Raw genomic sequence first — 144,179 nt, 5'->3', positions numbered from 1 at the left:
ATTCAGGCTCCATGGGAACCTGCATGTGGAACCAAGTGGGCATCCTATTATAAATGATGACCATACTGGGCTTTAGTTTGGGGGTTATTGTCTATTGTACCTTTGTTTTATACCATCCAGCTTCTGCCAGCTATTCCTGAGATAATAGCAGCCTAAATTTGCTTTGGCGATGAGTATTTCTCCAAATCAGTCCAGATGGTTCCAGAAAAGGCAACTCCACAGAGGAATTTAACATATAACTCAGTCTGAAGGGTAAGGAACGTATTGCCTTGGCAGATATCCAAGGGAGAACATTCCGGGCAGAGGGACTGTTATGGATTGAATTGTGTTCTCCCACAAATGGATACATTAAAGCCCTAAGGCCCCCAAGTGACTCTCTTCAGAGATAGAGCCTTTAAGGAGTTAATCAAGGTTAAGCGAGGTCATAAGTGTGGAACCCTGACCTGCTAGGACTGGTGAATGAGAAGAGGAAAAGACACTAGTGCTCTCTCTGCCATGAGGACACAGCAAGAAGGTGACCATTTGCAAGACCGGCAGGAGGCTTACCCCCAGCCATGATAGCACCCTGATCTCACACTTTCAGCCCCCAAAATTGTGAGTAAGAAAAGTTTGTTGTTTAAGCCTCCTAGGTACTGTACTTTGTTACAGTAGCCCAAGATGACTAAGACAGGAAGTGACCCATGCAGAAGACCTGAGGTTCAAGGCTTTTCAGGGACAGCAGAGGGAGCAGGAGCTGCGGGCAGGTTTTTAGAAGAGGACCTGCTCAACTATGTTTACAGGAGCCGCCTGGACCTGGAGGGGGAGCACTGAGCAGCCCTAGGGTGAGGGGGAGGACCCTGCTTTCGAGGCGCAGATGACCAAGGGATGGATGGCAAACGGTGTCTCCCAGGGAGCAGGAGGGAGGCTCACTGGGACCAGAGGAGGATTCGTGGGCTGGCTAATAACCATGGTCTCAGAGGATGCCTGGAGGGGCTGCAGGGGCTGGGATGGACCAGATATTCTTGGAGCCATAACAAGCAGGCCTCTCTCTAGCTTGGCCTAGGAGAAGAAATAAAAACTCCTGGGGTTTGGGGCTTGTGTAAGCTTTTGTTGTTGTTGTTCAGTTGATAAGTTGTTCCAACTCTTTGTGACCCCATGGACTGTAGCACACCAGGCTTCTCTGTCCTCCACTATCTACCAGTTTGTTACTATTCATGTCCATTGAGTCTGTGATGCTATATAATTATCTCATCCTCTACTGTCCCCTTCTCCTCTTGCCCTCAATTTTTCCTAGCATCAGGATTTTTTCCAATGAGTCAGGTCTTAACATCAAGTGGCTGAAGTATTGGAGCTTCAGTTTCAGCATCACTCCTTCCAATGAATATTCAGGGTTAGTTTCCTTTAGGGTTGGCTGGTCTGAATGCTGTGCTGCATAGTAAACAGGAATGAGTCTATTTACTGCAAATCATTCTCCCCAACACTTCCAATATACAAAGTGCTTCAAGGTAGGGAAAAAGAAAACAGAGGTGAGGGAGAATGAAAAAGGTGCTGCCTTCACACGGAGGGGAATGGAGAAGCCACTCTGGGCGTGTAGAGCCCATCTCAGCCACCACCACTGAACCTGAGTTGCCGAAGCAGCTCCACATCACAAAAACAAATCTGCAGAGAACCCAGCAGATGTCTACTTCGACGTTACACATCTCCTAGATTAAAGAGCCATTGATGAGCTAGGGACCTGGAAGCAACCTAGATGTCCACTGGCAGATGAATGGATAAAGAAGCTGTGGTACATATACACAATGGAATATTACTCAGCTATAAAAAGGAATACATTTGAGTCTGTTCTAATGAGATGGATGAACCTAGAACCTATTATACAAAGTGGAGAAAGTCAGAAACAGAAAGACAAATACCATACATTAACAAATATATAGGAGAAGGCAATGGCAACCCACTCCAGTATTCTTGCCTAGAGAATCCTGTGGACAGAGGAGCCTGGTGGGCTGCCATCTATGGGGTTGCACAGAGTCGGCCATGACTGAAGCAACTTAGCATGCATGCATGCATTGGAGAAGGAAATGGCAACCCACTCCAGTGTTCTTGCCTGGAGAATCCCAGGGATGGGGGAACCTGGTGGGCTACCGTCTATGGGGTCGCACAGAGTCGGACACGACTGAAGCGACTTAGCAGCAGCAGCAGCAGCAACACATATATATGGAATCTAGAAAGATGGTACCAACAATCCTATGTGCAGGGCAGCAAAAGAGACACAAAGAACAAACTTTTGGACTCAGTGGGAGAAGGAGAGGCTGGGATGATTTAAGAGAATAGCAGTGAAACATATACATTACCATATGTAAAACAGATGACCACTGTGAGTTTGATGTGTGATACAGGGCACTCAAACCTGGTGCTCTGTGATAACCTGGAGGGAGAGGATGAGAAGGGAGTTGGGAGGGAGGTTCAGGGTAGAGGGGATACATGTATACTGATGGCAAATTCATACTGATGTATGGCAAAAACCATCACAATATTGTAATAATCCTATAATTAACTAAAACAAGTAAATAAAATTTTAAAATAAAAAATAATTTATTTAAAAAATGAGCCGTTGATGTTATCTAGAGAAAGAAGAGGGCAAATGATTGGAGTTTCATTTTCCTCTGAATAGCACATTAGTGATCCAGGAGGCTGGGAGCTGCCACTCTCCCTTGCTGTTCTCAGAGCAATTTAGCCAACATTTCTTTCTAAACATCTCTTCCCCAGCATCTCCTTGTGGGCATCACACAACCCATCATGGGGCCAACGGGCCGAAGCTCAGGTGTATAATTTCACTATATTGATTGATACTAAAAATGGAATGCTCTCAGGTTGCTTTCCTGTCTTAGTTTTATCCTGGAAATGCCCCAGGGAACATATTCATAGGGCTGTGGTGGTGTTGTCAAGATGAGCAGAAATACCTTTCTACATGAGTTTTTTAAAACTTATTTGTGGAATTCACAATGACATCCCTCTTTCTTTGCTATGGCTGCTCAGCTCTTTCCAGCACTTTTCTTCCTGATTTTTCATAGAAAAGCAGGAATTTTCCCATCCAAGAGGAAAGGGAAATACTACAGTCAGTACCCTATGTACAAAAAAGTTCTGTTCCGAGAATGCATTCATAAGTCAAATTTATTCATAAGATCAACAAAGTTAGCCTAGGTACTCAACGAATATAACCAGTTACATAGTACTGTACTGTAATAGGTTTATAATATTTTTCACACAAATAATACATAAAATACAAATGCCAAAAATAAAGAAATTTTTAATCTCACAGTACAGTGTACCCCTTGTAGAGTGTGCACTCACATGACAATGTATGCCAGACATGTGAAATAACTTACATGTGAACACATGTTCTCATCTTTGAAAGTTCACCACTTGAAGGTTTGTATGTAGGGGACTTAACTGTACTATTACAAGCATGCAGCATTTCCCCTGCACTGCTACAGATGTCTGTGATAATTAAACCAAAGGGAACCCTTATGTAAAAGCCCAGTCATCTGGTTCGAGATGGTAGAATGAGACACAAGGTTTCCTTGTCTCCCTCACTAAAATCATCCAAGAGAAGTACAAGTGGAATTCAAGGAAAGGGAGCAGAGTGGAAGATGGAGACCATCAGCCTTTGAAGACTCTGACAGATTTCTAGAAGATGGGAGGTGGAAAGATGCAGGTAAATGGGTTGGAAGAGGCAGGTGGAACCCACGGGGTGGGAGAGGGGAGACAGGCAGTGTCTGCATGCACAGTAGGTGGGGAGACGACAGTGATGACCATACTCACTTCATATCCATCTCCTTATATGAAATGAAATAAAACAAAAGCTTGTATTTACCTTTTATGCACCCCATCCACCTAGGAAGAAAAGTCAATGCCTTGTTAATTAGTGCAGCCACCTCCAGACCTCTGACTGAAGTCCATTTCCCCGCTAGTTTTGCCAGTCTGCCTCAGATTGTAACCCACAAGTCCAGTTACAGGGTTAATCATCGGTAACACCCACACATGAAAGTGCTGGCTTTTGTCACTTTATTTGTGAGTTCAGTAGGCACACATCAGAGTAGTGGGAAAGACTGACTCATTTCAGCATGTAGGCCATCTTCTCTACCAGATTCTTTTCTTTTTAATTAATTTTTGTTGGCGTATAGTTGCTTTACAATGTTGTATTAGTTTCTACTGGCCAGCAAAGTGAATCAGTTTTACGTATACATATATCCCCTCTATTTTTGGATTTCTTTCTCATTTAGGTCACCTCAGAGCACTGAGTGGAGTTCCCTGTGCTCTACAGAAGGTTCTCTTTTGTTGTTTATTTTATGCATACCATCAATAGTGTATATGCATCAACCCCAACCTCCCAATCCATTCTACCCCCACTTTTCTCCATTGGTGCCCATATGTTTGTTCTCTACATCTGTGTCTATTTCTGTTTTGTAAATAAGATCATCCATACCATTTTCTCTAGATTCCACACATGTGCATTAATACACAACATTTGTTTTTCTCTTTCTGACTTACTTCACTCTGTCTGACAACCTCTAGGTGTCTACCAAATTCTTAAAAGCTCCAAATACAGTGGGGCCCCACATAGGTATTTATCGATTTATGCATCTATTGACAAACCCAAAATGTTCTCAACAATATGAGGTAGTAAGGGGGTACAATTTTAAAATAAGGATAAATCTAACTGAAAGTATTTATCATCACCATGTTCTAGATGTCCTAAACAAATGTCAGTGATAAAAATACTCCTTTTTGCTGGACACTCAATCAGTACTATTCATATCTTGTCACACTACTCACTCTTTATCACCCATCCTTCCCAGTCCCTGACACTAGGCTCTGCCCATAAATCAATATAGATCTTTACCTCTGGTCCTATCTCCTTCCAGGCAATGTAGACCATTAGCCTTACTGCCGTCTCATGGGTCGTGCTCTATACACAACTGGAAATCTTTCAGGTCACTCAGAGCAGCACACTCAGCTTTGATGTAGGCTACCTCCAAATCCCACAGAGACCCATCAAGCATTGTATATCTTTCTGGGTGGTAAAGAACACAATTCACAGCAACAGTCTTTCAAATTAGAGACAACATCCCCAAATGCCCTATGACACTGGACTCCAGAAACTCCACCAAGGAGACAGACTTTGGTGGTTTGGGCTGGAATATGTTCATCTTCCATCCTTTTGCATATGTGTCTCACCAACAAATGTGTCCCACCATCAGCTCTTGGAGTCCTGTCAGCATGATGCTATCAATGCTGTGAATGACTCAGAATATTGTCCTGCAGGTCAGTGAAATGGGAAAAGTGTGCAAAAGAGCCAGAGTGTTGAAATACCCCTGAGGCAAGCCACTGAAGATGTTCTTCTTAGCCAAAGAAAGCTTTCAGTTCCTTTGTTATTTGGCATTAAGCAGGAAAAAATTCCTTATCTCTAGCTGCATCCTTGATGACTGGATGTCTTTTGATTTGCTCCACTAAGGAGGCTCTATCTCAAAAAGCAACTGCAAGTAGAGACATCACCTGGAATTATCCACTGTCATTATCCAGTTTTCATCTGCCTTTTGCTCTGGCTATATTAGAGAGCTAAATGGACCATGATGGGAATCTACATCCTTGCATCTTTAGTCATGAACAGTGCCAACATCCTGTGAACTTTCCTTGGGCATTTGCTATTGCTTTTAGCTCTTTGTCAACAGTAGCAAGGGTTTGTGGGGATTTATCTTTTTTTAATTAAATATTTTTTTATAGAAGGATAATTGCTTTCAGAATTTTGTTGTTTTCTGTCAAACCTCAACATGAATCAGCCATAGGTATGCATATATCCCCCCCCCCTTTTTAACCTCCCTCCCATTTCCTTCCCAATGCCATCCCTCTAGGTTGATACACAGCCCCTATTTGAGTTTTCTGAGACATACAGCAAATTCCTGTTGGCTGTCTATTTTACATATGGTAATGTAAGTTTCCATGTTAGTCTTTCCATATATCTCACCTGCCGGGAGCCAGCATGGAGAATCCTGCCCATGGCAAAGGTCATGAGGAAGAGGCCTGATGGGCAAAGGCGAGATCAGGACTCAAGGGACCCCCTGGACTTGCTCGAGCATCTACCCCCAAACCAGAATCTGTCTGTCTTACTATTTTATGCCTTTCATCAACTCCTCTGACATTAACAGGGGGCTGCCCGGATCACCTTTCGCTGGAAAGAGTTAACTTAGGGCTTTAGTCAATAAGTCTCCTGGGCATGAAAGGAGTGTTTCAAACCCCCTGTTAGCATTCTAGCTTACTTGGCAGGTTTATCCAGACTCTTGCAACATTGTTGAGCCTATGCTTGCTGCCAAGCTCTCATATCTCTTATCCATTGTGTTCCTGGGAGTGCATGTAGTCAAGATGTAGCAGAAACAAGTAATAGCCTTAGCATTAGCAACATTAGACTTTGAGTTAATAAGTTCTTTCTTTGCTGTAACCCGCTGAATCTTTGCTCCATAAAAATGTAACTCTGTACTTTAAGGGTGACACAGGCTAAGAATTTAAGAAAAAACACTTTAAGGGAAGATTATTGTTCTGGCTGACCAACATTTATCAAAAAGAGGTCATGGAATATCAACAGGCCTCTGGGACAGAAGATGATGTACAAAAAATAAGACTCTTGCAGGAAGGAACCTGATATCGATAAAAGTTATTACTGATGGAATGTTGAGTTGACTCTGCATTTTTCACCTTGCTGTATGTATAACTCAGGGTATAAAAGCCCCAAGGAAAATAAAGTAAGGGGGCCTTGCTCACCGAAGAAGCTTGATCACCGCGTGTCTTTCCTTATCTCTTTCTCTATCTTTCTTCATTCACCGACATCGTCCATCCTGAGGATATCCCTGAACTCTGCTGAGGCTGGACCCCGGCACTCACCCTCTCCTCCCCTCTCCCCATGTCCATAAGTCTATTCTCTATGTCTGTTTCTCCATTACTGCCATGTAAATAAATTCTTCAGTACCATTTTTCTAGATTCTGTATATATGTTAGAATATGATATTTATCTTTCTCTTTCTGAGTCACTTCACTCTGTATGATAGATTCTAGGTTCATCCACCTCATCAGAACTGACTCAAATGCATTCCTTTTTATGGCTGAGTAATTTTCCATTGTGTATATATACCACAACTTCTTTATCCATTCATCTGTCAATGGACATCTAAGTTGCTTCCATGTTCTAGCTATTGTAAATAGTGCTGCAATGAACAATGGGATATATGTGTCTTTTTCAGTTTTGGTTTCCTTGGGGTATATGCCTAGGATTGGGATTACTGGGTCATATGGTAGCTTCATTCCTACTTTTTTCGTCTTCCATAGTGACTATATCTATTTACATTCCCACCAACAGTGTAAGAGTGTTCCCTTTTCTCCACACCCTCTCCAGCATTTATTGTTTGTAGACTTTTTGATGGTGGCCATTCTAACCAGTGTGAGGTGATATCTCTTTGTAGTTTTGATGTGAATTTGCCTAATAATGAAAATGTTGAGCATCTTTTCATGCGTTTTTTAGCCATCTGTGTGTCTTCTTTGGAGAAATGTCTATTTAGGTCTTTTTCCCACTCTTTGATTGGGTTGTTTGTTTTTCTGGTATAGAGTTGCATGAGCTGCTTGTATATTTTGAAAATTAAACCTTTGTCAGTTGTTTTATTTGCTATTATTTTCTCCCATTCCAAGGGTTGTCTTTTCACCTTGCAGGCAATGGCACCCCACTCCAGTACTCTTGCCTGGAAAATCCCATGGACGGAGGAGCCTGGTGGGCTGCAGTCCATGGGGTCGCTAAGAGTCAGACACGACTGAGCGACTTCCCTTTCACTTTTTACTTTCATGCATTGGAGAAGGAAATGGCAACCCACTCCAGTGTTCTTGCCTGGAGGATCCCAGGGACAGGGGAGCCTGGTGGGCTGCCATCTCTGGGGTCGCACAGAGTCGGACATGACTGAAGCGACTTAGCAGCAGCAGCAGCTGTGCAAAAGCTTTTAAGTTTAATCAGTTCCCACTTTTTTACTTTGTTTTTTGTTTCTGTTACTCTAGGAGGTGGGTCATAGAGGATCTTGCTTTATGTCATCGACTGTTCTGTCTATGTTTTCCTCTAAGAGTTTAATAGTTTCTGGTCTTACTTTCAGGTCTTTAATCCATTTTGAGTTTATCTTTGTGTATGGTGTTAGGAAGTGTTCAAATTTCATTCTTTTACATGTAGCTGTCCAGTTTCCCAGCACCGTTTATGGAAGGAGCTGTCTTTGCCCCATTGTATATTCTTGCCTCCTTTGTCAAAAATAAGGTACCCATAGGTGCATGGGTTTATTTCTTGGCTTTCTATCTTGCACCATTGGTCTATATTTCTGTTTTTGTGCCAGTACCATACTATCTTGATGCTTGTAGCTTTGTAGTATAATCTGAAGTCAGGAAGGTTGATTCCTAGCTTCATTGTTCCTTCTCAAGACTGCTTTGGCTACTCGGATCTTTTGCAATTCCATGTGAATTGTGAAGTTTTTGGTTCTAGTTCTGTGAAGAATGTCATTGGTAATTCGATGTGAATCTACATTGAATCTGTAGATTGCATTTGGTAGCATAGTCATTTTCACAATATTGATTCTTCCTACCCAGGAACATGGAATATCTCTCCATCTGTTTATATATCATCTTTGATTACTTTCATTAGTGTCTGATAATTTTCTGTGTACAGTTCTTTTGTCTCCTTACAAAAGTTGATTCCTAGATTTAATTATTTTTGTTGCAATGGTGAATGGGATTGATTCCTTAATTTCTCACTCTGGGTTTTCATTGTTAGCATATACAAATGCAAGTGATTTCTCTGTATTGATTTTGTATCCTGCAACTTTGATAAATTCACTGATTAGCTCTAGTAATTTTCTGATACTATCTTTAGGGTTTTCTGTGTACAGTATCATGTCATCTGCAAATGGTGAGAGTTTTACTTATTCTTTTCCAATCTGGATTCCGTTTATTTCTTTTTCTTCTCTGATTGTTGTAGCTAGGACTTCCAGAACTATGTTGAATAATAGTGGCAAAAGTGGACACCCTTGTCTTGTTCCTGATCTTAGAGAGAATGCTTTCAGTTTTTCAACCATTGAGAATAATGTTTGCTGTTCAGTTCAGTTCAGTTCAGTCGCTCAGTCGTGTCCAACTCTTTGCAACCCCATGAATCACAGCACGCCAGGCCACCCTGTCCATCACCAACTCCCGGAGTTCACTCAGACTCACATCCATCGAGTCACTGATGCCATCCAGCCATCTCATCCTCTGTTGTCCCCTTCTCCTCTTGCCCCCAATCCCTCCCAGCATCAGAGTCTTTTCCAATGAGTCAACTCTTCTCATGAGGTGGCCATAGTACTGGAGTTTCAGCTTTAGCATCATTCCTTCCAAAGAAATCCCAGGGCTGATCTCCTTCAGGATGGACTGGTTGGATCTCCTTGCAGTCCAAGGGACTCTCAAGAGTCTTCTCCAACACCGCAGTTCAAAAGCATCAATTCTTCGGCACTCAGCCTTCTTCACAGTCTAACTCTCACATCCATACATGACTACTGGAAAAACCATAGCCTTGACTAGACGGACCTTAGTCAGCAAAGTAATGTCTCTGCTTTTGAATATGCTATCTAGGTTGGTCATAACTTTTCTTCCAGGGAGTAAGCACTGCAATCACCATCTGCAGTGATTTTGGAGCCCCCCAAAATAAAGTCTGACACTGTTTCCACTGTTTCTCCATCTATTTCCCATGAAAGTTTGCTGTAGGCTTATCATATATGGCCTTTACTATGTTAAGGTAGGTTCCTTCTATGCCCATTTTTTGAATAGTTTTAATCATAAATGAGTGCACAATTTTGTCAAACACTTTTTCTCCATCTATTGAGATTATCATATGCTTTTTATCTTTAAATTTGTTAATCTTTGGGGATTGCTCCACAATCCCTAAACTCCAGCTCCCAGCCACTGGTCCTTCCAGGGGAACTGTGTCCCTTTCTGTGGTATGTATGGCTGTAGAAAGGACTGTCTGATTCTCATTCCATTAAGGCTGCCACAGATCAGCTGTTTCACTCTCAGCCTTAAATGTTTCTCCTCTGATTCAGACACTTGACCAGATGTGGGGATCAGACCCTTGCTTCAATTTCCCTGCCCACTGAGGGCAGGTCCAGTCCTACTAACACTCCTGTTTTTCCCCTTAGTTCCTTCATCCTACCAAGTTTTGCATGATTCTATATATTCTTTTCCACTGGTCAGGTACTCCTGTCCACTCTCAGCTAGTATTCTGCATGGCCTTCTGCATCTGAAGGTGTATTCCTGCTGTATCCATGCAGAGAGATAAACTCTACACCCACCTACTCCTCTGACATCTTGTTCTATCTATGTGAAGCTTTATGCCATAACAACTTCACCCCCTGGACCAGGAGGCCAGTGGTAGAATTGTACCAGTTGCTGAGGTCACCTAACCAATGCTCTGTTCAGGAACTGGGAAAGTAAGTACAGGGTAGATGTATACAGGAAAGAGCTAAAGGATAGATGGACTGCCGTGAAGTAGACTCGGATCCTATTCCATTTGTCATGTTAATAAGCCCTCTATACACTCCCAGACTGGCCAATGGACCACAGTAACTTAGTTGGTCTATGGGGATTAGCCTCAGAGAGCATTCCCTGTGTCGGAGTATTTTCTCATGCAAAGTTATTTAGTTAAGTGGCTATAGGCTTTGATGGTGTGGATCACAATAAACTGGAAAATTCTGAGAGAGATGGGAATACCGGACCACCTGACTGCCTCTTGAGAAATCTGTATGCAGGTCAGGAAGCAACAGTTAGAACTGGACATGGAACAACAGACTGGTTCCAAATAGGAAAAGGAGTACGTCAAGGCTGTATATTGTCACCCTGCTTATTTAACTTCTATGCAGAGTACATCATGAGAAACGCTGGACTGGAAGAAACACAAGATGGAATCAAGATTGCTGGGAGAAATATCAATAACCTCAGATATGCAGATGACACCACCCTTATGGCAGAAAGTGAAGAGGAGCTAAAAAGCCTCTTGATGAAAGTGAAAGAGGAGAGTGAAAAAGTTGGCTTAAAGCTCAACAGTCAGAAAACGAAGATCATGGCATCGGGTCCCATCACTCCATAGGAAATAGATGGGGAAACAGTGGAAACAGTGTCAGACTTTATTTTGGGGGGCTCCAAAATCACTGCAGATGGTGACTACAGCCATGAAATTAAAAGACGCTTACTCCTTGGAAGAAAAGTTATGACCAACCTAGATAGCATATTCAAAAGCAGAGATATTACTTTGCTGACTAAGGTCCATCTAGTCAAGGCTATGGTTTTTCCTGTGGTCACGTATGGATGTGAGAGCTGGACTGTGAAGAAGGCTGAGCGCCGAAGAATTGATGCTTTTGAACTGTGGTGTTGGAGAAGACTCTTGAGAGTCCCTTGGACTGCAAGGAGATCCAACCAGTCCATTCTCAAGGAGATCAGCCCTGGGATTTCTTTGGAAGGAATGATGCTAAAGCTGAAACTCCAGTACTTTGGCCACTTCATGAGAAGAGTTGACTCATTGGAAAAGACTTTGATGCTGGGAGGGATTGTGGGCAGGAGGAGACGGGGACGACAGAGGATGAGATGGCTGGATGGCATCACTGACTTGATGGACATGAATCTGAGTGAACCCCGGGAGTTAGTGATGGACAGGGTGGCCTGGCATGCTGCAATTCATGGGGTCACAAAGAGTCGGACATGACTGAGCGACTGAACTGAACTGATAGGCTTTAGGGGAAGGTGAGGAAGTAAACTCATAGAACATTCTGTGAGAATATCATGTAGTCCTCCTTGGAAGGCTTGTGGATTAGTTCATGCCTTGTGGATTAGTTCCAATCTAGACATTGAGAGGCTTTGACTCCAATCATGATGTTCAATCCAGGCCTCTATTCCCCAGAGCTGAAAGTTCTTCATTTAAAAAATCAAACAGAACCTCAGTAAACTGGTTGCCAATTTCATTCCTAGGGGCTTGGGAGTGAGAACTGTTTACCAAACTGACCTGGAGCCTATTATGGTGATCAAATTAGATTTGCGTGTGTTTATGTGACTTCCACCTCCCCAGAACCAACATTGAAATCAAGGAGTCCATGTAAACCGAATCTTACCATGTTATCCTCAGCCTAACACTGAGCAGTGTTAGTGCTCCTAGAGGTAGCAAAACAACTCAGAATCCAGCCTTCAAGTAGTTCACTCATATAGACACTTCAACCCAACAGAAAAATATATTCTTTTTTTCCTTGGTCTTAGACCATCAGAATCCATTCCCACTCTGACTTACTTCACTTTTTATGACAGTTCCTAAGTCCATCCTTGTCTCTACAAATGACCCCATATTGTTGCTTTTATGGCTCAGTAATATCCCATCATATACATGCACTACATCTTCCTGAGCCATTCATCTGTCTATGAACATCTAGGCTGCTTCTGCCCTGGCTATTGTAAATAGTGCTGCAATGAACACTGCGGTGCATGTGTCTTTAAGAATTTTTTGGTTTTTCTCAGGGTATGTGCCTGTGGGTAGGATTGCTGCATCATATGGTAGTTCTATTTTTAGTTTTCTGAGGCATCTCCATGCTGTTCTCCATAATAGTTGTATCACTTTACATCCCCACAAATGGTACAAGACAGTTCCCTTTTCTCCACACCCTCTGCAGCATTTATTATTTGTAACTTTTTTGATGATGGCCATTCTGACCTGTGTAAGGTGATACCTCTTTGTAGTTTTGATCTGGGTGGGTGGGATTGGGGTGGGCAGGGAGGTCCAACAGGGAGGGAATATATGTATACATTCACTGATTCACTTTGTTGTACAGCAGAAACTAACACAACATTGTAAGGCAACTAGAACGCAGGTTAAAAAAAAAAGTCTATTCCCACACATGTTCTGATGATTTTGCTGATTACAGTTTATTTTCTATACCGGGGTTTGACTTTGTAGTTGACCTCCTGGACATGTAGAGCTCTGAGTCTAATTATAGGCCATCAGACAGCCAGAATAGCATGCAAGGACTGGGATGTGAAGAGTGGTTTCCCCTTGCAACAGAACTCACTCAGGCAAGAGAGTTTCAGAGTCTTTATGCAAGGAAGGACTTGGATGAGTAAAGAAAACCAAGGGGAAGGAAAAGGCAGGACGCATAGCTGTCCAGGTGTTTTGGATTCTCTCATGTATTCCCATTCTAATTCTTAGAGTTCCAATCAATCCCCTCACTTTGATAGAATGATAACATGTTGTGCATTCAACTGACTTTGCCACTTGGCATACTGTAAGATCAAACTGCAACACAGCATTAGACGGACTATGGGGTACACTTTATGCCTCAGTTTTATAATTTAAGACATTTAAGTTTCTTGTTATCTTTCTTCAAGCCCTTCAATGCTATATCAGTGTTGCCTCCCCAAATACTAAGTGTATTTTTATCCCTTTTCATTGAAAAGTCATACCCTCCGGGGCTCCAGACAGAGCAAGGAGGAGAAAGTGAAAGTGGAAGTCACTCAGTCTTGTTCGACTCTGCGATCAGGCCAGAATACTGGAGTAGGTAGCCTTTCCCTTCTCCAGGGGATCTTCCCAATCCCGGATCTAAGCCAGGTCTCCCACATTGCAGGCAGATTCTTTACCAGGTGAGCCATAAGGGAAGCCCAAGAATACTGGAGTGGGTAGCCTATCCCTTCTTCAGTGGATCTTCCCAACCCAGGAATCGAACAGGGGTCTCCTGCATTGCAGGCGGATTCTTTACCAACTAAGCTATCCGGGAAGGGAAGAAGAGAAGTTGTCTGAAATGAAAGGAATGCTATCAAAACCACCTGGGAGGACTTCCCAGGTGGCACAGTAGATAAGAAACTGCCTTCCAATGCAGGGGATACAGGTTCAATCCCTGGTCTGGAAAGATACCACCTGCTAAGGGGCAACTATGCCCTTGAGCCACAACTAATGAACCCGTATGCCGCAACTACAGAAGCCTGTGTGCCTAGAGACGGTGCACCCCAACAAGAGAAGCCACATGGTGAGAAACTGTGCAACTAGAGAGCCCACTCCACTCTCTGCAACTAGAGAGAGCCCACGTGCAGCAATGAAGATCCAGTGCAGCCCAAAATAGATATGGAAAGTGAAGTCGCTCAGTCGTGTCCGACTCTTTGCGACCCCATGGACTGTAGCCTATCAGGCTCCTTCGTCCATGGGATTTTCCAGGCAAGAGTGCTGGTTGCTGCTGCTGCTAAGTCGCTTCAGTCGTGTCCGACTCTATGCGACCCCATAGATGGCAGCCCACCAGGGTCCCCCGTCCCTGGGATTCTCCAGGCAAGAACACTGGAGTGGGTTGCCATTTCCTCCTCCAGTGCATGAAAGTGAAAAGACAAAGTGAAATCACTCAGTCGTGTCCGACTCTTAGCGTCCCCATGGACTACAGCCTACCAGGGTCCTCCGTCCATGGGATTTTCCAGGCAAGAGTACTGGAGTGGGGTGCCATTGCTTCCGGTTACATGTGCTTTCATTTGCTTCCTGGGGGTCCCGGAGGCGGCTCTCCAGGCGGAGGAGTTGGTTAGGCTCTCCTGCAGCGGGGGAGTGCTGGAATGGGTTGCCATTTCCTTCTCCAGGGGATCTTCCCTACCCAGGAATCGAACCCGGCTCTCCTGCATTGCAGGCAGACGCTTTACCGTCTGAGCCACCAGGGAAGCTAAAGTATAAGATAATACATAGAGCTGTGTGCACATGTCAGAATAAAATTTAGAAAAATAAAAATGCCAGGGAATTAAGTGAGGATCTCGTTTTGTTTTCTCAAAGCTACCTGTCATTGCCAAAGTTGGGGGGCGTCTCTACAACAGAGGAAGCAAAAACAGGCTGAAGGCGGGCCTGTCTGGGAAGATGTCCTTGCCCTGAGCCTGGTACTGGCTGCTTTAGCCACTTCCCAGATCCAGGCGGAGAGGCCCCACCCTTCCCCAGGGCAAGGATCGGTTGGGCATTTCAGCTTAAGGAACTGTGGTAGGTGGGGGGAATATGCCCAGAGAGCGCTAGCCTCAGGCTCTCATCCCACTTATTGAACCATTTGCTTTTGTTTTCTCAAGTACTTCCCTGGTAATCAAGCTGCCTTGAGATGCATCTTATAAAAGGAGCTAGAAATAGAAACCTCTCAGGAAACCCGCTCCTGATGAAGAAAGAGGCTCTCTGGCTTCAGACCCCACATATGTCAGCTGCTTTTCACACTCAACTCTGCTTCATGGTCTGAGTTTTTTAAAGGACTCTTTAAGTGTCACTTCATAGTCCTTTGAGGGGATTCTGAATAAATATTGAAGGTTTGACCTCTCCGTTACTAAGCTGTGTGCCTTTTGCGATAGCCAAAGGTCAATTATTTCACACTCTGTTCAACGTGCTAAATGGTGACTGCTTTGAAATGAGAGAACTGATGTATGAAGCATTCTGAAGAAAACATTGTAAAAGTTCCCAGAAATGTTTTTAATAGTCATCATTATGAAAGAGGAACTGACTTCCTCATCACCAAAAAAAAATAAAAAATGCACTCCAGCTGTGTTCTAAATGAAAATTGTCTAAATTAGTCTCAGCACTCTTGTTGTTGTTGTTCAGGCCAACTCTCTGCGAGTCCATGGACTGTAGTCCACGGGATTTCCCAGGCAGGCCAGAATACTGGAGTGGGTTGCCGTTTCCTTCTCAAGGGGATCTTCCCAACCCAGGGATTGAACTTGTGTCTCCTGCATTGCAGGTGGATTCTTTACTGTTGAGCCACCAGGGAAGCCCCTGAGCATTTTTAGGGGCCTGTAATATACCATGGCTTTAAGACAATTGAGAGGATTTGGGGGAATCACAGATTACTGTTGCACTTGGATTCCGGGTAATGGGGAACTTGACCTGCCTTTATATAAACTTATAGCTGAAACTCCGGAGAGGGCAATGGCAACCCACTCTGGTACTCTTTTGCCTGGAAAATCCAAGGGACCGAGAAGCCTGGTGGGCTGCAGTCCATGGGGTCACTAAGAGTCGGACATGACTGCGCGGCTTCCCTTTCACTTTCAATACAATATAGTACAATGTCATTTAAAATGCAAAATAGAAATATACATATATAATACTAAAACGTTGGAAAGTTGCAGTTAGGGTATCAGTTCAGTTCAGTTCAGTCGCTCAGTCGTGTCCGACTCTTTGCAACCCCATGAATCGCAGCACGCCAGGCCTCCCTGTCCATCACCAACTCCCGGAGTTCACTCAGACTCACGTCCATCGAGTCAGTGATGCCATCCAGCCATCTCATCCTCTGTCGTCCCCTTCTCCTCCTGCCCACAATCCCTCCCAGCATCAGAGCGTTTCCAATGAGTCAACTCTTCTCATGAGGTGGCCATAGTACTGGAGTTTCAGCTTTAGCATCATTCCTTCCAAAGAAATCCCAGGGCTGATCTCCTTCAGAATGGACTGGTTGGATCTCCTTGTAGTCCAAGGGACTCTCAAGAGTCTTCTCCAACACCACAGTTCAAAAGCATCAATTCTTCGGCGCTCAGCCTTCTTCACAGTCCAACTCTCACATCCGTACATGACCACAGGAAAAACCATAGCTTTGACTAGATGGACCTTAGTTGGCAAAGTAATGTCTCTGCTTTTGAATATGCTATCGAGGTTGGTCATAACTTTTCTTCCAAGGGTATCAGTGACTGTTAAAGTATCCTTTAGAGTGAGAGTGTAAGGAAAAGGCTATTTCACGTATTTAATATCTATCTTCTCCATTTGAGCCATTATCTGGGATTCATTATTCAGCAAAGCATTTTATCTAGAAGGCACACTGTTTTACACTTGGTACATAGAACTGGAAGATCTTCTCAGAAGTTACCCTGACACTTAGCACTGCACATATTTGTTCTCCATTGCTCTCAGAATAAATTCAAATCCCCTGCCTTACCCCTCAGAGCCCTGTATGATCAGACCTTAGCCTGATGTTCCCAGAATTTTTCTTGCAACACTGTGGTGCCAACAACCTTACACAGGCCTCCTTTCCATCCAGGCCAGAGCTGCTTGTCTTCTTTTCTGGAATGTTCCACCCATGGCTAGGTCATGCTTCAGTATTTTCACCTGTTCCATATGATGGTTAATTTCATGTGTTGACATGACTGGGCCACAAAGTTTGGATATTTGGCCAAATATTATTTTAGATGTTCTGCAAAGGTATTTAATATAGAAATTAAGTCAGCTTTGAGTCAAGCTGACTGCCCTCCATCACACAGCAATGCACTCCTGTATCCTTGCCTGGAGAACCCCATGGACAGAGAAGCCTGGCAGGCTATAGTCCATAGGGTCGCAAAGAGTCAGACATGACTGAAGTGACTTAGCATGCTTGCATGCACATACGGTTGCCCTCCATAATGTGGATGGGCCTCCTTCAATCACCGAAAGGTCTTCAGAAAAAGACTGAGGCCTCCCAAGGGAGAGGAAATTCTGAATCCAGATAACCTATGGACTCAAGCTGCAGCATCAACCCTTCCCTGGGTCTCCAGTCTGCCAACCTGCCCTTCAGATCTCAAACTTGCCAACCCCCACAATCACGGGAGCCAATTCCTCAAAATCAGTCTCTCTCTCTCTCTCTCTCTCTCACACACACACACACACACATACATATACACATACACACACATACATCTTATCTACATATGTATACCCACACGCTATCAGTTCCATTTTCTGGAGAACCCTGCCTACCTCATCTAAAGATGGAGGCTGACACCGTGGCTTTCTTGAAGTGCTTCATGGGCATTTCCACAACCTTGGTTACTGTGCACTTGCTCCCTAGCTGGCTCAAGGTCTGAGGACTCTGAGCAGGAATGTTGAAGGCTCTGGGAAGCCAGCGGCCTTAGTGGGCTCTCACTGCACAGCCCCATGCAAGCACAGAACACCAGCTGGATGAACAGTGGATGGCACATATTCTAAACATTTTAATTACGTATCTTCTTTGAAGTAACTGTGAGGATTAATCAATACATTTTTAAAGTCTAATAATATCTCAAAACTGATGCTTTTGAACTGTGGTGCTGAAGAAGACTCTTGGGAGTCTCTTGGACTGCAAGGAGATCAAACCAGTCAATCCTAAAGGAAATCAATCCTAAATGTTCACTGGAGAGACTGATGCTGAGGCTGAAGCTCTGATACTTTGGCCACCTGAAGCGAAGAGCCAACTCATTGGAAAAGACCCTGATGCTGGGAAAGATTAAGGGCAGGAGGAGAAGGGGAAGACAGAGGACGAGATGGTTGGATGGCATCACTGACTCAATGGACACGAGTTTGAGCAAGCTCCGGGAGATGGTGAAGGACAGAGAAGCCTAGCACGCTACAGTCTCTGGGGTCGCAAACAGTCCGACATGACTGAACAACAGGACTGAGCAACAAAAACATCTCAAAGTTAATGCTCACTTTGTTATTTTTAGAAACTTGAACTGGGGACTACAAGAACTAGAATTAGACAATGTTTCATAACCTGGTTAGCTAGTAACTCATCAGTCTATTAATAATCACAACATTACAACATCATGCTGCTGCTGCTGCTAAGTCGCTTCAGTCATGTCCGACTCTGTGCGACCCCATAGACGGGAGCCCACCAGGCTCCCCCGTCCCTGGGATTCTCCAGGCAAGAACACTGGAGTGGGTTGCCATTTCCTTCTCCAATATCTTAAGTAATTGCAATAACTCATTGATATCAAACTCTATCAAAACCTTCACACTTCCTGCAGGAGCTCCCCCCAACCCTGTGCTTTTGTTATAGCAGTGTATACCCCTCACCCTACCTTTTCAAGGAGCCACTCATTTTTGAGTGGTCCTACACACATGTGAAATAAGCCTCTCTCCTGTTAAACGGGCCCCTGACCCCCAGGGACCTACACTGGTAGAAGAAAACTTTCCCTCCCACACTAGGAACTGTTTTGCTAATGCTTTTCTGGTGGTTAACTCTGTTGCTGCTGCTGCTGCTGCTGCTGCTAAGTCGCTTCAGTCGTGTCCGACTCTGTGCAACCCCAGAGACGGCAGCCCACCAGGCTCCCCCGTCTCTGGCATTCTCCAGGCAAGAACACTGGAGTGGGTTGCCATTTTCTTCTCCAATGCATGAAAATGAAAAGTGAAAGTGAAGTCGCTCAGTCGTGTCTGACCCCATGAACTGCAGCCCACCAGGCGTTACTCTTCTTCAAAATCTTACATCACAATATTTACTAATTACTATGCTATAAGCTTCCAATTCACTTTTATTCTCTTATTGCTTATCTTTATACCTTTAAATAATGTCTTTAAGCCTCTGTCCCTGTTTTGCCAATTTACTTGCCTCTACGAGAATCAGTGCCCACTGCTCGTCCTCCAAGCCAATATCTTCCTCCATTCAATAGGTTGTCTTTTTACTTTATTAATTATTCTATTCTCCATACAATAGGTTTTCACTTTGATGTAGTCACATTTATTTTTGCTTTTGTTGACCTTGCCTTAGAAAAACCACAAAACACCTTGCTAAGACCAAAGTAAAACATTTCACTGCCTATGCTTTCTTATAGGAGTTGTATGGCTGCAGGTCTATATCTAAGTCTTTACTCATTTTTAGTTTATTTTTGCATATGGTCCTATGTTAATGACATAATTCATTACTAGTTTGTTTCATTTAAAACTGTATTACTTCTGAGGTCTGAAATGTTGCAGCGAAAATTGAGTCCTAACAATTTAATGTAAAAGAGGATGAGGGGATCAGCAGGTGGTGGGGAGGGTCCCTGTTACAGAGGTGCCCACCGACCACCTAGAGGAAGAGCTGGCTGATAGACTGTCCAGAAGCGCTCCCACTGCGCCACCTTGTGGAGAGCTTCTGAAATATCTGAGTGAGCGGCTCTAGGGCTGGTTTGAAAGCACATCCCCCACCTGCAGCATCTACACTACCTGGGAGCTTGTCAGAATTCAGGTTCTCAGGACCCACTCAGACACACTGGGTCAGAAACTCTGGGGTGGATCCCAGTGATCTCAATTTTACAACCGTTGATTCTGTTGAAACTTGAACTCAGGAACCACTGCACTATTTCAAACACAGGCCAAAACTTTAGTTTTAGGCACAACCTTTAGTTTGGGGCATAGTTTCAAATTTTGAACTACCCATAAGGGTAGGTGAATTGATCTTTTTAAGGGAAAAATCATTCTGGCCACAGATCTATGTTCATCAGTGATGTTGGTCTGTAGTTTTCTTTTTTGTGATATCTTTTTCTGCTTTTGATATCAGGACGATGGTAACCTCATAGAGTAAGCTTGGGAGTGTTCCTCCCTCAATTTTTGGAAGCGTTTGAGATGGATAAGTGTTATTTATTCTCTAAATATTTGATAGAATTCACTGTGAAACCATCTGGTCCTGGACTTTTATTTGTTGGAAGATTTTTAATCAATTTCACTTTTATTACTTGTGACTGGTATATTCATATTTTCTACTTATTTCTGGATCAGTCTTGGAGGGTTGACTTTTCTAAGAGTTAGTCCATTTTTTCCAGGTTGTACATTTTATTGGCATATAGTTGCTTGTAAAGCGAAATTAAAGTGAAGGGTTAGTCACTCAGTCGTGTCCAGTTCTTTGCAACCCCATGGTCTGTAGCCTGCCAGGCTCCTCAGTTCAGTTCAGTTGCTAGGTTGCGTCCTACTTTTTGCCACCCCATGGACTGCAGCACGCCAGGCTTCCCTGTCCATCACCAACTCCCGGAGCTCGCTAAAACTCCTGTAAATTGGGTCAGTGATGCCATCCAGCCATATCATCCTCTGTCGTCCCCTTCTCCTGCTGCCTTCAATCTTTCCCAGCGTCAGGGTCTTTTTCAATGAGTCAGTTCTTCACATCATGTGGCTATAGAATTGGAGTTTCAGCTTCAGCATCAGTTCTTCCAATGAATATTCAGAACTGATTTCCTTTAGGATGGACAAGTTGGATCTCCTTGCAGTCCAAGAGACTTTCAAGAGTCTTCTCCAACACCACAGTACAGAAGTATCAATTCTTCGGTGTTCAGCTTTTTTTTATAGTCCAGTTCTCACATTCATACATGACTACTAGAAAAACAATAGCTTTGACAAGGCAAACCTTTGTTGGTAAAGTAATGCTTTTTAATATGGTGTCTAGGTTGGTCATAGTTGGTCATAGCTTTTCTTCCAAGAAGCAAGTGTCTTTTAGTTTTATGGCTGCAGTCACTATCTGCAGTGATTTTAGAGCCCAAGAAAATAAAGACTCCTCTGTCCATGGAATTTTTCAGACAAGAATACTGGAGTAGGTAGCCATTCCCTTCTCCAGGAGATCATCTTCACCCAGGGATCACACCCAGGTCTCCTGCATTGCAAGCAGATTCTTCACTATCTGAGCGACCATGGAAACCCACAGTGGCTTGTAGTAGTATCTTATGAGCCTCTGTATTTTTGTTGTATCAATTGTAACTTCTTTTTCATTTCTAATTTTATTGGAGTCCTCTCCCATTTTTTCCTGAAGAGTCTGGCTAAAGGTTATCAATTTTGTTTATCTTTTCAAAGGAACACCTTTTAGTTTCATTGATTTTTGTTATTGTTCTCTTCATTACTATTTCACTTATTTCTTATAGAAAGCAGAACAAAAAGATAGGGGGGAAATAGAATTTAAGAGATTTGTTTGGATGGCCAAAATCAAAATAATGAAATCTTTAAAGAGAAGGCAAAAAAGAACAGAAATAAAGTTATCAGCAAAGAAGTATAAGAACATTTTCTAACATGGAAAGACAATAACTATCAAATTTAAAATAGCTATCAAAAAAACAATAGCTACCAAATCCACAGCCAGATAAATATAATTTAACATGCACACACAGAGAAGCATAAAGAATGAAGAGAGAAATCATTTATTTTCTTCAGATAGAAAAATAAACTATTTCCCTACAAAGCATTGAGGATCAGTATGACATTGAAATTCACATTGCCAAAAGCATAAATAATCACAAGAATTACCTTTGAAATTTGGAAGGAATATTTCAGCCAGTATACATCCAGCCAAACATGCAATCTCAAAAAAATTAACGTTGATGACCTAGTTTCATGAAGCTACGCGAAATTATGATCCACAAAATGATAGAAAAATCCAAGAAAAAGTACAATATGGGGTTCATAAAATTCTAGCTCCAACAGAGGAAACAGAGTGAGGAAAGTCCCAAGATGATGGAGAAGGCAAATTCCAGGATAACAGTAGGAAGAGAAGCATAGAGCTGACACAGATTGGAGAAGGGTAACTGAGGCCTCCAGGGGAAAAGAAAACTGAGAATAACTGGTTTATTTTTGGTTTATATGCTCATCAGAGCCTGGAGGAGGGCATGACAACCCACCCCATTCTTGCCTGGACAATCTCATGGCCAGAGGAACCTAGTAAGCTGCACTCCATGGGGCTGCAAAGAGTCGGACATGACTGAAGTGACCTAGCACTTCATGCGTGGTCATCAGAGGTGTGGGGAATTAATGAATGACTAATGATTGGAATAAATGCAGCGAAATTGAGTCTGGAAGAAGAGAAGTTGTACCAGAAAGAGCATAATCAGACACACTATGAATATGACTAATATACTATGAAAATTGTGATCATGATAATGTAAACACTGTAATTTACCCAGAAATTACACTTTATGAAGAGAGAATGTGGGGGGGAGTAAATAATGAGGTGCCAAAAGAATTAAATTCTCAGGAATTCCCTGGCAGTCAAGTGGTTAGGATTCAGGCACTTTCACTTCTGGGGCCTGGGGTTGGATCCCTGGTTAAGGAACTAAGATTCCAAAAAGCTACTCAGTGCAGCCTAAATAAATATATATATAAAGTGTAAAAAAAAAAAAAAAACTTCTTTTAAAAGAATTGAATTCTCATCTACCATAGTGAGAAAGCAATCAGAAGGCTAGAAATCAAGAAGTACTCTTACAAGCTTGTCACATATCAATGTAGGTATAAAACCATGATAAGCCCCTAGAAAATTTATATCTTCTTGCATTTAAGAATCAGTTGTGTGGAAGGGTGGAGCAGGAGAGTGCTGTTTCTCTTCATAAGTGTTGAAAAAACACTCCACCTTTCAAAATGAGTACACGAAACACGTGGTAAGATGAAAACAAAAACTGAAGACTCAGATCTGCCTGGCATGTGGTGTATGGCATTTAAATTCAAAACCACGCTTAGAATGTATTTTTACCACGTGATTCTGAACTTAAGTATTATGCAGAAAAAGCACCACACACGTTTTAGAATCCTTTCCTAAATCTTATCCATGTTGAACTCACTTTAGTAATGGTGTGTAGAAAAGTCCTATTTATTGAGATACTGTGTCTGGCCTTGTTTGGCAGAGGCGACCGTCTTATCACGCATGCTTCTGGGCCAAGTCATCCTAGACGCCGTGATATCGTGTCTGACGATACGGCGGGGGGGCATCTGCTCGCTTAGGGAGCTGATGTCGTGGTCCCCATAGAAGAGGAAGGGGTTCAGGAAGGATGTTGACCAGAGGCAGGAGTCGCTGACAGAGCTCTCTGAGAGACGTTAAGGAGGTAGGAAAACCGGACAGTGTGATAAAAGAACTTTCTGTGAGAGGCGATCAAGAGTACTCGGAGGTATCTCACCTGAGAACCCAGATGGCGACTTTATCTTGAGTTTCGCACCCTGAGACTCCACGCACCCCCACCTCAACCCCGAGGGCGTTTTATACATTTTTCCCATTGTTTCCTCATTGCCCTGTTGACTTTAAAGTATCTGCCTCTTTCGCCAGTATCTGATTATCATTCGTAGCGCCATCTAGAGGTTTCTGTCTCCTGGAAGGTGAACATTTCCACAATTGCCTCTCATCTAAGAGGCTAATTGGCATCTGGTCACATCACTTCATGGGAAATAGATGGGGAAACAGTGGAAACAGTGTCAGACTTTATTTTGGGGGGCTCCAAAATCACTGCAGATGGTGACTGCAGACATGAAATTAAAAGACGCTTACTCCTTAGAAGAAAAGTTACGACCAACCTAGATAGCATTTTCAAAAGCAGAGACATTACTTTGCCAGCAAAGGTCTGTCTAGTCAAGGCTATGGTTTTTCCAGTAGTCATGTATGGATCTGAGAGTTGGACTGTGAAGAAAGCTGAGTGCTGAAGAATTGATGCTTTTGAGCAGTCGTGTTGGAGAAGACTCTTGAGAGTCCCTTGGGCTGCAAGGAGATCCAACCAGTCCATTCTAAAGATCAGCCCTGGGATTTCTTTGGAAAGAATGATGCTAAAGCTGAAACTCCAGTACTTTGGCCACCTCATGCGAAGAGTTGACTCATTGGAAAAGACTCTGATGCTGGGAGGGATTAGAGGCAGGAGGAGAAGGGGACGACAGAGGATGAGATGGCTGGATGGCATCACGGACTCGATGGATGTGAGCCTAAGTGAACTCCGGGAGTTGGTGATGGCCAGGCAGGCCTGGCGTGCTGAGATTCATGGGGTCACAGAGAATCGGACACGACTGAGCGACTGAAATGAACTGAGCTGAACTGACCTGGTGGCTCAGAGGTTGTTCTCTTCAGTTCAGTCGCTCAGTGAGTCAGCCTGCAATGCAGGAGACAGGGGTGCCATCCCTGGAAGGGGAAGAGCCCCTGGAGAAGGCAACCCACTCCAGTATTCTTTCTGGGCAGTCCCATGTACAGTAGTACCTGGGGGGGCTAAGTCCATGGGGTCACAAAAGAGTCAGACACCACTGAGTGACTAAACAACAGCAAGAAGCTAGTTATGGTTAATCATCTTAAGTAGAGTTTAAGGTTTGTTCTTTTTTAGTCAACAGTCTTCCAGATTTCTCCTTTGTATTACGTTCTCCAGATGGGAAAACTTTATTGTTGTGTCTGCTAAGTCTTGCTCAAGGCAAATCATATTCCTAAAGGCATGTCTCTCGTGCCTTTATTTTTATTTATTGTTTTATTTTACCCATTTGGCTGCACTGCAAGGCTTGAGGGACCTAGTTCCTCCACCAGGAACTGAATCCAGGCCTTGGGCACCAAGTCCTAACACCGGGACCACCAGAGAATTTCCTAACTTGTTTCTTAATTTTTATACACTTTTTAAAGGTTACTTTCCCCAAAGTGACTATAGCCAAAATGTTGGCTGTATTCCCTGTGTTGTACAATACATCCTTGAGCCTATCTTTTACATCCAGTAGTTTGTATCTTCTCTTCCCCACCTCTCATTGCCCCTCTCCCCTCCACTGGTAACCACCAGTTTGTTCTCTGTATCTGTGAGTCTGCTTCCTGCATGTTATTGTCATTGTTTGTTGTATTTTTTAGATTATACATATAAGTGATATCATGCAGTATATGTGTTTCTCTAGTCCTGAATATTCATTGGAAGGACTGATGCTGAAGCTGAAACTCCAGTACTTTGGCCACCTGATGTGAAGAGCTGACTCAATGGAAAAGACCCTGTTGCTGGGAAGGATTGGGGGCAGGAGGAGAAAGGGACAACAGAGGATGATACGGCTGGATGGCATCACCGACTCAATGGACATAGGTTTGGGTGGACTCTGGGAGTTGGTGATGGACAAGGAGGCCTGGAGTGCTGCAGTTCATGGGGCCGCAAAGAGTTGGACGCGACTGAGCGGCTGACCTGAACTGAACTGTCTGACTTATTTCACTTAGCATAATGCCCTCCAAGTCCATATTGCTGCAAATGGTGACATTTAGTTCTTTTTTATGGCTGAGTAGTATTACAGTCAGAGAAGGCAATGGCACCCTCCTCCAGTACTCTTGCCTGGAAAATCCCATGGGCAGAGGAGCCTGGTAGGCTGCAGACCATGGGGTCACGAAGAGTCGGACACGATTGATCGACTTCACTTTCACTTTTCACTTTCATGCATTGGAGAAGGAAATGGCAACCCACTCCAGTGTTCTTGCCTGGAGAATCCCAGGGACGGGGGAGCCTGGTTGGCTGCCATCTATGGGGTCACACAGAGTCAGACACAACTTAGCAGTGTGAAGTGACTTAGCAGTAGCAACAGCAGCAGTATTACAGTATATATATATAACATTTTCTTTATTCATTCATCTGTTGATGAACACTTAGGTCTTGGCAACTGTAAATCATGCTTCTATGAACATTGGGGTGCATGCTCTTTTCAAATTAGTGTGTTTGCTTTTGAATATATACCCAGGAGTGGAATTTCTGGGTCATATGATAGTTCTATTTTTAGTTTTTTGAGACATCTCCATACTGTTTTCTACAGTGGCTGTACCAGTCTGCATTCCCACCAATAATGTAACAGTGTTCTCTTTTCTCCATATCTGGACCAACATTTGTTATTTGTAGAGGTTTTAATAATAGCTTCTCTAACAGGTGTGAGGTGTCATGCCTTTATTTTTAAGTTCATCTCATTTTTCAGAATATCCTTGCTCAAGAGCATTTTGACATTTGCTTTTGATGTCACCCCAGAACTGCTGTTCACTACCTTCTCAGCTAGATGTTGAATAAACCTACTTTGCAATTTCTCAATATTTTTTAACTGTTTTAACATTCTGGAAAAAAAATTAATGGAAACACAAGAAGACACATAGATAGGGAGGCACATTTTCCCATTTGCCTCAGGCTTTGATGTGGCTCAGAGTGGTACTGTGAGAGCTTATCTTTACTTACTATTCTTTCATCTTTTTTTAATGTATTAGTACTAATAGTTTTTGAATATCACATTAAAGTATTATTCACACTGATAACTGAGATTTGGGGCATAAAATTAAAAGATGCTTGCTCCTTGGAAGAAAAGCTATGATATACCTAGACAGCATATTAAAAAGCAGAGACATTACTTTACCAACAAAGGTCCGTCTAGTCAAAGCTATGGTTTTTCCAACAGTCATATATGAATATGAGAGTTAGATCATAAATAAGACTGAGTGCTGATGCTTTTGAACTGTGGTGCTGGAGAAGACTCTTGAGAGTCCCTTGGACTGCAAGGAGATCAAGCCAGTCAACCCTAATGAAAATCAACCCTGAATATTCATCGGAAGGACTGATGCTGAAACTGAAGCTCCAATACTTCAGCCACCTGATGTGAAGAACTCACTCATTAGAAAAGACCCTGATTCTGGGAAAGATTGAAGGCAGGAGAAGGGGGGGACAGAGGATGAGATGGTTGGATGGCATCACTGTCTCAATGAACATGAGTTTGAGTAAGCTCCGGGAGATGGTGAAGGACAGGGAAGCCTGGCGTGCTGCAGTTTATGGGGTCACAAAAAGTCACACGTGACTGAATGACTGGACAACAATGGCTTTGATCATCTGTCCATTCCAGGTTCCCTTCCCCACTATCTCTGGGAATGAGAAGTGTGTGCTCAGCTGCTCAGTCTTGTCTGATTCTTTGCGATCCTATGGACTGTAGCCTGCCAGGCTCCTTTGTCCTTGGGATTCTCCAGACAAGAATGCTGGAGCGGGTTACCATTTTCTCCTCAAGGGGATCTTCCCCACCCAGGGATCGAACCCACAAACTCTGGAGTCTCCTGCATTGACAGGTGGATTCTTTACCACCGAGCCACGGGGGAAGCCGTGGAAATGAGAAGAGATGATGACAATTATAATCCTATGCTGCTGCTGCTGCTGCTGCTGCTGCTGCTGCTGCTGCTGCTAAGTCCCTCCAGTTGTGTCTGACTCTGTGCGACCCCATAGACAGCAGCCCACCAGGCTCCCCCATCCCTGGGATTCTCCAGGTAAGAACACTGGAGTGGGTGCCATTTCCTTCTTCAATGCGTGAAAGTGAAGTCGCTCAGTCATGTCTGACTCTTCACAACCCCATGGACTGCAGCCTACCAGGCTCCTCCGTCCATGGGACTTTCCAGGCAAGAGTACTGGAGTGGGGTGCCATCGCCTTCTCCAATAATCCCATAAGCATGAGCCTTAACTCAAAGGAGATAAGGGTGAGGGGAGAAGGTGGGGTGGGGAACTTTGTTGTAAGACAGAGAAATAGAGGAATGAAGGAAAGATCTTAAAAGCCAGGAAGGGGGAGGACACTACTTGCTTCTCCAGGTCAAACCCACGGAGGTATCTGGATCCCCAGGAATGGAGGGAAGGAAGCAGGCAGACGAGAGGTCTCCAAGAAGTTGAGAAATCAGAAGCAAGGAAACACTTCAAGGAGAATATGTATTTTCAGTCTGGGTTTAGCAGATAGAAAAGGTTGGGATCAGCTCTTGGAAAGAACTCTGAAATGGAGAGCTATTGTGTCTATGAGCAAATGTTTCTTCACTCTTTTTACTTGCTGACTTCTCAGTTGTCTGCAAACATTCTGAAAATTCTGAACTGGCATTCCCAACCCACCATGCAGAATCACAGGTGTCCTACATTTATATAGCACTTACTACATCACAAGCTTCTTTCAAACACTCTACTTTGTGAGGTAAGCAGGAATCGTTTTTTATATTCATGAGATTGTCTCACTTGGCAGACTCAGAATGAAAACTAAGACTTCAGATGGAGTTACAGGGTTGTGTTTACACTCTCAGCTGATATGTACATTCCTCAGAAAACCCGCAGTCCCCACAGCTTAGTTTCTTGGGTCAGTTTCTTAGGGGTCAGTTTTCACCTTCTTTTCTTTTCCCTTTCTTGTCTTCCTTGGAAACAAATGCAGGTGTGAGCCCCAGGCCTCCAACCTCCTACCTTTGCTCTGTCACCCTTGCCCACTGTCCAAGAAGGGGGCCCGAAAGGCAATGAAGAGCTGCCGCAAAGATGCAAAGATAAGAAGAAATTCCCAAAAGTGAAATGTGTTCTAGGGGCTGAGTGTTTCCTAGGGGTAGGAGAGGGAGGCACCCTTGGTCTTGTTTGGCCCACAAAACCCAAAGATGCCATTTCTCAGCAAATGTCTTTGGCCATCCCCAGCGTGTACTGAGGGGCTTCCCAGGTGGCTCAATGATAAAGGATCCGCTGGCCAGTCCAGGAGGTGTAGGAGACTCGAGTTCCATCCCTAGGTCAGGAAGATCCTCTGGAGGAGGAAATGGCAACCCACTCCAGTATTCTTGCTTGAAAAATCTCTTGGACAGAGGAGCCTGGTGGGCTACAGTCTGTGGGGTCCCAAAGAGTCAGACATGACTGAGTTACTGAGCGAACCTGCACACACATAGTGCACATTGAACCAAACCAGGACCAATAGTATTTAGAAGCTTCATATAATTTATCTGAACAGTATTGATGTGCCTTTAAAGGCATTTATAATCAGCTGAAGGGATTTGGTGAGATGGAGAAAGACTGGGACTTGGCCAATTATCTGCTCAGATTCTTCCCCTGTAAAATAGGAGAGTTAATTAACTAAATGGTTCTAGCTCAGATGTTGAAAACATTTCATTTAGGACACTGAAATGAGTTCATAATAGTTCATGTACTAGAAGATCCATATAATTAACCTTTCTATTTTTTCATCCTTTAATTTTTACTATTATAACCAAAGCTCTATTATGCATATCCTTAAATATTTGACCATATATGGCAAATATTTTCATTTTTAATCCAATATAATAGATAAAATATAGCTTTTCACTAATTTAAGTTGTATTGCTTTCTAAAAAATTATTTTATTGAAGTATAATTTATTTACAATGTTGTGTTAATTTCTCCTGTACAGCAAAGGGATTCAGTTATATGTATATATATATACTTTTTTCATATTCTGTCCTATTACAGTTTATCACAGGATATTGAATGTAGTTCCCTGTGCTATACAGTAGGACTTTGTCATTTATTCATTCTATATGTACAGTTTGTATCTGTTAATCCCAAACTCTCCATCCGCTGCCTACCACCCCCCTTCCGCTTGGCAGCCACAAGTTTGTTCTCTATGTGAGTCTGTTTCTTTCATAGTTAAGCTCTTCTGTTTTAGCCATGCCACACCACATAACTTGTGGGATCTTAGTTCTCTAATGAGGGATCAAATGCAGGCCCAGGACAGTGAAAGCACCAAGTCTTAATCACCGAACCACCAGGGAATTCCCATTTGTATCATTGTCAGGAAGCATTTAACAGGAGGCTTCCTGTGTGCTGTTTTGGATCTGTCATGAATCCTCTGTTCCTTATTAATTCCTGAATATTCAGGAATTAAGAGGAGTGGCAAACCACTCCCAGGGCTGAGGAATGCACGCATTTCCTTCGTTAGGTTTTCCATACAGTGATAAGTAACTCTTTATGACCCTTTTCCTTTTTATGAACTATACAGTAAAAGTGATTATTTACAACCCTCTCTCTTTGATATGGATTGCCTTATGTTTCCTTGATAAATTGTAAGTCTGGACTTTTGATCTTTATCTTTGCTGAACAAAGCTACCTTGTAAGACTGTATATATACCCACAATATGCTGAAAAAAACACCTTTGCTCCATCAGAGCTTGAGTCCCCGTGTCTTTTTTTTCTTTCTCTCTCTCCCCTGCTAATTCTCTGGAGCATAGAAACCCGTAGTGCTCACTCTCCTGCCCGGGCTTCTAAGACCCTCTCGAGAAGGCACACTGTGCCTCCACCCCCTCGAGAGGGTGCCTGGTGCATTCGTGAGCAATGCAAGCCCTGTGTCAAGGGCTTTATTGGTTTCCTGTGTAAACCAGGGAATATCCACCTCTCTTTTACTTTCTTGTTGTCGACTCTGGACGACCAGGTTCCAGTCCGTTAAAGGACCCCAACATATCATATTTTAGATTCCACATGGATGATATCATTACGGTATTTGTCTTTCTGATTTACTTCACTTAGTCTGATAATCTCTAAGCCCACCCATGTTGCTGCAAATAGCATTACTTCATTCTTTTTTGGAGAAGGAAATGGCAACCCACTCCAGTACTCTTGCCTGGAGAATCCCATGGATGGAGGGGCCTGGTGGGCTGCAGTTTATGGGGTTGCAAAGAGTCGCAAATGACTTAAGCAACTAACACACACACACACACACACACACACACACACATTCTTTTTCATGACTAAGTAGTATTCCATTATCAGAGAAGGCAATGGCACCCCACTCCAGTACTCTTGCCTGGAAAATCCCATGGATGGAGGAGCCTGATAGGCTGTAGTCCACGGGGTCTTGAAGAGTTGGACACGACTGAGGGACTTGACTTTCACTTTTCACTGTCATGCATTGGAGAAGGACATGGCAACCCAACTCCAGTGTTCTTGCCTGGAGAATCCCAGGGACAGGGGAGCCTGGTGGGCTGCCGTCTATGGGGTTGCACAGAGTCAGACACTACTGAAGTGACTTAGCAGCAGCAGTATTCCATTATATATGTGTACCACATTCTTTTTTAAATATTTATTTATTTGGCTACACCACGTCTTAGTTGCAGCATGAGAACTCTTAGTTGTGTCATGTGGGATCCAGTTCCCTGACCAAGGATCAAATCTGGCCCCCGCATTAGGTGCATGGAGTCTTGGCCACTAGATCACCAGGTAAGTCCCCACATCTTCTTTATCTATTCCTCTATTGATGGACATTTAAGTTGTTTCCATGTCTTAGCCATTGTAAATAGTGCTGCTATGAACATAGAGGTGCAAGTTTTCTTTGGATATATGCCCAGGAGGATACCATGGAGATTCTATTTTTAGTTTTGCTTTTTTTTTTTTTAATTTGGAATGACTTTTTAAATATGTTGAACACTTTTATTTTGAGAGGTATCATTCATCATTATCTGAATTTATTAATATCCCTGCCACTATATATGCTCTTAATTTTTCGTCCAACATGTCATTTGCATTTTGAGTTTGTCCATGGTAACTTTCCTGTATTAATGGCAGAGCAGTCTCTTTTCTGTGTTTATTTTTATGCTTGGAACCATCATCTTAGCCTGAGTGGCATTCATATGCTGCCTGGTAATTAAGAAAACTAGGCTCTAAGAGAAGAAATGTTGCCCAGCCCCATATCTAGAGAGTGTGGGGCCAGAACTGAACCTCAGTCTTACCTCAGGCTCTTCCCTTATTCCTCAGGCTTTCTCTGATCAGCTGCTTAGCAAGTACGCAAGAGCCTGGGGAAAGGAAGGGAGATAGGGAGTTCTCATCTGAGAAGACCAGGAGCATGGTTATATATCCCTGGTTCTATATCTTAAATCATTTCCTTCCAAATACTGATTTCCTAAAGATCTTGCTGGAGCTCCAATACTTTGGCCACCTGATGTGAAGAGCTGACTGGTTAGAAAAGACCCTGATGCTAGGAAAGACTGAAAGCAGAAAGAGAAGGAGGCAGCAGAGGATGAGATGGTTAAATAGCATCACTGACTCAACAGACATGAATTTGAGCAAACTCCAGGAGATAGTGGAGGACAGAGGAGTCTGGGGTCTCAAAGAGTCAGACAAGACTTAGTAAAAAAAAAAAAAAAAAAAGACTTAGTGACTGAACAACAACAAAGACTTGTCCATGTTTTTAATTTGTTGTTCTTTTTTTTTTTTTAGTTGTTTTCTTTTGCTTTTGGTTTTGTTTTGGCCATGCTGTGTGACTTGCCGGATTTTAGAATCCTAACTAGAAATTGAACCCAGGCCTGGGAAGTTAAAGCACTGAATCCTAAAAAAATGGACCTCCAAGGAATTCCCAAGAACTTGCCCTTGTTGAGGACAAATTTCCTACAAAGAATGTAAGAAAACTAGAGACAAAAACAAGAGACAGCATCTTTTATTTCTTTTGCACCTACAAGAAATTTGGAAATGCTGAAGTCTAATTTCAGAGAAAGACCATCACTCACCAATCATCCTCACTTGAATTCAGTTCAGTCACTAGTCGTGTCCGACTCTTTGCGACCCCATGAGTCGCAGCCTCCCTGTCCATCACCAACTCCCAGAGTTCACTCAGACTCACGTCCATCGAGTTGGTGATGCCATCCAGCCATCTCATCCTCTGCCGTCCCCTTCTCCTCCTGCCCCCAATACCTCCCAGCATCAGAGTCTTTTCCAATGAGTCAACTCTTCACATGAGGTGGCCAAAGTATTGGAGTTTCAGCTTTAGCATCAGTCCTTCCAAAGAACACCCAGGACTGATCTTCAGAATGGACTGGATGGATCTCCTCGCAGTCCAAGGGACTCTCAAGAGTCTTCTCCAACACTACAGTTCAAAAGCATCAATTCTTTGGTGCTCAGGTTTCTTCACAGTCCAACTCTCACGTCCATACATGACCACTGGAAAAACCATAGCCTTGACTAGACGGACCTTAGTCGGCAAAGTAATGTCTCTGCTTTTGAATATTCTATCTAGGTTGGTCATAACTTTTCTTCCAAGGAGTAAGCGTCTTTTAATTTCATGGCTACAATCACCATCTGCAGTGATTTTTGAGCCCCAAAAAATAAAGTCTGACACTCTTTCCCCATCTATTTCCCATAAAGTGATGGGACCAGATGCCATGATCTTAGTTTCCTGAATGTTGAGCTTTAAGCCAACTTTCCCACTCTCCTCTTTCACTTTCATCAAGAGGCTCTTTGTTCTTCTTAACTTTCTGCCTTAAGGGTGGTGTCATCTGCATATCTGAGGTCACTGATATTTCTCCCGGCAATCTTGATTCCAGCTTGTGCTTCTTCCAGTCCAGCATTTCTCATGATGTACTCTGCATAGAAGTTAAATAAGCAGGGTGACAATATACAGCCTTGACGTACTCCTTTTCCTATTTGGAACCAATCTGTTGTTCCATGTCCAGTTCTAACTGTTGCTTCCTGACCTGCATACAGACTTCTCAAGAGGCAGGTCAGATGGTCTGGTATTCCCATCTCTTGCAGAATTTTCCAGTTTATTGTGATCCACACAGTCAAAGGCTTTGGCATAGTCAATAAAGCAGAAATAGATGTTTTTCTGGATCTCTCTTGCTTTTTCCATGATCCAGCAGATGTTGGCAATTTGATGTCTGCTTCCTCTTCCTTTTCTAAAACCAGCTTGAACATCCGGAAGCTCACAGTTCACGTATTGCTGAAGCCTGGCTTGGAGAATTTTGAGCATTATTTTATTAGCATGTGAGATGAGTGCAATTGTGTGGTAGTTGGAGCATTCTTTGGCATTGCCTTTCTTTGGGATTGGAATGAACACTGACCTTTTCCAGACCTGTGGCCACTGCTGAGTTTTCCAAATTTGCTGGCATATTGAGTGCAGCACTTTCACAGCATCATCTTTCAGGATTTGAAATAGCTCCACTGGAATTCCATCACCTCCACTAGCTTTGTTCATAGTGATGCTTTCTAAGGCCCACTTGACTTCACATTCCAGGATGTCTGGCTCTAGCTGAGTGATCACACCATCGTGATTATCTTGGTCATGAAGATCTTTTTTGTACAGTTCTGTGCATTCTTGCCCTCTCTTCTTAATATCTCCTGCTTCTGTTAGGACCATTTCTGTCCTTTATTGAGCCCATCTTTGCGTGAAATGTTCCCTTGGTATCTTTAATTTTCTTGAAGATATCTCTAGTCTTTCCCTTTATAGTGTTTTCCTCTATTTCTTTGCATTGATTGCTGAGGAAGGCTTTCTTATCTGTCTTTGCTATTCTCTGCATTCAGATGCTTATATTTTTCCTTTTGTCGTTTGCTTTTTGCTTCTCTTTTTTTCACAGCTATTTGTAAGGCCTCCCCAGACACCCATTTTGCTTTATTGCATTTCTTTTCCATGGGGATTATCTTGATCCCTGTCTCCTGTACAATGTCACAAACCTCAGTCCATAGTTCATCAGGCACTCTATCTATCAGACCTAGTCCCTTAAATCTATTTCTCACTTCCACTGTATAATCATAAGGGATTTGATTTAAGTCATACCTGAAAGGTCTAGTGGTTTTCCCTTTCTTCAATTTAAGTCTGAATTTGGTAATAAGGAGTTCATGATCTGAGCCACAGTCAGCTCCTGGTCTTGTTTTTGCTGACTGTATAGATCTTCTCCATCTTTGGCTGCAAAGAATATAATCAATCTGATTTTGGTATTGGCCATCTGGTGATGTCCATGTGTAGAGTCTTCTCTTGTATTGTTGGAAGAGGGTGTTTGCTATGACCAGTGCATTTTCTTGGCAAAACTCTATTAGCCTCTGCTGTGCTTCATTCTGTACTCCAAGGCCAAATTTGCCTGTTACTCCAGGTGTTTCTTGACTTCCTACTTTTGCATTCCAGTCCCCTTTGTATAATGAAAAGGACATCTTTTTTGGGTGTTAGTTCTAAAAGGTCTTGTAGGTTTTCATAGAACCATTCAACTTCTTCAGCGTTACTGGTTGGGGCATAGACTTGGATTACTATGATATTGAATGGTTTGCCTTGGAAACGAACAGAGATCATTCTGTCGTTTTTGAGATTGCATCCAAGTACTGCATTTCAGACTCTTTTGTTGACCATGATGGCTACTCCATTTCTTCTGAGGGATTCCTGCCGGCAGTAGTAGATATAATGGTCATCTGAGTTAAATTCACCCATTCCAGTCCATTTTAGTTCGCTGATTCCTAGAATGTTGATGTTCATCTTGCCATCTATTGTTTGACCACTTCCAATTTGCCTTGATTCATGGACCCAACATTCCAGGTTCCTATGCAATATTGCTCTTTACAGCACTGGACCTTGTTTCTATCACCAGTCACATCCACAGCTGGGTATTGTTTTTGCTTTGGCTTCATCCCTTCATTCTTTCTGGAGTTATTTCTCCACTGATCTCCAGTAGCATACTGGGCACCTACTGACCTGGGGAGTTCTTCTTTCAGTATCCTATCATTTTGCCTTTTCATACTGTTCATGGGGTTCTCAAGGCAAGAATACTGAAGTGGTTTGCCATTCCCTTCTCCAGTGGACCACATTCTGTCAGCTCTCTCCACCATGACCCGCCCGTCTTGGGCTGCCCCACGGGCATGGCTTAGTTTCATTGAGTTAGACAAGGCTGTGGTCCTAGTGTGATTGGATTGACTAGTTTTCTGTGAGTATGGTTTCAGTGTGTCTGCCTTCTGATGCCCTCTTGCAACACCTACCATCTTACTTGGGTATCTCTTACCTTGGACGTGGGGTATCTCTTCACGGCTGCTCCAGCAAAGCGCAGCTGCTGCTCCTTACCTTGGATGAGGGGTATCTCCTCACCGCCGCCCTTCCTGACCTTGAACATGGAATAGCTCCTCTAGGCCCTCCTGCACTCATGCAGCCACCACTCCTTGGACGTGGGGTTGCTCCTTCTGGCCACCGCCCCTGACCTTGGACGTGGGGTAGCTCCTCCCACCCACGCTATGTGCACCTGTCACAGACGCCCACACTAGGTATCCAGATTCCATGACCAGCTTTGCCACGAGTAAATAGTTCGTGAGTCAGTGTCTTCTCTGAGTCAGTGTCTTCTTCCTTTACTGCAACTTGATAAATATAAGGGCTAACTAACATTTATTAATCCATTCCAATGCGGATTTCACACATTGTAAGGCACTATAGGGGCAGAAAGACAGGGGACCAGAGAGAAGCCTTATAAAGGTCAGTCTTCAGCCAAACCTTCTGTTCCATTTGAACAGAAGACAGCCATCCAGTCTCCTACCATGCAGCTCTGCTTCTGTCTCTTTGGGCCCCATACCTGGGAAACTCAGCATATCCCCTCAAGAAGACACACAGGAGCAGTTTCCTGACTCCCTTCGTGGGCACAGGGCAGCTTGCTGCTCTGCCCTCCAGCAGGATCTGGTGGTACCCTCATTCCCTCTTCACCTGGTACCGCCATTTGGGAAGGAAAATGGGGATGAAGGATGGGGTTTGAGGCTAGAAAGATGTCTACTGATGAAACCTGAGTAGTCTGGAGTCAAAACCCAAGGTGCTGACAATGTAGATCCAACTTAAGGTTTTTCAGGCTATGAGGCCTTCCTGGCAGTTTGTGTGTTGGTAGTTTAACTTCACAGAATGGTAAGGTAGCAAGGAAAGTGAAATATGTAATTGGACATTTCTGTGGTCAAGCAGCCTGTGCTGAACCCCTGATGCTGCTGCTGCTAAGTCATTTCAGTCGTGTCTGACTCTGTGCAGCCCCATAGACAGCAGCCCACCAGGCTCCCCTGTCCCTGGGATTCTCAGGCAAGAACAATGGAGTAGGGTGCCGTTTCCTTCTCCAGTGCACGACAGTGAAAGTCAAGTCACTCAGTCAGGTCCGACTCTTCACGACCCCATGGACTGCAGCCCCCCAGGCTCGTCCATCCATGGGATTTTCCAGGCAAAAGTACTGGAGTGGGTGTGCTCAACACCTAATTTTCCTTAAAGTCAGACTGCACAGAGCAATTTAAGGCTGCTGGAGTTCATCTCTGATGTACACCAGATCCTTATTTATAAACTGGGTAAAGCTAAGTTTTGCTACTCAGTAACCTTGAAGGTAGTCTGCCACATGAACAAGAAGCATCTTTATATAATTTCTCCAACTTTGAGGGTTCGGTCCCCTTGGCTAAGCAGACTTTCTCCACACAGGTGTGCTTCTCACCCTCTCCCTCTTGGCATGGATGGGTAGGTACCGGAGGGACCCAGGCTACACTGTGTGAACTGAAAGAAGAGACACATTTGCATTCACCTTCCAATTTCTCTCTCTACTCAAACTCATTCATTCTACATTGGGGTTTGCATTTGGCCATACAGAGTGAGTTGGAAGGAGGACTTGCTTTCAGGAAATTGTTTGTCCAGGAGCAGGGATGTGTTCAAAGTCCAGAGGGAAGACACACTTGGCTGGACAAGGGAAGTGGACAGTGTGCACACAGAGAAGGAGGATCCATTCCAGGCCACAGAAATAGCCACAGTGAATCACATTCTGTGAGTATTGAGTTTATTTCTACAAATCAGCCCTCACCCTACCCCTCAATCCCTTCTAAGGTTTACAGAATATTTAAGTGCTTCATATTGATCAAGTGAATCATATTGATTCATATTGATAAAAAGGCAGGACAGATGGACTTCCAAAGATCCCATTTCCTCCCATCTAAGGAAACCCCTTAGGTCCTCTGCCTGCCCATATCCCCTGTACTTTATGCCCTTCCATCCTGACAACTTCATTTCTTTAGAAATATGTCTAGGAGATATACACAAATCTTCAAATCCTTTTTCAATTTTGCATACTATTAAAAAGTATGGATGAGCCCTAGCTGAATTCATCTGTGACCTGACTCACACTTGCTTAGGTTACATCCAGTTTTGTTGTAGCAAGAGTTTAAGTGCTGCTCCCACAGCTGCAATGGCTAATGGCTGAGGGCTGAGGTGCCTCGGGCCTCCCACCAAGGTCCTTTCTCAGAGGTAGGGATGATACAGCCTCCTGATATTGGCAGGTGCCTTCTTTGGAAACGGCTCAGAAGAAGCAGGATGGGAACACAGCTCCTGGGGCAGAGGAGGTTGAGGAAGTGACCAACAGGACCAGGGTGGCACAGCGGTCTCCAGGCTCTGGGACGATGACTGCTCGAATTCCATCTCTGGCTTCATCTCTGGTGAAGGCTGCGAGCTCCACCATGGCTGCTGCTCACCAGAGGGGGGACGTTGCTCGTATCCCTGTGGGGTCTCATCCCCTTGAGCCAGGAGCTGTTCCGGGGCCCCCACATAAGTCTCTGCACAGCCAGCTTCCAGGTGCGGAGAGGACTGTTGGGAAGCCGTGAGATCTTCGGGGTTGAAGCCTGAGGAGAAATGGTGGAGGCTGAAACTCGAGGAGAAAGAGCAGCGCAGGTCTCCAGAAGGCTCATCAGCTGCACTTGGCAGGTTATGCGAGGCCATATTCATGCTCGGGTTACCAACATACCCACCAAAACCAGCTTGATCAGAAGCATTCCCTGGCTTTGAGGAAAATAAACTGGCATTCCTCTGGGCCGTAAGAAGACACTGCTGGCAAGGGCAGTTGGGGGCACAGAGTCCACCCTGACTGGGTCTTGGAACTGGGGCACCAACTCTTCCATGAATGGGTTCTGGAACCAGGGGGCGTGCCTTTTTCTTCTTTGGGTTCTTGCGAGGATCTCGAGCTCTTCTGTTCTGAAACCACACCTAGAGGGGCGGGGATAGGAGGAGGGAGATGGAGAAAGGAAGAGACACTGAGTCAAAGGAATGAGAAGACAAAAGATATTTTCCAATTAAGCCCAGTCCCATAATTATCACCACCAAGGAGCATGTGACTTAAGGTAGAATTCAAAATACAATTCGTGGTAAGCTGATTCAAATCATTCAAGGTGTAGCGCAACCTTAACCATCGGGCCAAGCTCCCCAAGCATCATGTGCGCATGGAGGACACTGTGGAGGCCGCCATAGCGACACACCCTTTCTTTCTCATTCTACTTTCCAGTCCTTGTCTGCACTGTGCTTGCACTTTCACTCCTGGCTCTTCTCTGCCAACTGCAACTCACCTCTTCTTATCCAGATTATCTTTGAAAGAAGCCTCCTCCCATGGCGGGGGAGGCGGGGCGGACGGGACTGGACAGATGCTAGTCAAAGGGTACCAACTCTCAGGTCATAAGATTAACAAGTTCTGGAGATCTAATTACAGCATGGTGATTACAGCTAATAAAATTGTAAAGAATACTTGAAAGTTACTAAGAAAGTAGATGTTTAATGTTCTTGACATAAAAAAGAAATGTTAACTACGTGACAGAATGAGGTGTTAGATAAACTACAGTGGTAATCATTTTGCAGTTTATAACACAGAACCCCTCTGAGTAAAACCCCTTTTCACTCCAAGCCCCAGTTCAGTGTCAGTTCCTCTGTGGGTCCTTTTAGTACCTCACCTTGGACAAGTGAGGCCTGGAAACAAGACACTTTGTTAGTCCCACCTCCTCTCCTCTGCCTGACATAGGCAGTCCTCTGCCTGACATAGGCAGTCCTCTTCTCTTCCCATTCCCAGGCAGGCCTCCTCTCTGCCTCCTCTAGATTTGAGATGGGGTTCTACTTCCCCCAGGGCTACTCCTTCTCCTGGAGGCACCTCTTTACCCCTCACCCTGGTCCAGTTCTGCCAGGCCTCCCCTTTGCCCTCCAGGAACACAACAGTGGCCTCTTTATAAGCCCAGCCACTAGGCAGGCCCTGAAGATGGAATAGAACAATAAAGGAACTTCACAGACAATTCCCTAGGGAAAACAACTCCCCCAGGGAAACTGCAGGACAAAGGCTCAGACTTACAAATGGAGGTGAGGGAGGAGGGACATTCCCTAAATTCCAACCCTGCACTCTCCTGTACACACTCTGGCCCCAAGGCAAGCCCACCTCCAGGTAGGCACAGGATGCTGGCTTCTTCCCCCACACCATGGCCTTTGCAAATGCTAAGCTGATCTCCAACCAGGAAACTTTCCCAGTCTCTCTGGCCCCTAATTCGGAGAAAGCAATGGCATCCCACTCCAGTACTCTTGCCTGGAAAATCCTATGAACGAAGGAGCCTGGTAGGCTGCAGTCCATGGGGTCACTAAGAGTCGGATACGACTGGGCGACTTCCCTTTCACTTTTCACTTTCATGCATTGGAGAAGGAAATGGCAACCCACTCCAGTGTTCTTGCCTGGAGAATCTCAGAGACGGGGGAGCCTGGTGGGCTGCCGTCTATGGGGTCGCACAGAGTTGGACACGACTGAAGTGAGTTAGCAGTAGCTGGCCCCTAATTGGGTTTCCCAGGTGGCTCAGATGGTAAAGAATCTGCCTGCAATGCAAAAGACCCGGGCTCAATCCCTGGGTCAGGAAAGAGCCTCTGGAGAAGGGAATGGCAATCCACTCCATTATTGTCCCTTTGGGAAATCCCATGGACAGAAGAGTCTGGCAGGTACTGGGTGGCAAAGAGCTGGACACGGCTAATCGACTTTCACTCTCTGGCCCTAATAGGGTGTCTACCAGGTGCCGCCAGAGGGATGTCCCATAGCTGAGCTTTTAAACTTCAAGGTTTCCCATCTGGCTCCAGATGCTACCTGAAGTATAAACGGAAACCCAGAACCTTCTACTGAACTTCTGAACCCAGCACTTCTGCCCATAAGTGGTTGTGAAGTTGTACCTGCCTGCCTGCTAAGTCGCTTCAGTAATGTACAACTCTGTGTGACCCTATGGACCATAGCCCACCAGGCTGCTCTGTCCATAGGATTCTTCAGGCAAGAATATTGAAGTGGGTTGCCATTCCTTTCTCCAGGGGATCTTCCCAACCCAGGGATGGAACCCAAGTCTCTTAGTCTCTTACGTCTCCTGGGCTTCCCAGACAGCACTAGTGGTAAAGAATCTGCTTGCCAGTGCAGGAGACCTTAATCTAGGACTGAAAACCACTGGTCAAGAACAGAGATTTCAATCCTAGCTACACATCAGAATCACCTGGGAGGCTTTCTAAACAGCCTGTGTATATTCCAGCTCCCCCCTCAGAGACCTGAATTTCATTAAGAGCAGCAGCAGCAGTTTTCAGACTTGACCTCACACTTCAATCACCTAGAGGGCAGAGGAGGGGGTGTTATTTAAATTCCCAGGCTGGACCCAGACTCATCCCAGTAGACTTCCTGGAGGAGGAATCAGAGAGACTACAGTGTGCCCCCAAGGCTGTGACCCAGAGAACTAAAGATCCAAGATCCCTGGGACCTCCAGTCTCCTTTGGGGGATCCCTGCGAAATCAAAACCATTTTCTTTACAACACCCAGATGTGACTTGGCTTTGCTCTTTTGCTTCCTTCCTATATTCTGATTCCCAGAGGCCCAGAGAGCTGGTACAGCAAAGGGAATGCAAGGAACTGAGAAACCAGCCTCTGAGTCTTATTCTGCCATTCCTCTAAGACAGTTTTCAGGCTTTGAAACCATGGTTGCTTTTCTTAAAAAATACTTCAAGGTTAACATGTAACGAGTTTATTGTTGTTCAGTCGCTAAGATACTTTGCAGCCTCATGAACTGCAGCACAGGTTTATTATGGTTATTTTTGCTGAATTAGTGAATATTTTGAAATGTCTCAGTTTCAATTTATTTTTCCCCCCTTTTTTTCAGTTCTCAGTTTTCAATTTCTAACATGGTAAATATTTGACAGATAGAACCCACAGAAGCCAGTTTAGACTCCACCCCTTGCCAGAGCAGTAACCTAAATTACTAACCTCTAACCTTTATTTTCCTGTAAATGGGGATAATGTCTACCTCACAGCAATATTAAGAGGATTAACTCAAAGCAGGGCTTTTAAAACCAGTATTAAAAACAGACAGTTAACACGTGGGCTGGTGCCCCACCCAGCCCTGCCCTCCTGTCAAGCATTTACATTTTTACCTGGATTCTTGACTCAGGAACCTTGATTTGCTCAGCCAGAGCCATTCTGGCATTAATATCGGGGTAAGCGTCACTTTTGAAAGCCTCAAAAAGAACCTTGTACTGGTTTTTGTCGTACTTGGTTCTCCTGCGCCTCTGGCCTTCTTTAGACTGTGGAGCAGGTCCAGAAAGCGACTCTAGAACAGATCCAGAATGAGAAACAGACTTTAGCCTCAGGCCTCACATTTCGGTTCACTTGTAACCTCTGCATCTCTGTGTGAGAGATGAGACTTGCTCACTTTGCAACCTCCCAAAGAGAAGGAATTTTGTTTCTGGGCAGGAAGCTTAGGCCCCCTTGCAGAGCTCTCACAAGCCCACTCCTGGGATTCTGCTCCTGGCCTGGCACCCTCTGAGGAATCCCATTAAATACGGACTCGCCCTCAGCTCCCAACTCAGGATTCCACCTGCACATCTTACCGATCCCGAAAACGTCGGTGCACCCCAAACAATTCTTGGGGCATCTGCCATATAAATTATAATGACAACGCAATGCACAGGTCCAGACACTGGCCTGGGAATGCCCAGATGTGTCTGTCAAGACCCCCACTAATATGTACCCACCACCTATGAGAGGACTCAAAATATGCAGGTATTAGGAGATGTCAAAAATTAAAACGAGGAAATCTCATCTGAGAAAAACCAAACATCGTGGAATTCTACACATTAATATTTGCATTTCTGCTTGTAACCAGGGCAAGCTCCCCAGTCCTCAATTTTGGCTTTGGGCTCCCAAGTCCATTAGAACTGGGCTCACCGCTGACTCAGTTCTAAACCAAATTCACTCTCTGATGGAAAATGGGCAAAATATCAGGCCCTGGAGAAGCTAGGCTCCCTTCCCCCTTTAAGCCCTCCTCAAAGCAATCTAGAACCGCTGCATCCTGCAAAGGGAACTTTCCACATTTCTGAATTTAAGGGAAAAAAAAAAACAAACAAAACCATGATGGGTGCCTACTACCATCTTGAGCTCCTTCTCTAAGGAGGCTTTTTCAGGGCCTGGTCTAGTTAGCCTTTCCCTCTTTCCAAGTCTCAGCACTAAATGGCACAATGAACAGAAAACTTCAAAGCACTCCAGCTGAGCCCTGCGAATACCCCACAGCCCAGACTCTTCCGCATTAGTGCACAAGAGCCCTCCTCCCAAAGACTCACCCTCCGAAGAAGACATGCTGAGGATGTGCCTCAAGACGAGCAAGGAACTTCAGCAAGAACTGCCTCCCTCTCTCCTGGAGTCCTGTAGAGGCACTGGAGGGACCCACCCAGTCAAGCCCCTTTTAAACACCTTCCAAGGCCCCCTCCCTTAACACAATCTTCTCTAAAAGTAGTTCTGGGAGTGGCCAGGCGCACTCGGAAGAGCACTAGTTTCCGGTGCGTACAACAAGAGAACTTTGCGCAGCTACTGAGACATTGAGCACTGGGTCAGGATTTAGGAAACCTGATTGGAGATTGCCCCCACCCTGTCGCAGAATAGACCAGACCACACAGCGTCATCAAGGTGATTGGTTTTAAGAGATATGACGGCAGATGAATTAGTTAAGGAATGAAAGGCCTCTTCTGCATCCACAATATGCCCAGGTGCAGTGCGGCCAGCGTCGCCCAACAGCAAGCGTCCCCCAGTAGCAAACATAGGGCCAGACTGAGTCACACTTACCTACCCCAGTACTACAGAACTTGCTACTGCAGTTTCCTCATCCATGTCCTCTGATCAACATTTAAATAATGAAAAAAAAATTTCTTAATCGTGAAATGAACTATGTTATAAAAGCTGCTGCCATGCCTACATAATACATAGAAGGTCATGAGTCAAGATTTAGACATTTATGCTGTATATCAGGGCCCACTTTTCTTGAATTCCAATGGACTGAGCAAATCTCAAGGGAATTTTAGTAGAATATAATTCCAGGAAAATAGAAAGGAAATAAATTGTAAACTGCCCCCAAGGTGCAGGGACCAGGAGAGAAAGGGGTGGGAAGCTGCATGACCTTTTGCTTATCTCATTGTGGTGATTAACAAGCAGGGTGGGGCACTAGATATGATCACATTTTGTTGTTGCTGTTGTTCAATCACTCAGTCGCATCCTACTCTTTGCAACCCCTTGGACTGCAGCACACCAGGCTTCCCTGTCCTTCACTATCTCCATGATTTTGCTCAAACTCATGTCAGTTGAGTCCGTGATGCTATTTATAACCACCTCAACCTTTGCTGCCCCCTCTTCTCCTGCCCGTAGTCTTTCTCAGCATTAGGGTCTTTTCCACCTCTTCACATCAGGTGGCCAAAGTATTGTAGCTTCAGTTTCAGCATCAGTCCTTGCAATGAATATTCAGGGTTGATTTCCTTCAGGATTGACTGGTTTGGTCTCCTTGCAGTCCAAGGGACTCTCAAGAGTGTTCTCCAGCACAGTTAGAAAGCATCAACTCTGGCACTCAGCTTTCTTTATAGTCCAACTCTCACATCCATGTGGGTGGATGTGTAGTCAATCATGTCCAACTCTTTGTGATGCTATGGACTGTAGCCTGCCAGGTTCCTCTGTCCATGGAATTTCCCAGGCAAGAAGACTGGAGAGGGTTGCCATTTTCCTACTTCAGGGGATCTTCCTGACCTAGAGACTAAAACTGTGTCTCTTGCATATCTGCCTTGTCAGGCAGATTTTTTACCACTGTGCCACCTGGGAAGCCCCAGTTCACGTCCATACGTGACTACTGGAAAAACCATAGTTTTGACTAGACGGAGCTTTGTCGGCAAAGTGTCTGCTTTTCAATGTACTGCCTAGGTTTGTCATAGTTTTCCTTCCAAGGAGCAAGCCTCTTTTAATTTCATGGCTACAGTCAACATCTGCAGTTATTTGGAAACCCAAGCAAAGAAAATCTGTCACTGTTTCCACTTTTTTCCCCTTCTATTTGCCTGGCCACCTCATGCGAAGAGTTAAATTATTGGAAAAGACTCTGATGCTGAGAGGGATTGGGGGCAGGAGGAGAAGGGGACGACAGAGGATGAGATGGCTGGATGGCATCACTGACTCAATGGACGTGAATCTGAGTGAACTCCGGGAGTTGGTGATGGACAAGGAGGCCTGGCATGCTGTGATTCATGGGGTCGCAAAGAGTCGGACACGACTGAGTGACAGAACTGAACTGAACTGATACAACCAGATGCCATGATCTTAGTTTTTGAATGCTGAGTTTTAAGCCAGCTTTTTCACTATCCTCTTTGACCTTCATCAAGAAGTTCTTAAATTCCTCTTCACTTTCTGCATTATAATGGTATCATAAACGGTAAAGAATCTGCCTGCCATGCAGGAGACCAGGGTTCGATTCCTGGGTTGGGAAGTTCCTCTGGAGAAGGGAATGGCAAGCCACTCCAGTATTCTTGCCTGGAGAATTCCATGGACAGAGAAGCCTGGTGGGCTACAGTCCATGGGGTAGCAAAGAGTCGAACACGACTGAGCGACTAACACACACATAACACACACACACATTTCTCCCAGCAGTCTTGATTCCAACTTGTGATTCATCTTGCCCAGCATTTCCCATGAAGAGCTTCCCTGGGGACTCAGTGTTAAAAATCCTCCTACCCATGCAGGAGATGCGGTTCAATCCCTAGGTTGGGAAGGTCCTCTGGAGATGGGGATGGCTACCCACTCCAGTATTATTGCTCATAGAAGTCCAAGGACAGAGGAGCCTGGTGGGCTATCGTCCATGGAGTTGCAAAGAGTCAGCATGACTGCACAACTAACACTTTCACTCTGCAAATATGAAAAATAAGCAGGGTGACAATATATAACCTTCAAGTTCTCCTTTCCCAATTTTGAACCATCCATTGTTCCATGTCCAGTTCTGACTGTTACTTCTTGACCTGCATAAGGTTTCTCAGGAGGCAGGTAAGGTTTCTCAGGAGGCTGGTATTCCCGTCTTTTTAAGAATTTTCCACAGTTTGTTGTGATCCATACCAAAGGCTTTTGATCACATTTTGACCACTATCTAGCGTTTTCTTTCAAGCTCCATAGTTTTGTTTTGCTTCTGGCTGGATTAATTTGCAACTTGTTCAATTAATTTGGCATTGCCTCAGAAAAAAAAGAAATTATTTCCACCAAAGTCTGTCCTGAGCTGAAAGATTTAAATAGAGCAAACTTGGAAAGATCCAAGTGTTGAGAAGTAGAGTGGGAAGTATTGTTGAAAATTGTCAAAAAGACTACCTCAAAATGCCATATGAAGCTTCTCTGATGGTCTCCCATGGAGAATTCCATCTCAGAAACCTGCTTTCTGCTCTGCATTCCAGGAAGCTCAGAAATACATGGGCACTGGCCTCCTATTCTGCTCTGAGGTTGGTTCTGCTGGCCCATCTCGTTCCTGCAGAAAGGGGTAGCAGACTGAAAACCCAGAATGCTTCCAATCCTAAAAGGCTCTCCATCTGCCCCAGTTCTGGTTAGAAATGATCTTCACAGCTGTGTGTCCATGATGGATGTACTCTGTTTGAAAAAGTTTAGCATCAGAGGGTCCACCTTGGGCAGAAGGAACCACCTTATGGGTGTGATAGTTCCCACTCCTTCACCAGGGAACAGCTACATCAGCTCCAAGCAGTTGTACTTCCCCACCCACACACAGCCCCATAAGACCCCGCAAGACTCCCCTTCGGCCCCACAAGATCCCACAGCCACCCCAAAAAGACCCCAAATGGCCCCACAACAACCCAACAAGACTCCACACCATGCTATCCCACATAACGCCCCAAAGCCCCCACCATCTCTTTAACACTTGAAACTCTCACTTCATTTCCCGTTCCTAAATTTGAGAAGACTACTGCACTTGCAGGGGATGGTGAGTGTCAAGCTCTGTGCAGAAGGAGAGAGATGAACAGGAGGTGCAGGAGTGGAGAAACCATGGAGAATTTGCGGGGGAGCAGAGGGAGCTCTATACAGGTGTGGACATGGATTTTTGGAGAAACACTTTAGAATGGGAGAAACTCTAGTGTGCATCAAAGCAGAAAAGAGGTGACCAATGTTTCAGTGCCACAAAAGGACATATCCAAAGCTCAAAGGATCTGAATCTCTGCTCTGGGCCAAGCCCTGATCTTGTATTAATTTGTCCCCATAACTACTCTCATCCCCATTTCTTCAAGAGTGGAGGCCAAGCCCCAAAATCCCTTTAAAGGCACAGTCCTGGAATCCAAGGCAGTTTGGGCAGTAAACTGCTGCCCTTTTTTCCTCCTCTGAAACAGGCCCTGAGGGTGTTTATAACCAATAAAGTGGCTGAGCCACATTTATAACCAATACATGGCTGAGCCACATTGGGCACCTGAATGGGGCAAGTCCAAACTGAGATGTGCTGTGACTGTAAAACACACCCTGAATTGCGGGGTTGTTTTGTTTGCTTCTTTGTTTGTTTGTTTGGTTTTTTCCCCATGGTGTGGCATGCAGGGTCTTAATTTCCCAACCAGAGATTGAGCCCATGATTCCTGCAGTGGAAGCTTAGAGTCTTAACTACTGGACATCCAGGGAAGCCCTGGCACACTGCATTTTGGACACTCAGCACAAAACACACGATGTGAAACAGCTCTGTCCAAGAAAAAAATACTCAATAGCCAATCTAAGAAATAAATGGAAAATTTTATTCAAGCCAATCTGAGGATTACAACCCAGGAGACAGTCTCTCAGAAAGCACTGAGGACTGTTCCACCCATTGGAACTCAAAGATCCATTAGAGGTCAAAGCACAGTTATATAAGCTTTTGAGACAAAGTGTTATACGTACGAGAAACATATTGATGGTTTACATGATCTAACAAGGCAAGTAGTGAGTCATCATGACTTCTTACAGAATTGAGAAAGGAATGTTATCTCCTAAGGAGTTACCTTGCTGGCACTGACAGAAAATTGGTGGGGTTTTTAGTTAATTTTTTTGTTGGTGAGCACGCATTCCTGTGTCTTCTAGATCTTCTAAGGAGTCTATGTACAGTGCAGACGCCCAATGCGTATGAAGGGGAGAGCAGAGTGACTCAAACAGCAGATAAAATTTTAGGTTCAATTTTTCTTGTCCTGCCTTAAAATAATTTTGTTTCATCAGCTCAGTGATTTTTATATGCATTACACAGTCAAAACAACATTTTTTACATACTGGGCAAAATAAAACGTGTTAGTAAAATCCATGTCACTCATTTCTTCTTACTTTTTTAGTGTAGTTATTATAAAATTTAAAATCACCTATGTGGCTCACATTACATTAAGAGTCTGTGCCCTTAATTGCTATGCAGTCCCTCTACACCTATGAGGTGCCAGATAATGGGCAAGATCCTAAAGATAATTTATGAACAAGACAAATAGTATTTCTCTGTGGCATCAAGAAGCTTCCATGTTCCTCATGGGAGAAGGCCAAAGCTTCAGATTCCTTTAGAGCAGAGGCCCCCAACCCCTGGGATCTATTGCCTGATGATCTGAGGTGGAGCTGATGTGATAACAATAGAAATTAAGCGCACAATAAATGTAATGCACTTGAATCATCTGGAAACCATCCCCAATCCCTTCCCCCACCCCTCACCCCTCCCCCTTTACCCTCACACTTGTCTATGGAAAAACTGTCTTCCACAAAACCAGTTGTGCCAAAAAACACTGTGGACTGCTACATTAGAGAATAACAGGGAAAAAATTTAAAAAAAAAATTTAAGGAAGTTTATCTTTACTTCCAAAGACATTTGACAATTAGTCTATCCCAAATTATGTTTATTTATTATTCAGTTGAAGTGTATCAGACACTCATCACTCATAAATTAATGTTTTCCCATAAGAAATGGCAGACTTTATAACATAGTTGTGAATACTTGTTGATTATTTGAGGTTAGTATTTCAAGAATCATGCCAAAAAAAAATTTTTTTAAAGCATAACAGTAATAGATGGAAATAGAGAAGGGGGAAAAAAAGATTGTGTGTGTGAGAGAGATGGAGATTGAGGGTGATTGAAAGGGAGTCAAAAAGAGTCCATTCATGAATGTCTTCATGATTCAGACCCTCAGGACCACACTTGGCTAAAATGAACTCCATGGGCCTCCCCTGGTGGTCCATTGGCTAAGATCCCAAGTTCTCAATGCAGGGGACCTGAGTTTGATCCTTGGTCAGGGAACTAGATCCCACATGCCACAAATAAGAGCTCACAGGCTTCAACTAAAGACCCTGCGTGCCACAACTAAGACCCAGCCCAGCCAAATAAATATTTTTAAAATAATAATAACTAAAAAAATAAAATAAACTGCATAACTTTTGTCTCTCTCCTCCTCTCCCCCAGCCCCCTGATCTCCCTGTCCTTCCAATCCCTGTGACATTAGTGTTAGTCGCTTGGTCATATCTGCTTTTGTGACTCCATAGACTGTAGCCCACCAGGCTCCTCTATCTCTAGGATTCTCCAGGCAAGAATACTGGAGTGGGTGGCCATTTCCTTCTTCAGGAAATCTTCCCAACTCAGGGATCCAGCTGAAGCTCCTGCACTGAGGCAGATTCTTTATCCTCTGAGCCACCAGGGAAGGTCAGATAGATTTTGTTGTGAATCTGGCTCCTCCCTGCCCTAGCTCCCTGAAATGGAAAGACTTAGAAAAACTCTCTAAACTTCATTTTTCTTATGTGAACAACAGAAGTAACTAAATTCGCTGCCTCACTGGGTTTTCATATAAAGTGCCTTTCAGTAGGTTCTGGCATGTGTTACGTGCTTATTAAACATTAACTATTTTACTCTCTTCAAAAATACGAAGACCAATGAATTAGTGCTTTTATTTTATGCCTGAAATTTCCCTGATTCAGAGCTCACAGGGAAGAAAGAGCAGCCTGAGCAGACAAAGGATTATGAATGATATCCTGGGGCACTCCAGGGGCTTTTAGCCATGTCAGTTCTAGGCTAAGCAAAGGAGTCAGATCTTCCTTGATTAACTCATTAAAAATGACTACAGGGCACTCAGCTCTGCTAGGGCTAATTAAGGGAAAAGACAGAAGGGGATGGAGCTGATTTGCAGCACAAAGAACCACAAAGAAATCTGGGATTAAAGGATTTAGTAGATTTGGGCGAAGGTGCTGCTATGCCTTCCAGTGGGGCTGGTAGGACCGATGCGGGCTCTGCGAACGAAGCTACCGAAATTTCAGACAAAGTGGGAGACTGGCTTTGGGGCATCTACCACTTCAGCACCAATAAGAATGACTTCCAGAGGAACTTGTTCTTCAATTTGGGACTTTGCTGCTGGAGTTTGGCTGGCCAGGAATTCGAGTTATATTGACCAAATAGCATCTCAGCCTGGGATGTAACCACAAAGATACACGGAACCCCTGTGCTGTACTTGAACCTTCCAGAAATAGAGCCTTCAATCTGTGACCATCACAAGACTTGCCCTGATGGCAGCTGAAGCTTTATTCAGATGGGTACTTTTCCTTCCCTGCCTGATTTACTTTTCTTTGTTGAGTCCACTCAGGACACCCACTGCAGGTCAATGGGCAGGCTTCAGCTAAAGTGTCGTTCTCTGTTCTGTAAAGTTCTATACAACAAGGGTGTGATCCCTGGGTCGGGAAGATCCCCTGGAGGAGGGCACAGCTACCCACTCCAGTATTCTTGCCTGGAGAATCCCATGGACAGAGGAGCCTGGCGAGCTATAGTCCATAGCGTTGCAAAGAGTTGAACACAGCTGAAGCAACTTAACACAGATACATAGTTCCTAAGTTTTGTCAGCGGATGATCTTTGTTCTTGACCTGAAGAATAATTTAATTAACAAAGACTGTACATAAAGACAAAAAAAAACACACACACAAAGATTTAGAAGATTTGGAGTCAAATTCATGCTCCAGCACTTATACGCAATATTCTGGGTCCCTAAATACCTTATGATTTAACTTCTCTGAATCTGGGTATCTTCACATGTAATTCTCACACCACCACTGGTAAAACCCACTATGCTTTAATGACTTAATAATGATGAACATTTATTGAGAACTTAATGACTTATTACACTCTCATTAAACCATTGGAGCAACCCTCTTCAGTGGGTACTAGCAGTATCTCATTTGAAGAGAAAAACACTCAGCAATTGTTGTGGTCTTCAGCTGATGAGGAGCACTTTGAGAAACCCACTGCAACCACTTTGGTTTTATCCCCTGCACTAGGCCTCTACATATTAATGTTCCAAGAGTAACTGCAGGTTCCCTAAGTTGGAACCTTGGCCCATGGCCCTCTCCCTAGAAGTGCACACGATGGGCACTCACAGAGCTTTATTGACTTACTGCTTGATGATGCTAAGAGTGGTGGAAAGGACTTCCCTATTGGTCCAGTGTTAAGAATCTGCCTGCCAATGAAGGGGACACGGGTTTGATCCCTGGTTTGGGAAGATTCCACGTGCCTTGGGGCAGCTGAGCCCATGTGCCACAACTACTGAAGCTGGAGAGCTCTAGAGCCCATGCTCACTGCAAGCCTGTGCACAGCAACAAAGACCCAGTACAGCCAAAACTAAATAAATTAAAAAGAGACAGAGAGCCACTGACTCACTTTAGTACTTGAGAAAATACAGAATTTTCTGAGATAAGCAGCTATGGAGGGGAACTGGAAGATTACTAGTAGTAGTATCTGCTATGTGTTTAATCCTCAAAAGGTCGTGTATGAGAGCAGCCACCTCGTTCAGCTGAGAGAACTGCAGGCACTGGAGTAGGCATTTCTCCTCTTCACAAAAAGGAATTTATAGAGTGCACTTGAGTCATCTTCTCAGTTACTCTGCGACCCCATGGACTGCAGCCCACCAGCCTCCTCTGTCCATGGGATTCCCCAGGCAAGAATACTAAAGTGGGTTGCCATTTCCTTCTCTAGGGGATTTTCATGACCTAGGGATCAAACATGCAACTCTTGCATTGTCAGGCAGATTCTTTACCACTGAGTCATCTTGCTGCTGCTGATGCTGTTAAGCCACTTCAGTCGTGTCCGACTCTGTGTGACCCCATAGACAGCAGCCCACCAGGCTCCCCATCCCTGGGTTTCTCCAGGCAAGAACACTGGAGTGGGTTGCCATTTCCTTTTCCAATGCATGAAAGTGAAAAGTGAAAGTGAAGTCTCTCAGTCGTGCCTGACTCACAGTGACCCCATGGACTGCAGCCTACCAGGCTCCTCCGCCCATGGGATTTTCCAGGCAAGAGCGCTAGAGTGGGGAGCTTAGGCTATTCTGTGTACTCACTTTCTGAGGCAACTTTCGAGCCCCTTGGCTTGGATAGGATTGGGGGAAACATATGAGTAACAGAGTATAAACTCTTGACTAGTTACTCAAAATGTGCTTTGCAAGCCAGCAGCCCTGTCTACCAATAACAATCCAACAAGAAAAATGATTATACAAATATACTCACTTAACAATAGAGGTCTAAAACACAGTGAAACGAAACCAGACTTAACTGAAAGGAGAAATACATAATTCAACAATAAAAGTTGAAAACATCATGTCCCACTTTCAATAATAAAACAAATAGGCAAAAGAAAAGCCAGGAGCTCAGTCGTGTCCGATTCTTCGAGACCCCATGGACTATATCCTACCAGGCTCCTCTGTCATGGAATTTTCCAGGCAAGAGTACTGGAGCGCATTGCCATTTCCTTCTCCAGGGGATCTTCCCAATGCAAGGATTGAACCCGGGTCTCCCGCAGTGCAGGAAGACGCTTTACTCTCTGAGCCACCAAGGAAGCCACTAGCTAGAACACCACTAAAACACAATTTGATCCAGCAGACGCCTGTAGGTAGCATGTGGTCTCTTCCTGGACCAGATTGAATGTGTGTCCCCTGCACTGCAAGGCAGGTTCTTAACCACTGGACCACCAGGAAGTCCCTGTGATTACTGTTTTAATGATTTTTTTAGAGGAAATTTAAAAATTTCAGAACAGTTTTAGATTTACAGAAAAATCGTAACAATAATGCACCTCGCACATATTCACAACCCAGTTTCTTCTCTTAACATTTTGTATTAGTATGGCACATCTACAATAATTAATAAATGAACATTGACACATTATTATTGACGGAAGTCCGTACTTCATTCAGATTTCCTTAGTTTTTACCGAATATGTTTTTTTTCTGTCCTAGTGTTCTAAGATATCAAGTTCTATTTCGTTGTCACATCTCTTTAGCCTCCTCTTGGTTATGGGCTTCCCTTGTGGCTCAGCTGGTAAAGAATCAGCCTGCAATGCAGGAGATCTGGGTTCGATCCCTGGGTTGGGAGATCCCCTGGAGAAGGGAACGTCTACCCACTCCAGTATTCTGCCCTGGAGAATTCATGCCATAGACTGTATAGTTCATGGGGTCACAAAGAATCGGACACAACAGAGTGAACTTCACTTGGCTGTGGCAGTTTCTCAGACTTTCCTTGTTCTTGATGACCTTGCCAGTTTTGAGGAGTGTTGTTCACCTTTTTGTAGAATGGCCCACATTAGCGATTTGCGTCATGTTTCCTCATGATTTGATAGAGATTATGGGATTTGGGAAGGAAGACACCAGAGTGCCATTCTTTCCACGTACTATCAGCATGGCTTATCAGGCTTATCACTAGTAATAACCTTATCTCCTGACTGAGGTGGAGTCTTGTCAGATTTCTTCCCTGTATAGTATTTTTCATTTGATTTCACTTGATTTTCATTTCAGATGAGATGGGTGAATGGCATCACCAATGCAATGAACATGAACTTGGGCAAACTTCAGGAGATAGTGAGGGACAGGGAGGCCTGGCGTGCTGCAGCCCATGGGGTCACAAAGAATTGAACATGACTGGGCCACTGAATGACAATAATATAGCCTTTTTTATTAACTTTTCATACTGTCCTCTTTGACAGTATGACATGACATACAGCCAGCCGTTAAAAAGTGGCGAGCTGTTCATGTACTGGAAAGAAAACAACTTACAGAAATGAAAATATGTAACAGGGAGAGGTAGAGGGGAAGGGAGAGAAAAGTCCATATGTATTACAGGGACTCAGCCACACAATATATCACTAGAGTTTAATTTCCTTTAATTGTAGGGTCAGAAAAGATACTTAGGAATTGATTGATAGCCTAGATCCTGCAAAACCTGCTGTTCTGAGGGGAAGAGGCATCTGTAAATTTCAACAAAATTCCTGGAAAGATAATGCAAAATTTTCTGAAGCCACAGGAAAACATCAAAAGAAGCATTAAAATAACCCTAATATTAGGGTGACTAATATTGTGACTATGTGGATGACAACACACTGTGGAAAATTCTTAAAGAGATAGGAATACCAGACCACCTGACCTGCCTCCTGAGAAATCTGTATGCAGGTCAAGAAGCAACAGTTAGTACTGGACATGGAACAACAGACTGGTTCCAAACTGGGAAAGGAGTACGGCAACACTGTATATTGTCACCCTGCTTATTTAACTTCTATGCAGAGTGCATCATGAGAAATGCTGGGCTAGATGAAGCACAAGCTAGGATCAAGATTGCCAGAAGAAATACCAATAACCTCAGATATGCAGATAACACCACCCTTATGGCAGAAAGCAGAGAAGAACTAAAGAGCCTCTTGAAGAAAGTGAAAGAAGAGAGTGGAAAGCCTGGCTTAAAATTCAGCATTCAGAAAACTAAGATATGGCATCTGGTCCCATCACTTCATGGCAAACAGATGGGGAGACAATGGAAACAGTGACTTACTTTTCTTGGGCTCCAAAATCACTGCAGATGGTGATTGCAGCCATGAAATTAAAAGACACTTACTCCTTGGAAGGAAAGTTATGACCAACCTAGAGAGCATATGAAAAAGCAGAGACATTACTAGAAGGTTTGTCTAGTCAAAGCTATGGTTTTTCCAGTAGTCACATATGGATGTGAGAGTTGAACCATAAAGAAAGCTGAGCGCTGAAGAACTGATGCTTTTGAACTGTGGTGTTGGAGAAGACTCTTGAGAATCCCTTGGACTGCAAGGAGATCCAACCAGTCCATTCTGAAGGAGATCCGCCCTGGGTGTTCTTTGGAAGGAATGATGCTAAAGCTGAAACTCCAATACTTTGGCCACCTCATGCGAAGAGTTGACCCATTGGAAAAGACTCTGATGCTGGGAGGGATTGGAGGCAGGAGAAGGGGACGACTGAGGATGAGATGGCTGGGTGGCATCACCGACTCAATGGACATGAGTTTGAGTGAACTCCGGGAGTTGGTGACGGCCAGGGAGGCCTGGCATGCTGCGATTCATGGGGTCGCAAAGAGTTGGACACGACTGAGCAACTGAGCTGAACTGATGGCATTGATATTTTTAGAATAGTATTTAAACATGAATGAATTTAAATTTCATGATAAAATTTTATAATTATTGCAATTGTTTATATTTTATATGTTGTTTAAGGTCTTTGTAAATGTGTTGCCATATAAGTTACTTGAGAGAAATTAATTGGAATCATTACTGATGTTTACACGTTTAAGAAAACAAACTTTCATAGTCCAACTCTTTGCTATCCCATGGACTATAGCCTGCCAGGCTCCTCTGCCCATGGGATTCTCCAGGCAAGAATACCGGAGTGGGTTGCTGTTCCTTTTTCCAGGGGATCTTCCCAACCCAGGGATCAAACCCAGGTCTTCTGTATTGCAGGGAGAGTCTTAACCATCTGAGTCACCAGGGGAGCCCAAGGTATTTGAGAGAAATTAATCACAATCATTACTGATGTTTACAAGGTTAAGAAAATGAACTTGCATAGTTTTATCTTTTAGATAATAAATTGAAAATTAAATTACAAAAAAAAAGTGGGGGGTATGCTGCATCTCATGAGAGCAGAGTACTTACATAAGTTATCTGGAATTCTTCTGAACAGGATACTTTCTGTTACCCTTTATTTATTTATCATTTATTTATTAATAGTGATTTATGGATATTTATTTTATACTTTTGGTTATAACCCAATACTACATCCTTGTTTTCCTGGTCAAATTGTTTCAGCTTTGGAAATTGGAAGCTCTTTCTGCTGGCTCATGTACACCTTATTTTTTCTTCTATTCTTTTAGCTGTTTCTTGCTTTCTGTTTTAAATATTATTTGCGAATATACTGAGAAACACTTCAAATAACACTATAATTTTTTTAATACCAAGCATAATTTCTTGATAAAACCCCAGTGGGAGGATAATCTATTATCCTCACCAGAAAGTAACCCCTTCTCTTACTCATTTATGTATTTTTAAATCTATTTTTGGCTGCTCTGGATCTTCATTTCTGCGAGGGCTTTTCTCTAGCTTTGGTGAACTGGAGCTCCTTTCTGAAATGTATCTGTTGGAGGAGATTCTAGAAGTGGGTCAAAGAGGATATACAGCTCCTTCTGCACAGGGTTCTCTCATTGTGGAGCATGGGCTCTACGGCACTTGCTGCTAAGTCACTTCAGTCGTGTCCGACTCTGTGAGACCCCATAGACAGCAGCCCACCAGGCTCCCCCGTCCCTGGGAATCTCCAGGCAAGAACACTGGAGTGGGTTGCCATTTCCTTCTCCAACGCATGAAAGTGGAAAGTGAAAGTGAAGTCACTCAGTTGTGTCCAACTCTTAGCGACCCCACAGACTGTAGCCCACCAGGCTCCTCCATCCATGGGACCCTCCAGGCAAGAGTAGGCGCTTGGGCTTCAGTAGTTGCAGAAGCTGTGATTCATAGGTTTAATTGCTCCTCTTCATGTTGAATCTTCCTGGCTAGGGATCAAACCTAAATCCCCTGCATTGGCCAGCGGACTCTTATCCACTTCACCAATAAGTCAAGTCCAAATATTAACCCTTTCTATTCCTCTTTTTTGCTCCTGACATTCCATGTTTCCTTCTGTTATCATTCCCCTTCTCCTTTCAAGAACTTCCTTTAACAATTTTTTTATTAAGTTCAGTAAGAACAAATTCACACAATTTTCTTTCATCTGAGAATGGCTTCATTTCATTTTCATTCCTAAAGTATATTCTCACTGGATACATAATTCTGTTAACAGTTCCTTTCTCTTAGCACTTGAAAAATGTGCTGTCTCCTTCTGGCCTTTATGGGTTCTAATGAGAAATCACAAGAATTAGAGACATTCTGCCCCAGTAGGCAATGTATCATTTTTCTAGGACTGCTGGGCACATTCAAGAGTTGGTTTTTTGTTTTTTCTTTTAGTTTTCAGTAATTAGATTTATGATGTTTTGGGGCATTATGATATTTTGGGGCCTATTCTTTTGGGATTGACTCAACTTCTTCAACCTTCCCCAAATTTGTGAAGCTTTCAATCATTATCTATTCAAATATTTTTTTTCAGCCCTTCCCTCTTCCACCTCTCCTAAATTTTAGATCTACTTAATGTCTTACCAGCCTTTCAGATTATGTTTATTTAAAAATTCTTTTTTTTTAATTTAAAAAGGCTTATTTGTGGAAAATAACATGTAAAATTTACCATTTAAACAATTTACTATCTGAACAATTTCTAACAATTTCAGTTCAGTGTTAAGCATGTTTACAGTACTGTGAAACCAATATCCAGAAGTTTTCATGTGGGAAAACAAACTCTATACCCATGAAACAACAGCACCCCATTTCTTCCTCCACCCATGCCCCAGCAACCATCAGTCTACTGTCTGTTGATATGAATTTGATTTCTCTAACATACGTCATATAAGTGGAATCATACAGTATTTTTGTTTTTGTGACCAGTTTATTTCACTTAGCATAATGTCCTCAAGGTTCACTCACATTGTATCATGTGGCAGAATTTCCTTCCTTTTTAAGAATGAATAGTATTCCAGGACTTCCTTGGTGATACAGTGGTTAGGACTCTGTTTTTCCAAAGCTAGGGGCACAGGTTTCCTTGGTCAGGGAACTAAGATCCCACATACCATGCCCTTGAGTTAAAAAAAAGAAAAAAAGAGTAGTATTCCATTGTATGTATATATTGTGTTTGTTTATCCATTTATCTCTCTATGGACACTTGGGTTGCTTACTCCTCTTGCCTACCATGAACAGTGCTACTATGAAGATGGAAGTGCAAATATTTCTTCAAGGTCTTGCTGTTAATTCTTTTGATATATATTCAGAAGTAGAATTGCTGGATCACATAGTGATTTTATTTTTAATTTTTGAGGAACTGCCATACTGTTCTCCATAGCAGCTACACCGTTTCATATTATTTTGTGTCTAGTTTCTTTGAACATTGTGCTTGAGATTCATCCATGTTGTTGCAAATGACAATGTTTTGTTTATTCTCATTATTATGTAGCACTCCATTAGGTGAAAAATCCTGCAATTTATTTATTCTAATCACGACGGTGTGATCACTCATCTAGAGCCAGACATCCTGGAATGTGAAGTCAAGTGGGCCTTAGAAACCATCACTACGAACAAAGCTAGTGGAGGTGATGGAATTCCACTGGAGCTATTTCAAATCCTGAAAGATGATGCTGTGAAAGTGCTGCACTCAATATGCCAGCAAATTTGGAAAACTCAGTAGTGGCCACAGGACTGTAAAAGCTCACTTTTCATTCCAATCCCAAAGAAAGGCAATGCCAAAGAATGCTCAAACTACCGCACAACTGCACTCATCTCACATGCTAGAAAAGTAATGCTCAAAGTTCTCCAAGCCAGGCTTTAGCAATACATGAACTGTGAACTTCCTGATGTTCAAGCTGGTTTTAGAAAAGGCAGAGGAACCAGAGATCAAATTGCCAACATCTGCTGGATCATGGAAAAAAGCAAGAGAGTTCCGGAAGAACATTGCCTATGCCAAAGCCTTTGACTGTGTGGATCACAATAAACTGTGGAAAATTCTGAAAGAGATGGGGATACCAGACCACCTGACTTGCCTCTTGTGGAATCTGTATGCAGGCCAGGAAGCAACAGTTAGAACTGGACATGGAACAACAGACTGGTTCCAAATAGGAAAAGGAGTCCATCAAGGCTGTATATTGTCACCCTACTTATTTAACTTCTATGCAGAGTATATCATGAGAAACGTTGGACTGGAAGAAACACAAGCTGGAATCAAGATTGCTGGGAGAAATATCAATAACCTCAGATATGCAGATGACACCACCTTTATGGCAGAAAGTGAAGAGGAACTAAGAAGGCTCTTGATGAAAGTGAAAGAGAGTGAAAAAGTTGGCTTAAAGCTCCACATTCAGAAAATGAAGATTATGGCATCTGGCCCCATCACTTCATGGGAAATAGATGGGGAAACAGTGGAGACAGTGTCAGACTTTATTTTTGGGGGCTCCAAAATCACTGCAGATGGCGACTGCAGCCATGAAATTAAAAGACACTTACTCCTTGGAAGAAAAGTTATGACCAACCTAGATAGTATATTCAAAAGCAGAGATATTACTTTGCTGACTAAGGTCCATCTAGTCAAGGCTATGGTTTTTCCAGTAGTCATGTATGGATGTGAGAGTTGGACTGTGAAGAAGGCTGAGCGCCGAAGAATTGATGCTTTTGAACTGTGGTGTTGGAGAAGACTCTTGAGAGTCCCTTGGACTGCAAGGAGATCCAACAAGTCCATTCTCAAGGAGATCGGCCCTGGGATTTCTTTGGAAGGAATGATGCTAAAGCTGAAACTCCAGTACTTTGGCCACTTCATGAGAAGAGTTGACTCATTGGAAAAGACTCTGATGCTGGGAGGGATTGGGGGCAGGAGGAGAACGGGACGACCAAGGATGAGATGGCTGGATGGCATCACCGACTTGATGGACATGAGTTTGAGTGAACTCCCAGAGCTGGTGATGGACAGGGAGACCTGGCGTTCTGTGATTCATGGGGTCACAAAGAGTCGGACATGATTGAGCGACTGAACTGAACTGAACCCAAAGTCATTAAAATATCATGTTTTCTTCTAAGAGCTTTATTGTTTATCTTTTATATTTAGGTCTGCAGTCCATCTGGAATCAATTTTTGTGTATACTTTGAGATCTGTTTCAATAGACATTTCTTCCTCATATGACTTTCCAAATGACCCAGTACCATTTTTTGAAGACTATCCTTTCCCATTCCACTGCTGTATTTACCCACACCTCTGTAATAGCTGTAAAGCATTCCATTCTAAGGCACTCTCATAACTTATTCACCATTCTTCCATGGGATATTTGACTTATTTTCTGGCCTCTGTCATCATCAAACAGGGTGAATATATCTGTATGGACATCAAGACCTTCTTCTGAAATTGTTAGAGTACAATTTCTGAGCCAGAAAAATATTTATTTTTTTGAAGAATTAATAAATTATATGGTTCACATTTCAAAAAATCCAAATAGGCCCAGTGAAAAGACCGCCTCCTACCTTGTCCCCAATCCTTCCGGTCCCTTCACCAGGTAAGCACAATCATGAAATCTTGAGCATTTTCCAGACACCTTGTAATACATGAACAAGCATTATTTATATTCTTTTCTTCTTTTCTTTTTACACAGCCAGTGGCACTCTATATACTTTGTTCTTTGTCTTGTCCCTATGACTTAATACATCTTAGAAATCTTCCCGTTAGTGTACACAGAAAAGCACCCTGGTTCATTTTTAAGGTAGCATAATTGATGTGTGTATCACAATTTAGACAGTCTCCTATCGATGGATATCTATGCTGTTTCTAAGTTTTTGCAATTCATCTGCGCTTCAATGACTGACCTTGCACGTGTCGTTTCACATGAGTGCAATGTATCTGTTGGAGGAGATTCTAGAAGTGGGTCAAAGAGGATATACAGCTGTGATGTGATTATTTTATTATTATGTTAGTTGTGATTAGATTATTTTACGGTTTATCTCATCGTGTATGAGATTGAACACTTTTTCAGAAGTTTTAAAAAGCTACTTGCTTTTATCAACATCCTTTGACGGCATGCACTTCTTAAAAATCCCTCAGTCTGCAAATTTGTCCAGTGTTTCCTCATTAGAAGTCCTCAGACATTGTCTTTCTGTATCAGAGTTTGCACTTTTTAAAAGTTGTCTTTAAATGCTGCCATTTGACTCTCCCTCCACACCGCAGACCGGAACCCGTCTTGCTTCAATCATCATTGACTCTGGGGCTTAAAGGCGGAAAATGGCACCTGTTTGTTTTCCTAGGTGGAAGCTCTAGGTAAGGGGGAGGAGGGATCCTGGCCTTCTGCGGGAGAAGCCCGCCCCACCCTGTAACTTTTCGGCCACGCCCTCGGCGCCGCAGTCACGCCCCCGGGTGGACGGCCCCGCCCCGCCCCGCCCCGCCCCTCCCCGCCCCTCCCCTCCCCGCCCCGCCCCTCCCCTCCCCGCCCCGTGCTCGCCTCCTCCCTGAAGAGCGGCTCCACCCTCCCGCCAATTTAGCGACTTTCCACAGCCTCTCGGCTTTGCCCTCCGGCTGCGTGGCCCCGCCCCGTTGCGTAACCTGGCATCACTGGTCACGTGGTGCTCGGCAGAGGCGAGAGGGATCGGCGGTGACCGTCGCTCCCGCCCGCACGGTCTGCGCACGGATGACTTCTGCTAGTGAAGCGCACTGAGGCGTGACGGCGAGGTCCTAGGGAAAGGCACTGAGAGGCCAGGACGCCATTCCTAGTTGCCCTCGGCCTCCAGGCTCGGGCGCTCGTTTCCGCACCGTTGCTAGGCAGCCGCGTCTGGGGCGGGAGCCGGGGCGGGCTAACGCGGAAGTGTCAGGTGCCAGGGAGGGGCTGTGACTGCGTAGGGTCAGGGTGCCGGGAAGAGGGCCATGGAGCAGTACTGCATCTTGGGGCGCATAGGGGAGGGTGCGCACGGCATCGTCTTCAAAGCCAAGCACGTGGAGGTGAGCATCCAGCCCTTCCTCCTTCGGTTCCATTGAGATCTCCCCGTCTTCCTGACCCATGCTTGGGCCATAGCTTCTGCCTCCCGGTAGTTCATCCTGGCGTGCGCCCACTTCTTTTGCCCGCGGAAGGGAGGGCTTCCAAGTTGCGGCCAGCTACCAACGGTGCTTTCAGCGAGTTCCGCTAGTAGCCTGGCGTGGATATCTCTGAGTTGTTTGCCCAGCTCTGCGCCAGTTGGCCCTGATTTCCCTCCAGCACGGGTTGAGGGGTGCGTTCCACCCCCACGAGGACCTCAGCTCTCGGCGTCGCACCCCTTTTCCCAGCCGGGACGGGCTGGCAGTGTCTGCGTTCTGTCCCAAACAGACTGGAGAGATCGTTGCCCTCAAGAAGGTGGCCCTGCGGCGGCTGGAGGATGGCATTCCCAACCAGGTCCTACGGGAGATCAAGGCCCTGCAGGAGATCGAAGACAGTCAGTATGTGAGTGGGGCTGGTGTTCTGAGGGGCTGTCCCGCCCTCCTCGCTCACTCCCACTCTGAGGGCCTGCGGTCACTGTGTTTCCTTATTTGCATCCTCACCCCTCAACTCACTGCCTTTCTTGTCCACGTTCATTCACCCAGTTATTTCATTCCTCACTCCTTCCCTCTTGTTCACTCATTTATTTCTTGCCTACTTGTTCATTCATTGACTGAAGTATCCTTTTTCTCAAAACATATAATGATTTCTAATGATAACGATTATTGCCACCTGTTGAGCTCCTGTTACGTTCTGCAGGCTGGGTTAACTGCTTTTATGTACACTGACCTTCTGAGTTTTCTCCTCCATACTGCAAGGCGGGTTTCAGGCTCTCCTCTCAGGCCAGGGCCTGCTCATGGGCACTCAGCTGGCTCAGCTTGTCTGTGGAGGCTTTGGCCTGATTGCAGAATCAGCGTTTTAACATTAGGGTCTCCCATAGGCTCTGCCTTCTGCTGGGCACTGGCGACACAGCCCCTAACCTGCTCTTGAGAACTGAAGTGTGGTAGGGGAGACAGACAAAGGCTACAGGGTCCACTTGGTGTGATTTGTATGTGACAGGCATGAGAGGGGCTGTGGGCACATGGGGAGAGACACCTCACACACCCAGGCTCATTGCGTGGTTTTCTCTCTTGTCCATGTCCTTCCTGAGTGGAGAATGTACCTAACTTCCTGGGTAGTGACAAGGCTAGGCCCATGCACCCAAGAGTAGGCAATATTCTGACTTGCTTCTTATTCTCTAGAGATGTCCATGATATTTTGTGACAAAAGCATGTTTTAGAACTGCATGTGTCATCCTGGTTTTGTATAAGAATATTTAGTGTATATATACATATACATATATATATAGGCTTCCCAGGTGGCTAAGATGGTAAAGAATCTGCCTGCGATACCTGAGACCTGGGTTTGATCCCTGGGTCGGGAAGATCCGCTGGAGAAGGGCATGGCAGCCCACTCCAGTATTCTTGCCTGGAGAATCCCATGGACAGATAAGCCTGGGGGCTACAGTCCATGGGTTCACAAAGAGTCAGACATGACTGAGCGACTAACACATACAACACACACACACACACACACACGTATGAATATGTGTCTGTGTATACCATGTCTCTTATAAAGTCTGGTGGGATAGACTCCTACTGTTGACTATAGGTGGTAGGATTTTATTTTTGCTGGCTTTTTTTTGTTATAATTTTGTGTATTATCTGAATCTATGTTTGTCCCAACTTGTAAAATGACTGTCTGCTACCATCAAAATCAGAAAAACAGCACTACGGCCATTCTTGTGTTTTGAGGACAGTAAAAGGGCTTGCAAACAGCTTGTGTGAGCTGGTTGGAGGGCCCATGGGAAGCTGGTGATACAGTCCTATGTCCTGTGTGGCAGGCCTGAAGGGTCTATCTTTAAAACACTGCAGATATTCCCCTGGCCCAGGCCATCCTCACCTCTCATCAGAACTATTACAAGAGCTCCCCGTTCCCTCCTCCACCTTCCCTGCCACTACTCCCACTCCACAGTCAAAAATTGTAGATGAATCCACTCCCCAGCTTGAAAAGCTCCAGCAGCTTCTCTTCACTCTGAAAGAACCATCTCTATCTGCTCTGGCTCATGCCAGCCTCTTCATTCATTCATTCAGCAAAATATCTTCCATGTCTCTCCGAAAACAGCACTATCGAGACTCCAGGAATATAGAACAGAGCAGCCTCCTTCCTGTTCTTGCCTTCGGACCTTGTGTTTGCTGACCCTTGCCCACAGCTCCCTCCCCGATCCCTGTATAACAGACCTCGCCCCATCTGTTCTCTTCTGTTTTCATCAGAATACCCTATAGGTTTGTTAGTTTCTGTCATTTGTCCCCCGAGCTCCTTAAAGTCCTTGGGAACCCACTGGCCCTCCCTCCTGTTCATTGCTGTGCAGCCAGCCCTTGTGACCTTGTGGGCCCTCAGTTTGTATGGCATGTCTTCTGCGCCCAGTGCTGGGAGCTGTGATCACCTGTGTGGATGTGTGTTTCCAGATGACTTTCCAGTTCGTGGGCTGGGTGGGGGATCAGACACTGCCCTATGTGGCCTTTCTTAGACCTCCTTTCCCCTGAGGGTTTGCTAGAGCTAAATCACTTCAGTCATGTCTGACTCTTTGCGACCTCATGGACTGTGACCTGCCAGGCTTCTTGTCCATGGGATTCTCCAGGCAAGAATACTGGAGCGGGCTGCCCTGTCCTCCTCCAGGGGATCTTCCCAACCCAGGGGTCAAAGCCACATCTCTTATATCTCTTGCATTGGCAGGCAGGCTCTTTACCACTAGCGCCAGCTGAGTGTTTACTACAGGATTCCAGCAGGGACTTGCCTTCTTCTGGGAGAAGGGAGCAAGAGAGCACCCAGCTCCCTGATGCTGAGCCCAGGTCTCTTGTCGCCTTCTCTGCCTGCCTGGTCCTCTGTTGGTGCCGGGGCTGAGGATACAAGAGAGTCTGAGCCATGTGAGTCTGCAGGCTGACGGGGCACCCCACTGCAGGTTGTGCAGCTGAAGGCCGTGTTCCCACATGGCGCAGGCTTCGTGCTGGCCTTCGAGTTCATGCTGTCAGATCTGGCTGAGGTGGTGCGCCATACCCAGAGGCCACTGGCCCAGGCGCAGGTCAAGAGCTACTTACAGATGCTACTCAAGGGCGTCGCCTTCTGCCATGCCAACAACATTGTACATCGGGTCAGTACCACCATGGACTGGGGTGGGCCTGTGGATGGCTGGGCTGGGAGTAGGCCAGCCTTTGATAAAGGGCATGGTTTGGGAGGGGACAGAACGGGCAGGGCCTGGGGACAAGTGACTGGAGTTGTGGCCCTGGAGGAGACCAGGTCCTGAGCTCACCCAGGTGGCCAGCCTGCCGAGCCCTCCTGTCCTGAGGTCCACTGGGGGCTTTAGAGGAACTGATGCTTCTTTTGGTGCCCTCAGGACCTGAAACCAGCCAACCTGCTTATCAGTGCCTCAGGCCAGCTCAAGATAGCGGACTTTGGCCTAGCCCGGGTCTTTTCCCCAGATGGCAACCGCCTCTACACGCACCAGGTGGCCACCAGGTAGGGAGGACCAGTTTCCAGGGCAGGATATGGCAAAGGATAGGCCCCCAGCCTTCCTACTGGGGAAGAGATGATTTTGGACAGAGATGTTCTATTCAAACAAGTGCTCCTGGGGCGGGTGTGGGGGTCAGGGTGACCTTCCAGGGCAACTTCCTGACAGACCAGTGACCTACATGTGACCCTCTGCCCTCCTCTCGTAGGTGGTACCGAGCCCCTGAGCTCCTGTATGGTGCCCGCCAGTACGATCAAGGTGTCGACCTCTGGTGAGACTCCTATGGGCTAGACAAGGGGGGATGTGGATAGCTGAGTCACCTCTCCTCCTGGACACTGAGGTCTCTAAGCCATTTGGGGGTTTTCCCTGCTGTGAGCTCTAGTTTGCCTTGGGAGTGTCCCCTCTGGTTAGAGTATCTCTGAGGAGTTTGGAATCAGTGATCCTCCCCATGACAGTTTTGAGCTGGGAGGGGACAAGTGGGATTGGAGTGATTGTCCCTGTAGGAAGCTTCTGGGCTGAGGTTGGGAAGGCAGTCCGAGGCATGGGGCGTCTAAGCTGGTATACAGGGGGTGACACCCCAGGATGTAGTGTCCCTGAGTTATGCAGAGGCCTGGGTCCCTGGGTATGAAGGCCCTGAACCTTTATTTGGAGTTGGATGCATGGCAGCTCACTCTAGTATTCTTGCCTGGAGTATTCCATGAACATAGGGGGGCCTTGTGGGTTACAGGCCATAGGCTCGCGGAGTCGGACATGACTGACTTACCTGGTAGCTCAGTTGGTAAAGAATCTGCCTGCAATGCAGGAGACCCTAGTTTGATTCCTGGGTCAGGAAGATCCGCTGGAGAAGGAATAGGCTACCCACTCCAGTATTCTTGCCTGGAGAATTCCATGGACAGAGGAGCCTGACAGGCTACAGTCCTTGGAATCGCAAAGAATCAGACACAACTGAGTGACTTTCACTTCCTAGAGTTTGAGATCTGGGGGCTGTTTTGGAGGTCTGCCCCAGAATGGGAGGGGGTGGCTGTGTGTCCCAGAGTATGAGTTTCTGAGAAGTTCCCAAAACTATTGGGTTGATGTGTATTTCAGGGTTGAGGCCTGAGACCTATTTGGAGAAGGGGCTGTGCTACGTATTCTAGGCTTGAAGCTTTGGACTGTGTGAAGCTGGGGATCTGTAGGCTACTTTGTGGGTGTCTTGACCACAGGGGGAGGTGTGGGTGCTGGTGTGGGGAAACCTGTGTCCCTGGTGTGAGATCTCTGAGATGTTTGGCTTCTGTACCTGCAGGGCCGTGGGCTGCATCCTGGGGGAGCTGTTGAACGGGTCCCCCCTTTTCCCAGGAGAGAATGACATCGAACAGCTTTGCTGTGTGCTTCGAATCTTGGGCACCCCTAGTCCTCAAGTCTGGCCGGTTTGCAGGGGCCTACCATTTGGAGGGGTGGGGGTGGGTGTCCTCTTTTCCCCCAGCAGCTTGTAACTCGCCTGCCCTGCATCTTCTGTCTTCTGCCTCATGGCCCCCACACCTCCTAGACGCTCCCAGACCTTGGTCCTGGCCCAGCATGGGATCTCCTCCATCCCTGATCTGCTGGAGGAGGAAGGACCAGGGTCCAGCCCCGACCCCTTCCTGCGAATCCCCAGCACACACGCAGCCCATACCAAGCTGGGCATGGAGCAGGCGCCTGAGATGTGTGCATGTTCACTCACATCGTGCTGTGAGCGCATGATGTCATGAGTGATGTGGTGCGAGCAGGGGCAGGTGGATGGGGGCTCTGTGAGTGAGTGGCAGCAGGTGGGTGACAGGAAGCAAGAACTGACTCCTGAGGGGGCTGATGGGGTGGGCGCCAGCCCTAATGAGCCCCCTTCTCCTCCAGGAGATCACTGAGCTGCCTGACTACAACAAGATCTCCTTCAAGGAGCAGGCGCCCGTGCCCCTGGAGGAGGTGCTGCCCGACGCCTCTCCCCAGGCCTTGGACCTGCTAGGGCGGTTCCTCCTCTACCCACCACAGCAGCGCATCTCTGCCTCCCAGGTAGGGAGACACCCATTGTCCTGACCCTCCTTGTTCGTGCCCCTGTGACCTAGCAGGTTGAGGTCCTCAGAACCTGTGATGGGCTGGGAACAGCACCCCCAGAGACAGGGGTCGTGGAGAAGGTGTGCCTCTCCTGAGCAGACCCTGGAGAGGCAGCAGGTGGCTAGGAGTGGCCATATTAAAAGGGCATGCCCACCTCGCTGAAGAGTGCATCTCACTTCTTCACCCCTTCATTCCTTCAAGAAGAATTTACTAGCATCTGGCATGTGCCCAGCATTGTCTTGGGTCCTGATGCCGAGTGAACAGATGTGACTTGTTCCTCTGGGCTCTCCACCCTGTGGTGGGGCAGGGCAGCCAGTCTGTGGGCATCAAGGGGAGGGATGTTGGGACTGACTCTCGCGTCATGCAGGTCTTCTGGAGAAGGGCAGGGGCGGGGTCTATTATCCCGAGAGAAATGATAAGCAGAGGCCTGGAGAGGAGGACCCAGAAGGGGTAGGTTGTGGCTGCAGGTGAGGGAGGAGGGGAGAACCATGGACTGATGGCTCATGGTGTCAGGCCTCTCTGTCACATGTACCTGTCCATCTGGCCTCACGGCAGCCTTACCTCCCTGCCCTTGGAACAAGCAGTGTGTGTTTACATACACCCACTGTGAGTTCCAATGTCAGCAATGCCTTTAGGATGTACTGAAGCCAACCGAGGCTTCCCAGGTAGTGCTAGTGATAAAGAATTTGCCTGCCAGTGCAGGAGACATTAAAAAAAAAAAGATGCAGGTTCGATCCCTGGGTCAGGAAGATCCTCTGGAGAAGCGAATGGTACCTCCAGTATTCTTGCCTGGGAAATCCTAAGGACAGAGGAGCCTGGCGGGCAAAGTGTTGGACGTGACTAAAGCGACTTAGCACACACACACAAAGCCAACCGACCACTTCTCAGCCCTGCGCTGCTGCCTCCAGTCTAAGCGCCTCCTGCCTCCCCGCAAGTCCCCAATTGCCTCCCAGAGTCTGCTTCTCCTCCTGCCCATTCAGTCTCTCCACCCTGCAGAGAGAGGGACCTTGTCCAGGCAGGCTGTCACATCTTCCCCTGCAGGGCTCTCTCCTCAGCCAAAAAGCCCAGGTCCTAGTGGCCCACAGGCATCACACACGTGGGGCCGTCACATCTGTGACCCTGCAGCTCCCTTCCCCTTGCTCACTCCCTGGGACCTCAAGCCTCCTCCAGGTCCTAAGGTCTGTGTACTTCTGTCCCAGAGCCTCACTCATTCAGCTTTCAGATCTCTGCTCAAGTGCTACCTCTTGGGGCCTACCCTCCCGTTCTTCAGGCCTGCAGCTGCCCTAGTTTTCCTTGTCCACGCTCTGACTTTCTCTTTCCCACAGCACCAATCATCTGATGCACTGTTTATCTTACTTTTTCTTGTTTATCCCGCCCTGTGCTGTGCTGTGCTTAGTCGCTCAATCATGTCCAGCCCCTGACTATATGGAAGACTTGAAGGCAGAGCTCTTTGTTCAGTTCACTGCTACATCTCCTGTCTTTGGAGCAGTGCTGAAACTGAACACTCAGAGCTGTTGGGATCATCTTGAATGGAGAATGCGTGAATGAGAAAATTTCTTCCGGGGTATTCATATCCCCCGCTGCTCCCACAGAGGGAAATGAGCTGAACCTGGAAGGCTGCAGTGACCGATTTCCTTTTGCTATCTCTTTCTCACTCCCCTCAGGCCCTCCTGCACCACTACTTCTTCACAGCTCCCCTGCCTGTCCACCCCTCGGAGCTGCCGATCCCCCAGCGCCCAGGGGGACCTGCACCCAAGGCCCACCCAGGACCCCCGCACGTCCATGACTTCCACGTGGACCGGCCTCTCGAGGAGTCACTGTTGAACCCGGAGCTGATTCGGCCTTTCATCCCGGAGGGCTGAGATGCAGGGCCAGGCCCTGTTGGCTTGTCCCCCCAACTTCCTGCCCCTCCCAAGGACAACCCAAGCCACTCTCTGCTCCAGCCTGATTTCAACCACAGTGGCCCTGGTCCTGACCAGATGATGAGGCCATCCAGCCCCAGCAGAGGGCGCCCTCAACCTGTGCTGTCGGCCTCCCACCTGTGTGCTGAAGGAGGCAGTGAGTTCCACTGCTATGCCTGTCATCATCAGGGATTCCACCGGTCAGGGATTGTCCCAGTGGAACCATCTAAGGCAGCACTGAGTTTACCATGTCCTCATGTTGGAAACCCAAGTGAGAAGGAAAGTTTGGTTTGATTTTCTTCTCAGACATTAAACACTAGTTCAACTTTGAGATTTATTATAAAAACCCTGAATAGTTCTACGTGACGTACGCCCCTCTTCCATAGTTCATATAGAAAGAAGTGGCCGAGGTGGCATCATCTCTTGACCCTTGTTTCTCTCTGGTCACTTGGAAAGTGGCCCCATTCATGGCTACTTTAGTCTTGGGGGCTTCCTAGGTTCTTCATGTAACAGAGCTCCTTTTAGAGGTGAGGTGGAAGAAGGCAAGGCCCAGGGGTGGCTCAAGTGGGGGACCCCATAGTGACCCTCTACACCTTAAACTGGTTTACCAGCATCACCCTCAGGGTAAGGGTGAACCTTATCCTCTTCGCTCAGAGATATCTTGCAAATAAGACAGACATTCCTGGAATTCATTTGTTAATTCAGTAAGTATCAAAACAATCTGAACTTGCTTTTGTCTTTCTTATTTAATAATTTGGTAAGCCAACTCTAAAATATATATGTGGAAATGAAAAGGTTAAAAGGAGGGAGAAGCAGAAGAAAAGGAGAAAAGCAATGAAAGGATTTACCGTATCAGATACATACCAAGACATATCATAGGGCTATAGTAAATAAGACAGTGTACTATTTGTTCATGGACAGATTAAAAACAGACGAGAGAAACTTACTAGCAGTTTTTTATTCAAAATATACATTTTGTGCTCATATGTATAAACTTCTGCAAGCACTGAGGTTACAGAGGTGACTAACTGCCCTCTAGGCTCTTTGAGGGTAAAGCACAGTAAACTCAGTTGTTGCTTGCAAGGATGAGTTTAAGTGTCTCATGTGACTTTAAAGGTATTTTAAGGATCTGGCTTCTGCGTGTTTGTCCAGCCACATCTGAAGACTAAGTAAGCTTCAGTCTAGCTCAATTTCTGGTATCTCTCACCTCCATATAAATGTGGGTCTAGACCCAAACCCTGATCACTGATACTCAGCCAGTTCTGCTCACAAAGACTCTATAAACCTTACCCCCACCCCCGACACAGACCCTAGCCTTCACCTTGAGCCTTAAATTTAACCTGACTCTATTACCCTGACCCTGGCACATACCCTCACTCTCACCTTCACTCAGTTCTTCAGCAGCCCCTTCCCCACCCACCCCCCACCCCCGGCCACTGGCCTGGCTTTGATCTTGCATTGACTCTGACCCTCATTCCAAACTCTGACCTCATTTGACCTAAAATTTAACCTTGTCCTTGAACTTGGCTCTCATTTTTACCTTAACCATGACTATCTAATTGATATTTATCTTACTTTGTTTCTCATGTTGACCCTGGGATTGAACTCAGGTCTCCTGCATTGCAGGCAGATACTTTACTGTCTGAGCACTGTACTCAAGCTGAAACTGAAACTAGTCTGCACCCCAAACCTGATCATGACTTTGGTTCTGACATTCATCTTGCCATGGACTCACACTTGGCTGACACCACTGACACCCTAATCCCATCATGACCTTGAACTTGACCTGGACCTTAACCCTGAAATTGAACTTCAGGGTGATATAGCCCTTCATGATTATGATGACTCTGATCCTCAGTCTAATCATCACCTCCATCTTGACCTATCCTCACGTTGAAACTTAAGCCTGATTTTGACTACAAGCCAAACTCTGACACTCTGTGGTAAGCAGACTAATGTTACCCTAAAAATGCCCATGTCCTAAGCTATGAATATGCTGTTTTACACACAGAAGGGATTTTGCAAATGTAATTAAAGGAATGAGATGTAAAGAGTGTCCTGGATTATGCAGATTGGGCCAATGTAATTGGGGGAGGGAAGGGAGAGTTGGAGGAGAACTTAATTCCTGCCAGCAGGAGTAGAAATGGAACCCCACCTTGACTTAATTGACCTTGACTTTCATAATGTCATGCTCACCCTGACACTGACATTATCCTCACATTGATCTTGACCCTGAAACCAACACTGATTCTAATTCTGAACATCAACCTCACCCTCAACTTGACCCTGAATCCTACTCAGAACTGGACATGCACTGTCAACCTGAACCCAACTTTTACTTTCATCCCCAAAATACCATCTTTCTTATCCTGACATTCATCCTCTCACTGACCCTCTGCAATGGAGGCACAACTTGATCTTGACTGTCACACTGATCTCAAACTTGAACTGGATCTTGAAACTAACCCTGGATCTAAAATTTCCTTCACACTGATCTTGTCCTTGAACCTGATTCCAATGACATGACCTTGACCTTTTTGTGATCTTAACCCTTAACCTGACATAGAATTTTACCTTGAACTGGACAGTCACCCTATTTCTGATCTTCATGAATCTGTCCTTGATCTTACCCTCATCCTGACTGTGACCCTAACTGCTCTGACACTGAGCTAGATCATGATCCTCACCCTTACACTAACTCTGATCTTTGATATGGTCATGACAAGTCCAGAGTGAGGTCCGGGGTCAGGTCCAAGGCAGGGGTCATGACAAAGGAGACACTAGGTGAGGGCCAGTGCCAGGGTAAGGGGGAGGCTGGGGGTCTCTGTGGAGGTGACTGTGAAGGTGAGAGTCATGGCTAGGGCAAAATTCGGGGTGAAGGAATGTTAGGGTGTGTCAGGGTCAGGTGAGGGTAAGAATAGGGGTGGGGTAGATGTCAGATGCTAATGAGGTCAAGGGCAATGATTAGGGTGAGGCTGAAGAAAAGGGACAAGGTCTGGATACGGGCCAGCACCAGGGCAAGGGCTCAGGAGGTACTTGGTGCAGGGGCGCCACAAGTTCCAGTGTAAGGGTCAGTGCAAGGGCGAAGGTCAGAACGAAGATGAATGTCCGTATAAGGGGGTGAGCGAGGTTCTGGGCTACTGTCAGGACAAGAGCAAGTGCCAAGGGGAAGCTCAAAAGCCAGCTGAAGACTAACAGAAGCGGAGCCGGCGTGCTATTACTGGAAGGAGTAACAGCACCGCGGCTGGCCAAGAATTATGCCAGCCGGCCGGAAGCCGGCGGGTTGGGCGGGGCGCGGCCTGCGGAAAGAGGTTCAGCTTGAGGGGTGGGGCTCGGCCTACGGCGGCGGGGCTCGGCCTCGGGGGCGGGGCTCGGCCTACGGGGGCGGAAGCGCAGCGAAGGCGTGGCAAAGCCCCGGCGTCCTGGGCGGCGGGCGCCATGGAACCGCGTTTGGGGTTGCATGAACTGTTGCATATCTTTTCCTTCTTGGAGGCTCGCGACCTGCTCTGCGCCGCCCAAGTGGACAAGGTAGTGCGTCCTGTCCCAGGTGGGAGGCAGGGCTGGGTTCATGGTCATGGGTGTGTCCACGGTTGGTCCGTCCCCTCTAGGCCTCAGTTTCCCAAATCTGGGAGGGGGCGTGCGGCGGCCCTGAATCTGCCCGGGATCAGCAGAGGACGCTCGTGGCCCCCGGGGTGGTGACTTCCTCAGCGTTTGAAGGGGTCGCTTAGAAAGCCTCTTACTCCTCCGTCCCTCCATCTGTCTATAGTGTGTCCAGAGCTCCTGTTGGTTTGACATGCTCTGGGTACCTGTGAACAGAATTCACCCCAAGATTGACTTAGAAATCCCTCCTCTTCTGGAATGTTCTGAAAGTTCCCTTCTGGGGCCTGCCCGGAAATCCTTGCTCTCCCAGTGAGTGGCACCTCCTGCAGGCTCGGGCTACCCCTTGTCAGCCAGTCGAACTCATACTGGCTGTGAAGCCTAAGTGCCTGTTGAATGTGGTAGTCTGGTCTGCGCTTCTGCACATGTTACAGGTATTGTGAGTGCTTTCTCTTCTGTGTGCTCCCTCAGCATAGCTGTAACTAAATGATCGTACAGTGTTGTGTATTTGTTAAATATCTGCTCCTCACCCCCCACCCCCACTAGACTCATTTCTAAGAGCGGGGAATTTGTTTCTTGCATCACTGTGTATAAAATCACTGTATAATCATTGTGTGTATACACTCAATGTGAGGTGAGGTGAGGTGAAGTCGCTCAGTCATATCCGACTCTTTGCGACCCCGTGGACTGTAACCTACTAGGCTTCTCCGTTCATGGGATTCTCCAGGCAAGAATACTGGAGTGGATTGCCATTTTCTTCTCCAGGGGATCTTCCGGCCCAGGGGTTGAATCCGGGTCTCCCGCATTGGAGGCAGACGCTTTAACCTCTGAGCCACCAGGGAAGACTACACTCAGTATATGGCTTGATATTTAATTGTTCAGTTACGCGAAGTCCTGTCCCACTCTTTGCGACCCCGTGGACTACAACACGCCAGGCCTCTCTGTTGCTTACCATCTCCCAGAGTTTGCCTAAATTCATGTCCATTGAATCGGTGATGCCATTCAACCATCTCAACCCCCTTGATATTTAGGGTCCTCAGTAAATGTTTGTTGAGTGAAAGAATTTCTTCACTTTTAAAAATACATTATCGTATCGCTTTACAAAAGGTAAACAGACCTTTACCTGCTTTGTGTAATTATAATTTAAATGTGTAGAGTAAAATCCTGGGTTGTTATCCCCAGTTGTACCCGTAAGGTATTAGGGTGTCTTTTTGGTGCTCCAAAATTACTGCAGATGGTGACTGCAGCCATGAAATTAAAAGACCCTTACTCCTTGGAAGAAAAGTTATGACCAACCTAGACAGTATATTCAAAAGCAGAGACATTACTTTGCCAACAGAGGTCTGTCTAGTCAAGGCTGTGGTTTTTCCAGTGGTCATGTGTGGATGTGAGAGTTGGACTGTGAAGAAAGCTGAGCGCCGAAGAATTGATGCTTTTGAACTGTGGTGTTGGAGAAGACTCTTGAGAGTCCCTTGGACTGCAAGAAGATCCAACCAGTCCATTCTGAAGGAGATCAGCCCTGGGATTTCTTTGGAAGGAATGATGCTGAAGCTGAAACTCCAGTACTTTGGCCACCTCATGCGAAGAGTTGACTCATTGGAAAAGACTCTGATGCTGGGAGGGATTGGGGGCAGGAGGAGAAGGGGACGATAGAGGATAAGATGGCTGGATGGCATCACTGACTCAATGGACACGAGTCTGAACTCCGGGAGTTGGTGATGGACAGGGAGGCCTGGTGTGCTGCGGTTCATGGGGTCGCAAAGAGTCGGACACGACTGAGCAACTGAACTGAACTGAGGTGGCGCTAGTGGTAAAGAACCCACCTAACAGTGCAAGTGACTACTTGGTCGGGGACGTAGGTTTCATCCCTGGGTCAGGAAGATCCCCTGGAGGAGGAAATGGCAACCCACTCCAGTATTCTTGTGGGGAGAATCCCATGGAGGAAGGAGCCTAGTGGGCTATGGTCCATGGGGTCACAAAGAGTCAGACACAACTGAAGCGACTTAGCATGCATGCACACCAGTAAGGAAAATGAGTATCAGGTAGTGAGTGCGTTGGCTGAGGTCACCCAGGTAGTCCCCCAACAGATTTAGAAAGGGAGGTGCCCTTTACCCTTTGATAGTAGCAGATTCTCTAGGTTCCGGTTCCCCTGTTAGTTAAAATGAGGTCAGTAAACCCTGCCTCACAGTGTCATCATGAAGGTCAGGTTCTAACAGAGAGATTCTCAGAAGACTTGAAAGTGAAAATGTTAGTCGCTCAGTTGTGTCTACTCTTCTGCGACCTTATGGACTGTAGCCTGCCGGACTCCTCTGTCCATGGAATTCTCCAGGCAAGGATACTGGAGTGGATAGCCATTCCCTTCTCCAGGGAATCTTCCTGACCCAGGGATCAGACCCAGGGATCAAACCCAGGTCTCCTGCATTGCAGGTAGATTTTTTACCATCTGAGCCACCAGGGAAGCCCAAAGGTGGGTAGCATCTATTTTGTAGGTTCCATTACATTTTATAATTATTAAGGATTATAAGTATTAGGGAAATAAGATCTCAGTTGGGTTTTGAACTGGGAACTGTGTAAAAGGAAAATGGATAATCTTGCCAGGTTTGATCTTTGCAAAATATCAACTTTACATTCCTTCCAGCCAAAAATTCCTTTTTTTTTTTTTTAAATTTGTCTATACTGGTTCTCAGTTGTCACACACAGAATCTTCAGTTTTCACTGCAGCATGCGGGATCTAGTTCCCTCCCTGATTAGGGATCAAACCCAGGCTCCTGCATTGGCAGTACAGTGTCTTAGCACCTGGACTACCAGGGAAGTCTCCAAAAAGACTTCTTAAGGGCTGAAATATTTTGAACTTGGATGAGTGAGGGCTGCAGAAGTAGGAGCCTGGGCTCAGACAGGATGGTTGTTACTTCTACCAGGGCCTGGTAAGCCACATATCTGGATGGGAGCCTCAGTAGGTCTGGGCCACAGAAAGCTCCCGAGTGGGTTCCATGAGGATGGGTAGGCCCCTGAATCCAGGGTGGCCCAGCTAGAGAGGCCAAGAGGTTCCAGGATGCAGGTGTGGCCTGAGGGAGAGGGAGGCACGGCACTCTGATCCTGTCCCAGGGCCGCCTGAGCCTCTTCCAGACATTTCTGCAGAGAGCAGTTTGTGGGAATAGGGCTTATGTACCCTCCCCAGATAGGAGTTCCGTTCTGCCGCCTTGACATCTCTGGGCCATCTTTAGCCAGGGCCTGAATTTACTCCATTGCAGCAGGCTTCTTATGGGCCCTGCTGCTCTGCCTTCTTCAGTTCTTCCTTCTGCTAGCATCTAGTGACCTTCCTGAAACACAGTTTGGCTTGTCGCTCTGCCGTTTACAATTCTCAAGTGACGGCTCACTGTTTTTGCCCTTCCAAGAGTTGGTTTAAGCCTGTCTCCAGCTCCTTTCTCTGTGTTCTGATGAAGGCAACCTGCTCATCATCTTTTTCACACTTGTGAATCTCTGCCGAGGTGGATGTCTCTCCCTGAAATCGCTTCAGGCATTTTCTTAGAGGACAGCCACTCATCCTCAGGGTTTGATCCATCATTTCTTCTGAACCTCTTGGCCCCAGTTGAGTTGGTCGTTCTTTCCTTCCTCGTTCGTTGTTTGGTGGGTTTTATTTGATTGTCTGAATATGTCACCTCAGGGTGAGTGTTCTTGAATGCCAGCACTGGATCTCATTCAGCGCTCTGTTGCCTCCACAGGGCCTGGCAGGCTATGCCCTGATTGCTTGCTGACTGAACAGATGACTGTCTTCTCTCCCCTCCTCTTTTAGGTCTGGAATGAGGCTTCAAGGACCAAGGAACTGTGGAGGTGAGTGAAGGAAAAACCAGGCCACTCAGGAGAGAGTGTGCCTTGAAGGAGAGAGGGGTGGCCCTTTTCAGCACTCGCTGCATTTCTGTTAAGGAGACAGGAACAAACAATCCACAGCCCCTACCAGCAGGAAACTCCTCCCTACTTGGAGAATAAGACTTTTCTTTAATAGTGAAGTGAAGCTCGCTCAGTCGTGTCCAACTCTCTGTGACCCCATGGACTGTAGCCTACCATGCTCCTCCGTCCATGGGATTCTCCAGGCAAGAATACTGGAGTGGGTTGCCATTTCCTTCTCCAGGAGATCTTCCCAATCCAGGGATCGAACCCAGGTCTCCCGCATTGCAGGCAGATGCTTTACCATCTGAGCCACCAGGGAAGCTCATATAATATATAATAGTATATTGAAATAAAAGAGACTTTATTAATCAAGTGGAGGTTAATCTTAGAGGTGGGGGTATCAAACTCAGGGGCAGATGTGTATAGCAGATTGAATGCAGCTGGCTGATAGACAAATTGATGGACAGATAAGCCATTTTGATTTCATCTTTGCTGTAACAGCATTGTTCAAATGGGTATATCTTTCCTTTTCTCCTTTGCTTTTCACGTCTCTTCTTTTCACAGCTATTTGTAAGGCCTCCTCAGACAGCCATTTTGCTTTTTTGCATTTCTTTTTCTTGGGGATGGTCTTGATTCCTGTCTCCTGTACAATGTCATGAACTTCTCTCCATAATTCATCAGGCATCATCAGGCACTCTGTCTATCAGATCTAGTCCTTTAAATTTATGTCTCATTTCTACTGTATGGTCATAAGGGATTTGATTTAGGTCATACCTGAATGGTCTAGTGGTTTTCCCTACTTTCTTCAATTTAAGTCTGAATTTGGCAATAAGGAATTCATGATCTGAACCACAGTCAGCTCCTGGTCTTGTTTTTGCTGACTGTATAGAGCTTCTCAATCTTTGCCTGCAAAGAATATAATCCATCTGATTTCGATGTTGACCATCTGGTGATGTCCATGTGTAGAGTCTTCTCTTGTGGTGTTGGAAGAGGGTGTTTGCTATGACCAGTGCGTTCTCTTGGCAAAACTCTATTAGCCTTTGCCCTGCTTCATTCTGTACTCTGAGGCCAGAATTGTGTTTGGTTTATTCTGTGTGGATCACAATAAACTGTGGAAAATTCTGAAAGAGATGGGAATACAAGACCACCTGACCTGCCTCTTGAGAAACCTGTCTGCAGGTTAGGAAGCAACAGTTAGAACTGGACATGGAAAAACAGACTGGTTCCAAATTGAAAAAGGAGTACAGCAAGGCTGTATATTGTCACCCTGCTATTTAACTTATATGCAGAGTACATCATGAGAAACGCTGGGCTGGAAGAAGTACAAGCTGGAATCAAGATTGCCGGGAGAAATATCAATAACCTCAGATATGCAGATGACACCACCCTTATGGCAGAAGTGAAGAACTGAGGAGCCTCTTGATAAAAGTGAAAGAGGAGAGTGAAAAAGTTGGCTTAAAACTCAACATTCAGAAAACTAAGATCATGGCATCCGGTCCCATCAATTCATGGGAAATAGATGGGGAAACTGTTGAAACAGTGTCAGACTTTATTTTGGAGGGCTCCAAAATCGCTGCAGATGGTGACTGCAGCCATGAAATTAAAAGACGCTTGCTCCTTGGAAAAAAAGTTATGACCAACCTAGACAGTATGCTAAAAAGCAGAGACATTACTTTGCCAACAAAGGTCTGTCTAGTCAAAGCTATGGTTTTTCCAGTAGTCATGTATGGATGTGAGAGTTGGACTGTAAAGAAAGCTGAGTGCCGAGAAATTGATGCTTTTGCACTGTGGTGTTGGAGAAGACTCTTGAGAGTCCCTTAGACTGCAAGGAGATCCAACTAGTCCATCCTAAAGGAAATCAGTCCTGAATATTCATTGGAAGGACTGATGCTGAAGCTGAAACTCTAATACTTTGGCCATCTGACACGAAGAATTGACTCATTTGAAAAGACCCTGATGCTGGGAAAGATTGAAGGTAGGAGGAGAACGGAATGACAGAGGATGAGATGGTTGGATGGCATCACCGACTCAATGAACTTGAGTTTGGGTAAACTCCAGGAGTTGGTGATGGACAGGGAGGCCTGGTGTGCTGCAGCCCATGGGGTCACAAAGAGTCAGACACCATTGAGCGACTGAACTGAACTGAACTTGTAGTACAGTGCTCACGATTGAAATGGGTAGAATGCCAACCCTAAACCCTAGTATTTGTTTTCATTTTTACTGATAAGCTGGGGTAGAAATTTCCCTTTGAGTAGGGCAAGTAAGTATATTTCTTGCAGCAATTCTAACCCCCACATGTGTGTCGTGTGTCACCATATTGTGTGCACCTCCAGGTTCCTGAAGCAGATTGTTCAGCTTGCCAAGTCACAGATGGGTTTCTGGTTGATTATTATTTTTTAGTATCTGGTGTTAACTCTTTTTAGCATAAAGTCATTGCTTAAGATTGTACCTGTGTTCATATAAAAACACTGGGTTTCTGTTTCTGGGACAACACATGCCAGAAGCTTTGTCACATGTACATATCATTTCTGACGCTGTTCCTGTGTAGGTACCAGAGCCCAAAATTCCTCAGGCCCAGTGAAATTCTTATGGACACAGTCAATGAACGTGATTAACTGATCATGTGTTTTTAATATGTACTCTAATTCTAATTTAAAATACTTCATGTTACTTCTTTAAAATGCTTCATGATCTTTTTTGCCCCTTTGACTTTTTAATTAAATTGTGCCATTTCTTTAACACACTAAGCATTAGTTTTTTGGTTAAAAGTAAAACTGCAAACATTTCCTTTTGTTTAAGGTACGTAATTTCTGTTGTGTACATTAGATTGTTTTGCTATCAGTTGGTATCTGAAAGGTTTTGATGCCCAGGGTTTTGATTTTTTCACTTGATACATCTTTGTATTTCAGAGATGTATATACTTTACCCGTACCCATACTTCAACCGTATTGACAGTGTGCCCTTTTTTAGTCAGATCATTTGGTTTTATTTCTTCTGAATATTCATCATGGTTCCTACTTACGGTTTGATGTATAATGGCCTTAAAGATGTAGAAACAGGCTTCACTTCCACAAAGAAACATGCTTTCTCCCTTTTTTTCTTAAAACTACATTGTCTTCTTGGTCTAGTTTTTATTTTCAAACTGTTTAAGTTGACATATGTGTACAAGAAATTCCCCTTTGTGCTTATTTCACCTAAATGAAAATCAGCAACATGAGAGTAATGATGTGAGGCAGCTGACATTCAGCTGCTTAGTCCAGGAGATGACACAGATGGTGAAAGCTCTGGCGGAGCTGATTCTTTTTTTTGTTGGTGCCATTCAGCTTGCGGGATCCTCGTTCCCCACCCAGAGACTGAACTAAGGTCCTCAGCAGTGAAAGTGCAGAGCCCTAACCACTGGACTGCCAGGGAGTTTCCTGAAAGCCCATTCTTGTCTGAAGGGAACAGTTTTCTGTGGCCCCAGACAAGTTTTACCAGGTGGTAATTTGATTTCAGTATAGCTAAATCATCATCTTTTACCTGATTTGTGTGTGAAATTTGATTTTTAAGTGTGTGCAACTACTTCATGTAGGCCAGTCCTATGCAAAGGGATTCCCTAGTGGCTGAGATAGTAAAGAGTCTGCCTGCAATGCAGAAGACCCAGGTTCGATCCCTGGGTTGGGAAGATCCCTTGGAGAAGGAAATGGCAACCGACTCCAGTACTCTTGCTTGGAAAATCTTGCAGACAAAGGAGCCTGGCAGTCCATGGGGTTACAAAGAATTGGACATGACTGAGTGACTTCACTTTTGCTTTCAGTCCTAAGCAGACCAAACAAGGTAATCTGGATACCCATTCTGCCCACAGGCTGTAAGTATGCTACTTCTGGTAGAATAAGCAGAGTTTCAGTGAGTATAGGAAAACCTGCATCCCACCTCAGCACTGAATCCCTCAAAGGAGATTGAGGCCTACATAGACAAATCGAGTTGTCCAGGCTAATGTTAATAGATGCTGAAACTGGGAATTGAAACTAGGCCTACTGATGCCAAAACACTTTCAAATGACTCCTCTTCTGTCTGGGACTGGGGCCTGTGTTTCAGGCAGCTGTGTCTGAGACGCTGGTCCTCCTGTAAAGCCTCCCAGATGACCCTGGGCACACAGACATGGAAACAGTACTATCTCCGCCGATCTGAGCTCGAGTTCCGAATGGCATCTGGGCGGCCAGAGGACTTTACCTGCAGAGCCCTTGCTGGGCACAAAGGTATGGGGTGGCATAGTTGTAACTCTGTACATTTCCACGGCTTCCCTGTCATGTCTCCAGGGATTTGGTCTTTCAGCCAGTTAGTTGGAAAGTACCACTTAATGAGGATATGGACTTGCTGGTTTGTATACTTGTTCTATATAATTTGATCCTCACAGAGATCATTATATCTGTTTCAGAGTAGAAAGAAACTAACGTAAGGAAGTTGTTCACAGTTACATGACCAGTGGGATGATAGGCAGTCCTGGGCATGATACCCGGGTTGTAAGTCTGAAGCCCAAACTCTGTCTGTCTGCCGCTGTGCCCTGAATCAGCACTGCTTCTGAGAGAGAGAGAGGGATGACTGTCCCACCTACCAAGCTGAGTGTTCGTATCCTGAGCACCCATATGTGTGCTCAAGGCAAGTCTGTGTTCTCTTTCAGGAGAGATAGATGATCTGGCCTACATCTCAACCAGCGAGTACCGGTTTGATGGTCAGGACAAGTCCGTGGTGTGCACCGTGTCCTCAGATGGCACCGTGCGTGCCTGGGATCTGCATGAGGTGAGCTGCCTGGGAGGGGGCCAGGATGAGTGCTACGGATTCTGCTGTGTCCTCAGTCTTGCAGCCCTTTGCCTTTATTCTCTTTAACCATCACAGTCAACTTGTGAGGTGTGGGAGTCCCATTGTACAGTGAAAAGCGTGAGCTGTAGGAGGCTCAGTCACTGTGCCAGGTCACTCTTCAAGCTTGAGTCTGATTGATCACAGATGCCGTTAACTGTCTGCTGCCCTACCTCAGGGAGATGGGCATTTTTACCGTGCCTGATGGAGGCTGTTCATGCAAGGGGATGGCAGCTGGCTTGCCCAGTTTTGTGATGTCCACATTGGAGCTGATGCTGGCCTCTGGGTGATTTTGCCCAGATGATGCAACTTTTACTCACCCATTTGCAAACTAAGTGTTAACATCTTCAATAACTATTAGTAATTTCAGACTTGGTTGGCACTTACAGTTAAAAAGTTTCCCTATCCATTTTCTCATTTGATTCCCACAGTAGCCAATATTCTTCACAGTATCCATTATTATTATCATCCTAATTTTATACAGGTTTAGACTGAGACAGAGAGGAAAAGCATCTGAGTTGAACCACATTGTCACTTGCAGATCCAGGGCTTCTGCCTAGGCCCATGGATCTTTTCCTGGAAAACTAGATAACTTGTGTTTTCAAACACCCTAGACAAGGAGAGGTCCCTCTAGAGCCTTGCATTATTAAGTAGACAGACTTGGTGAGGTGGTTGCTCATCTTGTGCTATTGTTCGGGTTTGCTGGACATGACAGTTTCCTTCCACGTGAACTTAGTGCAGAGTGAGCAGAGGGCGAGCTCCTGAGTAGGGCACCAGGAAGCCCTACCTAACCTGCAGATTGCCCCCATGAACAGGGCATGGTGGTCAGAGACCTGACTGTGATCTGTGGGCTTGACTTCTCAGTCCGTGTGGTAGCTGCATTCTCGAGCCCCTGTGCCTGCCTTGGGGGTTGCTTCTCTGCCCAGACTTCATGGTAGAAGCCGTGAGAGAGAATGGTGTGAACCGTGTTAGGCGATGGGGGTGCGTGGCTGCCAGTGAGTGAGTGAGTCCGAAAGCCCTAGCTGGGCTCCAGCCCAGGATTCAACAGATGCCAGATGACAAACCAGGCCATCTGAGGGACTCTAGAAACTGGGATAGGAACTCAGAAAGGGAGGAAGGTTGGGGGCACTGGATGGGAGCAGTGAGAGGGCAAAGGAGCAGAGCAGTTTGGGAATGAGTTTTGGGTAGTTCTAATTTACTTTGATTTTCATAAAACACTATCAACACTTTTATATGAAAAGGAAAATGGGACTAATCGATAATTCATAAGAAGTAAAAAAAATTGCCCTTCCTTCTACTTTTCTAAGGTTATATTTCCAGAGGTAACCACTTTTTTTATTCATTTCTGATCTTATTAAATTTTATATTTTATTAATGGATTCTGTTTCTTGGTCTGTATACTTTAGAGAGTATCTGCTTTCCAGAAACATTTTTAACTACTAGGAACCCTTTCATATTTGATTATAATTATTATTTTTGTTTAAAGGATACAGTTATTTGCATCATATATCTTTCCTCCATAGTTTTTCAGTTGTTTATCATGGATTTTTCTCTTCCATGTGCTTTATTTTCCTCATATATATGCCATGATGTTTGACATAATTCCACGTGAAGGTCTCTGGTGACCATGGGTGCATGTAGCTGGTTTCTGTCTCATTGCAGTTGTGTTGCCCTGAAAGAGACCTGCCTCAGGCTGTGGACATGAGACCTTGCAGGTTTAGTAGGTTAGGGATCTTGGGCAGGAATGAGACCCAAAGGCTGGGAGGATCCATAGTTGCCAAAACAAAAAGATCTTGACTTGAAAGAGCTTTGGTGCAGGGGTCAAAGACCTTTCTGTAAGACCTTTTCTTTCTCTGGTCAACAGACCAGAGAGCAAATATTTCAAGCATGGTAAACCATGTGATTCTGCAACAACTTAACTGTGGCTGTAATGCAAAAGCAGCCGTAGATAACAGGTAAACAAAAGGGGGTGGCTGTGTTCCAGCATAACTATGGACACTCAAATGTGAGTTTCGTGTTGTTTTCAAGTGTCATGAAATGCTCTTTGTTTTTTTCCTTTAACTAAAATTCAAAACTGGGCAGTAGGCTGGGTTTGGGTACAGGCCGTGGTTGAACTCTACTGTGGTCTGTTTATTATAGGGCTAGACCACTGCATCCATTCTCCCTGCTTCCCTATCTTAATCCCTCTTGTGAGCACATCTCCAGTCTTACTTTATTTTTAAAAAGCTCAGTCATTTGGTTGGAGTCATGCAATATGTAGCCTGTTTCCATGCTCTCTTCCCCTGGCCGCTGCTTTCGATTCTGACATGAGAAGGGAAGTTTCACTGCTGCTTTGCCTACTTCCATACCACTGGCCATTGGGGAGTAACGTGTGGTCTCCGAGATCTACTTGACATGAGCCCGTCACTGGTGCAGAGCTTCTACTAGTGATGGTCTTGTTAGCTGTTCCAGCAGCAGAAATCAGCTATTGATATGTTGATGTGAGGGGGAAGAAAGAAGAGAGAGGAAGAATACTGGGATATCATAACTGGGAAAAGATTGTGCTAACAAGATAACACCTGATACAAAAAGGACCATAATAACTACAAATTGGAAGGAAAAAAAAAAAAAACACTTCGTCACAGCTCTGGAAAACTCTGAAACAATGGCTAGAGGATTGGTTCTCTGATGCCCTTTGTTAATGTGCCATGGGCCTGCTCTTTACCTCACTCTTCTAGCTTTCAGAATCCTGGGGGGAGAGACTGGGGAGCTGGGAGTCCGCCCATCTGAGAGCAGTTGTCCTCTGTGCTAATGGCCGTGACAGGGCGTGGACCTTGGCCAGGCCAGGCCCGTGGTAGCACCACTGGGCACCCTGATGGGAACGGCGTGTCCCAAGCAGGGCAGCTGCAGTTATTCAACAGAAACTGCATCCATGAGCCTAAATTAGTTTATCTGTAAACTTGGGCTTCCTGGGGACCAGGTGGGATGCTCTGTGTGGAAGTTCTCTGTATGCAGCCCTCTGGAACTCAGGTCCTGAGTACAGCTCCAGTCCAGGGCAGGGTGGAGGGTGGTGTTGGTCCTGCCTCCCTGCCCAGCCTTCCTCAGTTAAGCCATAGTTGACCACTGGTAGTGCTTCAGACATCCCAGTGTGCACCGCAGACCCCACCTTCAGTCCTCCTGGCCATGGCTCTAGCCCCAGGCACTCGCCGCACCCACGCTCAGCCACTGCTCTCCTCTAGGACAAATGTGTCCTTTGTGGTAGAACATCACTTTTTTTTTTTTAATAAATATATTATTTATTTAGTTTATGGCTGTGCTGGGTCTTCATTGCTGCATGATCTTCTCTTGTTGCCAGGCAGGCTCTAAGGGTGCACAGGCTTCAGAAGTTGGGGCACGCGAGCTTAGTTTCCCTACAGCATGTGGAATCTTCCTGGACCAGGAATCAAACCCATCTCCTCTGCATTGGCAGGCAGATTCTTAACCACTGGGCCACCAGGGAAGTCCAGGGGAACATTGCTTTTGTGTTGTATCCCATATCGTGCTGTGCATCCTGTGAGGATGGGGATCACACCCCTCATCCTGCATGTCCCCAGTGTGCCCTGGGTGATGGCTGAATGAATGAAACCAGTAAGTGTTGAGGAAATAATGAGCCCTGTGTGAGTTGTTATATTCATTTTGTTGTTGCACAGGGCATGGAGCTCTGGTCGAGCCCTGTACAGTCTGCTGCTCTGGTGAATCTGGTGACCTACCCTCGACTGCAGCTGGTTGTTACTGTGGACGAGCGGGGACTGATCAAAGTATGGGAAGCAGAGAATGGGTGTGAGCAAGCCGCCTTCTTGCTGCCCATGTATTCATCCACATTGGAGGCCTGTGACATTCCAGAGGGTCCCCTCTTGCTGGTGAGTAACCTGGCTCCTAGGAGCCTCTCCTGTTTTCCAGCATCTGTGGGCCTGGCACCAGACCACCGTGTCAGGTGGCACCTCAAGCCAGGCCCTCCGTGTGGCAGACCAAGTTATTCTGCTGAGTCCCCCCTGCGCCTCCTTGCCTGCCGTGTGGAGGGCAGACTCCACATGCCCCTTCAGTTCTAACATGCCGCAGCCTGCTCCCTGGACCTGTCTCTGCAGCCTCTCACCCTCTCCCAGTGAGGTCCAGCCCCCTGGGCTGCCGGTGCTTTCTTGTCCACATGCCCCTGCTTTCCTGTCTCCTGGTCCTGCTCATAGTCTTTCTTTCCCTTCTGGTTACTTCTCACTACTGCATTCTCACCCTTCTTTCCCCCTTTCAAGTCTCAGCAAGGGCCCAAAACAAAGGAAAACTGAGGCATGTTCAACAGAATGCAAGCATTTGCCTGAGATGATGAAGGCCTTCTGTTGCCAGGACATTTGGTTTGGAGGTGATTCTTGAGTATTGCGAGGGAGCATTTGACCAGAGAGAAAGGGTGAAAGTGGGTATAAGTTGGCAGGTCGAGGATGTGGCTCTCACCTGGCAGCAGTATCCTCCTCCTGGAGGGAAGGAGGTCTTGGAGAGTGTGGACAAGCTGGCCTCCCAAATACCAAGATGAGGACACCCCCAGGAACAGTTTCTTATGTAAACAAGACTAATTCTGTAAAGGAACTAAGCTCATGAACAAAAACAGTAAGACCTGATGAAACATATTTCATATAAATAACTCTGTAGTTGTTTAAAGGAGACTTTGGAATAAGTGTAATTAATACCTCCAGAGCAATTTGAGAATATATTGTAGAGAGGAAGAGGAAGCCACTGTAGTTTTCTCCGGGGAATGAGAGACCACATGATTCACACTTCATTGTCGGTGAAGGACAGTTAGGAAAGTTAGAATATATATCAAATCAGAGAGCTAAAAATAGCAAACAGTTTCTAGGCCAAGATTCAGAAGATGGCAGAAAGCAAAGTGCTGAGCCTAACATTGGGGCTGCTTTTGTTCTGGAGATGTTTACTCCAAGGCCAAGGAGCTAAGCAGGGAGATAGCCAAGTAGATAAAGGTTGGAGTGCAGGGCCATGAAGGGTTGGAGCCCTGTGAATCCTCTTACATTGGATGTGTTATCGAATGTTGGAATGTGAGAGTTGTGGGGGAGGGTCTGAAAATAAACAGTCCCTGCAATGGCTGCAGCTGCCCAGTTACCTGGTGGTAGTAAATGAAAATCCTTTCTAGAGAAAGATAAGACTCCCCATGCCTCTCTTTTCAAGTACAGTGTTTAGCACTCCCTTAGAGATAAATAGGACTTCCCTGGTGGCTCAGACTGTAAAGCATCTGTCTACAATGTGGAAGACCTGAGTTTGATCCCTGAGTCGGGAAGATCTGCTAGAGAAGGAAATGGCAATCCACTCCAGTACTATTGCCTAGAAAATCCCATGGACAGAGGAGCCTGGTAGGCTAAAGTCCATGGGGTCACAAAGAGTCGGACACTGAGCAACTTCACTTCACTTAGAGATAAGTAGTGATAAGATAACATGACCTACCAAGGCAATCTACAGATTCAGTGCAGTCCTTACCAAACTACCAATGGTGTATATTCTTGGGCTTCCTTTGTGGCTCAGCTGGTAAAGAATCCACCTGCAGTGTGGGAGACCTGGGTTCAATCCCTGGGTTGGGAAGATCCCCTGGAGAAGGGAAAGGCTACCCACTCCAGCATTCTGGCCTAGAGAATTCCATGGACTGGATAGTGCATGGGACCGCAAAGAGTGGGACATGACTGAGCGACTTTTACTTTCAGAGATAAGTAGAGATAAAATAATATGACCTACCCAAGGCAATCTACAGATTTGGTGCAATCCTTATCAAACTACTACTTTTTCACAAAACCAGAGCAAAAAATTTTTAATTTATATAGAAACACAGAAGACCTTGGAATAGTCAAAGTAATCTTGAAAAAGAAAAAGGGAGCTGGAGGAATCAGATTCCCTGACTTCAGACTATACTGCAAAGCAGCAGTAATCAAAATAGTATGGGACTTGCACAGAAACAGGAATATAGATTAATGGAAAATAGAAAGCCCAGCGATAAACCCATGCGCCAGTGGTCAGTTCATCTATGACAAAGGAGGCAAGAATATACAGTGGAAAAAAGACTGTCTCTTCAATAAGTGGTGTTGGGAAAACTAGACAGCTACATGTAAAATAATGAAATTAGAACACTCCCTAATACCATACACAAAAATAAACTGAAAATGGATCAAAGACCTAAATGTAAGGCCAGACCCTGTTAAATTCTTAAGAGGAAAACATAGGCAGCACACTCTGACATACATCTCAGCAAGATCCTTTTGGATTCACCTTCTAGAGTAATGAAAATAAAAACAACAATAAACAAATGGGACTAATTAAACTTAAAAGCTTCTGCACAACAAAGGAAATTATCAACAAAATGAACAGACAGCCCACAGAATGGGAGAATAATCCCCCAAATATGCAGACAGCTCATGGAGCTTGCTCTCTGTCTGTCTCTCTCATATATATATAAACAATATATATATAAAACAATCAAAAAATGAGCAGAAGACCTAAATAGACATTTCTCCAAAGAAGACATTCTAAAGGCCAAAAAGCACATGATAAGGTACTCAGTGTCAGTAATTATCAGAGAAATATAAATCAAAAGTACAGTGAGAGATCATCTCAAACCAGTCAAAATAGTCATCAAAAAATCTACAAACAATAAATGCTGGAGAGGGTGTAGAGGAAAAGGAACCCTCCTACAGTATTGGTGGGAATGTAAATTGGCACAGCCACTATGGAGAACAGTATGGAGAGTCCTTAAATACAACTTAAAATATGATCGAGCAGTTCCACTCTTGGGCATACACCTGGAGAAAACCATTATCCAAAAGAATACATGTATCCTGATGTTCACTGCCGCACTGTTTACAATAACCAAGACATGGAAGCCATGGGTGGTGATATGAGTATTTACTTTGTAATGATTTACAGAGCTCTAATGTTTATGCTTTGTGCAATTTTTTGTGTGTGTTACATACATCAATTAAGCTAAGATTGTAGAAGAATTAGTGAACTGGAAGATAAAAGTAGTTCTGTAGAATGCAGTGGGGATATCAGGAGTGGTGAATGTGGAAGAGAGGCTGAGAGACAGAGCCCAGTGCTTCTCAGACTTGAATGGGATGTTATTTACCTGTGGACCTTGTTTAAATGAAGATTCTGATTCAGTGGGTCCCTGGGAATACCTGAGATTCTGAGTTTTTTAGGAGCTTCTTGAGAATATTGATGCCGTCAGGTCACAGACCACACTTGGAGTAGCAAGGCCATTAAAGGCCCCATGAAAAACTTTAGTATTTGTTTATTTGATATCTTAGGAGTAGGTGAGTCAGGGTGTCATTTCATGGGGCTCCAAAGAGCCCTGATCTTTTATGTCTCCACGCAGAAAGAATCCAGCGAAGGGTGAAGTGATAGATAAGTGATTTATTAGAATATGGTGCTTGTGAGGCTTACAAGCAAATGGGCGAGAGAGCACTGTGTCCTGAGAACTCAGTGGGCTACAGTTTTATAATCAAAGGAAAAGTGAGGAGGAGGAGATCTTCTTTGTCTTTGTTGAATAGATGTCACCCTTCCATCGTCAGTTCCTCCTCCAGGTTGAGCAGGGGAGTTTTCTTGTCCCTACATGGTCTGACCAGGTCCACAGGTTACTGTTTTCATGTATGCGGAGAGCATGTCCTGGGGATCATCAGCTGACTGAGCTCCCTGGGCAGGATGTGGACTCATGCCACCACTGGTTTGCAGTTTGGGGGCACGACTCATGCTTCTGTCGCTAAGCAAGCCAGCTTGCTTTCGAGGTTAACCAAATTTGCTTTCTTGAGTGATCACTAACTCGCAGGGGTCTCCCCAATTTTTAAAACTTACAATCCCCTAGTGGGAATTAACTATTTTATGACCTACTTTGTCTCTTTACTCTTTCCCTATCAAGGTGGGGGGGTGGGGTGGGAGCATAAGAAATGTGTGACAAGATGGTAGATATTTTTCCAAAATAGACTGAGGACATTAATCCATGAAGGTCAAGAAGGTCCTGCAAACCCCGAGTAAGGTAAATAAAAATAAATTTGCACATAGACCCATCAGAGTGAACTGAGATAATTGAAGACTAAGACAGATCTATTTAACAGCAGTGAGGGGAACTACCTTAAGTGTAATAGTAATGAGACTGCTTCAGGCAGTGGGAGAATGATCACAGGTGAATTTTCAGAAGAAGCAGGAAAGATTGTTGAGCAAGAACGATGGTAAGTCTTAGGAAATCTAAACGAATATCCTGTATAAAGCAGCAGCAACAATGCCTTGTGGATTTTATATGTAGAAATAAAATGAATGACTTCACCATTTAGGTTAGGAGAAGGTTATGAGGAACTAGGTCTACTAAGCTCCTTGAACTGTCCGAGATTCAGTTCAGTTCAGTCGCTCAGTCGTGTCCGACTCTTTGCGACCACATGAAATGCAGCATACCACGCCTCCCTGCCCATCACCAACTCCCGGAGTTCACTCAAACTCAAGTCCATTGAGTCAGTGATGCCATCCAGCCTCTGTCATCCCCTTTTCCTCCTGCCCCCAATCCCTCCCAGCATCAGAGTCTTTTCCAATGAGTCAACTCTTCCCATGAGGTGGCCAAAGTACTGGAGTTTCAGCTTTAGCATCATTCCTTCCAAAGAATACCCAGGGCTGATCTCCTTCAGAATGGACTGGTTGGATCTCCTTGCAGTCCATGGGACTCTCAAGAATCTTCCCCAGCACCAGTTCAAAAGCATCAATTCTTTGGCGCTCAGCTTTCTTCACAGTCCAACTCTCACATCTGTACATGACCACTGGAAAAACCATAGCCTTGACTAGACGGACCTTAGTCGGCAAAGTAATGTCTCTGCTTTTTAATATGCTATCTAGGTTGGTCATAACTTTCCTTCCAAGGAGTCAGTGTCTCTTAATTTCATGGCTGCAATCACCATCTGCAGTGATTTTGAAACCCCCAAAAATAAAGTCTCACACTGTTTCCACTGTTTCCCCATCTATTTCCCATGAAGTGATGGGAATTAGTCATATACTTTATAAGGCAGTTTGCAAACAGTTATCTCTCACCTAACTCCCAAAATAGTATACGGCAAATAGCTTCTAAATCATAAGAGGAAGATCAATGTGTCTTGTGGTTTCCCTCTAGGGGCAGGATCAACCCGACCCAAAGTTTGGCTTGGTTATTGTCAACTGGAAAAAAAAAAGCACAACCTAGAAGCTGAGAGTTTTGTTTTATTCAGCAGACTTTCAGATGATCTTAAGAAAACTGTTCTGAAGAGACAAGGGTGGGGACCCAGGATATATAGGATTTTTTTGGCAACAAATGACCAGGTGGTTGGAACATCAAAAGATTACTGTTAATTAAAGAAAACCAGATATGATATCTCAAGGAATTTAACACTCTTCTGTGTATGGGGAAATGCAAGAGTCTGGGCTTACTGAATTGTTCCTTTGATATGTACCTTCCTTTGATGTGGGCTTCCCTTGTGGCTCAGCTGGTAAAGAATCTGCCTGCAATGTGGGAGACCTGGGTTCAATCCCTGGGTTGGGAAGATCCCCTGGAAAAGGGAAAGGCTACCCACTCCAGTGTTCTAGCCTGGAGAATTCCATGGACGGTATAGTCCACGAGGTCGCAAAGAGTTAGGCACGACTGAGCAACTTACACTTTCATTTTATGAACCTTCACTGTCTGAGGCCACTATCCTGTGTTTTCACATCCCGAGTCCCCTCAGAGCTCACCATTGGGAGTGGCGGTAATGTGCTGGCAACATCCTTTGTTTACAGATATGGCAGGCAGCATTTTTAGTTCTCATTATCAAAACTCATGATGCCACACATGCTCTGAGGGGATGTGAAAAGATTCATTGGTTTCATTATCAAACTTCCCTGGGAGAGCAGGGCGGGCTTCTAGGAGTCAGCTCTGGAAATGGCTTGAGGGAGTAGGGAGGAGTGACTGGCTCTGGTCTTCCTTCAGAGGAAGCAGAGCCCTGCTGGCATCTTGATTTGGGGGCTCTGCCCTCCAGAACTGTGAGAGAATACATTTTTTGTTTTTATAAGCCACCCTGTCTTATTACTGCAGCCAAAGGAAACTAATATAAAACTCCTATAAGACAGAACACTTAAGGAAGGGTTGGAATTAAAATGATGGGAAAATGATAGGTATTAGAGATGTTACCAGAAGCAAGCTGATACAGCTAATAATGTTAGACGAGAAGACTGGAGGTGAAAGTCTTTCCTGGATCTCAGGGGTCTTATATCAGAATAGTAATTAGGTAAGCCTCCTGGGAAGATACAGCAAGACTATTTTTTTTGGCCTCATTTTTTTGGTGTAGCTTTTGGGATCTTAGTTCCCCGACCAGGGATCAAACCTGTGCCCCCTGCATTAGGAGTACAGAATCTTAACTACTAGACCACCAGGAAAATCCCAGGGCTAATTTTGAATGTATTTTAGAATATGGTCTAAAATATATATTGAAAAATAATGTGTAGGATTTCAAGGAGAAATGGTCAAAGCTACATGCATCATGAGACATTTCTTTTTTTATATAAATTTATTTATTTTAATTGGAGGTTAATTACTTTGCAGTATTGTATTGGTTTTGCCATACATCCATGAATCCACCACAGGTATACACGTGTTCCCCATCCTGAACCCTCCTCCCTCCCCATGCCATCCTTCTGAGTCGTCCCAGTGCACCAGCCCTGAGCATCCAGTATCATGCATCAAACCTGGACTGGCGATTCATTTCACATATGATGTTACACATGTTTCAATGCCATTCTCCCAAATCATGCCACCCTCTCCCTCTCCCACAGAGTCCAAAAGACTGTTCTATACATCTGTGTCTCTTTTGCTGTCTTGCATATAGGGTCATCATTACCATCTTTCTAAATTCCATATATATGCGTTAGTATACTGTATTGGTATTTTTCTTTCTGGCTTACTTCACTCTGTAAAATAGGCTCCAGTTTCATCCACCTCATTAAAACTGATTCAAATGTATTCTTTTTAATGGCTGCATAATACTCCATTGTGCATATGTACCACAGCTTTCTTATCCATTCATCTGCTGATGGGCATCTAGGTTGCTTCCATGTCCTGGCTATTATAAACAGTGCTGCAGTGAACATTGGGGTACACCTGTCTCTTTCAATTCTGGTTTCCTCGGTGTGTATGCCCAGCAGTGGGATTGCTGGGTCATAAGGCAGTTCTGTTTCCAGTTTTTTAAGGAATCTCCACACTGTTCTCCATACTGGATGTACTAGTTTGCATTCCCACCAACAGTGTAAGAGGATTTTCTTTTCTCCACACCCTCTCCAGCATTTATTGCTTGTAGACTTTTGGATCGCAGCCATTCTGACTGGCGTGAAATGGTACCTCATTGTGGTTTTGATTTGCATTTCTCTGATAATGAGTGATGTTGAGCATCTTTTCTTGTGTTTGTTAGCCATCTGTATGATGAGACATTTCTGTTACCTGGTTAAAGAGAGATGATCTGGGTGGGCCCACTCTAGTTCCGTGGGTGCTGTAAAGGCAGAGCATTTTCTCTGGCGGGTCACAGAAGAGGAAGTCAGAGACACAGCAGGTGAGGGCATGGGGGCCTCCTGTGCTGGCTGCCAGGTTGTTGGTGGGCCTGGAATGGGGATGGTCTCTGCTGCCAGCCAGTGGGCAGGGAAACCTCAGTCCTGCGGCCTCAGTGACCTGAAGGGGCGCTCAAATGAGAACCCAGTACCCTGACACCTTGACTCAGCTTTGTGTGACTTTTTATACATTCCACGGGTTATTTGGAAGTTGTCAGGCCAGTGGCTCATTTCAAGTTAAATTACATTTGTGTGCAAGGTCAGCATCAGGGTTCATTTTTACTTACAAATGGTCATCCAAAACTTACAGGAAAGACCATACTTTCTTCATCGAATTACATTATCACCTTCTTTTTGTCAAAATATCAACTGACCAAATGTGTTATGGGTGTTCTGTGTCAAACCTGTGAGTCAGTCTCCACTGATCTGTATGTCTGTCCTGATGACAGTCACATGGGGTCTTGTTTCCCACAGATTTTAGTTAAGTCATGACCTCCCACATTTCCTTTCTTTGAAAATATATCTATTTTCCATAAAAATTTTTGCAGTGAGCTCATCAATTTCCATAAAATTTCCATAAAACTTTTCCAGTGAGCTCATCAATTTCTGTAAGACTGCTTCCTTAGTTTTTGGTTACTTTGAATCTGTACATTGATTTGGGAATAACTGACACCTTATTCAGTCTTCTGAGCATCAGTTCAGTTCAGTCGTGTCGGACTCTTTGCGACCCCATGAATCGCAGCACGCCAGGCCTCCCTGTCCATCACCAACTCCCGGAGTTCACTCAAACTCATGTGCATCGAGTTGGTGATGCCATCCTGCCATCTCATCCTCTGTCGTCCCCTTCTCCTCCTGCCCCCAATCCCTCCCAGCATCAGAGTCTTTTCCAATGAGTCAGCTCTTCACATGAAGTGGCCAAAGTATTGGAGTTTCAGCCTCACACCAGTCCTTCCAATGAGCACCCAGGAATGGTCTCCTTCAGAATGGACTGGTTTGACCTCCTTGCAGTCCAAGGGACTCTCAAGAGTCTTCTCCAACACCACAGTTCAAAAGCATCAATTCTTTGGCACTCAGCTTTCTTCACAGTCCAACTCTCACATCCATACATGAGGAGGGATGGGCTTCTCTGCTGGTTTCCCTGGTAACTGACAAGCCAGCCTGATGTCAGTTACCTCTGTAATTGGTCTTCCTCCTATATATGGACGTCACCAGATGGTCTATACCAAAATCAGGTTGATTATATTCTTTGCAGCTGAAGATGGAGAAGCTCTATATAGTCAGCAAAAACAAGACCAGGAGCTGACTGTGGCTCAGATTATGAATTCCTAATTGTAAAACTCAGACTTAAATTGAAGAAAGTAGGGAAAACCACTAGGCATAAGGGTATGATCTAAATCAATTCCATAACTCTGACCATAAACTGGACCACAGACAGAAGGAGTTACAGGAGTATGGAGGGACAGAAACAGGCTTGAATGAAGCATGAGCCTCCTGAGCAGAGAGCACACGGGCTGATAATAAAGCCCTTCCTGGGAAAGCACAGTCTTCAGCCAGGAGAAAAAAAGAAAGGGGAAGGAAAGAGCAAGAAGTGGGATGCAAGAGGATTGGAAAGCAGGGAAATGAGTAAACTGTTATTATTAAGTCTGAATAAAGGCAATCCTGGGCTTACCTGGTGGCTCAGACAGTAAAGAATCTGCCTTCAATGTGGGAGATGCGAGTTCGATCTCTGGGTCAGGAAGATCCCCTGGAGTAGGAAATAGCAATTCACTCCAGTATTCTTGCCTGGAGAACCCCATGGAGAGAGGAGTCTGGCAGGCTACAGTCCATGAAGTCGCAAAGAGTCTGACATGACTGAGAGACTAACAGTTACACTTTAAATCAAATCCCTTGAGATTATACAGTGGGAAGTGACAAATAGATTCAAAGGATTAGAGCTGAGAGAGTGTCTGAAGAACTATGGACAGAGGTTTGTAACATTGTACAGGAAGCAGCGATCAACACCATCCCCAAGAAAAGAAATGCAGAAAGGCACAATGGTTGTCTGAGGAAGTCTTACAAATAGCTGAGAAAAGAACAAAAGCAAAAGGCAGAGGAGAAAAGGGGAGACATACCCATCTGAATTCAGAGTTTCAAACAATAGCAAGGAGAGATAAGAAAGCCTTCCTCTGTGAACATTGCAAAGAAATAGAGGAAAACAATAGAATGGGAAGACTAGAGACCTCCTCAAGAAAATTAGAGATACCAAAGGAACATTTCATGCAAAGATGGGCATAATAAAGGACAGAAACGGTATGAAACTAACAGAAGCTGAAGATATTAAGAAGAGGTGGCAAGAATACACAGAAGAACTATATAAAAAAGATCCTAATGACCCAGATAACCATGATGGTCTGGTCACTCATCTAGATCTAGGCATCTTGGAGTGTGAAGTCAAGTGGGCCTTACGAAGCATTACTATGAACAAAGCTAGTGGACGTGATGGAATTCCAGCTGAGCTATTTAAAATCCTAAAAGATGATACTGTTAAAGAACTGCAGTCATATGCCAGCAAATATGGAAAAATTCAGCAGTGGCCACAGGACTGGAAAAGATCAGTTTTCATTCCAATCCCAAAGAAGGGCAATGTCAAAGAATGTTCAGACTATCCCCACAATTGCACTTATCTCACATGCTAGCAAAGTAATGCTCAAAATTCTCCAACCTAGGTTTCAGTAGTACGTGAACTGAGAATTTCCAGATGTTCAAGCTGGATTTAGAAAAGACAGGAACCAGACATCAAATTGCCAACATATGCTGGATCATAGAAAAAGAGAATTGCAGAAAAACATACTTCTGCTTCATTGACTATGCTAAAGCCTTTGACTGTGTAGATCACAACAAAACTATGGAAAATTCTTCAAGAGATGGGAATACCAAACCACCTGACCTGCCTCTGAGAAATCTGGATGCAGGTCAAGAAGCAACAGTTAGAATTGGGTATGGAACAACAGACTGGTTCCAAATGGGAAAAGAAGTACATCAAGGCTGTATGTTGTCACCCTGCTTATTTAACTTATATGCAGAGTGCATCATGCGAAATGCTGAGCTAGATGAAGCAAAAGCTGGAATCAAGACTGCTGGGAGAAATATTAGTAACCTCAGATATGCAGATGACACCACCATTATGGCAGAAAGCAAAGAGGAACTAAAGAGCTTCTTGATGAAAGTGAAAGAGGAGAGTGAAAAAGCTGGCTTAAAACTCAACATTCAAAAAACTAAGATCATGGCATCCAGTCCCATCACTTCATGGCAAATAGATGGGGAAACAGTGAGAGAATTTAGTTTCTTGGGCTCCAAAATCACTGCAGATGGTGACTGTAGCCACGAAATTAAGAGACACTTGCTCCTTGGAAGAAAAGCTGTGACCAACCTAGAAAGCATATTAAAAACCAGAGACATTACTTTGCCAACAGTGGTCTGTGTAGTCAAAGGTAAGGTTTTTTCCAGTAGTCGTGCCATGTGAGAGTTGGACCATAAAGGCTGAACTCCAGAGATTGATGTTTTTGAACAGTGGTGTTGGAAAAGACTCTTGTCCCTTGGACTGCAAGGGGATCAAACCAGTCAGTCCTAAAGGACAGTAATCTTGAATATTCATTAGAAGGACTGATGCTAAAACTGAAGCTCCAATACTTTGGCCACCTGATGCAAAGAACTGACTCATTAGAAAAGACTCCGATCCTGGGTAAGATTGAAGGCATTAGGAGAAGGGGATGACAGAGGACAAGATCGTTGGATTGCATCACTGATTCAATGGACGTGAGTTTGAGCAAACTCTAGGAGATGGTGAAGGATAGGGAAGCCTGGCATACTGCAGTCCATGGGGTCGTAAAGATTTGGACACAACTGAGCAACTGAACAACACTAACTGCCCCCTCGCTAGTGAAGACTGCTGCTATGTCCTGCCTGCTCCCTGCTGCATATGGTAGAATGTCACTTAAGGGCCTTGCTTCAGACATAAGCTCCCCCATCCACTAAACCATTGTTGACTCCAGACTCTTCTGTCTTGAGGCTACGTAAGTGGGTAGGGTGCAGACCAAGAGTAATAGGAGAATGTATGGTTTTGTATTTATAAAGAAATTGCCATGCATCACTATGTAGCATACATAGAAATAATTTCTGTATAAATATACATAGAAGTGCATTTGACTTTTGTGTAGTTACCTGTATCCAACAGTCTTGCTAAATTTACCTATTAATTCTTCGGTAAAAAAGAAAAAATGTTTTTATTATTTTTTGCCCGCACTGTGCGACTTGTGGGACCTTCCCCAACCAGGGATTCAACCTGTGCCCCTTGCACTAGCAGTGCAGAGTCTTAACCACTGGCTCACCAGGGAAGTTCCACCTATTAATTCCAACTGGTTTTGGGGGAAGTAGATTAGTAGAAAATTTTCAAAGGTAACAATTTCTTAGGACTAACAAAGGACTAGCTGTGTAATAAAAAATAAACAAATTCGATTTCATCAAGTTCAGAACTTTTACTCTTTAGAAGACGTTGTTAAGAAAAATAAAAGGCAAACTTCAAACTGGAGTAATGTATTTCCCATGTTTAAACATGACACAGGGCTGTGTCCAGAATATAAAGAACTGGTACCACTCAGGAAAAAGGACACAACACAGCTTTTACATTACGCAAAGGATTTGAACACTCCTCAGTTCAGTTCAGTCGCTCAATCGTGTCCAACTCTTTGCGACCCCGTGGACTGCAGCATGCCAGGCTCCCCTGTCCATCACCAACTCCTGGAGCTTATTCAAACTCATGTTCATCAAGTCAGTGATGCCATCCAACCATCTCATCCTCTGTCGTCCCCTTCTCCCGCCTTCAATCTTTTCCAGCATCAGGGTCTTTTTCAGTGAGTCAGTTCTTCACATCATGTAGCCATAGAATTGGAGTTTCAGCTTCAGCATCAGTCCTTCCAGTGAATATTCAGGACTGATTTCCTTTAAGATGGACTGGTTGTATCTCCTTATGTCCAGGGGACTCTCAAGTGTCTTCTCTAGTACCACAGTTCAAAAGCATCAATTCTTCAGCGTTCAGCTTTCTTTGTAGTCCAACTCTCACAGCCATACATGACTACTGGGAAAACCATAGCTTTGACTAGACGGACCTTTGTTGGCAAAGTAATGTTTGCTTTTTAGCATGCTGTCTAGGTTGGTCATAATTTTTCTTCCAAGGAGCAAGCGCCTTTTAATTTCATGGCTGCAGTCACCATCTGCAGTGATTTTGGAGCCCCCCAAAATAAAGTCTCACTATTTCCATTGTTTCCCCATCTATCTGCCATGAAGTGATGGGACCGGATGCCATGATCTTAGTTTTCTGAATGTTGAATTTTAAACCAGCTTTTTAACTGTCTTCTTTCACTTTCATCAAAAGGCTCTTTAGTTCTTTTCACTTTCTGCCATAAGGTTGGTGTCATTTGCATATCTGAAGTTATTGATATTTCTCCCAGCAATCTTGATTCCAGCTTCTGCGTCATCCAGCCTAGCGTTTCTCATGATGTACTCTGCATATAAGTTAAATAAGAAGGGTGACAGTATACAGCCTTGATGGACTCCTTTTCCTATTTGGAACCAGTCTGTTGTTCCATGTCCAGTTCTGTTACTTTTTGACCTGCATCCAGAGGCAGGTCAGGTGGTCTGGTATTCCCATCTGTCTAAGAATTTTCCAGTTTGTTGTGATCCACACAAAGACTTTGGCATAGTCAGTTAAGCAGAAGTAGATGTTTTTGTGGAACTCTCTTCCTTTCTCAGTGATCCACTGGATGTTGGCAATTTGATCTCTGGTTTCTCTGCCTTTTCTAAATCCAGCTTGAACATCTGGAAGTTCATGGTTTATGTACCGCTGAAGCCTGGCTCGGAGAATTTTGAGTGTTACTAGGCTTACGTGTGTGATGCGTGTAGTTGTGCAGTAGCTTCAGCATTCTCAAAAGCATATCATCAGATGGCTATTAGCACATGGAAGGGCATTCCACACGGTCAGGTCATCGGTAGAATGCGATTTTTCTTTTATTTGGCTGCATGTGTTCAGTCATGTCCAGCTGTTTGTGACCCCATGAACTGTAGCCTGCCAGGCTCCTCTGTCCATGGGACTCTCAGGCAAGAATACTGGAGTGGGTTGCCACTTCCTATTCCAGAAGATCTTCCCAACCCAGGGATCACACCCAAGTCTCTTGTGTCTCCTGCATTGGCAAATGGATTCTTTACCCCTGCCCCACCTGGGAAGCCCTTACTTGGCTGCACCGAATCTTAGTTATGGCACTGCAGATCTTTAGTTGCAGCATGTGGACTCCTAGAGGGATGTGGGATCTAGTTCCCTGAACAGGGATTAAACCCAGGCCCTCTGCATTGGGAATGGGGATTCTTAGCCACTGGACCACCAAGGAAGCCCCGGGTTTCTTTATCTGAACACTTTTTCTCCTTTTTCCTTATTTAGGCCTCTCACCTGTTTTATTTGTTGTCTTTACGCCTTTACTCCCATGACAGTCAGTGAGTTATTCTATTTTGATCCTCCTCACTTTTTAAAGATGTATTATTTCCAGCTTTTTGAGAACATAAAATATTTACACCCTGTTCGTCTCTTGTGTCTGCCTTTTTTTTAATTAGCTCTTTGATTTATGGTTTAATGTATCTCATAACCACACTAGTTCTTTCGGTGGCATTTTCGTTGGATCTTGTGATTTGATGAAGCCCATCCCCTGGTCAGGTCCCGAGGACGGGCCCATGATGCAGGTCCTGCCTTAGCATTGTGTTCTGTAGTCGGGGGGCTTGAAGAGTGGCCTGGCTGGACACTGCATCCCTGGCTCATGCTTTCCTTGAATTTTTTGGAGATACTATGCCACAGTGTTTCTGTTGGAGAAGTCTACTGCCACCCTTACTTCTCTTGTTAGATACTGGAGTTTTAAACATCAAAGGCCTAAAGGATTTTTTGAAAGATTTAAAGCCTAGTAGTTAGTTGTATTGTGATGTGTCTGTGGTGACCATCCCAGCTCAACTTCCCCAGGATTTATTTCCAGAAAGTTTTATTGCACATGAACTTTGTTTTTTTGACTGCGCCATGTGTTTGTGGCAGCACGTGGACTCAGTAGTTTCGGTGCTCAGGCGTAGTTGCTCAGGGGCATGTGGGATCATAGTTCCCCAGTCAGGGTTCAAACCCACGTCCCCTGCGAATGGGAAGGGGGATTCTTTACCATGGACCACCAGGGAAGTCCTTGTACATGGATTTTCAGTGTTAGTCTGTTAATTATTTGACTTTTCTTTTGTAGGAACTTCCTCTGTGTGTTTCTTAGACCTTTGCTTATCTCCTTGGACACTTTCTGATTCTTTTTGGCTCTTGATCCCATTTTTGTTCTGTCGCTTGCAGGCCGCCTGTGCTGAAGGGGCGCTCTACACACTTACGGTGCCCTGGCTGCAGCTGCTCTCCAGAGTCAACGTGTTTCCCGGCAACCCCACCAGTCTCCTCTGCTCACCTGACCGGCAGTGGGTGTTAGCGTCCACCCAGAACTCAGACCTGAGCCCGGAGGTCAGTGGTGGGCTGTGTCCCTTGCCTCAGGGGTCTGGCTTTGTGCACAAGGGTGGTGGGTCCTGTGCCCTAGGCTTTTGGGGTGCATCTGGTGGGGGCAGCTTCTCATGTAGGACCAAACCCCACAGCCTGCATGGGTGATGCCGAGTCATCTGTGACCTTTCACAGCAATGACTGCCTTCTCAGGGCCACCAGCTGAGCTGAGACATGGCAGCCTCACCCAGGAGCCTGTGTTCTTTCCAGGCTCCCGTGTTCCCCACAGGCTGGAGGGGGTCAGCTACCTTACTAGAGATGACAGAATTCAGTTTTGAAAAGGTTTGGGACTTCCTGGTGGAAATGCTCATGAGGTATTGGTGGCCTGAGAACAGGCTTCAACAAGAGTAAGGAAGATAGTGTCTGGGCGAGCATGGAGGAGATGCTGACAGTGTGGGGACGGTATCCATTACCTGGAGGCCCATACACAGCTTGCCTGTGAGAATGGTTGCCTCTGCCAGTGGTTCATGGGCTCAGAGATGCTCAGGCTGAGTGCCAGGGTGTGAATTGGAAAAGTGTGTGGGTGTGCAGGCGCACCCATGAGCTCTATCGTTCCAGTTGTGTCCAACTCTGACGCCATGGATTGTAGCTGGCCAGGCTCCTCTGTTCATGGGATTTCTCAGGCAAGAATACTGGAGTGGGTTGTCATTTCCTACTCCAGAGGATTTACCCAACCCAGGGATCAAACCTGCATCTTCTGTGTCTCCTGCATTGGCAGGTGGATTCTTTACCACTGAGCCACCCGGAAAGCCTGAATTAGAAAATTAGACCAGAGTAAAAAGCAGGCAGCTGAAGCGGGTCTTGAGACATACTGGAGTCGGCGAGCAAGGAAGGACAGAAAAAGAGAAGCAGTGGCCAAGCTGGACAGAACTGGCAGTGCCAGGACCTGAGAGTCAGGGGAGGCCAGGGGTCAGGAAGGGCAGCCAAAGGAGAGAGGCCATAGGATTGGTGGGCAGCCTCAGATCACTTCCAGGGACCAAGAAGGGGGTTGGAGGCAGACTGCAAGAAGATAGGAAAGGAGTATGGAGGAAGACATTGGAGGCAGAAGCAAGATGGTGACAGGCGCTCAGGAAAAGAAAATCCATTTATTTGATTCACCCTTTATGCTGACCTCACTGGGACTGGTGTGCCAAGATCTTTCCAGCAGGGCCAGACATGGGGCGGGGTTAACCTCTTTTCCCTGGTAAGGGCGTTTGAGAAAGGCGGGTCCACATGAGGCACCCTGTGAGACCCAGTACAGTCACGGTGGATGTGGTCTGGTGGGGGCTTTCGGAGTGCTCCTGGTTGGAGAAGTCTCCTCGCTCACCGGCGAGCTGTGAGCTGTGCTGTGCTGTTTCCCAGGTGTTCTACACTCAATCCTTGCTGTGCCGGTCGGAAGATGAGACTCCTGCCTCCACCACTCTCCCCATCTGGCTGACGTCCAGAGCCTGCTGGGCCCCCGACAAGGCAGCCAGGCTGATGGTGATGCACAGAAATGACAACGGCATGCAGTTGGTCATCACCACCTACGAGCTAGGGACCAGGAAGTCCAGGGATAGAGTGGAGATTCTTGGTAAGGATCCCCATGTCACCACCACTACCTTACAGTGCTTCCTCACGTTTCCTTTGGGGCCCTTTTTCTTTCCTCTCAGTGCATCGTAGTGACCCACAGATGGTTTCTAGTGCTGTTGTGTGCTGGTGGAGTGGGTGAACACTTGCTGTGTGTTGGGGCCCTCTGCATGGCAGTGGGACTCAGAGGTTAACTGCTGTCCACTCTTCTCCCTTCTCTGCGTCCATTCATCCCCACCTCTCCTTTTACAGCTGTGTCAGAGTCACCACTCTCAGCACTGAGTGCACACAGAGAGTCACCACTCTCAGCACTGAGTGTACACAGAGATGAATAAAAGCCACAACTATCTCTTCCCTAAGGAGCTCCTAGTCCAGTAGGAAAATAAGACCCACATTTTTGTCCTTTCCTGTCTCCTCTGTTTTCCAAACCCCACATCACCCTGATAGGCCTTTTCTTTGTTCCTTAGCATTTTTTCCTTTGTATTATATTCATTTGTTTTCCTATCATCATTTGACCATAAATTTTACTCTGAGCTTCCTGGCAGCCGAGGAAAAAAAGGGAAACAGGATGTGTAATATAATCCCTTGTCTGATACGAGAAAACGCATGAACTCTTCAAAAGAGGTAATTTTGTTTTCCTGGTGCTAACTAAATTCCATAAGGAAATGATCGAATTAATTTTTTTTTTTTTTAACAAGGAATGCTGTACAGTATAAAAGAATCTTCAACAGTAGTTTTCAGCACATATCATAAACATCATAGTTCTCATGTGGTCATGTCTTACATCCCCCTGTCGTAGATGGGGAAGGGTAGAAAGCAGGGTGGAAGCCTCACCCCTGGATAGTACCATGGGCCAGATACTGTCACTTCCATGTGCGTATCACCTTGAACCTCACCAGCGTTTGACAGCTGATGACCAGTAGACTAGGGGAGTAAATGCATGGGTCAGACTGATTGCAGATGCAACACAAAGCCGTTGCTCTTTTCATTATTCCACATCCTCGTAGGTGAGGCATGTCTATTCCAGACCCCCAGCTGCTACTAGGACATGACAATCTGTGTGCCTTTATTTCAAAAAGTACGACAGATTGCGAGCTTCCTGCTGCCAGACACCATGATGCCTCCTCACCTCATGAAGGGCCACGGCTCCCAGGTGATCCTGCTGGTGTCCGGCTCAGAGCTGGTGCTCTTCACCATTCACGGCCTGCAGCTGGTGGCCTTTCAGGACCACCAGAGGCCCATCACGTCCATGTGGGTGGTGAGTGTGGCCCCTTGCCCGCCTGCTGCCAGCCTCATAGCTCCGTGCCTTAGAGCCCACATCCCTGCCTCACTTGGTTTTTCATTTCAAGGACCAGACTCGAGTCATCACCTCTTCCTTTGACCTCTCCCTGCGAGTCTACATGTGGAACAAGGAAAATAAATTTCCTGTCCTCAAGAGCTGCTATCATTTGCTTGGTGGGTCCCACAGATGGGCCAGGTAATTGCTTCTGACTTTTTAAATGTTACCTACACAATGGCCTCTCCTGGCCTCCCAGCAAGAGGATACCATTGGCAAGAATGAGTATGGGATTTGGGGTCTTAGCCCAGCCTATCCCTCCCTATGTGGGGACCTGAGGCAAGTCACTGTTCATATTTATCCTCTGGTTTTAAAAAAGACGCTACACTATGCATCATGTGCTTATCTCCTTTAATATACAAAGCCACCACCTGCAGTTAGCATCACCTACATTTCCCAGATGAAATCAGCCACGTGGGTTTTGCCCAAAGGCCCACGGGGATGCACAGTGAAGCCGGGGTCAGCCTGGATGCAGCCCTTAGCCCACCTCTGTAACCTGTACAATGCCAGGTCCATTTACCAAACCTAGGTGGCCATAGGGGCAAGACTATACAAGTTGAAAAGAATGTGATTTTTGTGCTCTGGTTTACAATTAGAATTGGGGATGCTGTGCTTAGTCGCTCAGTTGTGTCTGACTCTTTGCAACCCCATGGACTGTAGCCCACCAGGCTCCTCTGTCCCTGGGGATTCTCCAGGCAAGAATACTGGAGTGGGTTGCCGTGCCTTCTCCAGGGGATCTTTCAACCCAGGGATCAAATCCAGGTCTCCCGCATTGCAGGTGAATTCTTCACTGCCTGAGCCACCAGGGAAGCCCAAGAATACTAGAGTGGGTAGCCTATCCCTTCCCCAGGGGATCTTCCAGACCCAGGAATGGAACCGGGGTCTCCTGCATTGCAGGTGGATTCTTCACCAGCTGACCTACCAGGGCAGCCCAGAATTGGGGGCTGACATGTTTTTTCTTATCAGAGTAAGTCCTGCAAAGTAAGGACAGGGCTTCCAGATTATCTGTTTCACTGGGTTACTTAAGGTAACACCTCCTACTTCATAACCATCAGTTACTTGTCATGAGTTACGGGATTAATTCAGCCTCTTGTAGCAAACATCTTACAGTGTTAATTAAAAAAAATACAATGCCCCAAACTAAATAATTTTACCATTAAGGATTTCTATAACAAACCTGCTTCCCTAGTAGCTCAGATGGTAAAGCTCTGCCTGCAATGCAGGAGACCCAGGTTTGATCCCTGGGTCAGGAAGATCACCCCTGGAGAAGGAAATGGCAACTCACTCCAGTATAACAAACCTACCTAGTTGCTGAGTTTGAGAGCCGTAACATTCCATCTCCACACTGCAGGCCATGAGGGGCTGTATATTTCCTACTCAAGACCCTAACATGTTGCTATCTACCCTCCCCTGTGCTCAGGGGAGGTGGCCTTGCTCTGTTCTGTCTGTCATCCACTCATGACTCCTCAGTAATGATTTTTTTCCTCCAGTGGCAGGAGACGTGTGTGTGAACAAACACTTGTTGCCACTGGAAGGAGGCCACTGAAGAGCTTGCCAGCGATGCTGGTCTCCCAAGATGTGCTTTTTTTTTCCTTTCCTTTTTTATATGTATCTTTAAAGAATTCCCTGTATCATTACTGAATGGTTAGAACATCTTTTCACTTAAATAACACTGTTGTCAGCTTAGTCAGCAAGTAGCACTTCTAGAAACTTCTGTTTTACATGTTTTTAAACACTGCTCTACATGCATCACACAAAGCAGAACACGTTTATTCACTGAAATATTCACTGTGCACGATCAGACACTCATTTTTTTAATTACTGTTTGTTTGCTTACCTCTGCTGGGTCCTCATTGCTGCACGCTGGCTTTATCCAGTTGCAGTGGCTTCTCATTGCAGAGCTCAGGCTCTAGAGTATGGGCTTAGTAATTGTGGCGCATGGGCTTTGTTGCCCTGTGGCATGTTGGATCTTCCTGGACCAGGGATCAAACGTGTCCCCTATATTGTTGGCAGGCATATTCTTAACCACTGAGCCACCAGGGAAGTTCCAGAAACTTCTGTTTTATATGTGTTTTTAAACTGTGCTATTCTGAGGCTTCCCTGGTGGCTCAGATGGTAAAGAATTCATCTGCATTACAGGATACCCAGATTCAATTCTTGGATCAGGAAGATTCCCTGGAGAAGGGAATGACTATTCTTGCCTGGAGGATTCCATGGATAGAGGACCTTGGCGGGCTACAGTCCATGAGGTCACAAGAGTAAGACACGACTGAGTGACTGACATACCCATTTTATAGGATGGTAAACCATTCACTGAAATGACATTTTGTCAATGAGCAGAGCACACTTAGTAACATAAATGTGCTTTAATCAGAACCCTGGAATGTATTACAACCTTGAATTCTGCTCTTTGCTAATTCATAACAGATTCCTCAGAAATCATTGGTTAATGCAAGTGGTAATTTCCCTTTGAGGGCTTCATTTGGCAATGATAAACCCAGCAACCTAGCTCCGTGCTGATCCCCACAGGATGGGCAGCTATGGACTGCATTTCATCTATCTTCATTACTTTTTAGGAGCTTTTCAGTTTCCTAAAATGTTATAATGTGTAAACACATATTCTGATTCTCCAAAGAAAATGGGTATGTTAAATATAAATTTAATAGCAAACCTAGCAGCATACCCCTAGGAGAAATAAAACATGTCTACAAAGACTTGTACTTGAATGTTCTTAGCAGATTTATTCAGAAAACCCTAAAGGTGCAAACAGTGGAGATACCCATCAACTGGTAAATGGATAAATCCACTGTGGTGCATCCATACAGGGGAATGTTATTCAGCCATAAAGAGGAATGGCATATGACATACATGTGGGTGAACTGCCAACATATTGTGCTGGTGAAAGAAGCCAAATATGTAAGGTCACATATTGAATGATTCCTTTAATATGGTACATATAGAAAAGGCAGGTCTATAGGAACAGAAGGTTAATTACTGCTGCCCAGGGTTGAGTGTAGATGAGATTTACTGCAGATGGCTACAACAGATCTTTTTGGGCCAATGGAAATGTTCTTAAAACTGGGTTTTAGTGATAGTTACAGAGTTCTGCAAATTTACTAAAGATGAGTGGAGGGGGTGGGGGAAGATGAAGAGGAAGTCTATAAAGAGGAAAAGAAAGAAGATAGGTGCTAGTTCAACCTTATTTGCAAACAAACCAAGGAGACTGCTGACTGACTGCTTGTTTCAGGGAGCAGTTGTTGCCCTGCTCAGACCCACGCAGACCAGCCAGTCCTGCAATTTTCCAACCCAATCCTGCAGTTTTCTGACACAGTCTGCAAACTGCCACATTCCACTCTTGTTATTAATCTCTTTGTTGTTGTTTGCACAAGATGCATTTTTTTTTAATTATTTTAATTGGAGGCTAATTCCTTTACAGTATTGTAGTGGTTTATTAATCTCTTAAGTTGAGTAAGTCAGCATGGGATTTACTCTAAGCTGAAAGGTAGTTCATGAAAGCCAAAGCTTGTTTCAGAAGCAGTTTATATAGACAAAAACTGGGCTTCTGTGAGAAACTCAGCAAGTTCCTTCTGTGTTTGTTTGTTGGTTAGTTCTTTTTTTGTTGTTTGTTGGTTTGGTTCTCTACACACTTGCTCCATTTTTCTTTAGTGCAACAGAGCAGCATTTTGTTTTTGTGGAAACTGAAGGCCCCATTGGCTCCTGCAGTTACATCTCCTTCACTGAGACTGGTTAGGAATTGATAGTAATTCTAAATTCTGGAGAAATGACTCTGACCTGCCCAGATTGGATGAGGTACCCCCAACTCCTGTATCAGGAGAAGTTTCTAAGTAGCTGGAATGATTGTGATTCAGGCAGCTACCATCAGGACCTCAAACTGATCACACTCAAGAATGTGATGATTTTTGCTACTTGATACAAATGAACGCAGGTCCTCAAGTCAAAGCCCAGTATACTCAGAGATGGGGTGGACTGGGTGGAGAACGTACAAGGTTAAGCTCCATCTTTGTGTAAAAGCTTTGTGACTTAAACGTTTGTCCTTTTCCAAAGTTAACATACAGCATGTCCCTTCCTTCACAGTGGATTCACTCATGTGGAGAGTGACAGTATGAGCATTGTAGGCGTGGAAGCCAGAAACATCGGAACTAGTATTCTGAGGTCATATTACTTCCAAGTGCAGTGTGGCTAAGAGGACTGCATCAGCTGGTGATTGTCACCACAGTTGGTGAGGGGCTTGTCTGCATACAGAGACTAAAGTAATTATTGTATCAACATCGGGAAAGGAAGGAATGATTCTCAAATACCTACTGTGGGCCACACAAGTGTGTGAGGTGACTTTATTTTTAAATCCTCAGCAGAAGCCAATGAAGTGTAGATATTACTGTCTGTATTTTTCAAATAAGTTGAAATGTAGTGGAAGAGTAGTAACCCACTGTTAGTCCATTTTCCAGCTATCAAACAAACTGTCCAAGGTTATTCAAATAGTAAGTAGCCAAGAAGAATGAATGTAAGACCTTGGGTGCTAGAAAACCCAGGTTTAAAGTACTAAGATTGTAATATAATTGTTTTTTGTTGTCCAAATATGTAATTAATGAAGTAAATTTTTTTTTATCTTCGTAGTCTGTGTTACATGCTTTAGACACACATTAATAAATAGCTCTGGATGTCCTACAGATGTTCTGTGGCACAACATTGCATGGCTGCAGGGCATCATTCTGTGCCTTGTGACAATGATGCCTCTGGAGTTGGTCCACTTGGAAGCCCTGACTGGGTTAGCGGGTCTGTCTTTAGAGTTCTTAATTGCAGGCAATAGGAACAGCAGGCTGGATCACTAACACCAAAAAAGGAATTTATTAGAAAGAGTAGCATAGAGGGGCAGTGTGCAGGCTTGAGTCCACCACATCTCTGCCACCATGCTCCCATCGCTGTCACTGAACAGGCATCACTGCCATTATCTGAAAACTTCCTTAAGGAAGTGTGACTCTTTGAGACTCAGTGGAGTGTGTGTATGGGATTTACTGGCCTGGGTCACACACCCACACCATCAAGTTGAGGATGGGAGAGTCTGGCCCATTCAGCTTTAATAGTAGGTACTCACAACCAAGATTCATACAGTGAAAAACTCCTCAAAAATAGAAAATAAAGATTAAAACGTTCTCTACTACATTCTGCTGTTGTGGCTGGCTAGTACCCAATATACCCTACTTCCTATATTTGCCTTTTAACAATAGTTTTTTTGCCTAACACAGCACCTGTATACTGTGTAGCCAAGACCACATGCAGTCATTTCACCCAGAGGGGAAAATCTAAGGTTTTTCTCTCTCTTTTTTAATCTTAAGGTTTATTTTGGAGTTATTTTAAATTTACAGAACATTCGCAGAGATAGTACAGAGGGTTCCCATATGCCCTTTACCCAGCTTCCGTAATGCATTAAATCTTGCATAACTGGTACACTTAAAAACCCAAGGTCTTTGTTAGCTGTGGGAACCGGTTTCAAGTCAGAACTCTTAGGGGTGTGAATCTCTCTTTTAGTTCTATCACAATTTTTCTTGATGTTCCAAAACTCATGAACTAAGTACTAATGCATTGTATATGCAGCAGTGGGGAAAGGGGAAGGAGATGAGAAATTAACTGAAATAAATACACATACACACACACATGTGACACAGCAGGAAAGGAAATAGCTGTTCAGAGATGAAGGGAAAACCAGAGAAATTGAGATATAGGAAGGTTTTCTGAAGACAAAGGGAAAGGGGTTGGGGTGTTGGCAAGAGATTGGAGATCAGACAAGGGAACTCTTTAGTGTGTGGATCCACCTAAGAAACTTGGACACGTGATGACTAGGAAAGCAGTCCTGGTCATTTCTTAGGGGAGGCCAGCTAATCAGATCCAGGCACTCTGTCCTCAGCTGCTACATTAGGTATCATGTCTGGGAATGGCAGCCCTACCCAAGAACAAATGCAGTTCTAGGGGTCTCTGCTTTGGTTGTGTGTAGGAGGTTTGTAAGGGGCTCTATGGGAACTTAGGGAGCTCTGGGGATTTCTGTGGGGCTTGACAAGGGTAGGTCCTGAGTCTGGCAGATGGGCTTTTGTCAGGAAAACATGGTCTACTGGGGTGTGGTGCCATGGCCCCAGGAATAGGCACTTAGTATGTCATGCTCTAAAGTCCTTTAAGTCCAAGTCCTGAAGGCTTGTTTTACAAGGTGCAATGGGCACTGTTCCAGTTAAGGAGCGTAACTGGTCCTCGAATCCTACAGAAGCATCCACATCTCTGTGAGACCTTCCATTAACTCCTGGTGTAGGCATATGTATTCTCTCTTAATTTTTTAAAAATTTCCCTAGTCATTGGCTACAGGTCAAGTCTTAACAAACTACAAAATACTGACTGCTAACTGTGTATTCTTGTCTATAGTCACACTGTCAGTCATAAAGATCCCTAGTCATTGACTACAAGTCAAGTCTTAAACTGCATAATGCTAATTGCTAAGCATATATTTTCGCTATAGTCACATTATTGGTCATTGGTTCAAAGCACACACTATATCTTGTATTGGAAGATTGTATCCAAACCTCACTAAGTATTGTCTCCCTTGCCAGCACCTTAGCTGAGCCTTCAGTAGGCCATCCCATATTGTATCAGGCCAGTTACTTCTGGATGATGGATACATGACAAGATCAACGCATTACACAGTCATGAGCTCATCGTCGCCCCTCTGGTGTAAAATGGGTCCTTTGTTGTGAGGCAGTGTTGTACAGGATGTCTGGATAAGGCGTTTAGCAAGTTTGGGAGATGATGCTGACAGAACTGTGGGCAATTATGACAAAGTAGGCAAGAATATACAATGGGGAACAGACAGTGTCTTCAATAATTGGTGTTGGGTAAACTGGACAGTCTCATGCCAAAGAAACGACTACTTTCCCACATCACTAAAAACCTCAAAATGGATGAAAGCTTAAGTCTAAGACTTGAAAACATAAAACTTCCAGAAAAGCGTAGTACCTTCTTTGACATTGGTCTTGGCAATATTTTTTTTAATGTGTCTTTAGGCAAGAGAAAAGCAAAAATAAACAAACAGGACTACATCAAACCAAAAAGCTTTTGTACCACAAAGGAAACTTAACAAAATGAAAAACAGCATGCTGAATGGGAGAGGCATTTACTTGCAAATAATACAACAGATAAGGGGTTAATACCCAAAATACACAAAGAACTCATAGAACTCAACACCAGAAGGACTAACAGTCCCACCAAGGATCTGAATATAAACATTTTTTCCAAAGATACAGATACATATGACTAAGACATGAAAAGATGCTCAACATAAAAAAGCTCCCATTAGTAAACATCAGGGGAATGCAACTGAAAATCAGAATGAGATAATACCTCACACATGTCAGAATAGCTATTACAAAAAGATAAGAAATAAGTGTTGGTGAGGATATGGAGAAAACCCTTGTGCACTGTTGGTGGTACAAGTTGGTTCAAGCATTATGGAAAACAGTATGGAGATTCCTTAAAAGTAGAACTACCATCAGTTCAGTTGCTCAGTCGTGTCCAACTCTCTGTGACCTCATGAACCGCAGCACACCAGGCCTCCCTGTCCATCACTAACTCCCAGAGTTCACCGAAAGTCATGTGCATCGAGTCAGTGATGCCATCCAGCCATCTCATCCTCTGTCATCCCCTTCTCCTCCTGCCCCCAATCCCTCCCAGCATCAGGGTCTTTTCCAATGAGTCAACTCTTCGCATGAGGTGGCCAAAGTATTGGAGTTTCAGCCTCAGCATCAGTCCTTCCAATGAACACCCAGGACTGATCTCCTTTAGGATGGACTGGTTGGATCTCCTTGCAGTCCAAGGGACTCTCAAGAGTCTTCTCCAGCACCACAGTTCAAAAGCATCAATTCTTGTGCTCAGGTTTCTTCACAGTCCAACTCTCACATCCATACGTGATCACTGGAAAAACCATAGCCTTGACTAGATGGACCTTTGTTGGCAAAGTAATGTCTTGGCTTTTTAATATGCTATCTAGGTGATCCAGCAATTCCACTTTGCATATTTTTTAAAAGGAAAAAAACACTGATTAGAAAAGATGTATGCATTCCTATGTTTATTGCAGCATTACTTACAATGGGCAACATATGGAAACCACCTGAATGTCCAGCAATAGATGAATGGATGAAGATGTGGTATATTATACATAGTGGAATATTAGCCATAAAAAGAAAAATCTTATATGATTTCAGTGTGACAGCATGAATTATCCTAGAGGTTATTATGCTAAGTGAAATAAGTCAGAAAAATGAAGTGTGATTTTAACTTATATGTGGAATCTAAAAAAACAGCAAATGAAAAAAGGAAGACAGTAGATACAGAGAAGAAATAGTGATTTCCATAAGGGAGGGAGTGGTGGGTTGAATGCAATAGGTGGAGAGTAAGAGGTACAGACTTCCAGTTACAATATAAATGAGTCATGAGGATGAAATATACAACATGTGGAATATACTCAGTAATACTGTAATATCTTTGTATGGTGACAGATAACTAGACTTACCATCGTAAACATTTTGTAATGTATAGAAATACTGAATCACTATGTTGTGTCCCTAGAATTAACAAAGTATTACAGGTCAATTATGCTTCAGTTAAAAAAAAAAAAAACAGTTCTTTGAAAAGATCAATAGAATTGATAAGCCTCTAGTCAAGCTAACTGAAAGAAAATACAAATTAGTAAGATCCAAAATACAATAGGGACATTACTACAGATCCCATGGATATTAGAAGGATAATCAGGAAATACTATGAACAACCATATGTCCACCAATTTGGTAACCTAGATTAAATGGAGTAATTTCTTAAAAAATACATCTGCCAAAACTTAAGAAGAAAAAGACTGAATAGGCCTGTATCTAATAAGGAAATTGAATCAATAATTTAAAACCTTTCAGAACAGCAGCAGGCCCAGATAGGTTCACTGGTGAATTAAAACATTTAAGGAAGAAGTTATGCCAATTCTATACAATCTCTTCCAGAAGATAAGATGCAGAAGGGAACCTCCTAACTCTTTATTTGAGGCCAGCATTATTCTAAAACCAAAACCAGATAGTCTTTAAAACTATAGAGCAGTCTCTCTCATAAATATAAATGCAAAACTTCTCAACAAAATACTAGCGAATCAAAACGAAAATGTATGCAAAGAAGTTATTCCAGGTATGCAAGTTTGGTTTACCATCTGGAAATCCATTAATGTACCACATCAACAGGCTAACAAAGAAAAATCACGTGATTATATCAATAGATACAGAAAAAATATTTGACAAAATCTTTTATAAAATTAGTAAACTAGGCATAGAGGGGAACTCTCAACTTGATAACATCTACAGCTGATATCATAATGGTAAGAAACTAGAAGCTTTTCCACTAAGAGCAGGAACAAGGCCAATGTCCTCTCACCATTCCTTTTCAGCATCATAGTAGAAGATCTAGGTAATGTGGTAACAACAAAAAAGGGAAATAAAAGTTACAGAGGGTGGAAAAGAAGAAATAAAATGTTAATTTATTACATGATGGTCTATATAGAATTTTAAAATTTCTGGAACTAATAAAGTTATTACAGCAAGTTTACAGGATACAAGGTTAATGTACAAAAGGTTATTAACACTTTTATTATACCAGCAATAAACATGTAGAATTTTAAATTTAGAATATGTTACCATTTACATTAACACTCAAAAAAATTAGTTATATGTAAATCTAAGAAAATACATATAAGATCTATATGGGGAAAACTACAAAACTCTGATGAGAGAAATTTTAAAAGAACTATAGGTAGAGAGATGTTCATGGATGGGAAAATTCAATTTTGTCAAGATGTTCATTCTTCACACCGATTTATAGGTTCAATGCAATTCCTATTAAGATGCCAGCATATTATTTTGTGGCTGTCAACTAAGTGATACTAAAGTATATCTGAAGTGACAAAAGACCCAGAATTGCCAGTACTGAAGTTGGAGGACCAACACTGCCTGACTTCATGACTTACAATAAAGCTACAGTAACCAAGTGTCGTATTGGATGAAAAAACAGTAATATAGATAATTGGAACAGAATGAAGAATCCTGAAAGAGACTCACATAAATATCACTGTATTTCTGTGAAAATGTCACTGATCTTGATGAAATACAAAGGCAGTAAAATGGAGGAAAGACGTGTGCTAAATCACTTCAGTCATGTCCGACTCTTTACGACCCCATGGACATATGTACAATTTAAAAATATAAGCAACTTAAAGTATACATGAAGGTATATAAATAGCTGACTGGGGCTCAGATCATGAATTCCTTATTGCCAAATTCAGACTTAAATTGAAGAAAGTGGGGAAAACCACTAGACTATTCAGGTATGACCTACATCGAATCCCTTATGACTATACAGTGGAAGTGAGAAACAGATTTAAGGGACTAGATCTGATACAGTGCCTAATGAACTATGGACGGAGGTTTGTGAAATTGTACAGGAGACAGGAATCAAGACCATCCCCAAGAAAAAGAAATGCAAAAAAGCAAAATGGCTGTCTGAGGAGGCCTTACAAATAGCTGAGAAAAGAAGAGAAGCGAAAAGCAAAGGAGAAAAGGAAACATATACCCATCTGAATGCAGAGTTCCGAAGAATAGCAAGGAGAGAGAAAGCCTTCCTCAGTGATCAGTGCAAAGAAAGAGGAAAACAATAGAATGGGGACTAGAGAATCTCTTCAAGAAAATTCTAGATACCAAGGGAACATTTCATGCAAAGATAGGCTCGATAAAGGACAGAAATGGTATGGACCTAACAGAAGCAGAAGATATTAAGAAGAGGTGGCAAGAATACACAGAAGAACTGTATAAAAGAGATCTTCACAACCCAGATCATCACTATGGTGTGATCACCCACACTCACCTAGAGCCAGACATCCTGGAATGTGAAGTCAAGTGGGCCTTAGGAAGTATCACTACAAACAAAGCTAGTGGAGGTGATGGAATTCCAGTTGAGCTCTTTCAAATCCTGAAAGATAATGCTGTGAAAGTGCTGCACTCAATATGCCAGCAAATTTGGAAAACTCAGCAGTGGCCACAGGACTGGAAAAGGTCCGTTTTTATTCCAATCCCAAAGAAAGGCAATGCCAAAGAATGCTCAAACTACCACACAATTGCACTCATCTCACATGCTAGTAAAGTAATGCTCAAAATTCTCCAAGCCAGGCTTCACTGATACATGAACCGTGAACTTCCAGATGTTCAAGCTGGTTTTAGAAAAGGCAGAGGAACCAGAGATCAAATTGCCAACATCTGCTGGATCATTGAAAACGCAAGAGACTTCCAGAAAAATATCTATTTCTGCTTTATTGATTATGCCAAAGCCTTTGACTGTGTGGATCACCATAAACTATGGAAAATTCTGAAAGAGATGGGAATACCAGACCACCTGACCTGCCTCTTGAGAAACCTGTATGCAAGTCAGGAAGCAACAGTTGGAACTGGACATGGAAAAACAGACTGGTTCCAAATTGGTAAAGGAGTACGTCAAGGCTGTATATTGCCATCCTGTTTATTTAACTTATATGCAGAGAACATCATGAGAAACGCTGGGCTGGATGAAGCACAAGCTGGAATCAAAATTGCTAGGAGAAATATCAATAACCTCAGATATGCAGATGACACCACCCTTATGGCAGAAAGTGAAGAAGAACTAAAGAGCCTCTTGACGAAAGTGATAGAGGAGAGTGAAAAAGTTGGCTTAAAGCTCAACATTCAGAAAACGAAGATCATGGCATCCGGTCTCATCACTTCATGGGAAATAGATGGGGAAACAGTGGAAACAGTGTTTTTATTTTTTGCAGCTCCAAAAACTGCAGATGGTGACTGCAGCCATGAAATTAAGACGCTTACTCCTTGGAAGGAAAGTTATGACCAAACTAGACAGCATATTTAAAAGCAGAGACATTACTTTGTCAACAAAGGCTATGGTTTTTCCAGTAGTCATGTATGGATGTGACTGTTGGACTATAAAGAAGGCTGAGTGCTGAAGAATTGATGCTTTTGAATTGTGGTGTTGGAAAAGACTCGAGAGTCCCTTGAACTGCAAGGAGATCCAACCAGTCCATCCTAAGGGAGATCAGTCCTTGATGTTCATTGGAAGGACTGATGTTGAAGCTGAAACTCCAATACTTTGGCCACCTGATCCAAAGAGCTGACTCATTTGAAAAGTCCCTGATGCTGGGAATGATGGAAGGCAGGAGACGAAGGGGACAACAGAGGATGAGATAGTTGGATGGCATCACTGACTTAATGGACATGGGTTTGGGTAGCCTCTGGTAGTTGGTGATGGACAGGGAGGCCTGGCATGCTGCGCTTCATGGGGTCGCAAAGAGTCAGACACGACTGAGCGAATGAACTGAACTGAAACAGTAATATCTAGCAGAATCTATGTCTATTTCACTGTAGAGCCTAAAGAAATAATAAAGACATGCAACTTAATCCCAAGGGCTTTCAAGAAGTGAGGTGCATTTGCTCTGCCATCACCCAGCAACTATATCATGAGAATATATTATATTTGAATAGCATGTTTCTTTAAACATAGGATCGGTAGATAAGTCAGGGTTAAACAGGAAAAATATATCCAAGGCCATGAAGTCACCTTGATATGTTTTCTGATCGCTGTATCCTTTTTCTGTCCCACAAGCACATTTCAAAGCAGAACTATGGAGTTTTAGTTTCAAAGAATTTAAAGTTGAAAGGGACCTTAGGGGTGATTTAGTCCAGTTTTCACATTACAAATGAAGTTGCTCAGTTGTGTCCGACTCTTTGCGACCCCATGGACCGTAACCCACCAGGCTCCTCTGTCCATGGGATTCTCCAGGCAAGAATACTGGAGTGGGTTGCCATTTCCTTCTCCAGGGGATCTTTCCAACCCAGGGATTGAACCCAGGTCTCCCGCATTGCAGGCAGATGCTTTAACCTCTGAGCCAGACCCTGATGCTGGGAAAGATTGAAGGCAGGAGGAGAACAGGGTGACAGAGGATGAGATGGTTGAATGTCATCACCAACTGAATGGATATAAGTTTGCGCGAGCTCTGGAAAATGATGAAGGACAGAAAGCCTGGTGTGCTGCAGTCCACGGGGTCACAAAGAGCTGAACATGACTGAGTGACGGAACAACAACAAACAACTAAAGAATCAAGATTCTAGGTTTTTCCTACTATATCATTATTTTCAAACTAACTTTAAAAAATTATTTTATTGTTCATATTTTATTTATTTTTATTTTCTGACCCTGCCACGTGGTATGTGGGATCTTAGTTCCCTGACCAGAGATCAAACCTGCATCTCCTGCATTGGAAGCATGAAGTCTTAACTACTGGACCATCAAGGAAGTTCCTCAAACTAACTTTTATTCATGCTATTAAAACTATAGAAAAACAATTGAAAATGACATCAATGAGAAAAAAACAGAATTAAGACAAATATATGCATGCTACCATCAATATCAGAAAGATCTCTACAATGGCTAAGCTTTATTCTGGTCTCTAGGAAAAGTTTCAATGGAAATAATATATGCACTGCATATTACCACTTCAAGTTGTAAATATATGGAATCATCTGCAAAAATAATGCTCTAGTCTCTTCAAGTTGTAAACATATGGAATCATCTGGAAAAAATAATGCTCTAGTCTCTCTTTCATAGGAGATACTTGTTGATTTTCTTCTAGACATTTCATTTTTATGTTCAATTGTATAGTCTTTTTTTTTTTTACTTGTCCCAATGGTTTTTTATAATGCTTTCTTAGGTCACAGCGATAACCGGAGACGCAGATGTGTTTTGTATTGGACCTTTCACGGGACTCCTCACCTACACTGGCATTGGTCACCAGAAGGGCGTTTGAGGAAAATACCCAGTTGTCTGCTGAAGCTTAACCAAAAACTTCTTCAAGGCTGCTTTCTCTTTATCGATCTCCCTGAACCGCATATTTAAAGACTGCTGAAGTTTTTGAATGTGGATCCTGGTTCTCTTCTCCTCTCCAAGGTTGTACACAAGGGCCTTCCGCAGGTATACAGGATCTCCTGTTTTTCTTGTGCCCTTCTTCACTGCGTAGCTCATTCCACCCATGTTCAAACTTCAGTAGAAGAAGTCCAAAACAAGAGAGTAGGACTGCCTGTTAACGTCTCAGTAAAATGATTCTCCTCTGGTTTGGAATATTAGAACCATGGCACCATGGGAACAGAGGCTCACAGAATCTTGGAGCTAAGCGGCATCGGAGATACACTTAGCTCAAACCTTATATTTATTGATCAGAAGTTTTTAAGCTTGCATATATTCTAGAAATACAAATGAATACTTCAGTAGACCAGAATGGCAACAGGATGGCTGCTGTTATTTTGCGCTTACACTTAGGTTGAATGGTAAGTGCCTTTCAGTTCAGTTCAGTCACTTAGTCGTGTCTGACTCTTTGTGATCCCATGGACTGCAGCACACCAGCCTTCCGTGTCCATCACCACTCCTGGAGTTTACCCAAACTCATGTCCATTGAGTCGGTGATGCTGTCCAGCCATCTCATTGCTACTGTTGCTGCTGCTGCTAAGTCACTTCAGTCATGTCCGACTCTTTGCGACCCCATGGACTGCAGTCTACCAGGCTCCTCCGTCCCTGGGATTTTCCAGGCACGAGTACTGGAGTGGGGTGCCATTGCCTTCTCCAAACCATCTCATTAGGTGTTTCCTAATTAGGACTTTAGGGCTTCCCCAGTAGCTCAGTGGTAAAGAACCCTTCTGTAATGCTGGAGCTACAGGAGACATGGGTTTGACCCCTGGGTCAGGAAGAGTCCCTAGAGGAGGGCATGACAACCTACTATAATAGTCTTACCTGGAGAGTCCCATGGAAACAGAGGAGCCTTGAGGGCTACAGTCCATAGGGTCGCAGAGTCAGACACCACTGAAGTGACTTAGCACGCACGCCATCAGGACCAGAATGGACAAAGAAAAAAAGGAAAACTCAATAATTCAGTTTAGTTTCTAAAGCTATTTGTCATTTCTTTATATACCCACTTGAAGTTGCTAAATAATTGAGATTTTATCATTTGTTTAGGTATTAGATTAGACTTAAAGATAAGAACTTCCTCACGAACTGTCTAATATAAGGACAGGAAACAGCAAAATATACGTATGTGCAAAAAAAAAAAATATAAACTAAAAGCGAATGAGGTGACAGAGATGGGAAGGGGTAAGTGGAAAGGATGGGGAAATGGTAATAGAGGAATAGGAACAGGAAGAGAGGTGCTTTAAATATGTTTAATTGTTCTTACATTTAGAAATGTGTTAACTTTATGTGTTCAAAAATAATTAGAAAAGGATTGGAGGTGGTGCCAACATATGTGTATTCTAGGAGTGAGTAAGAAGTGAATATGTTACGGATAAAGAAACCCTCATTCTCTCTGTATGAGAAAGAAACTAAAAATAAAGGAAGAAGGCTATAATGTACTCTGTGGTGCTGGATTAAGAATTAGAGATGCATATATATTTATAATTGTTATATCTTCTTCTTGGATTGATCCTTTGATCATTATGTAGTGGCCTTCTTTGTCTCTTTTCACAGCCTTTGTTTTAAAGTCTATTTTATCGGATATGAGTATTGCCACTCCTGCTTTCTTTTGATCTCTATTTGCGTGGAATATCTTTTTCCAGCCCTTCACTTTCAGTCTGTATGTGTCCCTTGTTTTGAGGTGGGTCTCTTATAGGCAGCATATAGAGGGGTCTTGTTTTTGTATCCATTTGGCCAGTCTTTGCCTTTTGGTATAAGCACCCAATATAGGAGCACCACAATATGTAAGACAAATGCTAACAAGTATGAAAGGGGAAATTAACAATAACACAATAATAGCTGGAGACTTTAATACCCCACTCACACCTATGGACAGATCAACTAAACAGAAAATTAACAAAGAAACGCAAACTTTAAATGATACATTAGACCAGTTAGACCTAATTGATATCTATAGGACATTTCACCCCAAAACAATGAATTTCACCTTTTTCTCAAGTGCTTATGGAACCTTCTCCAGGATAGATCATATCCTAGGCCATAAATCTAACCTTGATAAATTTAAAAAAATCAAAATCATTCCAAGCATCTTTTCTGACCATAATGCATTAAGATTAGATCTCAATTACAGGAGAAAAACTATTAAAAATTCCAACATATGGAGGTTGAACAGCACACTTCTGAATAACCAACAAATCACAGAAGAAATCAAAAAAGAAATCAAAATATGCATAGAAACTAATGAAGATGAAAACACAACAACCCAAAACCTGTGGGACACTATAAAAGCAGTGCTTAGAGGAAAGTTCATAGCAATAGAGGCATACCTCAAGAAACAAGAAAAAAGTCAAATAAATAACCTAACGCTACACCTAAAACAACTAGAAAAGGAAGAATTGGAGAACCCCAGAGTTAGTAGAAGGAAAGAAATCTTAAAAATTAGGGCAGAAATAAATGCAAAAGAAACAAAAGAGACCATAGCAAAAATCAACAAAGCCAAAAGCTGGTTGTTTGAAAGGATAAATAAAATTGACAAACCATTAGCCAGACTCATCAAGAAGCAAAGAGAGAAAAATCAAATCAATAAAATTAGAAATGAAAATGGAGAGATCACAACAGACAACACAGAAATACAAAGGATCATAAGAGACTACTATCAGCAATTATATGCCAATAAAATGGACAATGTGGAAGAAATGGAAAAATTCTTAGAAAAGTACAATATTCCAAAACTGAACCAGGAAGAAATAGAAAATCTTAACAGACCCATCACAAGCACAGAAATTGAAACTGTAATCAGAAATCTTCCAGCAAACAAAAGCCCAGGTCCAGACGGCTTCACAGCTGAATTCTACCAAAAATTTCGAGAAGAGCTAACACCTATTCTACTCAAACTCTTCCATAAAATTGCAGAGGAAGGTAAACTTCCAAACTCATTCTATGAGGCCACTATCACCCTAATACCAAAACCTGACAAAGATGTCACAAAAAAAGAAAACTACAGGCCAATATCACTGATGAACATAGATGCAAAAATCCTCAACAAAATTCTAGCAATCAGAATCCAACAACACATTAAAAAGATCATACACCATGACCAAGTGGGCTTTATCCCAGGGATGCAAGGATTCTTCAATATCCGCAAATCAATCAATGTAATTCACCACATTAACAAATTGAAAAATAAAAGCCATATGATTATCTCAATAGATGCAGAGAAGGCCTTTGAGAAAAATCAACATCCATTTATGATAAAAACTCTCCAGAAAGCAGGAATAGAAGGAACATACCTCAACATAATAAAAGCTATCTATGACAAACCCACAGCAAACATTATCCTCAATGGTGAAAAATTGAAAGCATTTCCCCTAAAGTCAGGAACAAGACAAGGGTGCCCACTTTTACCACTACTATTCAACATAGTTCTGGAAGTTTTGGCCACAGCAATCAGAGTAGAAAAAGAAATAAAAGGCATCCAAATTGGAAAAGAAGAAGTAAAACTCTCACTGTTTGCAGATGACATAATCCTCTACATAGAAAACCCTAAAGACTCCACCAGAAAATTACTAGAGCTAATCAATGAATATAGTAAAGTTGCAGGATATAAAATCAACACACAGAAATCCCTTGCATTCCTATACACGAATAATGAGAAAGTAGAAAAAGAAATTAAGCAAACAATTCCATTCACCATTGCAACGAAAAGAATAAAATACTTAGGAATATATCTATTCTAAAGAAACTAAAGACCTATATATAGAAAACTATAAAACACTGATGAAAGAAATCAAAGAGGACACTAATAAATGGAGAAATATACCATGTTCATGGATCGGAAGAATCAATATAGTGAAAATGAGTATACTACCCAAAGCAATTTACAAACTCAATGCAATCCCTATCAAGCTACCAGCCATATTTTTCACAGAACTAGAACAAATAATTTCAAGATTTGTATGGAAATAACAAAAAACCTCGAATAGCCAAAGCAATCTTGAGAAAGAAGAACGGAACTGGAGGAATCAACTTGCCTGACTTCAGGCCCTACTACAAAGCCACAGTCATCAAGACAGTATGGTACTGGCACAAAGACAGAAATATAGATCAATGGAACAAAATAGAAAGCCCAGAGATAAATCCACACACATATGGACACCTTATCTTTGACAAAGGAGGCAAGAATATACAATGGATTAAAGACAATCTCTTTAACAAGTGGTGCTGGGAAAACTGGTCAACCACTTGTAAAAGAATGAAACTAGATCACTTTCTAACACCGCACACAAAAATAAACTCAAAATGGATTAAAGATCTAAAAGTAAGACCAGAAACTATAAAACTCCTAGAGGAGAACATAGGCAAAACACTCTCCAACATAAATCACAGCAGGATCCTCTATGATTCACCTCCTAGAATTCTGGAAATAAAAGCAAAAATAAACGAATGGGATCTAATGAAAATTAAAAGCTTCTGCACAACAAAGGAAAATATAAGCAAGGTGAAAAGACAGCCTTCTGAATGGGAGAAAACGATAGCAAATGAAGCAACTGACAAACAACTAATCTCAAAAATATACAAGCAACTTATGCAGCTCAACTCCAGAAAAATTAACGACCCAGTCAAAAAATGGGCCAAAGAATAAATAGACATTTCTCCAAAGAAGACATACAGATGGCTAACAAACACATGAAAAGATGCTCAACATCACTCATTATTAGAGAAATGCAAATCAAAACCACAATGAGGTACCACTTCACGCCAGTCAGAAAGGCTGCGATCCAAAAGTCTGCAAGCAATAAATGCTGGAGAGGATGTGGAGAAAAGGGAACCCTCTTACACTGTTGGTGGGAATGCAAACTAGTACAGCCACTATGCAGAACAGTGTGGAGATTCCTTTAAAAATTGCAAATAGAACTGCCTTATGAGCCAGCAATCCCACGCTGGGCATACACACCGAGGAAACCAGAATTGAAAGAGACACATGTACCCCAATGTTCATCGCAGCACTGTTTATAATAGCCAGGACATGGAAACAACCTAGATGTTCATCAGCAGATGAATGGATAAGTAAGCTGTGATACATATACACAATGGGGTATTACTCAGCTGTTAAAAAGAATACATTTGAATCAGTTCTGATGAGATGGATGAAACTGGAGCCGACTATACAGAGTGAAGTAAGCCAGAAAGAAAAACACCAATACAGTATCCTAACACATATATATGGAATTTAGAAAGATGGCAATGATGACCCTGTATGCAAGACAGCAAAAAAGACACAGATGTGTATAGCGGATTTTGGACTCAGAGGGAGAGGGAGAGGGTGGGATGATTTGGGAGAATGGCATTGAAACACGTATACTATCATGTAAGAATCAAATCGCCAGTCTATGTCCGATGCAGGATACAGCATGCTTGGGGCTGGTGCACAGGGATGACCCAGAGAGATGTTATGGGAAGGGAGGTGGGAAGGGGGGGTCATGTTTGGGAACGCATGTACACCCGCGGTGGATTCATGTCAATGTATGGCAAAACCAATACAGTATTGTAAAGTAAAATAAAGTAAAAATAAAATTTTTAAAAAAAGAAAAAAAAAGAATTAGAGATGGCAGTATAAAATTATGGTTCTATCACTCAGTTTGAATTTATGATCCTATGAATCAGATGAATCCATGCTTCTGTGAGTTAGTATGAATTCACGGTTTGATGAATTAGTTGAATTCATGGTTCTATGAAGCAGTATGAATTCTTATGAAGACTAGACCCCTAGAAAAACTCTGGTCTCCAAACATGTCTTAGAAACGTGGGACTTTGTGACCCTCTCCAAAATGACTCGAGCCTCATTTATTCCTAGCCTCAAAATTCTGGAATTTGCAGATAACAGATTACATGTCCCCTCTCTTTCTGTTTTAGCTATGATTTTTACCTAAGACTTGATATGCTATTTTATTCTTTTTAACCTTGTTATGAGCAGACACGTGCATAATTCTTCCAGACTTGTTTAGTCAAGAGCAGAAAACCTGAACAATGTGGAATGTTCCTAAGTAAGAAAGCACATTTTTTCCTAACAGGAAAATTTTACTAGTTTTCTTTTTAAATTGAGGCATAATTGACATATAACATTATATTAGTTTCAGATGTACAACATAATGACTTCATATTGGTGTATACTGAAACACAATAAAAGTCTAGTTAATATCCATCCTCATACTTGTTACAATATTTTTCTCTTGTGATGAGGACTTTTAAGACCTACTCTCTTACCAACTTTCCAATATGCAATACAGTATTATTAACTATAGTCACCATGCCGAAAATTACAAGCCCATGATTTATTAAATAACTGGTTTGCACATTCTGATCCCCTTCACCAATTTCACTCCTGTAACTTCCTGACTCTGCCAACCACCATTTTTCGGTCTGTATTTATGTGCAAAAACTATCTTAAGGACTCAGATAACCACGATGGTGTGACCATTCACCTAGAGCCAGACATGGAATGTGAAAGCAAGTGGGCCTTGGGAAGCATCACTATGAACAAAGCTAGTAGAGGTGATGGAATTCCAGTTGCTCTGTTTCAAATCCTAAAAGATGATGCTGGTAAGGTGCTGCACTCAATATGCAAGCAATTTGAAAGATTCAGCAGTGGTTATAGGACTGGAAAAGGTCAGTTTTCATTCCAATCCCAAGGAAAAGCAATGCCAAGCAATGTTTAAACTACTGCACAATTGCACTCATCTCACATGCTAGCAAACTAATGCTCAAAATTCTCCAAGCGAGGCTTCAATAGTACATGAACCGAGAACTTCCAGATGGTCAAGCTGAATTTAGAAAAGGCAGAGAAACCAGAGATCAAACTGCCAACACCCATTGGATCATAGGAAAAAAAACAAGAGAATTCCAGAAAAGTATCTATTTTTGCTTTTATTGATTACACCAAGTTCTGTGACTGTGGATCACAACAAACAGTGGAAAATTCTTAAAGAGATGGGAATACCAGACCACCTGACTAGCCTCATGAGAAATATGTATGCAGGTCAAGAAGTAACAGAACCAGACATGGAACAACAGACTGGTTCCAAATCAGGAAAGGAGTCCATCAAGGCTGTATATTGTCACCTTGCTTATTTAACTTATATGCAGAGTACATCATGAGAAATACTGGGCTGAATGAAGCACAGGCTGGGATCAAGATTGCCAGGAGAAATATCAATAACCTCAGATATGCAGATGACACCACCCTTATGGCAGAAAGCAGAGAAGAACTAAAGAGCCTCTTGACGAAAGTGAAAGAGGAGAGTGAAAAAGTTGGCTTAAAACTCAACATTCAAAAAACAAAGATCATGGCACCCAGTCCCAACACTTCATGGCAAATAGATGGGGAAACAATGGAAACAGTGAGAGACTTTATTTTGGGGGGCTCCAAAATCACTGGAGATGGTGACTGCAGCCATGAAATTAAAAGACGCTTGCTTCTTGGAAGAAAAGCTATGATCAACCTAGACAGCATGCTAAAAAGCAGAGACATTACTTTGCCAACAAAGGTTGGTCTTGTCAAAGCTATGGTTTTTCCAGTAGTCATGTATGGATGTGAGAGTTGGACCATGAACAAAGCTGAGCCCAAAAAACTGATGCTTTTGAACTGTGGTGTTGAAGAAGACTCTTGAAAGTTCCTCAGGCTGCAAGGAGATCCACCCTGTCAATCCTAAAGGAAATTAGTCCTGAATATTCATTGGAAGGACTGATGCTGAAGCTGAAGCGCCAATACTTGGGTCATCCTGACGCTGGGAAATATTTCAGGCAGGAGGAGATGGGGACGACTGAGGAGGAGATGGTTGGATGTCATCACCAACTGAATGAACATGAATTTGAGCAAGCTCTGGGAAATGGTGAAGGACAGAAAGCCTGGTGTGCTGCAAGTCCACGGGGTCACAAAGAGTCAGACATGACTGAGCAACTGAACTGAATTGAATTGAATTTATGTGCTCTGTTTTTGTCTTTGTGTTGTTTTATTTTAGATTCCACATATAAGTGACATTTCATAGTATTTGTCTTTCTCTGACTTACTTCATTTAGCAAAATGTCTTTAAGGTCCATCCAGTAGTCTCAAATGGCTTCAGTTCAGTTCAGTTGCTCAGCTGTGTCTGACTCTCTGTGACCCCATGGACTGCAGCATGCCAGGCTTCCCTGTCCATCACCACTCCTGGAGCTTGCTCAAACTCATGTCCATTCAGTTGGTAATGCCATCCAACCTTCTCATCCTCTGTCACCCCCTTCTCTTCCTGCCCTCAATCTTGCCCAGCATCAGGATCTTTTCCAGTGAGTCAGTTCTTCACATCAGGTGGCCAAAGTATTGGAGTTTCAGCTTCAGCATCAGTCCTTCCAATGAATATTCAGGACTAATTTCCTTTAGGACTGACTGGTTGGATCTCCTTGCAGTCTAAGGGACTCTCAAGAGTCTTCTCCAACATTGCAGTTCAAAAGCATCAGTTCTGCGGCACTCAGCTTTGTTTATGGTCCAACTCTCACATTCATACATGACTACTAGAAAAACCATAGCTTTGACAAGACCAACATTTGTTGGCAAAGTAATGTCTCTGCTTTTTAGCATGCTGTCTAGGTTGGTCATAGCTTTTCTTCCAAGAAGCAAGCGTCTTTTAATTTCATGGCTGCAGTCACCATCTCCAGTGATTTTGGAGCCCCCCAAAATAAAGTCTCTCACTGTTTCCATTGTTTCCCCATCTATTTGCCATGAAGTGTTGGGACTGGGTTTTGAATTGGGACTGGGACTTTGTTTTTTGAATGTTGAGTTTTAAGCCAAATTTTTCACTCTCTTCTTTCACTTTCATCAAGAGGCTCTTTAGTTCTTCTCTGCTTTCTGCCATAAGGGTGGTGTCATCTGCATATCTGAGGTTATTGATATTTCTCCTGGCAATCTTGATCCCAGCCTGTGCTTCATTCAGCCCAGTATTTCTCATGATGTACTCTGCATATAAGTTAAATAAGCAAGGTGACAATATACAGCCTTAACGTACTTCTTTACCAATTTGGAACCAGTCTGTTTTTCCATATCCATTTCTAACTGTTGCTTCTTGACCTGCATACAGATTTCTCAGGAGGCAAGTCAGGTGGTCTGGTGTTTCCATCTCTTTAAGAATTTCCCACAGTTTGTTGTGATCCAGACAAAGGCTTTGGTGTAATCAATAAGGCAGAAGTAGATGTTTTTCTGGAATTCTCTTGCTTTTCCTAAGATCCAGTGGATGTTGGCAATTTGATCTCTGGTTCCTCTGCCTTTTCTAAATCCAGCTTGAACATCTGGAAGTTCACAGTTCACGTACCATTGAAGCCTTCGTTGGAGAATTTTGAGCATTAGTTTGCTAGCATGTGAGACGAGTACAATTGTGCAGTAGTTTGAACATTGTTTGGCATTGATTTTCTTTGGGAGTGGAATGAAAACTGACCTTTTCCAGTCCTGTGGCCACTGCTGAGTTTTCCAAATTTGCTGGCATATTGAGTGCAACATTTTAACAGCATCATCTTTTAGGATGATTTCCTCAAATGGCATGATTTTCTTCTTTTCATGGCCTAATAATATCTGTGTTTTATCTATCTATCTATCTATCTATACACACACACACATACATCACATTTTCTTTATCCATTCATCTGCTGAGGGACACTTGTCAATGTCCTAGCAACTGTGAATACTACTGCAATGAACATGGGGATGTAGATATCTCTTTGGAACAGTGAGTTCACTGTCTCCAGAAAAATACCCAGAAGTGGAATTGTCTAATCATATGATGGTTCTCTACTTAATTTTTTTGAAGGACCTCCCATACTGTTTTCCATAGTTGTTATACCAATTTACATTACCACCAACATGCACAAAGATTCCCTTTTCTCCATATTCTTGCCAATACTTCATACTAGCCATTCTAACAGGTATGAGGTGATATCTTTGGAATTTTTCAAACTTCCCTAGTAATTAAGGATGTTGAGCATCCTTTAATGTCTCTCTTGATGATTTGTATGTCTTCTTTTGGAAACTATTCAGGTTTCTGTGCATTTTTAAATCAGATTACTTCTTTTTCTAGTTGTATCAGTTCCTTATATATTTTAGATATCAACTCCTTATCAGATAGATGGTTTGCAAATTTTTTCTCTCATTATGTAGGCTGCCTTTTCATTTTGTTCACTGCTTCTTTGGCTGTGCAAAAGCATTTTGGTTTCCACGTTTTTCCTTGTTCATTTCAATCAGTGTGATGCTGCTGCTGATGCTAAGTCTCCTCAATCATGTTTCACTCTTTGCCACTCTATGGACTGTTGCCCACCAGGCTCCTCTGTCCATGGGATTCTACAGGCAAGAACACTGGAGTGAGTTGCCACACCCTCCTCTGAGGATCTTCCTGATCCAGGGATCAAACGTGTTTCTTCCACATTGCAGGCAGATTCTTTACTGTCTTGAGCCACCAGAGAGAATTGTCTTAAATGTAAATCAATCTCAAAACCAGCGTTCCTTTAGATACTGAATATTGTGGAGAAAACCTTTTACCTGTGCATTAAAAATCGTATGTTTTAATAAATGAGGGTGTGGAGAAAAAGGAACCCTCTTACATGGTTGGTGGGAATGCAAACTAGTACAGTCACTATGGAGAACAGTGTGGAGTTTCCTTAAAAGACTGGGAATAGAACTGCCATACAACAACAGTGAGATGCCAGCAGTCTCACTGCTGGGCATACACACCAAGGAAACCAGAATTGAAAGAGACACGTATACCCCAATATTCACCACAGCACTGTTTACAATAGCCAGGACATGGAAGCAACCTAGATGCCCATCAGCAGACAAATGGATAAGAAAGCTGTGGTACATATACACAATGGAATATTACTCAGCCATTAAAAAGAAGCCATTTGAATCAGTTCTAATGAGGTGGATGAAACTGGAGCCTATTATACAGAGTGAAGTAAGTCAGAAAGAACAACACCAATACAGTATACTAACGCATATATATGGAATTTAGAAAGATGGTAATGATGACCCTATATGCAAGACAGCAAAAGAGACACAGATGTATAGAACAGCCTTTTGGACGCTGTGGGAGAAGGTGAGGGTGGGATGATTTGAGAGGGTAGTGTTGAAATGTGTATATTATCATATGTGAGGTGGATCGCCGGTCCAGGTTTGATGCATGAGACAGGGTGCTCAGGGCTGGTGCACTGGAATGACCCTGGGGGAAGGGGTAGAGAGGGAGGTGGGAAGGGTCTTCTGGATGGGGAACACATGTACGCCATGGCTGGTTGATGTTGATGCATGGCAAAACCCACTACAATATTGTAAAGTAATTAGCCTCCAATTAAATAATTTTTTTAAATCATATGTTTTCATGTGAAAAATGTTAAAAACAAAGGACTTGTTTTGTTATGTTCTCCATTATCTTTTTTTATATCAATTTCTGTTTTGTATATATTAATGGTAAAACATTTATATGATTTACAGTAGGTGAATCCTGTTAAAATATAGGTGAATGTAAAGTCTGGAAGTATCAACAATATTTTTAAAATAGATAGAATCCTCATGATTGCTTCATCTAGGGTAAAGGTGCAAGTTTATGCTGTGGAATTTGGACACATAAATCAGCTGAGACAACATATGAAGATGCAGGTGCAATGACTTGACGGGAACGTTGCTTTAGTGCTCATTGTTCATTGCAGTTTCGCACAGTTTATTGCACTATGCATTACTAATGAGGGGCAATGCAATCACACATCATTGCAATAAACTATTTATTATGTATGTTTGTCTATGTTTTCAGTTTGTTCAACTTAAATTTAAAGGACTGAATAATAATCAGTCTAAGACAGTCAACTTGAAAAGGGAATAATACATTTTGTAAAGCATTTCCTGTATGGAATTTTTCTCAGTAGGCCCCATTTTGTTATGAAACCTACCTGCGTAACTTTCACTACAGAAAAAAAAAAATCACATAATAAAATACAACGGGACATCCACAACCATATTCCATCATGTTGTGATTCAGTAAGAATGTAAGAAGTAAGGTAGAAAATTAGTTATACATTTGTAATCATAAAAAAAAATACAAGAAGGGAATTGAAATAAATAGGCCAAAAGAACCCTCACATCAGCTCTGTTTCTCTTAGAAACAGACTGTGATACTGTCATCCTGAGGGATAATCTGACTTAACCAATGACTAACACTTGACAGCTGTCATTAAAGTAAATTTTAACAAGGCAAGGAAACGTAGTCGCTTATGAGCAACAAGAAATATGTATATAGTTTCACTAAAGTGCCACCTTTGGAAAGGGCTGAATATACAATGTGAGGATTTTGATAATTGAGGTACATTTTGTGTACATTAATACATTCTTTCTTTATGTAACCCTATCTTCAATTCAGATGTAAAGAAGTCCCTTCTGGTCATTTTATTATGCCATGTGTATATATCAAGCATAGGTTAAATGATCTTTTGTAAAACTCCAGACTAGTTGAAGCAGAGTCCTTTTTTAGCCCTGTGCTTTGTTGCTTGGTCATGCCCGACTCTGCTACCCCATGGACTGTAGCTCACCAGGTTCCTCTATCCAGGGTGATTCTCCAGGCAAGAATACTGGAAGGGGTAGCCATTCCCTTCACCAGCGGATCTCCCCAACCCAGGGATCAAACCCAGGTCTCCCTCATTGCAGGCAGATTCTTTACCATCTGAGCAACCAGGGAAGCCCAAGAAAAGTGGAGTGGGTAGCCTATCCCTTCTCCAGGGGAACTTCCCAACCCAGGAATTGAACTGGGATCTCCTGCATTGCAGATGGATTCCTTACCAGCTGAGCTACCAGGAAAGCCCCCTTTTAGCCCTAGAATGATATAATGAATAAAAAGTGGAGCCTAACTGAGTCTTGGAAATTGTACATTTTTAAAGAATTATTTAAAAAATGATTCCTCCTAAATATTCATCAGTTTCATCTGTGTTACCTGGACATTAGGACTTTGTCATATCTTTGAAATATGTATAACACCATTTAAGGGTATTACCAGATTTTAAGGAAAAAAAAATTCCCAATGGATAGAAAAGGAATATTGTCAGATATATAATTCACCTGAAAAACCTCACATAATATTTAGCTTGTTTCATTTAAAAATAAAACCAAACCCACAAACCTGACACAAGCTGTATGCACAAAATAATGTGTTAGTTGCACAGCCCGCTGGGAGATGGGTGCGACTTCACATGCCTTTTTGCTGGTTTATTCCTTGAGCCCATTTGTTACCTTGTTTTCAAAGTAAAGAAACCTGACCTTTTGAGTTCTCATCTTGTCCACAAGGAAATTAATATGATATTTACACCATCTGACTGGAAGATAACTAAAATAGGACAAATTTTTATACTTTCTCTCATTAGAGGTTGGCAGCATTTTACTGATGTTTAAAATCTGTGATTCTCAAAGCAATGAGCGCTGAAGAATTGATGCTTTTGAACTGTGGTGTTAGAAAAGACTCTTGAGAGTCCCTTGGACAAGAAGATCCAACCAGTCCACCCTAAAGAAGATCAGTCCTGGGTGTTCATTGGAAGGACTGATGCTGAAGCTGAAACTCCAATACTTTGGCCACCTGATGCAAAGAGCTGACTCATTGGAAAAGACCCTGATGCTGGGAGGGATTGGGGACAGGAGGAGAAGGGGATGACAGTGGATGAGATGGCTGGATGGCACCACTGACTCAATGGACATGAGTTTGGGTGGACTCCGGGAGTTGGTGATGGACAGGGAGGCCTGGCGCTCATGGGGTCACAAAGAGTCGGACACGACTGAGAGACTGAACTGAACTGAAGCAATGTGGCAGAGCTCAAGGTAATGAAGACCTGAGGAGGAAAGACATTTGCAAGTCTGCACGTGGAAAGTTATAATTCTTCTGTTCTGTTTCTTTACAAAAGTACAAGAAAGCAGGAGCATTTCTCCAAGCAGAGAAACCCATCTGGGGACATGCTGACAATGTCTGGATGTCTTAGAGTTCTGGACAAGGGGTAGGGAGGAGGTCAGGACACGGCCACTGGTCTTTCTCCAGTGCTGCAGTTTGTTAACTGACATCAGACCCACCATGAAGGACTTGTCAGTAGGGGGATACTCAGATCCTAATGAACACCAGTGAGGTGTGTGGGGGAAGTCTCAGAGAGGGAGGTCTCTGGGATTTCTCAGAGTGGGTGTGTGGGAAGTCCGTGTGTGGGGTCAGTGTGGGACTCTTAGTGGGGAGACCTCTATTGCTGGTCTTTCTGCCCCTCATGGCAGACTGACACAGAGACTTGCCACTTCTTGTTTCTTGTGTCCATTCTGGTTCATTCCTCTGGATAGGTGCCTAGGGGGTCTACCTCCCCCCATCCCTCATACTCACCTCTTGGTGCCTCTGAGAGGACAAGGCGGCAGCCAGTCTCAGGGTCTCAGCTCTCTGTGTTCCCTTCTGCTGAACTCCAGAGGTCACTGTCTGTCCTGGGCCCCAGCTTGTCCCTTAGCCCTGGATAAGCCCCCAGTTCTATGCTCACCCCAGAGGATGGGGCCCAGAGGGCACCTGTCTTCAGGGAGGAAACAGCACAAGCAGGCCTGTGCCTGCTGCCCCTGCAACACTGATCCTGGTCCCACCTGTGGGAGTCCTGACGGCCGTGGGGCAGGACTAGTCTTCCTGTGGCCTGGATCGGGGCCCCTCCTGGAGCAGGTCTCTCTACTGCGGGAGTAACGTGACACAGGGCCCCAAGCTGCTCCAGAGAATTGCTCCCCGTCTCCCCACTTTCCCCTGTGGATGGGTCCAGGGAGGAAAGCTGACAGCATACTTGTTCCCCACAGGTCACCTCCCGCCCATTGCGTGACACGTCCTGTCTGCTAGTCTCTCCCCTCCCCAACCCCGGGCTCAGGTCAGCAAGCTGGGGGCAGGTGAGACTTGCTCTGATCTCTGCTTAGGCCCTGGACCTGTTAAGTCCCGCCTGTCCCCTGGGAGCCTCCTTGGGCCACACATGTAGGCAGAGGTCACAGACCTCGAGTCTGTCCCGAGCTTCCAGTCCTGTGAAAGCGGATTATTGACACTGTGAAAAAGTGAAGCTTCCATTCTCAGAGGCTCCACTGTCTCTGGGAACCTGGCCCTCTGTGGAGGAGCTCCAGGTAGCCCCCCTCTGTCTGGGCTCTGGGAGCTGGAGTAGGGAGGGACTCTGGGGGTGGAGCCACCAGAAAGCACTGGACCCCTAACTTCTTTCCTCTGGGCCTGTAGTTGGTGGTGGGACACCAGGGGCTCTTTGGTCACTGCACCGTCTACAGACACCTCTGCCACCTGCCTCCTTCCCCTGCATCCCATACTAGGGGCACAGCGTTCCCCCCTCAGGCAGTGAGGTGACTGTACACGCAGTGACACCCCTGCCCCTTCCCCAGGGGAGGCGGGTGCTGTGAGCACGGCTGTCCTCTCCTCCAGGGCAGGGGTGGACGGGCCCTCAGGGGCCTCTAGGCTCTACACCGCACACCCTCAGAGCTGGGAATGTGGTCCTCATTGTCGCCTCTGCTCCAGAGCATGAGAAAGGCAGAGGCAGGGTGATGCTCCTGGTTCATCTCAATCCACCTCCATCAGGGAGAGAAGGGGCTTCCAGGACAGTGTCCTCTAATCCCACCAAAATGTGGGGACGAGGTTTCTCCCACCTCTGGACTTGGGGCCAGCACTGCCCATAAACTCCCCTCCTTATTCTGACATGTAAACTTGTCTCTGACACTTTCTGGGGTCTGAGTGGAATTTCAGCCTCCGCAAACCCCTCTGCTCTATAGCCCCACAAGCTCAAGGTAGAGAGGGAAGTAGAGAGGACTGAGTCGGATCCTAAAATGTGGAAGGTCTTTAGGTTTCGTTCACCTTGACACATACTAAATGCTGTTGCTTGTTTATGTAATGCTGCGATCATGGAAACTGAAGGTGCAGTGAGGAAATGGGGTGGCGGTGAGTATCCACGCTGGGGTCACAGCCTCCCTCCATGGCCCCGTCCCAGCTGGGAAGAGTGGACCCTGCTCCTTTGCCTTCCCCCAGCAGGGTACAGACCACCAATTCTCATGAGAAAAAACATTTATTTCAGGAAACAATAAAATTTGTGGTAGGAAGAAGTCATTAGGACACAGAAGATGTGTTAACATGAAAGAAAAAGTTTTTCTCTGCATGATATGCAATTTTTTTTTTTTTTTTGAGAAGAGTTTTCCTACCAGGAAATCTGTGACAAGCATGTTCTGATTGACCAGAAGAGGTGTATTTCTGAAGGAAACAGTGCCTTAGATAGTGGATAGCCTGGGACACTTGTTACTCTTGATCTATGCTGGAAGGCTCTCACAAGGGGAGGTGAACACACATCTTTCTACTCCGTTAGCTTGAACCCTCTTACCTTACCTTTTTGTTTGGAATACAGTCCTTTGTTTCTTTGCTTTCCCCTACTGTCTGTTGGTTTTAAACATTAGAAAAGACAGCCACCTTTCCCAGTCGACAGAGTTGTTTCACATAGAAGACGAAACTTATTAATCAGCTCACCCTGGGTTCTTGATTGCCTCTCAAATCTTTGACTGTTTAAGCCACACTCTTTGTCCATGGTACTTCTCAGTCATTGAGGATGTTCAAGGGCCCATCAGTGTCCCAAAGGGGAGGATCACGTCAGGACCTGAAGGTAGGCTGATGGGAAACTGGCAAAGTATGTAGTTAAGCCCCTTCCAGTGATATACTGAAGGACTGACATTTTTGCCTGTTCCTTCTATGCTTGTATAGTTGTGAGGAAGAAGGAGGGGCTGTCCTGTGCCCTTTCAGAAGTACTTCTTCATTTGCTCCGGTTCTGTGGGATTAATGAAAGCAAACCCCACTGGCTGTCAAAAAATCCAGTCGCCTGTGACTTGTGCAGTAGCCACAAAAGCTGGAGGATACGTGTACAAGCTTCTTGTAAGAGATACTAGCAACTTCAAGTAGGCTTGAGGAAGAGGGCAAAGGGTAGGACATAGGCTCTCGGAACTCTGGGGAGGCTCTCATTCAGCCCATAGAAGGATGCTACATTAGAAACGTGATACTTGCAGTGAATTTTAAAGTACGCAAATAGACCCTTTTCAGAAAAAGACTAAAAGATGTGTATTTCTATCTGCTCCCTCTGCTCCTGAGTCCCAGGAGGACAGCCAGTGAAAACTGCTTCTTTGTTTGCTACTGTCCTATGGGACCAGTGAATGCAAACCCTGGTGGCTATCTGAGCCAGGTAATCCAAGGACCCATCCCTCAGCAGCAGCCGCTGAAGCTAGGACGTAGACCTGGCCCAAGCTTTGTCCAGAGACATAACATGATTGGAATCAATTAGAGGGATAAGCTGGAGGAGACCAATTTTGGTTCTTTAATCATACTTAAATAAGTGCTTTGAATTCTAAGTCTGAAAAATATATCTGAGAATACTTAAAAACAATTTTTACTAATTTATTTCCACCCTAGTATGTGTTCTAGTATGAACACATTTTCTTGCTTCTTTTTATGTCTTATAACTTACTATTGAACACTAGACATTTTAGATAATTTACCATAGATATCGCTGCCCAAATATTTTGCTTGTTTTAATTATTATTCTAAAGTTTCCAGACATAATGCCTCTTTTTTTTCTCCTTTTTTAGTATATTTACTTATGTTTCTTTTTTTTTCTTCCAGTTTTATTGGGATATAGTGGACATACAGCACTGTTTAAAAGGTGATTAGACTTACATACATCATGAAATGATTATGATAAAAGTTTAGTGAACATTCTCACCTAATGTGTTACATATAACTAGAGAAACAGAAAACAACTTTTTGTGTGATGAGAACTCTTGGGATTTACTGTTAAAACTTTTATATATAAAATGTATCAGTGTTACTTATATTTGTGAGGTTTAACTATTTCAACTTTATACTTCACAACTTTGTAAATTTCAAATAATTGTATAAGTCCCTATAGCTGAATACAGTTAAGATTAGCATAAAGTTTAAAATTTTTCTTTAATATTTTCAAAATTCACATGGCTAAGTATGAGAAAAATTTAAGTTCTGTGCCTGGGTTGATGCAAGGCATAAACATACTATGTGGGAAACTTGGAATTACAGTCAAGGGCATCCTGGGAATAAAAATTCCTGGGATAAACCAAAACTACAGGGACAACTCCAGATTTTTCAGACCAACTGATGGGGCTCAAGTGGAGATCTCAGAGGAATCAAGTATTGTCTGAGTTCCAAGTGGAATTAATTGAAACTTGACTTATGTCTCTCTAACAGGATGAAAAGGTAGGACGGGAAGGCTCAGAGAAGGGAGATGAATGGAGCTGTGGGTCTGGATGGTTAGGGAGGGGCCATGGTCCAGCCCCTCCTCCAGTACTCCCTCCCCACCTTCAGGAGCCCATTGTGACCAGACCACAGCTCTATGATGGGGATCTCAGACTTTAGTCCCCAGTGCACACCCTGTGCTTAACTGCCTGAGGGCAGCAGTGTGATTCAAATTTTGGAGAATCCTCTCTGTTCTCTGAAAAGCACTTTTGATACTTGGCTGAACTCCAGTTCTACTTTAGAGGTGATTAATGATTGATCAGGAGGGTAAGGAACCCTTGGCCCAGACTCACAAGCACATGATTCCCTCTTCTTTTCTACTATTATTTCCATTTTCTTTTTTATTTTTTATTGAAGAATAATTGCTTTACAGAATTTTGCTGTTTTCTGTCAAAGCTCAACATGAATCAGCCATGGGTATACATATATCCCCTCCCTTGTAAACCTCCCTCCCATCTCCCTCCCCATCCCACCCCTCTAGGTTGATACAGAGCCCCTGTTTGAGTTTCCTGAGCCATACAGCAAAGTCCCATTGGCTATCTTTTTTACATATGTATTTCCATTTTCTGAATCAACTAGAGAGACTCCTGGGATGGAAAAGAACAGGATAACTATTCTCAAGGAAGAACAGAACATCATCCCTCTAGGGACAAACCAGGCTGGGCAGGGGATACAGTGAACACTAGGATTTCTATCCAAAGTTCTCAGACCAGTTGACCAGGTGTAGCAGAGGGCTCCAGGACTAGTCCCCAACATAGTGATCAGGGTCTGAGGACTGGATACTGAGTTCACGCTCAGCCAGAGGAGAGGCCTTTGAGCATCTGTTCACCAGACCTGACCAGGTATCTCAGACCAGGACTAATCTGAGGGCACTGCTGAGGCCCCCAGAGCCTCAGAGCAGGGGCTGGAGGAGGGCCTGGTCTCAGGAAGCAGAGACCTACCTGATGGAGTTCAGATTCACCCACAGGTCTGAGAATGTGTGTGTTTCTTGAGCAGAGGAACAGTGACAAACGAAATTCAGGGTGAATCTCACACTGAAAATCCTTTATGTTCTTCAAAGAAGGAAAACAGAAAACACTTTTATCTTCTTTAAAAGTGAGTGAAAGGAAGGGAAACCCACAGAGCTGTTACTAAAATGTAGGAAATCATATTATGTATGGCCTCTGAGTGATGCTTGTCTTGAGAGGGGAGAGCGAGACTTAGTCCCAGGTACTCATTTTTTTCTGTCTCTCAGCATCAAATGGAGCTGAGGGGAAGAAGCAGGGGCAGGAAAAGAAACAGAGCTTTGAAAGGTGAGTTCTGCCATTCAACCCTGTGTGCCTCAAGCATTAGCCCCCACCTCTCCCTACCCTGAGGGCCCAGGTCCATGGACTCCGAGGAGGCCAGTGGCAGTACCTGTCACTCAGGGAGACTCCTGGGATGAAGAGCAGAACACAGATACTTCTGAGATTCCATGTAGAGAATGAAGCCGCGAGGGGCCTGGAAAAGGGGTGTGGCCGAGCAGGAGCCTTCAGCATTGAACCAATAGCGCCTAGATTGGGAGCTGGGACTCCAGGTCCAACTATGGACAAATTGTTGCAGTTGTTTTTTAATTGGAGTATGATTGCTTTACAATGTTGTGTTAGTTTCTGCTGTACAATGAAGTGAATCAGCTGGATATATACACACAGACCCTCCCACTTGGACCTCTCTCCCACTCCATCCCCATCACACCCACCTAAGTCACCGTAGAGCATTGAACTGAGCTCTCTGGGCTCTATGCAGGTTCCCACCGTCTATCTATTCTGCACATGGTAGTGTAGGTACATGAAACCTAATCTCCCAATTCACCCCACCCTCCCCTTCACCACCCTCTGTGTCCACATGGCTCAGTCTCTAGTTCTGCATCTGTATCCCTGCCCTGGAACTAGATTCACCTGTAACATTTTTTCTAGATTGGCCATCATCAAAAAATCTACAAATAGTAAGTGAAGAAGAAGGTGTGGGAAAAAAGGGAACCCTTTTGCACTGTTGGTGGGAACGTAAAGTGATACAGCCACTTCAGAGAACAGCATGGAGGTACCTTAAAAAACTAAAAATAGAACTACCACGTGACTCAGGAATACCACTACTGGACATATAACCTAAGAAAAGCATAATTCAAAAAAGACACAAGTACCCCAGTGTTCATTGCAACACTGTTTACTATAGCCAGGTCATGGGAACAACGGTGCTCATGAACAGATGAATGGATAAAGAAGATGCGGTACTTATATACAATGGAATATTACTCTGCATAAAAAGAGACAAGGTGTTTAACTCTGCTAAGATTCATCAGCAATGTGACCCCTGCCCACTCCCCTCCATATCAGGGTTGTAAGGACAGCAAAGGGTAATGGCTATGGAAGCACTTTGTAAATGATAAACCCTTTCATCAACTTCACCATCACTGTCAGGGATCATGTGTCCTTGGGCTCCAATCTCCCAATTGTGTCCCCTTAAAAGGACACTGCACTTAACTTCCTGTAAGACCCCTAGACCCCTGCCTTCACCACCATGACCCAGTCTGCTGATTTCTAGCTTTGTAGACACTACCAGGAAGAGCTGGAAGAGATTTGGGACCTGACTTCACCTCTGCACAGGTAAAGAATCTTCCCCTTTTCTCCTGGGTTCTTCTTCCCAGATCCTATACAGGCCGCGTGGGGCTGAGCTGGGAGGGAGAGCCCTGGGGGTAGGGTATTGATCAAGTCCTGGGGTAAGGACAGAAGGAGCATTGTAAAGTCACCATGGGGGCCAGGGAGGGCTGTGGGCTGCAGGTGCCCACCCCAGCCTGGCCTGCCCAGCCCTCCTGGCACTGGAGGCTCCTGGTTGCAGCTTGCTCCTCAAGTCTCCTGCAGCCACCTGGGGAGGTTCCTTCAGAAAGGCAGCTTTCATCACCTCTTGTCAAGTGCCCCCTTGCAAGAGTGTAAAGCAGCACCTACTAGAGCCCATCAGCCATGCAGGGAAGAGGCTCCGCCCACCATGTCCCCAGCTCCTCTGACCAAGAAGCCTCTAACTCAGGCCTCCACCTGTTCTCCAGGATCAGGGACCTCTGTTCAGTCATGTTAATCCCTGAGTGCCTCACCAACACCAGAGACTTTCCTTCCCCTGGACAGACTTTCATCCTGGCCACTTGCTCTTTCCTTTCCCCACCATGCTCCCCTGATGAGACTCCATGCTGAGTCTCACTCAGGGTGACTCCATGGCACTCCCACTCAGTACCATTCCATGCAGCTCATCTCTACACTCCCCTTGGAGACCAGCCATCTCAGTACTTGTGTGTTCAAGCTGTGCCATTTCAGGCCTGTCTAGTTGGCACCCTGAGTCAAAAAGAAAGCTGTGTCCAGGCAGAAAGCATCCAGAAGAAGTGTCAGGAGTTCTTATGGGCAGGAAGGCACAAGAGATGCAGAGGGTCGGTTCCCTATAGAAAGTCCTCTGTAGGAAGCTTGCTGAAATCCACATATTAGACTTTCCTGGAGACTCAAATGTTCATGAGGAAACAGAAAATCCAAACTCCTCTCAAGGTGGGGAAACCTCCATGAACACCTCCCATGAATCTCTTGTCCTCAAATCCTTATATTCAACAAGAGTTGGAAGCACATATAATGTTTCAAGTGATCTTTCCAGGTGGTGCTAGTGGTGAAGAACCCACCTGCCAATGCAGGAGACATAAGACACGGGTTCAATCCCTGGGCCGGAAAGATCCCCTGGAGGAGGAAATAGCAATCCACTCCAGTATTCTTCCTTGGAGAAGCCTCATGGACAGAGGAGTCTGGCAGGCTACAGTCCATGGGGTAGCAAAGAGTCAGACACAACTAAAGCGACTTAGCACACACAGGTGAGGTACAGGTGGGGAGTACCTCTAGAGTTACTCAAGTTCATACTTAGCTTAAAGTTGAAAAAGGCTCGAGTGCACCTTGAAAGTCACCTATGACTCTGGGGACCATTCAAAATCCCAGTTAACCAAGTTTTTGGAAAAGCCCCTCCAAGCTCATCTGAGAGAGAAAGTGATAATAACAAGGGCAGTTTCCCCTCTGAAGAGTCTCTTTCCTGCCCCCTCATGGGAGAGTGAAGAAACCCCGGGGCCCCTGGGAGGACCCCCACCTGGTGACACCCATAAGCCCTCAGAGGTCCCTCTGACTGGACAGGAAGACAAGCCACCCTCACAGGCCCCCTCATACCACTCTGTGGGCAGAGTCTGTGACAGTGAGTCTGTGGTGGGGACTGACAAAGGCAGCCTGGAGCCCAGCCAAGTCCGGCATTGGCTGGGAATGAACCACAGGAAGAAGCTGGCCGGCAGGCCTCCCCAGACTCCTGCTCTATCATGACAGTCAGATCTCGACACATGGTCCCAATCTTTCAGGGCCCAAGAGGTCATGGAGGGGGATCCTGCTCGGAAAAGTACTTTCAAACCTAGTGTGCTGATTAAATTCCAAATCTGCAATATGGATCTGAGGAGATCATGGTCCCAAAGGCCCATAAAAGCCCCTCGTTGAACGGAGCCCACAGCCTCAAGTCCAGAAGATCGACACTTTGAGGCCTGGTGTTGTAAAGCCTGAGTTCCAAGGGTTCAGAGACCGGCAGAAACAGGCTCAAGGCTGCGTCACTGCTTGCTGCTTCAAGATGGCGCCACCGAGACGTTTCTCGGACTGTGACTCAGATGTTTTCATTGCCCCCAAACATCTTGGTTTCTCAGGAATCCCTGTCTGGCTTCCAGCCCTTGTCCGGTGGAGACTCATCCAATTCCCAGACGCTCCATGACCTTGAGTGGAGGGAATAGGCATGGCCAGCAGGAGGCCCTGAGACAGCAGCCTGAGCAAGACATTTGTCCCCACTGCCGGGAGACTTACAGGAGGCCCAAACTAGGACAGCATGAAAGGCTGGCAGTACCGAGGGCCAGCCAGGCCTGCTAGAGAGCAGGACTGCTGAGGCCTAGGCTCTTGGGACAGCTGTTGGATGGATCCTAAGGGAGAAGATGGCACTTCACTGTGGACCTCATGCCTCCGAGTTTAACTGGTTCAAAGGAAAACTCTGGGCCCCATTAGTTCTGCGTTACTGCTGCCACAGGTTTCTCTCGACCAAGTTAAGAGTGAGGCAATATACATGCCGGGATGACCAAGCTACCCCATGGGTCATGGCTGCCCTAGGGACAGCAGGTGGACCTTCCCATCCAGGGAGCCAGGTTCCCCCCCCCTCCCCCCCACCAGGCAGAACCTTCATCATGGATCAAGAGTGACAGGTGTCCCAGGCCATCCTCTCCACTGTCCAAGGTACTACCTCTTTCAGAAATAGACCTCTTTTGGTCAATCAGAACATGCCTGTCACAGCTTTCCTGGTAGAAAAACTCATCTCCAAGAAAAAAACGCATACCATGCAGCTAAAAACTTTTTCTTTCATGTTAGTACATCCTCTGTGTGCTAATGGCTTCTTCCTACCACAAAGTTTACTGTTTCCTGGAATAAATGTTTTTTTTCTCATGAACAGTGGTGGCCTCTTTGCACCCTGCCAGGGGGAAGGGAAGGGGTCAGGGTTCACTCTTCTCAGGTGCCTGCTTTGTCTTCCAGATGGGACAGGGACATGTAGGGAGGGTGACCCCAGTGTGGATACTCACCCTCACCCCAATTCCCTCATTGCACCCCAGTTTCCACAATACCAGCATTACAGAAACAAGCAACAGCATTCAGGACATGCCAAGGTGAACTAAACCTAAAGACCACTCCTTCTCAGGATGCAGCTCAGTCCTCTCCTGCTCTCTCTCTACTTTGAACCTGTACAGCTGTGGGTGGGGGATTGGGTTGCAGAGGCTGAAATTCCCCTCAGGCTCAGAAGGTGTCAGAGACAACTTCTCCTGTCAGAATAAGGACGGGGGCTTGGGGGCAGTGCTGGCCCCAAGTGACAAGTGGGAGAAACCTTGTCCTCGTGTCACGGTGGGATAGATGACGCTGCCCTGGAAGTCCCTCCTCTCCCAGACGGAACTGGAATGAGATGAACCAGGAGCATCACCCTCCCTCTGCCTTTCTCATGCTCTGGAGCAGAGGCGAGGATGAGGACCACATTCCCGGCTCTGAGGGTGTGCAGTGTAGAGCACGGAGGCCCCCGGGCTGGTCCACCCTGCCCCAGAGGAGAGGACAGCCCTGTTCACAGCGCCCGCCTCCCCTGGGGAAGAAGCAGGGGTGTCACGGTGTGTGCAGTCACCTCACTGCTTGAGGGTGGGACGCTGTGCCCCTAGGGTGGGATGCATGGGAAGGAGGCAGGTGGCAGAGGTGTCCACGGATGGTGCAGTGACCGAGGGATCCCTGGCGTCCCACCACTGTCTACAGGCCCAGAGGAAAGAAGTTAGAGGCCCGGTGGTTCCTGGTGGCCCCACCCCAGGGTCTCCCCTTACTCCAGCTCCCAGAGCCCAGGCAGAGGGAGAATGCCTAGAGCTCCTCCACAGAGGGCCAGGCTCCCAGAGGCAGCAGAGCCTCTGAGCAGGGAAACTTCACTTCTCCACAGTGTAATTAACCAGCTTTCACAGCACTGGGAGCTTGGGACAGATTCACAGTCTGTGATCCAAGGAGACTCTTAGGGAACATGTGGGACTCAACAGGCCCAGGGACTATGTTGGCATCACAGCAAGTGTCAACTACTGTCAGCATGTCAGAACCCCAACACGTAGGACCAGGACCTGGGAGGGGAGGGCAGTGGCACGGGCCTGCTTGTGCTGCGGTTTCTCCCTGGAGCCTGGTCCCTCCTCTGGTCCCCATCGTCCAGGTCGGGCCCAGCAGCCGGGGCTCAGGGCCTGAGGGAGGGGCTCAGGGCACAGAGTGGCCTCCAGAGCTCGGAAGAGTGGGGCACAGAGCAGGCTTGAGCCTGGCTGCTGCTTGGTCCTCTTAGGGGCACCAAGAGGTGAGTGCCCGGGTGCCCCATCGTCTCCTGTCCGGAGGAGTGACAGAAGGGATATTGACAGAAAAGTCCCTCTGCCCTTCTCCTGCCCTAAATGCAGAAAGGACAGCAGTGTAGGGCCCCCCACAGGGATCTCCCACAAGCCCACAGACTCCACAACACTGACTGCACACATAGACCCCTAGTCCCACACAGAGACCTCCCACAGATAAAAAGTGACCCCAGACAAACCCACACTGACTCCACAACACTGACCCCATAGACCCCCCTAGTCCCACAGAGAGACCTCCCACAGATAAAAAGTGACCCCACACAAGCCCCAGACAAGCCCACACTGACTCCACAACACTGACCCCATAGACCCCCCTAGTCCCACAGAGAGACCTCCCACAGATAAAAAGTGACCCCACACAAGCCCCAGACAAGCCCATACTGATCTCCCATAGGGACCCCACTAGCCCCTCACAGGGGCCTGGCACAGAGCCACACTGACCCCACACAAGGGCCCCTCACAGACCCGCACTGAGCAAACTCTCCCAGTGACCTCTCAAACCGTTAGGCAGAGAGCTGTTTCTGAGACCTCCCACAAAGACCTCACAGGCGTTCTGTAGAACCTGAGCATCCACTCACTGACAGGGCCTTCACAGTAGGTCTGACGTCACTTAAAAAACCTTGTGCATTGGTGTTCGGAATGCAAATTGGTACAATATTTAAAACACTGTGGAGATGCTTCAAAAAATAAAATTAGAGTACTATGTGACCCAGCGATTTCACTTCTGGTCATTTAGCAAAAAGAAACAAACATTTTTATCTGAAAAAGTTATCAGTGCTTTTCTATGTTCTCTGAAACATGAATCACAAAATGATGGTGCAGAAAGAAACTTCCTGTTTGTGGTAGATAAATGGATAAAGAAAGGTGATACACACACATACATAACATACAAAATGAGATATTATTCAGCCTTAACAAAAGTTAACCCTGACATTTTCAAGAACACTGAATGAACTTGGAGAACATTATGCTAAGTGAAATATCGCTTACATGTG

The 144,179-nt window shown here is 44.6% G+C and overlaps 3 protein-coding genes and 1 non-coding gene across 13 annotated transcripts; 2 read left to right on the top strand and 2 right to left on the bottom strand.

Moving 5' to 3' along the window:
• Positions 1 to 14,673: 14,673 nt before the first annotated feature.
• Positions 14,674 to 14,745, bottom strand: TRNAC-GCA (transfer RNA cysteine (anticodon GCA)). The gene has a single exon. It is a non-coding gene; the product is annotated as a tRNA-Cys (tRNA).
• Positions 14,746 to 37,752: 23,007 nt separating this feature from the next.
• On the bottom strand, positions 37,753 to 43,416 carry LOC138433273 (paired box protein Pax-6-like). The gene is made up of 3 exons (XM_069575564.1): positions 43,357 to 43,416; positions 42,172 to 42,347; positions 37,753 to 38,962 (listed from the first exon to the last, which is right to left on the bottom strand). Exons 1-3 carry the CDS (start codon positions 43,370 to 43,372, stop codon positions 38,225 to 38,227), a joined length of 930 nt encoding a protein of 309 aa, XP_069431665.1. The 5' UTR covers positions 43,373 to 43,416; the 3' UTR covers positions 37,753 to 38,224.
• Positions 43,417 to 61,510: 18,094 nt separating this feature from the next.
• On the top strand, positions 61,511 to 70,162 carry CDK20 (cyclin dependent kinase 20). Of its 4 annotated transcripts, none has more exons than XM_069575560.1 (8): positions 61,511 to 61,914; positions 62,276 to 62,389; positions 64,926 to 65,114; positions 65,358 to 65,479; positions 65,680 to 65,742; positions 66,754 to 66,877; positions 67,338 to 67,493; positions 69,200 to 70,162. In XM_069575560.1, the coding sequence occupies exons 1-8, from the start codon at positions 61,840 to 61,842 to the stop codon at positions 69,395 to 69,397; spliced, it is 1,041 nt and encodes a 346-aa protein (XP_069431661.1). In that variant the 5' UTR covers positions 61,511 to 61,839; the 3' UTR covers positions 69,398 to 70,162. The 4 variants fall into 4 exon arrangements, with proteins under 4 accessions (XP_069431661.1, XP_069431664.1, XP_069431663.1 ...); XM_069575563.1 differs by having other exon boundaries at positions 61,530 to 61,914; positions 62,276 to 62,385; positions 64,963 to 65,114; XM_069575562.1 differs by having other exon boundaries at positions 61,530 to 61,914; positions 62,276 to 62,385; positions 64,963 to 65,114; positions 66,754 to 66,910.
• A 2,617-nt stretch (positions 70,163 to 72,779) lies between these two features.
• On the top strand, positions 72,780 to 119,330 carry FBXW12 (F-box and WD repeat domain containing 12). 7 transcript variants are annotated; one of them, XR_011446575.1, is made up of 11 exons: positions 72,809 to 72,964; positions 76,827 to 76,864; positions 80,999 to 81,159; positions 81,582 to 81,700; positions 85,426 to 85,635; positions 100,734 to 100,892; positions 102,267 to 102,477; positions 103,553 to 103,731; positions 103,823 to 103,950; positions 105,949 to 106,058; positions 107,905 to 108,443. XR_011446575.1 is itself a non-coding variant. In XM_069575554.1 (10 exons), the coding sequence occupies exons 1-10, from the start codon at positions 72,875 to 72,877 to the stop codon at positions 108,011 to 108,013; spliced, it is 1,404 nt and encodes a 467-aa protein (XP_069431655.1). In that variant the 5' UTR covers positions 72,780 to 72,874; the 3' UTR covers positions 108,014 to 108,443. The 7 variants fall into 7 exon arrangements, 4 of the variants coding, with proteins under 4 accessions (XP_069431655.1, XP_070148345.1, XP_069431656.1 ...); XR_011446573.1 differs by having other exon boundaries at positions 105,949 to 106,067; XR_011446574.1 differs by having other exon boundaries at positions 105,949 to 106,110.
• Positions 119,331 to 144,179: the final 24,849 nt, after the last annotated feature.

The sequence above is a fragment of the Ovis canadensis genome, chromosome 2, assembly GCF_042477335.2.
Source record: "Ovis canadensis isolate MfBH-ARS-UI-01 breed Bighorn chromosome 2, ARS-UI_OviCan_v2, whole genome shotgun sequence".
In the NCBI taxonomy this organism is placed as follows: Eukaryota; Metazoa; Chordata; class Mammalia; order Artiodactyla; family Bovidae; genus Ovis; species Ovis canadensis.
This window is presented reverse-complemented; position numbering and strand designations above follow the sequence as displayed.

Excerpts from the sequence above, each read along its gene's own strand:
- LOC138433273 (XM_069575564.1), bottom strand. Across the intron at positions 38,963-42,171 it reads TTCCTGAGTCAAGAATCCAG|GTGTGGTTTCAGAACAGAAG; the intron begins GTAAAAATGTAA and ends CCGCCCCTCTAG.
- CDK20 (XM_069575559.1), top strand. The coding sequence starts at position 61,840 with ATGGAGCAGTACTGCATCTTGGGGCGCATAGGGGAGGGTGCGCACGGC. Across the intron at positions 65,115-65,357 it reads CCAACAACATTGTACATCGG|GACCTGAAACCAGCCAACCT; the intron begins GTCAGTACCACC and ends TGGTGCCCTCAG. Across the intron at positions 66,911-67,337 it reads TACCATTTGGAGGGGTGGGG|GAGATCACTGAGCTGCCTGA; the intron begins GTGGGTGTCCTC and ends CTTCTCCTCCAG.
- FBXW12 (XM_069575554.1), top strand. The coding sequence starts at position 72,875 with ATGGAACCGCGTTTGGGGTTGCATGAACTGTTGCATATCTTTTCCTTC. Across the intron at positions 72,965-76,826 it reads GCGCCGCCCAAGTGGACAAG|GTCTGGAATGAGGCTTCAAG; the intron begins GTAGTGCGTCCT and ends CTCCTCTTTTAG. Across the intron at positions 85,636-100,733 it reads CAGAGGGTCCCCTCTTGCTG|GCCGCCTGTGCTGAAGGGGC; the intron begins GTGAGTAACCTG and ends TGTCGCTTGCAG.